This window comes from Trifolium pratense, linkage group LG5 (genome assembly GCF_020283565.1).
Source record: "Trifolium pratense cultivar HEN17-A07 linkage group LG5, ARS_RC_1.1, whole genome shotgun sequence".
In the NCBI taxonomy this organism is placed as follows: domain Eukaryota; kingdom Viridiplantae; phylum Streptophyta; class Magnoliopsida; order Fabales; family Fabaceae; genus Trifolium; species Trifolium pratense.
The window spans coordinates 3,628,869-3,732,408 of NC_060063.1; the positions used below are offsets into that span (position 1 = coordinate 3,628,869).

Consider the following 103,540-nt stretch of genomic DNA (forward strand, 5'->3'; position numbering starts at 1 on the left):
GTCCGAGATGGAATAAACTCATTCTTATCGTTTTTCACCACCGTCATTCCCCCCTTTTTCGGCACCACATGCACCGGAGATACCCAAGCACTATCGGAGATAGGGTATATCATGCCGGCCTCCAATAGTTTCAGCACCTCTTTCTTCACAACTTCCTTCATGGTAGGATTGAGTCTTCGTTGCGGTTGCACCACTGGTTTAAACTCAGCTTCCAACTTGATTTTATGCATGCAAAAAGTGGGACTTATTCCTTTCAGATCGGAGATAGTCCACCCCATTGCGGCTTTGTTGGACTTCAAGACTCTCAACAGTTTCTCTTCTTCCAAATGAGTGAGTTTGCTGCTAATGATGGCTGGAAACGAAGCATCATCACTTAAGAACACATACTTCAGATGTGAAGGGAGTTGCTTCAGTTCGGGAGCTTTCCTCTCTTCTTCCATTTGATCCTTATCCCTCACTTCAAGAAGGTTTTCAAACTTAGGACTTTCATCTATCCGATTAGCATTCAAATTGCTAAGACACAACTCAATTTCTCGCTCCCATTCCTCTTCCACATTATCCAATGAGTTAACTAACACCTTTTCAAGAGTGGAGGAGGAGTGTTGAACCTTAAAGATATCTTCAATGACCTCGTCAACCAATTCAATTCTGAAACATTGAGTGTCATCGTCGTGTTGTTTCATAGCTTCAAACACATTAAAAAGGATTTGTTCACCGTCAGTCCGGAACATTAGTTCTCCCAACTCCACATCGATAAGGGCGCGTCCGGTAGCTAAGAATGGTCTTCCTAACAGCAAGGGTTCCCAATTCTTGTCTTCTTCCATGTCTAAGACAACAAAGTCAGCTGGAAACACAAATCCGCCGACTCGCACCAGAACATCATGTAAGATACCTTCCGGATACACGATGGATCTATCCGCCAAAGAGAGACTCATCTTTGTCGGCTTTGCTACAGCTCCCGGTATCTTCTTCATCATTGATAACGGCATCAAATTTACACTAGCACCCAAGTCACACAAAGCCTTTCCAATAGTAAGATCCCCAATGGAACATGGAATTGTAAAACTCCCGGGATCTTTCTTTTTCTGCGGTAGCTTCCGTTGAATGAGGGCGCTGCACTCTTCCGTCATACTTACCATTTCATCATCTAATGGTTTTCTTTTCTTTGTGAGCAGCTCCTTCAAAAACTTTGCATAACTCGGCATTTGCTCCAAAGCCTCAACTAAAGGTATAGCCATCTCAAACTTGTTCAACACCTTCATGAACTCCTTCTCCCGCTCAAGATTCTTAACTTTCTTTCTCCTAGGAAAAGGCATCCTAGCGTATGGCGATTCATCAACTCCTTTACCTTTCTCAACCTTCTTACTCTCTTTTTCTTTTATCTCCCTCTGTTTTTCAACTTCTTCTTTCTCATCCTCACTAAACTCAACTTCTTTAGGCACATTTTCCTTTTCTACTTCTCCCTCATATCTCTCATTTTCAACTACAACTTCTTGCTTCTTCTCAACTTCTCCCTCATTGACCTTCTTTTTCAAGGGTTTCTCCACAGCTGGCCTTTCCGGTATCTCTCTACTCCTCAACGTGATTCCATTGCAAGTTTCATTTTTCGGATTGTCATGAGTGTTTCCACCGAAACCTCCTTGGTTTTGCAACATAGAAAACTGTCTTGACAGCTGACCCATTTGCACCTCAAGATTCTTTATCGAAGCTTCATGATTCTTGTTAGAGGTTGCTTGACTCGATTTCATCGCTTCAAAGTTGCTTTGGGTCATGAGCATGAACTGATTTAGAGTCTCTTCCATCCTTGATGGAGGCCTTTGCTGCTGTTGCTGTGTACCTTGACTTTGCATACCGTTCCCCCACCCGGAACCGTTGTTATTATTGTTGTACGGCTTCCGAAAATTGGCCAAGTAGCGAGCCTCCTCTGAACCCTCCGGGAAGCATCCGCCATTAGGGTGGTCCTGCAAACAAAAATCACAGCGCACATTGTCAATTTTACCTATTGGCGAAGTTTGAACTTGTGGATTGGACAGCAGCTTCATCATTGCTTCCATTTGGCTAGTCATGAGCTTTTGCTGTGCCAATAGTGCTGTTTGAGTATCCAATTCCAACACTCCGCCTTTCTTTTTGGCTCCTCTATCATTAGTAGCTCTATACTCGTTTTGAGCCATGCTTTCCACCAATTCTCTTGCTTCAGTTTCGTCACGGTTCTTCAACGAACCACCGGCTGATGCGTCAAGTATCATTCGCGTTTGAGCCCTCAAACCTTGGGTAAACATTTGCATCTGATTGTGGCCATCGAAACCGTGATTCGGACACCTTTTAAGACAAACTTTGAACCTCTCCCAAGCATCATACAACGTCTCACCATCCGCTTGTTCGAAGTTGCTAATTTCAGCCCTCCTTTCTAGGAACTTATGAATAGGGAAGTAACGATCTAAGAACTTCCGCTCCAGCTGTCTCCAAGTCTCAATCGTTCCGGCGGGTATCGTGTCTAACCAATCTTTCGCACGGCCGGTGAGAGAATGCTTGAATAACCTCAGTCTTTTGTCCGATTCGCTCACCCCCGGTGGATCGGTATAGTCGCAGGCTTCATAGAAGTGAGACAAGTGTAAGTTCGGGCATTGAGCTTCCGAACCTGAATAAGGATTCTCTTTTAAAGCGGAAAGGACCGTGTTCTTGATGTCGAATGAGACAGGATTCGCCGGCTGAAAGCCTTGATTTGCCAACGCGTCATTGTCTCTCCTCCCATAATCACCAAGGGTACGCCTTGGCGGTTGAGGAACCGGTGGAACCTGTTCTTCCTCCATTGTTGCTGCAGTCCGTCCTTGACAGTCCGGTGTATCCCTTAGCAAAGCTGTTCCCCTTGAAGCTTGAGCTTCCCTTGTTGCCTTTCGAATTGCGCGAGCTGTCTTTTCAATCTCTGGATCAAATTGCAGCTCTTGAGGACCTGTTCTCCGCATGCACAATGAAACACACAAGTAGAACGCTCCGGGAGAAAATATAAAACAGAAAATAATAAAGAAAACACAGAAAATATGAACACTATTGCCTAGTTGAATCAATCACAATCCCCGGCAACGGCGCCAAAAACTTGATGACTTTTTCGCAAGTGCACGAAAATCACGTAGTAATAAAAATATCGATCCACAGGGATTGTGTGATCAAACTAGTCGAATCGTGTTCATAGACATTATACAGAAAATACACATAAATTGGGGGTATGTTGAGTAATGAATTGCTAGAAAACGTGCTTTGATATAATGGAAAAGCGAGGTAGAATCATCGGAATCGCCTAGTCTATAGTTAAACCACATGCAATCTACTATATCATAGGAATTTACTCAAGTGTTCACAACTAGATCGACAAATTAGTGAATCGCAATCTCTTGTCAAAATCCACTCTATTCGTTGTCGATACTCCCCCGATCTCTCGGGCGAAAGCTACCTACAACGAATGATATTAACGCGCGTCAATCGTTCGCTACACTCTATGCCTCAATCTCTCGACCGGAGACACTCGAGTGCTCAATGCAATTCAGTTCAGAAATTAAATCAATACTCTCGCACGTGACTTAACTCGAAATCATTATAACACTAATGAAGGATTATAAAGCATTAAAAACAGAGTTGCATTGGATGAACACTATAAAGAGAGTAAATTCTTACAACATTTGTAGATTACATTCAGCTGAACTACATCATAAACTATCCTAGATTCTACCTCCAAAGGAGCTTAGCTCCTCATCGTGCTTCGTTCGCTTCCTCGCTTCACCGCCATGGCTTGTGGATCCATGCTCTCGATGTGCTTGGAGCTATCCTCTGGAATCTTGAATCGCGATCTTGAAGTTCCAAAACCCAGAATGTAGATCAATTTTGCAGAATTTTCCAACCCGAAAACAGAATTATGCAGAAAATATATATACAGAAGGCAACCACGCCGCGCGCCAGATCTATCACGCCGCGCGTGGTTGCAATTCCATCAACTACGCCGCGCGTGGTAACAGAATCACGCGGCGCGTGATCAAGTCAGAGAACAATCTTCTTCTTCAATCAAGGCTTCACGCCGCGCGTGGTCAAAGCTACGCCGCGCGTGGTAAAGTCAGAGAGCAACCCAGTTCCTGAACAAAGCTTCACGCCGCGCGTGGTCAGGTATCACGCCGCGCGTGATCAGAGTGAAAATCTTGGCTCCCTGTGAGCTCCATCACGCGGCGCGTGATGGGCTACGCCCCCAGCGTAGTGAAAATCATTCATTTCCTGCAGTTTTTCCTGTTTTCTTGCAAAACAAGTAATCAAGCTAATGGTTAGATTTCTCTTATATTTATTGCTAAAAACCTACTAAAATGCATCTAATGTTGCTAAAATAGGCATGGATTAGAGAGTGTGACGATTTGTCATCAAATCTCAATTTAAATTTGTAACATAAAGTATGTGAGAGTGAAAGTTGCAAGGAAACTCTTGTAGAGACTAAAAATAAAAGTCAATATTTTATAATGCTCTATATACATATTTACAAAATAATCGTAAATACATATCAACTTAACATGACTATATTGCATGTGTTAGATAATATGTTAGTGATTTAATAATATAACGGGCTTTTGGTTGTAATTGGGATTTGGGCATAATAGTAATTTAGTCTATTTATATTTTCTATATAAGACAACTCATTGTATTCTAAGCCATTGTAATGTAATTCTATGAAACCCTAGTAGCCTCCCTTTGTTCATGTTAAATATGCTCGGATCTCATCCTCAAAAGCTAGCTCAAAGGGTGAGGTTGCCCTCACATATTTATACACTTCACATCCCGGGAACCTAAGCAATGTGAGACTTCAAACAAACTCCAACAACACAAACTACATATTCAACAGTTCATTCTCTCTACTTTGTTTGTCTGAATCTAACATGGTATCAGAGCTTGCTTCGATCCCCCTTGAAAAAAATTGTCGCTTCCGCTGTTAGTTCCCAAATTTGGGAAGAAGTTATTTTGTTCTTTTGAAGCTTTGGTTGATTTTTGGTGTGCTGTTTCGTTTTTTTTGCTTGGTCATTTTGATGGTGTGTTGGTAGATTTCAAGATTGCCATATAAATTGTTAGCTTTTACAGTTTTGCGTTGGATTGTAAAGATTGTGGGAGGATAAAAGCACTCATTGCTGTGAATCTTAAATGTGGACGGTGGGATATATGTGAAGCTTTTCTTTTGGGAATATTGGATTAATTTGGGAATATTGGATTAATCAAGGCCATGTTGATTTCAAGAAGATTGCAAGAGGAATTCTCCCCTTTATTTCCTCCAGCAGTGTACCATTGTTTGTATGGTGGTGCGGTCTCGTTTCCAACACAGCGTGTTGTTTTGTTCGGCAATCTCATCTTCTTTGTCTAAAGTTGGTTTGATTCTTCTTTTTGTTTGGTTTAATTTCAGTATAATTTAATTGGTGTTTGGGTCATTTGTATGATTAATTCTGTATGGACGGTTTGGTTCTTTTAGATTGGTCTATTTAGTTTGTTTTGTTTGGTATGATGTCTTTTGGTTTAGTTTCATTTGGTTCGGTTTGATTTGGTTTGGTTGGTTTGGTTCGATTAATTTGGAAATTTGTTTGAATGAATTTGGTTGTTTGGTGAGTCTAGTACTCACAATTTGGTTTCTTGTGGTCTCTCTGGTTTGATTGTCTCCTCCCTTTTGATTCCTTCTTTGTTTGATTGGTATTCTCCCTCATTGGTTTCTTCTGTTTAATTGGTTCTCTCTATTTGGTTCTTCTCTTTGATTGTCTCTCTATTGATTTCTTCTAATTGATTGACCTCTCTTTGTCGATTCTTCTGATTGCATTGCATTTCTACCTATTGACTTCTTCTATTTGGTTGCACTTCTCCCTATTGTTTCTTCCGATCGATTGCACTTCTCTCTCTATTGATTCTGATGGATTGCATTGCATTTCTCCCTATTTTCGTTTGATTGCTTCTGTCTGATTGCTTCTCTATGTTGATTTTCTGATTGCATCTCCCTCCCTATTGATTCTTCTTCTATTTGAATGCTTCTCTTTCTCTCTACTTTGGATTGGTTTGATTTGGTTCAATTTAAATTGGAACAATTTGGTTTGGTTTCCTGTTCGGTTCGGTTTTGTTTGGACGTTTCTCCTGGTGATGGTTCTTGCTGCATTTTCATTGATATCAACTCACTTTGGTTGCTACTCTCTGTTAGTTATTTTTGTTTGATGTCTTGTTTGACAAACTCTCAATGCTTCATGTCAAGACATTGCGAGTTTGCGGGGAGATGTTAGATAATATGTTAGTGATTTAATAATATAACGGGCTTTTGGTTGTAATTGGGCTTTGGGCATAATAGTAATTTAGTCTATTTATATTTTCTATATAAGACAACTCATTGTATTCTAAGCCATTGTAATGTAATTCTATGAAACCCTAGTAGCCTCCCTTTGTTCATTCTCTCTACTTTGTTTGTCTGAATCTAACAGCATGCATAAAAATTTAGTAGGGATGAAAACATGATATCTTTTTATAAAGACGAAAATTAAATTTAATAATTTTACAGAGACAAAAAACTTATATGTTTTTTTGGTACAAAACAAAAAACTTATTTAACCCTATAAAATATTACGAATCATTAAAAAATTAACAGTATTACCATAAAATATATTGATGACAGTCAATTATATTATGTTTTTAGTAGTAGTTTAGGGTAGTTTTAATGGCAATTGAAGCCCAAAAGCAAGCAAATACCTGGAAAAGTGAAGTTACTTGACCCATAAGCAAGAAAAGTGAAAAAAACATCAAAAAAGGAAAGAAAAAAAACGTAATAAACGGCGCAACCATCGTACCCACGATTAGAGCTGTAAAAAGGGCCTTAAGGGGCCGGCCCTTTAAGGGGCGGACCCACTTATTCCTGATTATTAATTTTATTTAAATTTTAAACAATTTTTCTAGTGTCGTGAACTTATTCTCGTTTTCTTCAATCAGCACTGTCCACGATCGGCACCCTAAAAAAACTGTGTTTAAAATTTAAATAAAATTAATAATCAGGAATAAGTGGGTCCGCCCCTTAAAGGGCCGGCCCCTTAAGGCCCTTTTTACAGCTCTACCCACGATGAGATCCAGCATGGCGCGATGAGAAGGCGGTTTAAATTGAAGAAAATCTGAAACAAATCTTTTCCATTGTACCACGATGACTTGTCATCGTGGCACGATGAAGGCGGTTGAAGAACGCAGAAAATCTGAAGAAGATCTTCCATCGTACCCCGATAGGATCCATCCTGGCTACGATGAGGCGAAATTACACGCCATCGTGACCACGATGGGTGCGATGGACACGCAGAAAAAGCCCAAACCCAGCTGAAAAACTATAAATAGAGCCTTACTCCTTCACTATTATTCATTCAGAAATCACTCAAAAATAGTGATACTCAAGAGAGAGTTAGGAGAACTCTAAGGAGGAGGCAAGGAGGGCTCAGGTACTCCAAGGGCATAGGGGTAATCTTTATGCTTTCTTTTCCTTATTGTTTTATTATGTTCTTTAGTAGCTAAACTCATCAGGGTTAGGTCAAGTAGATGAACTCCCCTAGGAATGCTCGAAACATGTAATTTTGTTATATTCCAAGACTATTTACAATTGCTATTCATTTATTATCTGTTAGTATATTTCTTTATCGTTTATACACTAACATATATGAACGTCCGCATATTTTGTTAGTAACTAGGGTCAAAGTGGATACCATGACACATCTAAGACTTCTGAATCAAAGAGATACTATAACCTACTCATATGAGACCATTAAATTCAGTATATGCGTTTAGGTTTGAGATTAAGAATCACACATAGTTAAATTCTATACTGATATTAGGGAACCAGTTACGCCAGAGAACTTGTTAGATTTTGAACCTCTAAAGGTAATGACACCTATTAAAGGCTGAACTCGTTAAGGGTAAGGACACGATATAACGAATGCTAAACCTAGTTTAATTGGTTCGACCTAAACAGATTCCAATAAAAGTAAGTATAGTTATACTAGGCTTGCTTTAATAGAAATTAATCTCCAGATACTACTTTGATAGTGAGAAGATATAGTGACAGTTACCAAGTAGGAATAGGGGAGGAATTCGAAAGTACTTAACCACTTTTCTTATCTGAAAACTAAATCCTTCGTTTATTACACTTTACTTTAATAAGTCATTTATTTTAAACTGTTCAAAAACCCCTTCAATCAAACAAAGCGAATGCAAAATCTCTTACTTTAATTTACTATTATTACATAAATTCCTGATCCAAACTGGTAACTTTGTCACAATCCCTGTGGAGAACGATATCTTACTACTTTATTACTTGGTTACGATTTTGTGTACTTGCAGAGCCACTATTATAAAAATTATTAAGTATTTTTTTTTAAATAAATGTATTTTAAAAATTATATGTATTAATGGTTAAACAGTAAATAAATGTTAAATTTTATAAACTAATAATATTAAAATGTGATTCTTATGTTCTATCCTTAAAATATTGTGAAGAATATATTTGCAAATATTAAAAATTAGCGTTTAAAATAGAAATTTTAATAAAGAAACAAAATCTGCATTAAATATGATTGAGGATTTATATTTATGTGAAAGATACATTTGCAAATATTAAAAAGTAGTGTTTAAAATAGAAATTTTAATAAAGAATGTCCCGATTTGATTTTGATTGTAGAGGAAGAAGAAAACTTCAGAAGAAAATTCTTTGTTGCGATGAAAGTTGGAGGAAGATCTGATTCTGTTTTTGTGAAGTTGGAAAAAGATTTTTTATTGCAATGGAAGTTGGATTGCATATGAAAAACAAAGTGACGATGTGGTTTGTTTTTCAGAAAAAATAGGGGAGAGAAAAACAGATTTTTAGAAAAAGTTAATTAGTAATTAATTTACTCATTAATAAAATTGAAAGAAATCAATAAAAATGGTGCATTAAATAACCTTTATCCTGTGTAACATTGCATAAGTTGGAAAAATCCATAGTTGGATTATAATAATAGTTTATAATCTTGGTAACATATTTGAAAAAGTTTAGAGTTTAATTGTTGTGCACCGTCGGTGTAAATTTTTTTTACACATGCATCCAATAACACGTTGCCACATCATGTGTTTTTAATTACCATACATGATGTGTCGGTATATTATTGGATGCATGTGCAAAATAACTTTACACCGACGGTGCATATAAATTAAATTCAAAAGTTTATGTAGCCTTTGTCACTACAGTTAAAATACAAAGATTAAATTTGTAACATAAAGTATGTGAGACAAAAGTTTCAAGGAAATTATTGTAAAAATCTAAAACAAGTTAATTTTATTTGCAAGATGAAAAATATATTTAAAATATAATAATTGAGACAAACTATAAACTACCAATTTTTTTTACATATACTGTGACACAAATAGTGATTGTATGTTACTTCAACGACAAATTGTTATTAGTACACAATAATTATTGGAATATACTTGTTCGTTGTTTCAAACTGAACCAAAGGGCCCAAACCCTATAGAAATTCAATGGTACAATTCATCGAAAATTTCTCATAAAGGCCCTTAAACATTCTAGAACCTTAACGTCTTCATCACACTCTGACCTAATCAACGGTTGGAAGCAAACATGAGGTTGGATATCTATTGTGAGTCCAATAAGAAAAATGCATTACACTTCTCCCCGATCCACCCTCCACTATATGTTTGTTATCCCAGCAACGTAGAAGAAACACATTTTCTATACCACCACCTCTCTAGTCTCGATCGCTCGTTTTTATATTAACTTCAACGTTAGACTGCTTTAAAGTATCATTTCGTCTTCTAGATGATGAAGTGTTGTCCAACTCATTAACCAATTTAGCCATCATTCTCGGTCTACACTAGATAAATATTAATTTGTTCATATATATATATAGTAAGATTATTTTGACTAATTCACACAAATTAAAAAAAAAATATGGACATGCAATTTAAGTTAGATGCATTAATTAAATTTGTCAAAAATGTGTTATGGTTTTTCTAACATTATACTCATTACCCACTTCTTTATCCCATTCCTCACAAAACAAATATAGTGAAGTAATTAATCATAAGATATATATTTGCAATAAAACTAGTTGATGCAAGAGAGAGAATACTGAGAGCCTCTTATAAAAAAGGACATAAAATTCTCTAAATTGTCTTATATGCAGTTGTGTTTAAAATTTTGTTGCACTTGTGTCAAGGAACCTAATGCAAATAATTTGAGTAGTATAATCAGATCTCTTTAAGCATATTGTTAGGGTTTTGAATGACATGGCTTATTTTAAACGAGCATTAACTTTGGTTCAGATGTAAAATGGAACAAAAGTAAAAATAGTACTCCCCCTATATATTGTAAAGGGTTCCGGTAACATGTGCCCTAAGGGCACATTTTAAGGTTCATTTAATTAACTGATATCTCATTTAATTTACTTCAAAAATAGCAATAATCATCTTTATTAATTTAAAGATATGGTTCACTATATTTATTATCCATTTTAAAAAATGCATAGACAAAAATATGATACTTGCCAAATATGATGACGAGTTTGGTCAAACAAAAATTCTACAAAACTTTTTTTTGTGTCAAACCTTTTTTTTTTAAGTTGAAAAAATAATTAAATTATAGTAAGTATTATAAAATTCTAAAACATATTAGCAATTCAAAAACTAAAATAGTACTAACAATCGTTACCATTAACATAATACTATAATACTCGATCTTGTTCATCGGAAAAGAAAAAAAAAACAAAAAACACAAGTTAGCATAAATGAAGTATTATCAGGAGTACTATAAGCCTGATTGTTAACAAACCAAAAAAAATTGGATGCATATAATTGTGGTCATATTACCAGGAACGTGATCATAAATCAAATTTGGCAGCATATCATATTTTATCTTTCCAATTCTTTTAAATGGGTAATAAATATAGTGACAATATATTTTAATTAATAAAGTTGATTATTACTATTTTTGAAGTAAATTAAGTGAAATATTAGTTAATTAAATTAAATACACCTTAAAATGTGCCCTTAGGGCACATGTTAGCATTTGCCTATTGTAAAAAAAGCTATACATATTTAGATGTAAAATTACCAAGGATTAAGGAGTAATATATTTGGTAGAGATAAAAGGAGCAATATATATATTATAATCCCAAAGGACTTAAACTACCATTACCATAACATGTCTCCTTTCTTCATTTTTTATGTTTTTCTTCCATATGAAAAAAACAAAATACTTTCTAAAAAATTATAATCCACTATGATTATCATTATAATTATCTATAAAGCCAAAACGTACAGTACCCTCACATTATACTAATAGAAATATAGCTATTACGTGGCTCAATTGTGATCAACTCAATATAGTCCAAATATGCATCATATCTAAAAACCTAAACAAATCGATTGGATTCAACATTTCATCCTGTTTAATTAATGTTATAATTAAATAAATCCATTTGAATTGACTTAGTGGAGTTGTGCTTGAAATCTTGAATTGTGTTCCTCTCAAGATTTTAGGTCTAATTTTCTCCGATGTTAATTTTAATGAGCTAATTTATACAGAGCAAAAAAAAAAAAAAAAAACTCTGACTTTAAATAAAACCTCACAACTAAGCGACGAGATTTGTGTCCTTTTTAATTAGTCGTTATAAGACCGGATACTAAGTTTTATAAAAGAACTATGCAATCATGTATTTGATTAACAACCTAGGAAAGATGACTAATTAAGAGACAAAGAAATTGTGGCTACTTTTGACTACAAAGATAATTTTGTTGACCACTTATATTCATGTTATGTCTAAATGCATCCTTAACATTCCTCTCTACTGCGACTATGTGGCAATGAAAGGAAACATTTTCAAGAAGAAACTAATAATTATAAGTGACACGTATGAAATCAACTATAAATTGAAAAGATTGATCTCTCAATATATTCCATTAATTCCTAATATATATTTGATGTGTGGTCGAACTATCATTGATTGATTTGATTAATAATATTCTGTACTACTAATTAAGAAGGTGTTCAATGAATCATATGAGATTTGATGGAGTGGTTGCAAAGTGGTGATACAACTATTGTAATAGTACATTTTTTGTTTCTTTATGAAAAGTAGTATAGTTACGATTTAATCACCAAGTAATGGATCTTTTCTAACATACACTAAAGGCAACCGAACATTCTAAAGTATCGTTTGATCTGACTTTTTTTCTTTTAAGGTATCTTTAAACCATCTACTCAACAACACCACATGTGTGGAAAAAATGTCTCATCACCAAGCTTAAGCAGAGCTAATAACCAAAATATTTAGCTAAGTGATTAGTGAACTTCACTTATGTCAAATTATTCGGGAGAATTTGAGTTTAATTTCTTATGAAAATAATTTTTAGACGGATTTTACTTATCTCGTTGTCAAATTTTGAATTATCAAGACCTCTTCCCTAAAAATCACGGTATTAATACCAAAACAAAAAATAATAAATTAATAGAGTTAAAAAATTGGAATTATAATAATGCTTCTTTTTTTTTTTTTGACTAAATAAAAGATATTCATTCATTCAAATTGATAAGAGTACATCGATGCAATACAAATCAAAATCGCTAAAAACAAAAAGGATGAATCTGCGAACAAACTCACAGCATCCGTGTTAATAGCATCAAACGGCATATTGCAAAAGCCTACATATTTGACTATATTGAAGTTTCCGGAACATTCATGTCGCCGGATCTGTAGCGTTGATGGTACGAAAGTCATTGATTGGATCTGCACTGGATCAACTTTAATCTTCAAACCTGAAACAAATGAACATCGCACAAAGACGGGACAACAATACTCCGCACTAAGACGGGACAACAATACTCCGCACTAAGACGGGACAACAATACTGAAAATCAAAACAAAGGATAAAATCGCAAAGATGAAAAGAAAACTATAAGACTTAAACTATGTGAAAATCACTTATTTGTATTAAAAAACAAGAAGAAAAAAATGTAAAGGGGTGATTTTAGGCCAAAAATTGACCTAAAACCACCCCTCTATGGGTGAGAGAAGAAGAAGAAAATCAAAAAGAGTTTTAGGGCCGGCGGTGGTTCTAAACTATTGTATTTTTTAATAATGCTTCTTTTTTAAAAGCTAAAAAAAACTACTATTGTTAATAATTTAACAATAATAATAATTACAACACTCTTGTTAAAAAACAATGAGAGACTTAATTGAGCCTTCATCTAGAAACCACCTAAAAATACATATTTAACAATTTATTTGTGGTTAAATATATTTTTGGTACATATAATTATCTTAAATTTTGGTTTTAGTCCTTATAAAAAATTTAAGTAAGCTTTGGTTCCTCAAATTTTTTTGTCGTGTATTTTGGTCCCTACTTTTTAGTTAACTAGCTATCAACTTTGAAGTTTCATCATAAGTTTCACGCTAAAAAATTGAATATTTTGTTATATCATTCAAGCCATGTTTGCTAGCACCATATCTTTGGATACTATTATGTGCTTTCACAATTATGTATCATTAGTAAGCCCTCAACCTTAAAGTTTCATAATAATTTTCACGCTACAATAATTGAATATTTTGTTATATCGTTGAAGCCATGTTTCTATTCGCACCATAACTTTGGATAATATGATGTGTTGTAACTAGTGCTTCATCACCATTACCACTGTAACCTTCATCGTGCTGCTTCTCATCGTAAATAAATTATGGTTAGTCGATTATCAACAAAATTCATGAACATATGCATAGCTACAATGTGCAAATCAAATCAAATTGTTAAAGCTGAATCCATTTTAATAGATGGCATCAAATTAGGAGTATTTCCTGATGTTGTTACATATAACACATTAATCGATGGGTATTCGCGTTTCGTTAGCATCGATAGAGCTTACGATATTCTCAATAGAATGAAAGAAGCAGGAATTAACCCTAATGTTGTTTCCTATAATTCATTAATGTCAGGTTCTGTTAGAAAATCTTCGTTATCGAAATCCCTCCAACTGTTTGATGAAATGACTCAATTAGGAATAAGTCCTGATGTGTGGAGTTATAATATATTGATGCATTGTTTGTTTAAGCTTGGGAAACCGGATGATGCCAATCGGGTTTTTAAGGATATAGTTGAGAATGGTGAAATGGATTGTTGTATGTCGACTTATAATATTATGATTAATGGGTTGTGTAAAAATGGGTATGTTTCTAATGCTCTTATGTTGTTTAGGAACTTGCAGCGTAAAGGGTTTGTTCCTCAAGTTTTGACTTATAATGCGATGATTAATGGGTTATGTAAGGCGAGGAGATTAGGTGATGCAAGGAGGTTGCTTACGGAGTTTTGTGATTATGGTTATGAACCGAATGCGATTACTTATACGACAGTTATGAAGTGTTGTTTTCGTTGTGGGAAGTTGGAGCAAGGGTTGGATTTATTGTCGGAGATGAGGAGTAAAGGTTACACATTCGATGGGTTTGCATATTGTACTGTGGTTGCAGCATTGGTAAAGACGGGAAGGATTGAAGAAGCGGGTGAAATTGCTGAGAAGATGATGAGTAATGGTTTGATGCCTGATCTTGCTTCTTATAATACAATGATAAATCTTTTATGTAGGAAAGAAAGGGTTGACGAGGCGTTGAAGTTAGTGAATGAGATAGACAGACAAGGACTGTGTGATCAGTACACGCACACGATTATAATACATAGTTTGTGTAAGGATGGAAATTTTGTGGATGCTAAGAAACATTTGGATTACATGAACACGTTGGGTTTTGGTTTTAATTTGGTAGCATTTAACTGTTATCTTGATTGTTTGGGTAAAGCTGGTCTTATTGATCAAGCATTGAAGGTTTTTGATACTATGGAGGTTAAAGATTCTTTCACTTGTACTATCTTGGTGCACAACCTTTGCAGGGCTAAGAAGTTCATTTTTGCTTCTAAGCTTTTGGTTTTTTATATAAAATCTGGCTTTCAGATCTTAAGGGCTACTCAAAGAGCTGTTATTGATGGTCTCTCTACTGCTGGTTATAACAATGAAGCAAGGAAAGTTAAGTCAAAAATCTGGAAAGCTCGATTGAAGCATTGATTACATTGCAATTGCTGTGTTTAACTTTGGGTGTGCATTGATTATTGGAACAGTGCTAAGCTTCCAAAAGAATTACACTCTGATTTTGATACATTAGTCCGGTGATTTGATGGCAGTAACCGTCATTCAAAGAGAGACTGTTATCATTATGCTACAAGGAATTTGGTAATTTGCTGATAAACTAGGCCAAATGCTATACCTTTTGATGATTTTTGCTTGGTCTTGCTGGATAAATAGCTTTTCAATGTATTTGCTTAGCAAATGTTGACTAATGAAGTTCTCATGGAAAATGAAAACTAATACTGTACACAAAAAGTACAGAATTTGAGTGAACTGAAAATGACAAATGTGAGTGTATTTAGGGGTATTTGCTCCCTCCCTGTCTTAGGAATGTAGATCAAAGAACTTATACAACATATCAGGAACTATCTTCTGACCTTGAGAAATGTTCAACCGCTTTCCCTAGGTGAGCCGTTGCTATTTTGATTTACTTTAACATTTTGTCAATGATCTTATATTAAACTAGCTTGGTTGTTACTTTATTTTTATTCTGAAATCTTTGGTAATTGTGTAATGTCAAGTCAGTGTGATTCCCATGGGAGCTCTAGGAAGAGAAATGTTGAATGAGAGCAAGCTGAGGGACCTTTTGCATGGTTCAGAATACATTTTCACCTATGATAACCTCTACAGCTGTTATTACTTATTATACTACTCAAATTTTTTATATTAAGTGAGTAAATTTCTCAATGAACAATAGAATTTTAATTGCTTATATTTTAAATTTTATACTTTATAAAATGTTATATAATTTAAAAAAATTATATAAAATTCAAATTTTAATTTTAAAGCAGGATGTTCAACTTTCTCATCTCTACTTTACTTGTTGTCTTTCTAAGATATTCAATGACCTTATTGTAAATAATTCGTTAGTCTATTCTTTGACTGAAATGACTGCAATTAGTCAAATTTCAGATATAACCTTTGGTTCCTATAATCACATAATATTGTGTGGCTAATGATTAAATCTATATAATTTTATTTGTTCTTCTAGAAATAAGATTAGATGACAATAAAATGTAAATGATTTTTTTTGTCAAGTAGCTTAATAGTTAGAAATTTACCTATTGAGATGAATAAGTGGGAGATCTTGGGTTCAAACCCTGGCCCTACATATAAAATGTAATATCTCTATCAATTGAGCTATACTCATGGGGTCGAAAGTAAATGAAATTTAATATCAGCATTCCAGATTAAAAACATGTCTAATGTTTAATATGTGTCAGTGTTTAATACTGAGACGACATTTGACATACACAACTGCATGTAATTATATAATTTTTTGAAATTATTATAAATATCAACGTAATGTTGTGTTTTTGTCATAATTCAAACTGTTTTCTAGGAAGCCATCATAGAATTTGTGACAGTACATTGGCCTTTTTGTTTCTTTAGTGGAAATAATAAAACTCATTTTATTCACTTTGACTTGTATTACCCTAGCATGCCAAAATTGGGTATAGTTTATGACATTCAAATCATGTCCATGATCATATGTATACTTATTATATATATTGCCTAGGCCAATTTGAATTCTAACTCTAGTTTTTCTTTTTTCCTTTCTAGACTCTTTGTATTGGTGGTTTGTGTTTTGGTCAGTGTAGCTTGTCATGTCTAATAGTAAAGATGATAATGAACTTAGAAAGGGACCATGGACTCTTGAAGAGGATGATCTTCTCATTAAACACATTGCTAATCATGGTGAAGGGAGATGGAATTTCTTGGCTATGAGTTCAGGTAAAAAAAATGTTTGCTAGTGCAAGATGTGGTGATTTTCTTCAAAAAAATAACCATTGTTATGTCACTTATGGTAACTTTGAATATTTGCTTTATCTTTTATGTGTTAGGATTAAGGAGAACAGGAAAGAGCTGCAGATTAAGATGGCTAAATTATTTAAATCCAAATATAAAGAGAGGAAACTTAACTTTAGAAGAGAAACTTTTGATTTTTGAACTTCACTCGAAGTGGGGCAACAAGTACGAACATATCTCATACTTGGTTGTCATTATAAAGAGTTTGGATTTTCTAAAATAGTTGCATTGTGCATCTGCTACAGAGCTGTTGGATCTAGGTTAGATATTAGTTGAAAATTTCTCTCTTATATCCGACAACTCTGCAGCAGCAGCAGCAGCAGCTGTATGGTGCAACTGCTACAAACGCGTTGGATATGAACTAAAAAATTATATATCTCTTCCATCCAACGGCCCTAAAGCGGCTACACACAATGCAACTAGCTAAGATCTTTTGTTTTGGATTCATATTTCTCTTTATTGATTAGGTGGTCAAAGATTGCACAAAACTTGCCAGGAAGAACGGACAATGAAATAAAGAACTATTGGAGAACTCGGATTCAAAAACAAGCAAGACATTTGAAAGTTGACACAAATGGAAGAGGATTTCTAGAAATTGTTAATCCTTTAAGAATAACAAGTCATCAAAAATCAAAAGAATCATTCTCTTCAACCATCCAAGATCAATCAATTCCTTTGCCACTTGATGGTGTTTCTCATTATTCATCAATTGAGACAATACAAACACTAGTCCCTTATTTGGATTATCATGAGATAAACTCAGATTCTGAGCATAACAATGGTTTATGCATGTCCTCTTCAGAATCAACAAATATGCCAAATATAACTCAGCCTTTGGAATACACTACTAGTCAATTTCAGTCCTTGGATAATAATGAGTATGATATATGTTCATATGATGGTTACCACATAAATAACAATTCCTTAAACTTGAAAAGCACAATGATTGCTGAGGATGTGGAATACCAAATGGGGGATTTCAATATATTAGAAAGCAATTGGCTAGACAAAGAATTTGCATGTACTAGCACATGGGACTTGAATGAATTGTTGCAAGTTAGGAGTACTCAAATGTGATACAATCTAGTTTTTTTTTTTTTTTTTTTAAGAATCACTCAAAAACTATATTGTATGATGTTGTTTGTTGCTACATTTGTCCTAGATATTGAACTCAATTTAATGATTAGATTAACGTTGATCTATTTTATGCTTAATTCACTTATGATCCTTTACTGATTTGTTAAAAAAAGATTCGATGCGTCAAAAAAAAAGATTTGTTAAGATCAATTTAATGATTAGATTAACGTTGATCTAAATTTTATGCTTAATTCACTTATGGATCCTTTACTTTAACTGAAATACGATTTTAGTGTCCCCTTTTCTAAATATCGTTTTCGTTAGTGAGTAATCTTTAAATACATTTATAAGTTCTCCACAAACCTCGAGACTTGCTCTCGCCATAATGAGTCATTGAGACACAACTTACCTAAACTAAAAAAACTGTAAATCTTACATGAAAATTTGTTTCAACTTGCAACTATGTTAGAGTCTGAGTATATACCAATTCTATCTTTCAGATTATAGACTAAAAGACATGAATAATAATATCATTAAAAGAATAGAATTGTCTATCCACAAGCTTGTTATAGTCATATATACATCAAACTATTAACTATATATATACTAGGAGAAATATAAATATTACAAAAAGAATATACTCTATGAATGTAATTAATCTATCTACCTTCATCAAAAGAAGAAGTAGAAATAGAATTTCTAGAATAATCCTCTACAAAACTACTACCACCTGAAGCCTTTGTAGCACTACTAGCATTAGTATTGGTCAAAGCAGAAGTACTGGTTGTATTCCATTTTCCGACACGACCCTGAATTCCTGGTTTACTTGGTCTTGGCAAAGTGAATGAATCACTTGATAACATAAGATGAACTGAATTCATGTCTGGTCTTTCTACTATACTTGCTTGACAGCATAGTAAACCTAACTGAATGCACATTGCAGCCTCGTCGCCATTGTATTTACCAATGGTTTGGTCTATTAAATCCATAATCTTCCCTCCTTGATAAAGCTTCCATGCCTACAAATAAGTTTAGAAAAAAAAACATTGTAAAACAAAGAAATAAATTGTCAAACTATGGTACCAAGTTTCAATGTAACCTACGATGGTATCAGTCTAGTCGGGAAACATCCGAGGCCAAACACAGTAGTGTTGGGCATAAGAGGGTATATTGAGAAAAAACTAAGTCTCGCATTGAAAATAGATAAGGCCTGAAAAGAGTTTATAAAGAGTGATAGCTCCCGCCTTACAAACGGTTTTGTAAGGATGAGTTAGGCCTAATATATTCTAATAAAATGCTGCTTTTGTTCGGTACATGTCAATGCAGAAATTGTACTCTCTCGATCAAGAACAAGTATCATGATTCAGACACAGAACTTAATTGTTTTTATTAATCCTAAGCATATATTTAGAGGCGGGTTCTACCACGGATCACCTTGGTTTTAGGGGATCTACATAGGATCAGCACTTAAAAACAACCTGAGACTCTAACAACGATTAATGACGCCCGTCAGAAGTAGAAACCCATGGTCCCCTTTGTTTTTACAACCGTGAGAACGAGGAGGATCGAGAACTTCAATTTAAGTAAGGCGACATATGTTGTCGTTAAAGTTTCGAACTATTTTCAAGTATAGGTCCACAGTGGACCACCAGTAGAATTTACCTATTTCCTACATATTAGAGGAGCTCATGACAATAATAAGCGCATATACTAAATTTTCTTTAATGCCTCCCATGGAATCAACTTACATAGCTTAGGAGATCTGCCTTTTCGGAACCAAGCTTCACATCGTGGTTTTTCCTCCCGCTAACTATTTCCAACACCAACACTCCATAACTGAAAACATCAGTCTTTACAGAAAGATATCCACGCATTGCATATTCAGGAGCCATGTAACCACTGAGATTCATCAAACATAAAAAGTATAAGAACTTCTGTATCACAATAATAAACATCAACAACAAGTAATAATACAAAACTACTCACTGTGTACCGGAAATCCTAAATGTCTGCACATGAGTATCCTCTCCAGGAAACAGTCTTGCCAAACCAAAGTCTGAAATTTTCGGATTTAATTTCTCGTCTAGCAATATGTTACTAGCTTTAATGTCTCTGTGAATAATTCTTTCCGGGGCCTCTTCGTGCAGGTAGAGAAGTCCTCTTGCCACACCGGTAATTATTTTAAATCGTGTCGTCCAATCCAAGGACCTCTTTTTATCTGAAAATCATTACATATAACTGTTGTCAATCATTGTTCAGGAACTAGGGATAGCAAAACGGGTTTGGCGGGACAAGTTGAAATTTTGAAACCGACACTTCTAGTTGGCCCGTCACGCCTAACCAAACCGTTATTTTAGCAGGTTAGGCGAGACGGGACGGGTTGACCCATTTTACCATCCCTATTAGAAAACAACGGAAAAAATAATTATGGACATGTTCCTTAATGTAACTAGAAATGTTTCAATACCAAATAGAAAGTGGTCGAGGCTTTTGTTTGGTAGATATTCGTAGACAAGCATCTTTTCTGGCCCTTCTGCACAACAACCTAGTAAAGTGACTAAATTCTTGTGCTGAATTCTTAGTAATAGCCGAACTTCGTTCATAAATTCACGAATTCCTTGTCTAGATTCCATTGACAGCTTTTTTATTGCCACTTCTTCACCATTTGGCATCAATCCCTGCAGAAAAATATGCAAATTTTGCTTGAGTTACGTCAACTACACTAACATTGTTTCAGAAATTACATCAACTTTGGTTCTAAAACAAAGAAAATTTGTGACTTGTGAGCTCCAGATATCTTAATTTTCTCCTTCTGTCATTTATCTAGTTTTCAAATGTGCTATAAACAGTTTAAGAAGATCAACTTCATAGCAGCAAGCCAACTAAGATATGATACACGAGGGTGCCTTGAAGAAAGAAAGACAGAAGATCGTAAGAGTGGAAAAGACAAACTTCAGCAACACGACCGCCAATCAACAAAGAGTGACTCAGGTGATTGATTATATATGTCTAATCTCAATAGGAACTCAAGTGGTGGTGCTTAAGTGGTTAATGAGCTCCCCCTAGGACGAATCGTTCAGGAGAACCTAAACTTTATTTACCTCGCAATTGAACACCAGATGACCAGGGCCCTTTTCCCTGGTGTTCCGGCACACCCAAAAGTCCCACATCACTTGAAAATTGAGGCTAAGGATGGTTTATATACAACACTCACAGTCTCACACTTCTCAACCCACCGAGACGCCTTATACATAGGACAAAAACGTGAGGGCTCACACGCGCCCAAGCGGACCTCGGGACGTGGTGTGACGTACTTGAGGGTGGAACGAAACACCTCAGAACCTGAAGGGGTTAACACCAAACAAAATTTAACACCTCCCTTCAATAATGCAAAATCAGGTATCCTCCGTGCACAACCGTAGAAACTAATTCTTGAGCCATGGTGGGATCCAAATGGATGGTAAACACTCTAAGAATGTATGCCCAAATCAGGGATCGAACTCAATACGAAGAAATGTGAAACTTGAATTCAAGTGAAATGCATCATCGTCACAGTTAAACTAGTATTAATTTTGTCATATAACAATTTTTTTGTTGTCAACTAGGCTAGTGGCTAGAAATTTCACATTTAAGATGAATAAGTGGAGTATCCGGGTTCAAACCCCGCTCTGCACATATTGTGTGATGTCCCTAGCAATTGAGCTAAACTCACCGGGACTTGTCATATAACAATTAAACTATCTTCCATTAAAGAAAATATAAATAAATTCCTTTAATGCATGTATTAATAGAAAGGTAACAAACAAAGTAACCTTGAAAACAGGACCAAATCCTCCACGACCAAGTTGGTTAAGCTCAGAGAAGAAATTGGTAGCAAGTTGAAGAGTATGAAGCTCAAATAACAGATTTGAAGAAGAATCAACGGCGTCAATGGTATCATTGTCGTCGTCGTTGTCATCGGAGACAGTGCCGTGCTTCTTCCGACACTTCTGCAAACAGGAAAAGAATTTGGAGAAGAACATGGTACGGTCAACAGAAAAGTCAACGCGATATTCGTGGAGGAAACAGAAAGAAAGAAAGAAACAAGACGTAGTAGATTTTGTCGTGTCCATGTATGATTGTGTTTGGAATCATCATGTCTCAATTTATACTATGTTTGTGTTGTTGATATATTCCACTTCAACCAATTTTTTGACTAATTACCAATTTTTTATTACTTAATTTAATCTTGACTAATTATTACTTAATTTTTTGACTAATTATTATATGGGGATGGGGCAGTGCCTCGATATCCTCCCTTAAACCCATGTATACGGCAGAGACTAAAATTATTGACTGATGAAATTTTAAGGACTAAAAAGTGTGAAAACAAACTTCAGAGACTAAAACGAAAATTTTGTGAAATTATATGGACCAAAAACATATTTAACCCAAAGAAAATTTATAAAATTTCAAGGCATTAAAATTTATGAAGCACAGACACCTGTATGATTAGGTGTGTCACGGTGTCCGACACGTGTCACTGTCCGACACTCGTATGACACTCCTACGACACGTGTCGAATGACTCAGATCGGTGTCCAAAAAAAATTCAATTTCGACACTTCTTTGATTGGTGTCCGACACCTGTAAAACACTCGTACGACACGTGTCGGACAAGTGTCCAAAAAAAAAGTTAGTTTTTCTTTGCTTATACTCTCCTTAGACATATATCACACATATTTACAAGAGTTAAAGATGTGTCGAAACAACAATATTGATCAATGAGGGATTTAAGATAATAAAAAAAAAATCTCTGGCTTTAAATGGGGCCCCCGCAAGTGGGCGGTGGGATTGGTCCCCTTGGATTAGTCGGTCATAAGGCCGGATACCAAGTTTTCAAAAAAAAAAGATAATACATTTTGATCAAATATTTTTAGCTTTTTCAAAAGTAGATGGATAAATAAAGATAAAATCCTATCATATCTTATTTTAAAACTTTTTTTAAGAAATAACTTACTTAATTAAGTTAGATTTGCATGTATATGTTTTAATTCTCAATTTATATCTTTTATAAATATGTAGCGCTGTCGGCGTCCTATTTTTATTGTATTAGCAGTGTCGCCGTATCCGTGTCCGTGTCATATCGCGGTGTCCGTGTCGAAGTCCGTGTTTCATATATTAAAATTGTACTATTTACAAAATTATATTATTATTTTATGTTTTCTAATAAGTGTCCTCAAGGAATTTATCAAAAAATAAATGAATAAATGTCGTTGAGGCACTTGTTTGCATTTTTCGTTAATCTATACTATAATAATTATTATTGTATTTTTCTTTTGTCACGTTAACGGACTTAAAATAGAATAATCTTATATAATAAATTATCTCTATTTGTTTTGTAAATTGAAGGTATCCTTCATGTGTAATTGTGGAGACTAATTCTATAAGAGATTCATTTAGGGGGTTAGAGTTAACAAATATTTTTTCATATCCTATGCACAGGTCGTGATAGAACCCGGATCAAATAGTTAAGATACTCAAATATTTACTATTTGTGTTGGTAAATCCTCTCATTAACATAACATAAGAGAATAGTGAAATTTATACCTTAAATAAAAATGAGGGGAAAATATTTGAGAATGAGATTGAGAAAGTATGAGAAAATATAAATAGAGAAAATTCATTTCCTAGAAAGACAGACTATAGTATGACAAGCTGGAAACAACAAAGAAATAGAATGGCAGGAATAAATAGATATATAGGGTCCACCTGTTTTTTTCTTCTTCACTAAAGTGTGAAGAAATTATCACGTAAATGAAAAGAAATAGAGCACGTAGAATATAATTTTGTTGGGCCATGAAGGTTGCATGTGTGGTTCGAACTGGGATGATTCTACTTATTTATTTTAAGGATGAAATTTTTAGCCAATAAATACTTAACAAAAAAAATATAGAACTTTGTTATTTCCTTTATTTGCTGCCTCTCTCTCCATGATTAAATTTATTTCTCTCTTTTGGATGGCACATTTTTTTTATTCAAAGATATATTTGTACATAAATAATCAACACTTCATTCTTTTTCATCTGCACATATATTTTATTCCATAAAAACATGCACCAATGTAATGTTATTAGTCTCATGCAGAGTATCTATAATGTGAAGGACATACGTAACACACAGATGTATAAGATATTATCTCGTCCAACATTTCCAACATTAAATAGTTCAAGAGTTTTCATACAATCACACTCACAAACAATGTTATTATAACTTGCTATTTTATGTATCTAAAAAAAATTATAAGAAAAATAAAAGAAAGAATAAGTGGTTAAGTCGTGGAAGAAGTTCTGGTGTTTGTAAAAAAAGAGTATATATTGCCTTGTTAGAATTACTCATGTTACTTTGCCTTGGCTTATTGGAAAATTCTAAGTGAACCACCGCTAATTAATTTCAAATTTAGCTATCTAATTATTTGATTTTTAATTTCCTTCTCCACCCCATATAGTCATAGTCAAAACTTCGATTGAAGAAAAGTCTTAAGAAGCACAATATGTGTCTGCACTTTTGAGATGTCAATAGTTGTAGAAATGATAATTAGTTTCATTTTAATTTTTATACAAAAAAAAAATCAATTTCTTTAAAAAGAAAAAATTGTTTCAATAAAAAAAAATTACCCAAGTTGTTTCAATAATAAAAATGGAAAATGTTGTCCATGTATATTAGAATTTTATATCGGGTCTAACTCATCCTTACAAAATCGATTTGTTAGGTGAAAGATGTCACTCTTTATTAAAAAAAAAAAAACAAAGGTTGAAATATCTTTTAAATTGTAATTCATTTTGGTAAAAAAAAAAAAAACTATAATTCTTTTGATATTTGATAATTTTACTATGATTATGAAACCAATGTCCTACACTTTTTTCCAACTTTAAGATAACGGGTCATATTCTCAGCCTTAGAAAATTATAATTCTATAAATATAATTCTAAACCTTCTTACCTTTTTAGTAATTAAATAATTCAGTCAAAAAAACCTTTTTATTAATAAATAATAAAACAAAATAAAAATTCTGCATTGTAACACAACCAACCTTCTTATGTCGATGTTGAATTCTTATTCTTAGTTGAATGTTAAAACGTGGTTTCGTAATGGATAATCAATCTATTTTTGTTAATTGGAACTGAGTCAATAAGATTACGACGTTTGGAAATAATAAAATAAAATCAAACCATGTTCGGTAGATCAGCTGCCTCAGCCTTGTACAAAGCATGCAAAAAATAAGTGGAATTGAGAAATAAATGAAGGGAAATTATTCAGCGGTGAGTATAGTATATGAAGGTTGACATGGTTCGATGCCCCGCAACTACGATCGAGAGGGGGCTGAAACCACTTAATGCTAGAACCGACCGCCGAACCAGATTAAACTAATGGTGGAAAAAAAAAAAAAGTTGACCAAGATACATAGAGTAGAAGAGGAGAAAGAATCTATTGAGAGATATATTTAGTGTAGAGGGTACATGATAAAATTTTATGGATGATTTAATCCAATGATTCAAATAAGTGTGCAACATACAAGTGAAGTTCTTCTACGTTAGAAAAATCCTATAAAAATAATAGTTTAGTTAAATAAGACGAACACATCTATCTTTCTTTTGATAAAGTACTTTGAGTATATTGAAGGACCTCAACCCGTCTACTCGAGTCTTGTATGGATATGGAAGAAGGGGTGTTGGTAGGTGTGTAAAATAATAATAATTGATGATATATGATTAATTATATGTTTAAGTTATTGATTAATGATTTGTGACACATTTTTTTAGTTAACATACTATTACATTATAGATATATTAAGTTTCCACTGAGTTTAATTGTAACTTATTTTATTGAAGCATTTGAGAGACGCACTTGAACTATTTCATTCCGTCTGAATGTCCATGGACAATTAGAGATATCCTTACTTAGGCACAAAACTAAATAATTTAATTTAGGCACACATACAAAAATTTGAAAAAATTAATTAAAAAGATGATGAAGTGATATTACATGATGTAACTAAATTGTTTTACATTTAAATTTTTTCATTTATGTGTGTGTGCCCAAATAATTTTTATTTGAGCTTGTGTCTGTATAAGAATTTCTCTGACAATTAACCAAATGTGTCATCTGGTTGATAGGGACATTGTTATGTTCAGGAGCTGTTGCTTGAATTCAAAATATTCCACTTATCCACTTTAAAAGTGAAGTTCAAACCATTAAACTATCTGACAAAAAATAAAATAAAATAAACTATATACATAATTAATTACATATTTAAATGTTAACCACATAAATTATATAGTTTATTCTTATAGCTTATAAGATAAATGACTTATTTGGTAACAATTTTTTCATCATGAACTTATAGTTTATTTTACTAGCTTATAACTTATTTTCCGAACACCAATAACTTTTAAGTTATAGCTTATAACATTTTATTCAAGTAATACCCAAATATCACATAGTTAGCTGGCTAGTGTGTATGTACACTTTGACATGAAAGATATATTATGATAAAAGTAAATAATAATATATACATATATATATATAACATATATTATATTATTAAATTTAAATTACTACCCTAAATAAAGCCACTAGGTTTGGTCTAGTGGTGAGGGGTTTGGGTAGTGCGTGACAGGTCATGGATTCGATCCCCAGCTCATTGTAAAAGTGTAAACAAAAAAAAAAAATTACTGATGAAATACAAAAGCAAGTATTTTCGTTATATCGTATCCACAGAGACTAGTGTGATATCAAACGTTGATTTGCAATTTCCATGATTTTAAGTACGGGTTTTTGTAAGATTTGTTTTGAAAACATAAAAGTGCGATTGGATAAAAGGATTTAAACTTTCGGATAATAAAAAGTTGTCGGAACTAGATTCATTATCTTGTTAGCATGTATCAATCAACCTCACTATATATATATTTCATTTACCAATCATTATTATCACATATCACACATCGAACGTATCCGTGTCCGGATTACGCCGTGAAATCTATTATATCTATCAACGTTCGATGTCTCGAATCATTAATCGACATAATAGCATTAAGATCTGATATTTGACGTGATTACTAAACTCGACATCTATGTCTAAACATTGAAGTTTAATAAGTGATTATCTTTTACTCTTGATTCAAACAATATATGTCTATGTTGTTCAAATCTTTTAGAAATAGACAATTAAAACAAGATAACACTTTATAATGATTGATAAAGAAAACACATATATTAAGATTAAAGTGACTACATGTTCACAAAATAACTACATCTAATCCCAACAACAAAGGAATTTAGCTAGACATGATAAAAGTAAACTTACAATAAAAAGGGATGAAGAACATCTCTTGATTTCTCAAGTACAATGATGAATCCACCTTCAAGAACTCTTAACACTAATGTTACTCGTATCTCTGAACTATTACAAAACTATCTATCTAAGAAAATGGCTTCTGAGCTCTATTTATAGATTTTCAGGACAGTGGAGTTCGCTAAGCGAAATGACGTTCGCTGAGCGAACTAGTTACTTAAGCAAGGGGTTTCTTGACACGTATCAAAAGGCTTGACTCATCACTTTTTTCGCTGATGCTCGCTATCTCTCGCTAACCAACCCTTCCTCCCGGGTTGTGCTCGCCATCTCTCGCTATCTTTCGCTGAGCGAACGTTTATTTTGCTGTTGCTCGCTGAATCTCGCTGAAGCTCGCCATGGACCCTTAACCCACTGGTTTAGTTCGCTGTAGCTCGCTATGGCTTCGCTGAGCGAAGGCTTCAAAACCTGCTTTTCTAGCCATTCCTAACAAAAAATGCCTTGGGATCAATTCCTCTTTGATTTAATGTTATATTTACACCAAAAGGGGTTTTAATCAAGATTTCTTCATAAAAGTATTGGTAAGTGCTCATAATTATCAAACATTATAACTAAAATTGGGCACTTATCAAATCTCCCCAACTTAGGACTTTGTTTGTCCTCAAACAAAAGGTAATATTTCAACAAGCTCAAAATTTTAAATCTCAGGAAAGGTTTGTAATCAATCAAAGTTTTTGAAATTTCTTTTCCTAAGCATGAGTAAAACAATGCCTACTCAAGACTATTCCTTAAAACATTCAAAAGAACAAAGCATGATCATGAATTGATTGCTATGTCTAAGCACAATTCTCAACATCTTTATCAAACAATCAAGACTCAAGTGTTATCAAGAATTTCTCACCAATATATCACTCAAAGGTAAGTGTTTCACTCAATCCAAACAAAGTGTATGCAACAATTCAATTCAAACATTTATCAGAGCAATGTCACAAAACATGTCGTCAATCGTGGATCACTAAGGACTTTATTAAGCTTGTAACGGGGTTGGGCTACAAAAAATCATTGTTTTTCTTTGGATTTCAAAAGGCCTTAAGGATAAGAGAGCAATAACAAAGCTTACAGAACTTCAAATTTATCTAAAATTTCGCATTCATTTACTCCCTTTCTTTCCTTTCTCCCCTATTTCATTGGTGATTCTTTTCTTTCTTTACAATGACACTTTTTTTCTTTCAAATTTTTCTTTTTCTTTCTTTTTGTGTCAATCTTTTATTTTCAACATTTTTCTCTTTTCAATCACCCAATCCACTACTTTTCCAAATCATTTTTATGACATTTGTAACCTACTTCTCCCCTACTTGAATCTTAACATGACCCTAATTGAAATACAAATGCTCTCCTATCCTAAGACAAGGGTAGAGTAGTTGTTTTTCCATTCTTTTGGTTTCAGGGTTTATAAAACAAACAATTTTCAAAAATTTTAAGGCTCAACAGGGGACACAAAAGATCACTATCTCACAAGGTAGGTTAAGTTTGGCCAAGTAGTTATCACTCAAAAAAGAAACAGGGCCTTGATCATATCCACAATATCAAACACATTAGTGACAACAAGATTAAGTTAAAATCAAATGAGCACACATCATTGCTGGCTCTCAAAAATTTATGTAAACAATGGAAAGTTCACACATTCTCACCCGGCTAGGTTGATAACACAAGCTTCAATCATGTTCAACAAAAATATTGAAAATCATCTTAGAACAATCAACACAATTCAAAACCATGTTAGGTTCCTAAGCCTATTTCAAGGACTAATCAAGAAGTTTTGACATGAAGTTTCACAAAACATTTTCAACATGCTTGATCATTGATTTACCACCAACCTAACTTCAGATTTTTCCTAATCATGTGAGCTTGTTTGCAAAAAAAAACTATTCACAATATTCACACTACTTAAAAACTTATCACCAAATATTTAAACATTAAACTTAAAAACTTCCAAAAGACATTGTCTCAAACATTGTCAGGTACCACACCACATGTTCAGAATACAAAAGCTTAACAAAACCACATAAAACACAATTTAAATTTGTTCACAACAAAAACAACTAAATAAATCAACTAGTAAAAGAAATAAATGACTGAAAGCTTGTAAATTTTCACTCATTTTGGTGAGCTTTCAGTCATCATCTGAACCCGCTTCTTCTTCTTCCTCCTCCTCCATGCTTGCATCACCCTCACCACCATCATCTTCTTCATCATCATCATCCATACCAGCTTCTTCACCAGCATCAGCATTTGGTGCCATCCCTCCCCCAATGAAAGTAGGCCTGACCTCAGGCCATGCAACATAGGTTTGAAAATCTTGCGGTGTCATCACCGACTGCCCGGTGTGCTGATTATAGAAGGACTGCTGCATTGCACTCATGGCTCTATACCCTGCATCATTTTGATCATATAAATGAGTAAAGAAATTGTAAAAATTTTGATCAGAGAATCCGGAGGTGGCTGGTTGAGTAGGTGGTTGTGGTGGTGGTGGTGGTGGTTGTTGTCGTGCCCTTCTTCTCTTTGGCTTGCAGTAGCGGTCAACATAGTCATCATTGATGGTGGGAATTTCCTCATTCCCAATTTGAGGAAGATGCAGTCTGTTGGCCGAGCATAATCCCATAATGAGACATGGGAAACCTAAAGGACTCGTGCTCTTTACTTTGGATGACCTAAGTGCCTTATCCGGGTGACCACTTAGAACAATTTCTTTCATCCACCTAGAGATTATTCCCGCCACATCTATTTCCAAATCCTCATTTATGTAATGGATGAGGCCCAGGATGTTCATGGTGGCATCTGAAGGATGGGAATTAGGTTGGATGTTGTACAAGACCAGATTAAAAAGCAGCACAGTGAAGGTTTTCATGTCCTCTCTCATTGCCCTCAAAGGTGTTTGGGTCGCATTGAAGACAAAATCGGTGTTTGGTCGAAGCAGCCTACTCCTCATGGACGGAGCATCCCAAGTTCCCCTATTCCGTTGTTTTTGGAATGCACACAGTGTTTCATTGTGTGGCAATGTGAAAGGGTTTCCAAGGTATGCATTGATGGCATCGCGGTCGAATTGGATGGTGCGACCACGAACCATGGTGGTGTAGGAGAAAGGTTCATCACCTTCTGGGAGAGCATTAGCATAAAATTCTCTCACTATGACCGGGTTGTAGGTGGTTGGTGGGTGGACAATTTTTTCCCAACCCCGGAGTTGCACAATTCTTGCAAACCTCTCATAATCTCCATGCTCATAGATGTCAAAGATCCTTTCACTCAAAATTTTTCTCTTTTCCAGTGCCCGAAACCGAGTAAATTGTTCTTGTCCTTTGAATCGATTCATGTCCAAATCCTCGGTTTGGTGGGAAGAACTTGCGATGGTTTTCTGCTTCTTACCAGCTGAAGGCTTCTTTGGTGCCATTTCCTGAAATAAATTCTAATTAGATAACACACTTACAGGGCACAATCAAAGAAAAAAACTGTTGCAGGATCTGCAGGTGTTCGCTCAGCGAAGGCTGGCCTAAAAAAAAATTTTTAGGTTCGCAAACCTTGGCTTAGCGAGGGCGTTGCGAAATCAAACATGAAATTTTTCTTCAGGGTCGCAGGCGCTCGCTAAGCGAAGGCATAGCGAAGGGTTGCGAACACAAATTTTGCAGAAAACATGGTAAATCAACTAGATCTGGATTTTTAAGCATTCTAATCATTGTACTCATCATAAACCTTATAAAAGGAACCAAACTCATGCAAATCTTAACATTTAAAGTGTATTCAAACCTATTCCTAAGAAACTTGTGCAAAACTACCATAAATAATCACTTTTCAATTTGAATTTTAAACTTATGAAAGTAAGAGTTGAAAAGGATTTCATACCTGAGTAGTAATGTAGAGATGGGATGCACTAAGTGATGAATGAATGAGTGGGAGTTTGTTTGAGAGTAGAGAGAAATTTTTGTGAAAGAAGAAGTTGTAAAGGAGAGGTTTGGAGTGAAATGAGAGGATAAGATGAAGGAGAATGTTGTTTTAGGGTTTGGAATGTTTTGAAAACCGTGTTTGTGGTAGTGGGTGGTGAGGTGGAAATATTTTGGGCCAGTTGTCCATTTTAAAATTGAAGTGCAGGAATCGCAGACTTCGCTGAGCGAATACAATGTTCGCTGAGCGAACCATACCAGAAAAAAAATTCTGCTGAATCCTTTGGCACAGCTTACACCAAACATGTTCCTACCATCAAAATTATATTATGCATGCTAAAACATTAAATTACTTACAAAATTGGGTTGCCTCCCAACAAGCGCTTGTTTAACGTCATTAGCTTGACGTTCTTTTTGGAGTTTCAAGGATCGGAAAGTGGGATTTTGGTAGTAACACGATCAAATTCACCACCAAAATAGAGTTTCAACCTTTGACCATTCACAGTCCAGGTTTCATTTGTTGCTGGATCTTCTAACACGACTGCACCATAAGGCTTCACCTCATGTATTTTGAACGGACCGGACCATTTTGATTTCAACTTCCCGGGAAATAGTTTCAACCTTGAATTGAAAAGTAAAACCATTTGACCTGGCCTGAAATTTTTGTTCAATAGCCGCTTATCATGGTAGCTCTTCATCTTTTCTTTATACAGCTTTGATGGTTCATACGCTTGGTGCCGCATTTCTTCCAACTGTTGCATCTGAATTTTTCTTTTCTCTCCGGATTGGTTCTCATCAAAGTTCAGAAATTTTAAAGCCCAATAGGCTTTATGCTCTAGTTCCACCGGAAGATGACATGACTTACCATAAACCATCTGAAAAGGTGTTAGGCCTATCGGTGATTTGAAAGCTGTCCGATATGCCCATAGTGCTTCATCTAGCTTCAGTGACCAATCTTTTCTTGAAGCGGACACTGTTTTCTCAAGAATCTTTTTTATTTCTCGGTTTGAGACTTCAGCTTGTCCATTGGTCTGTGGATGGTATGGTGATGCAACTTTGTGCCTGACTCCATAATGCTCAAGTGCTTTTGCTAATTGTGAATTGCAAAAATGCGAGCCTCCATCACTAATGAGCACACGGGGAGTTCCAAAGCGAGTGAAAATGTTTTTCTTTAAAAATTTGATCACCGTTTTACCATCGGCTTTTGGTGATGCAACTGCTTCTACCCACTTTGACACATAATCAACTGCTACCAAGATATATTCATTTGAAAACGATGAAGGAAATGGCCCGACAAAGTCAATGCCCCAACAATCAAAAACTTCAACAACAAAGATATTCTGCAGCGGCATCTCATTACGCTTTGAAATTCCGCCGGTTCTTTGACAACTGTCACACTTTTGAACATATTCATAAGTATCTTTGAACAATGTAGGCCAAAAGAACCCTGACTGCAAAACTTTTGCAGCAGTTCTTTCTCCATTATAGTGACCTCCATATGGTGAATTATGGCAATGCCACATGATGCTTATGGCTTCCTCTTTGGTAACACATCTCCTCAACAAGTTGTCTGCTCCAATTTTAAACAAATAAGGATCATCCCAAACATATTGATTTGCTTCACGGAGGAACTTTTTCTTTTGGTGCCAATTGAGATCATCCGGTATTAATCCGGATACTTTGAAATTAGCCATATCAGCAAACCATGGCCTTTCTTGCACCATAAGCAGTTTTTCATCGGGGAATTCTTCAAGAACCTCACGTTCATGTTTGGTTACCTCAGTGTTTACAAGTCTTGATAAGTGATCAGCTACCAAGTTTTCTGTTCCCTTTTTATCTTTTATCTCAAGATCAAACTCTTGTAGTAAGAGCATCCACCGAATGAGTCTCGGCTTAGAATCAGCTTTTGTAATCAAATACTTGATAGCTGCATGGTCAGTATACACAACAATCTTTGAACCAATCAAGTAAGAACGAAATTTCTCAAGTGCATACACTATAGCAAGCAATTCTTTCTCGGTTGTTGCATAGTTAACTTGTGCATCATTTAATACTTTGCTTGCATAGTGTATAGCATGAAAAATTTTGTTCTTTCTTTGTCCAAGGACTGCACCAACTGCATAATCACTAGCATCACACATTAATTCAAATTCAAGTGTCCAATCGGGTGCTATGATTATGGGTGCAGTCACCAATCTTTCTTTCAATTCATTAAAAGCAAGTAAACATTCATCATCAATTTTAAAAGACGTACCTTTGTTAAGCAGATTGCTTAATGGTTTGGCAATTTTGGAGAAATCTTTGATGAATCTTCGGTAGAAACCGGCATGACCTAGAAAACTTCTGATTCCTTTGACATTCACCGGAGGAGGGAGCTTTTCAATGACCTCCACCTTTGCTTTATCCACTTCAATACCTTTGGAAGAGATCTTGTGACCAAGAACAATCAATACCTTCGGTCACCATGAAATGACACTTCTCCCAATTAAGAACCAGATTTGTTTCAACACACCGCTTCAGTACGGTGTCCAAATTCTTTAAACAATGTTGAAATGACGGACCGAACACGGAGAAATCATCCATAAACACCTCAATGCATTTCTCTATTAAGTCAGAAAAAATTGCTTGCATACACCGTTGAAATGTTGCCGGTGCATTGCACAATCCGAAAGGCATTCTTCTATAAGCAAAAACACCGAAAGGGCATGTGAAAGCTGTTTTTTCATGATCCTCGGGGTTGACTGAAATCTGATTGTACCCCGAATAACCATCCAAAAAGCAATAGAATTCTTGACCTGACAACCTTTCTAACATTTGATCCATGAATGGCAATGGAAAATGATCTTTTCTGGTTGCTTTGTTGAGTCTCCGGTAGTCTATACACATCCGCCAACCTGTGACTGTTCTTGACGGTATCAACTCATTCTTGTCATTTGTGATTACCGTCATCCCACCTTTCTTTGGGACCACCTGGACCGGACTCACCCAAGTACTGTCAGAAATAGGGTAAATCATGCCAGCTTCAAGTAACTTCACTACCTCCTTTCGCACCACCTCTTTCATTGTTGGATTTAATCGACGTTGAGGTTGAGCAACAGGTTTGTAATCATCTTCCATCATAATATTATGCATACAATAAGATGGACTAATACCTTTGAGATCGGATAAAGACCATCCGATTGCTTCTTTGTTTTCTTTCAGAATTTGAATCAAGCTTTTTTCTTCATCAGCTGACAATGAGTTGCTAATGATCACCGGCTTCTTTTCTTCTTCTTCAAGGAATGCATACTTGAGATGAGATGGTAATGTTTTCAACTCAAGCTTTACTTCACCTGGTCTTTCATCATTCTTAAGTTCCTCAATCTTTGCTTCTAAAGGAGTTACTTCCTTCAAAGCATCCAGCTGCTTCAGAAAACTCTCAACTTCTTCTTCTTTCTCAGGATCAAGTGCTTCAAAACTTTCAGTTAGGGCTTGTTCAAGTGATGAAGGTTGATGTGCTTGTTTCCTTACATCTAAGATGGCTTCATCTGTAGCATCTAACTTAAAACATATATCCTTCTCATTTGGATGCTTAATAGCTTCCCACAGATTGAAGCTAACTTCCTCATCTTGTACTCGAACTTTCATCACCCCGTCATCAATATCTATCATCATACGAGCAGTCTTCATAAAAGGCCTTCCAAGAATCAATGGAACATCGTCATCCTCTTCAATATCCATCACCACAAAGTCAATCGGAAACATGAACTTATCAACCTTTACAAGAACATCTTCCGCCATTCCCGAAGGACGTGTGATTGACTTGTCAGCTAGCTGTAGTGTCATTCTTGTTCGGGTAACATCAAGACCACCAATCCGTTTAATTACTGATAACGGAATGAGGTTAATGCTTGACCCTAGATCAATGAGAGCTTTTCCAACATTCACATTACCAATGGTAACCGGCAACGTGACTCTTCCCGGATCTTTTTCTTTTGTCGGAAGAGTGCGTTGAATGATAGCACTGCAGCTTGCATCTAACTGGATAACTTCATCATCATCAAACTTTCTCTTTTTTGTAAGAATCTCTTTCATAAACTTTGCATACGTCGGCATCTGCTCTAAGGCCTCGGCAAATGGAATGTTTATTTGCAATCTTTTGAATATGTCGAGAAACCTTGCATATTGTCTTTCCTTGTCTTTCTTTGATGGAGCATGTGGATATGGTAAGTGTTGAACAGGTGGATTTTTCTGAATACTTTTCTCTTCTCTTGCCTTTTGTTTCTTTTTCCTCTTCTCCTCACTTACTTCTCCCTCAAGCTCTTCTTCTTTTTCATTTTTTTCATTTTTTTGATTTTCAACTAAATCTCCCTCATTATTTTCTTCAACTCCCTTCTCACTTTCTTCTACTAAATCTCCCTCCTTTTCTTTCCTTGTCAACACCTCCTCTTCAGTGTTCAGATTGTCACCGATTCCCTTGCCTACCTCCTTACCACTTCGAGTTGTGACAGACTTACATTGCTCTTTTGGATTTGGTTCGGTATTTGCTGCAAATGATCCTCCTTGATTCTTGTTATTGGCCATTTCTCTTGCTATTTGACCAATCTGAGTTTCAAGATTTCTTAACACCGCATCATTCCCTCGTTGGTATGTCTGCATTTGTTGGTGTTGTTGTTGGTTATGCTTTGTCTGCATCTCCATGAACGATTTCAAAGTCTCTTCTAAGTTTGCTTGTTGAGACTGTTGTGGAGGTGGTTGACTGTAATTTTCATATTGTCTTTGCCTATTTGATGAACCAACATCTTGTCTCCAACCTTGGCCATAGTTTGAATTGTTACCTCTTTGATAGCCAGTATTTTGGTACTGACCTTGCCTTTGTTGAGCTCCCATGAAATTCACTTCCTCATTAGACGGAGGACAATGACCTGTAGGATGATCTCCGGTACACAATTCACACGCTGCAACCTGTTTAGCTTTAGTTGACACTTCTTGAAGAGTCATCAACTTTGACATTTGTTTAGATAACTCCTCCACTGTGTTGGTAAGAAGCTTATTTTGAGCCAAAACAGCATCTGACGGATCAAGTTCAAGAATCCCAGGCTTCCTTTGAGTTTTGCTGCGTTCACTTTGTCGATCACTAAGTGACATTTTCTCAATGATAGTCGTAGCATCTGCAGCACTTAATGATAAAAGAGAACCACCTGCTGTTGCATCTAAAAGGAGCTTTGAATCCTGCAAAAGACCATTTCTAAAAATATGAATTTGGGTTAGTTCGTCAAATCCATGATTAGGGCATTTACGCAGCATTGCTTTGTATCGATCCCATGCTTCACATAGAGTCTCATTGGAGCCTTGAGAAAACACCGCGATTGATGTCTTTGACTCCATGAATTTATGATGTGGAAAGAACCGATCAAGAAACTTCTCTTCCAAGGTATTCCAATTTGTCATAACTTGAGCTGGTAAATCAAGGTACCAATCTTTGGCCTTTCCTATCAATGAATGTGGAAACATTCTCATGAACACCGCTTCCTCCTCCGCTTCAGGAGCACCAAGTGAACCGGCAATTTCATAGAATTTGACCAAATGGTTGTACGGATCTTCATGTGACAAACCTGTAAAAGGGTTAGCATATAACAATTGCAAGAGTCCGGTTTTCATCTCCGTTTGTCTTGCACCTCTGGGAGGCCTTGCAAGATGAGCAAGTCTCCGTGGACTGTTGTGACATGGCCTTATACCGGCACCTTCGTTACGTGGTGGATCGTCAGCCATCTCTTCGGAGATTGAGGATGTTGAAGAAATAGAAGTTGAAGTTCCTTCTTGCAGCTTCTTTTGTTTGGCTAGTTGTTTTCTTTTCTTTCTTTGACTATTGTTTCTCCTTGTTGTTCTTTCGATTTCTGGATCAAAAAGTAAATTCTCTGCAGAAATCTTTCCTCGCATAAACAGGACAACAATCTAACCAGACAAGTTAGCGTGCACAAAGGATAATAAATAATAAAAAAGTACAAAATTGCTTAAAACGACAGAAATCATAATCAAACTTATCAATATCAAACGCCAGTCCCCGGCAACGGCGCCATTTGATGAAATACAAAAGCAAGTATTTTCGTTATATCGTATCCACAGAGACTAGTGTGATATCAAATGTTGATTTGCAATTTCCATGATTTTAAGTACGGGTTTTTGTAAGATTTGTTTTGAAAACATAAAAGTGCGATTGGATAAAAGGATTTAAACTTTCGGATAATAAAAAGTTGTCGGAACTAGATTCATTATTTTGTTAGCATGTATCAATCAACCTCACTATATATATTTCATTTACCAATCATTATTATCACATATCACACATCGAACGTATCCGTGTCCGGATTACGCCGTGAAATCTATTATATCTATCAACGTTCGATGTCTCGAATCATTAATCGACATAATAGCATTAAGATCTGATATTTGACGTGATTACTAAACTCGACATCTATGTCTAAACATTGAAGTTTAATAAGTGATTATCTTTTACTCTTGATTCAAACAATATATGTCTATGTTGTTCAAATCTTTTAGAAATAGACAATTAAAACAAGATAACACTTTATAATGATTGATAAAGAAAACACATATATTAAGATTAAAGTGACTACATGTTCACAAAATAACTACATCTAATCCCAACAACAAAGGAATTTAGCTAGACATGATAAAAGTAAACTTACAATAAAAAGGGATGAAGAACATCTCTTGATTTCTCAAGTACAATGATGAATCCACCTTCAAGAACTCTTAACACTAATGTTACTCGTATCTCTGAACTATTACAAAACTATCTATCTAAGAAAATGGCTTCTGAGCTCTATTTATAGATTTTCAGGACAGTGGAGTTCGCTAAGCGAAATGACGTTCGCTGAGCGAACTAGTTACTTAAGCAAGGGGTTTCTTGACACGTATCAAAAGGCTTGACTCATCACTTTGTTCGCTGATGCTCGCTATCTCTCGCTAACCAACCCTTCCTCCCGGGTTGTGCTCGCCATCTCTCGCTATCTTTCGCTGAGCGAACGTTTATTTTGCTGTTGCTCGCTGAATCTCGCTGAAGCTCGCCATGGACCCTTAACCCACTGGTTTAGTTCGCTGTAGCTCGCTATGGCTTCGCTGAGCGAAGGCTTCAAAACCTGCTTTTCTAGCCATTCCTAACAAAAAATGCCTTGGGATCAATTCCTCTTTGATTTAATGTTATATTTACACCAAAAGGGGTTTTAATCAAGATTTCTTCATAAAAGTATTGGTAAGTGCTCATAATTATCAAACATTATAACTAAAATTGGGCACTTATCAATTACTACCCTAAATATAACTTTGATATAAATTTTATTATTAATTGGGAATGTCCTTTTATATGTATCTTCTGGTTGAATTATTAATTTTATCAAACATTTCGATTGTATTATAAGCTATCAGTCAAATCATCGGTCATGCACTATTTTTATCAAATAAACATAACATTGGTCATTGTTGCCGGATTTAGGCAAAATTACACTAAAAATCTTTTATCTTATTTATGTGATAAAAGATGAACACATTTATAAAGATAAAAAATCCATGAAAAAAGAAAATAAAAGACGAATATATTAGGAATAAATACAATAAATAGTTATAATTTGCCTCTTTACCTCTTTAAACCTTTTATTAAAAAAGAAGAAATATAAAAAGAAACAAGAAGTTAGTTTATTTACTCCAAAGAGTAATGCTATGGTCACACCCATTAACACACTCTTTTTAACACACTATTTTTTATTGGTCCACATCATCACTTTATTTAAATCACTTACCTAATAACCTGTTGAGCCTGTAGAGAGAAAAAAAAAAACAAAAGAGAGACAGAGAATTTCTTGCTTTGTAATTCGCGTAACAAAAAATAATTTTTTTAGTTGAAACAAAAAAAAAGTCATTCTCAATCTTTGTGAGTTGTGACCGTCTCTATTAAACCCAGATCTGAGAATCAAAGAAAACTAATTGATTGTGCTGAACAACCAGAGAGATGCTGCTGCTTCTTTTCATATTTGGAGAGGATGGTACATTAAAAATGGGTTCTTTCTTTCATTGCATTCATTTATTCTTTCTTTCTCCAATCTCCTTCTCTCCATCATTAGCACAACCCCACAAATGGTTCTTTGACTTTCATCATTTCTTCATCTCTGCAACAACCTCATACAAATTTGACTTCGTCCCAAACTATATGTGTTTTGCTACTTCAACATCAAAACGATTTTTTGAAAAATTCGAATGCTATAATCTCTCCATAGTGAAAAGATCTAACAACCTTGTCGTCGCTTCCCACAATTTCAGCGAGCTTGATGATGAAGGAGGAACAGTGATTTTGGGGCGGTGAGGAAAAAGCTTAGTGGAGAGAGAAGACGAAGTTAATTAGAACACTATTTTTATATTTATTTTTAATAAAAAATAGCATAGCCGGTTGCAGGTAGATAGATGTTTTAACATGAATGACGTGGACCAATAGTTGGTCAAGTGTTCAAAAGCGTCTGTTAGAGCGAGTGTCGCTAGCAGTGCTCTTACTCCAAAACAGCAACCAAACAGAGCTAGCTGAATTTCCATATTTACCCTCAACAAAAGTCAAAATTACAATCAAGTCCATTTCTTGTCCAATTCATCTTCTTCCTCTGAACCCAATTCAAAACCACCATTGATGAATTCACTCACATCAAAATCTCCACAACAACACTATTAAACGCCGCGTTTCGATAATTTCAATTCAACAACAACAAGACAGTGAAACGCTGCGTTTTGACAATTTCAATTCAAAAAAAAAAATGAGGTCTTCTTATTCTTCTTCTTCTTCTTCGGGTGCGATCAACGTCGCTATGAGTGCTCAGAAGCTTGAAGTCGATAATCGGATTTCTCTTCGGTTCTATTATCGGATTGCTGATAATATACTTCGACAGGTTTGTTCAATTTATCTTATGTTGATTTTATTTTGGAATTTTCAGTTTTTGATGCTTTCTATTGAAATTAGGTATTTGGGGTTGTAATTGGATTTTCACTAGTTGATAAAAATCTATGCTTTGTTATAGGGTTTAGTTTAGGTTTTGGTTGATTTGAGAAATTTAAGTTCATCATATTTGATATATTGATGTTCAATAAGAATCAAGTATGTGATAGTTATTTCCAAAGAGCAGTTATATAGCGGGCTTATGTGGCGTTTTGATGAGTTTTTATTGGACGCCGTTTACAACTAATTTACATTGATGGTACATTGACGAACAATAAGAATCAAGTACGTGATAGTTATTTCTAAAGAGCTGTTACAAAGTGGACTTATGTGGCATTTTGATGAGATTTTATTGGATACTGTCAAACTTATTTACATCGATGGTGCACACCATTAAACTCGGTTTAATATCAGTTGGAGAATAATTATGATCAAAATTCAATGTATAAGGTATTTACCATTAGATAGTATTTTGTCGAGTATGACTCATGTCCACGGATAAGTGGGAAGTCGACTGGTAGAGTGAGTGGAGCTGAAAGTGCAATTAGCGTAGTTGAGATGTATGCACAATTAGCCGAATTATGTGATCGATCGTTTGTCTCTTGCATGCGTTTATTTATCTATTTACCAGTAGATAGTATTTCATGACTCATATTCTTCACGGATAAGTGGGAAGCCGCATGGTGGAGTCAAGAGTGAGTGGAGCTGAAAGTGCAATGAGCGTAGTGGAGATGTATGCACAATTCGCCGAATTATGTGATCGATCGTTTGTCTCTTGTATGCGTTTATTTATTTATTTACCAGTAGATAGTATTTCATGACTCATATTCTTCACGGATAAGTGGGAAGCCGCATGGTGGAGTCAAGAGTGAGTGGAGCTGAAAGTGCAATGAGCGTAGTGGAGATGTATGCACAATTAGCCAAATTATGTGATCGATCGTTTGTCTCTTGCATGCATTATTTATCTATTTACCAGTAGATAGTATTTTGTGACTCATATTCTTCACGGATAAGTGGGAAGCTGCATGGTGGAGTCAGGAGTGAGTGGAGCTGAAAGTGCAATGAGCGTAGTGGAGATGTATGCACAATTAGCCGAATTATGTGATCAATCGTTTGTCTTCTTGCGTGTGTTTATTTATCTATTTACGATCAGATAGTATTTTGTTGAGTATGACTCATTCACGGATAAGTGGGAAGTTGCTTGGTTGAGTGAGTGAGAAGCTGAAAGCACAATGAGCATAGTGGAGATGTATGTACAATTAGCCGAATTCTGTGATCAATCATCCGTCTTCTTGTGTTTGTTTATTTGTCTATTTACTTTTGAATCTGGTAGTGTTAGTTATATGAAAAATGACGTTCACAAATGTCAATCCACCTTTGCATTTTCCTTGCAATCATGTTAGGTTATGTACCATAATGCTGATGATCAAAGCTTTAGATTGTGGTTGCGGGTGTAGTTGCGAACATGATTATGTCATAGATTTGTAGTACTGTATTTGGTATTGCAGCAAATTACGGAGAAATGTGACCGATCATCGAAGTTTGTGGTTGCAGACCACACTTTAAAACTATGCGGATGATTAATTTATTCTTTATTTCTAGATATTTTGTGCTGCTACGACTGATTGTTGTTTGTGCTGATATTATATTTTTCTATTGCTGAATTGTATTCATGTCTATGTTGTTAATCTCGGATAGCGGCGTGTAGCGCCGAACCTCAAAAATGCTATTGCGGTGTAGCGGTTAGCGCTATAGCGGTATAGCGGTCATGTACAAATTAAACATAAATTCCAACAACATACATAAATACTAAAATAGGAAAATACACAAAATTAAAAGGACTTTCTTACTTAATAATTATACTAAATATTGTCATTTACCATCAAAATAGGTTCTAAATAAAGACTAATAACATTCCATGAAGTTCTAGAAGTACTCGAAATGACATCCCATTAAAATTCTAGAAGTACTCAAAATGACATACCATTAAAATTCTAGAAGTACTCAAAATGACATCCCATTAAAATAAAGCATAAGCAAGTTCTAAAAGTAGACAAAATAATGACAAGCCATTAATCTTTTGAAGCCCTTGAGACCACATCTGCTTCTGCCTCATCTTCACTTCTAAGCTCCACCACATTAAGGTTTGAGAAAGGAACAAACCTTGTAAGAAGAGGAGAAGAGCAGTTGATTTGGAGAAAGGAAACAGAGGAGTCGATTTGGTGAAGGAGATGTTGAAGGAGAAGAGGTGATTTGGTGAAGGAGTCCGTTGAAGGGGAGAAGAGCGTGATGTGAGAAAAGAAAGAAGAAACAACTCAAATAGAAAAGTAAATCACGTGTTGTGATGTGTTGGTAGCTTTTTGATGTGTAGAAAAGTGCAAAATACCCCTCACTTATGATTTATTTCCAAAATAAAGATTTTCATCAATTTTTTTTCCCTCCAAAACGCTAAAGCGGCCAAATAGCGCTACCAAAACGCTACACCACCGCTAACAAAACGTTATTTTCCTGCAAATAGCGGCCGCTATTTCCGCTTCTCTAAATAGCGGAAAGCAGTCTTATAGCATAGCAGAGAGGTGGTAAAACGCTATGCTATAGCGCTATAGCACGCTATAGCGCCGCTATTAACATCCTAGATTCATGTATGAGTTTAATTTATATACACTATTAGTGTAAAGTTATTTTACACATGCATCCAATAATATGTTGCCATATCATTTAATGTGTTAAAAATCACATGAGTTGTCATAGTTATTAATTGACTTGGCAACACATCATTGAAGTATGTACGTAATAACTTTACACTGATAGTGTATATAAAGTAAATTCTTCATATATTGTCATGTTTTAATTTCTTTTTATATCTGGTGACATTTATGTGGTCATGTTTACTTCTTTGGAAGATGAATTTATCTTTTAGTTGCCGTGTCTGACCCTTGGCTCCCATTATTGATTTTATCATTGCAGGCCGACATTTTTCGTGCAGAGAAGAACATTATTGACCTATATGTCATGCTTTTAAGATTTTCTAGGTAATGCAAGGTTGCCTGTATCACATTCCTTATTTGAATTGTAACATGTCTGGTTCATTTATTTAGTTTAATGTTGCCACATTTGCATTAAGGGTCCTGCCTTTTGTTTTGTTTTAGTTTGGCATCTGAGACAATACCGCGTCACCGGGAGTATAGATCATCTCCACAAAGCAAGAAACAATCATTGAAAAAGGTTGACTTTCAACTCTCATCTTTGAATGAGAATGTTTTTTTTATTAAATATTAGATTTGACCTGATTTTTCAAGTGCTTGCTGTAGGGATTGTTGATTTCTTTGAATGAACTGGAGACGTTGAAACCGTTGGTCCAGCAGAAGATCAATGAGCTTAACAGCAAAATTGCTCACCAACAAAATGGACGGGGAAATTTTCATTCAAATAATTCAGTGGATTTTTCTCCTGTGAGAAAGCAAACTTTGGCTAGTAATAATGGACAAATAAAGGTAAAATATGCAGGATAATTTGCTTTTGAAGGTTGTAGTTCACCAGTGATAATATTTCTATAAAATAAAATAACATCGATTCTGGTTGAATGCGTGCATATTTTTATTTTGTTTCTCTGCTCCACTTCAAAAGAAATTTCACATTTATACGGTATTGTATATTTGATCAGGCAGTCAGAGCAACTGCCAAGGAGTATGTTTACCAAGGATCAAGTGGCCAACAGTTCTCTTATGTCAGGCCTGTGGAAGAGCAAGTACGAAGACTGTAAGTATTGGACTCATAATTTATGTATAATTGTCCCCCTTATGTTTTTTTGAATAAAAATTGTCCCCCTTAGGTATTTGTATATATTATTGCAGTTTTAATCCTCACAGGAATTAAGTTAAACTTAAACTTCCTTTCATCTGTTTGGTTACTTTCTAATATCGTTTGAGGAAACTTCTGCATTTCAAAGTGGATAATTCTAGATGGTCTTGCTTGTTTATTGCACATTACTATGTTAATTTTAAAACAAACCTCAACCTAGTTAAGCGAGCAAGGATTCAACAATTAAAATATTTCCTTCCTATTCCAAGGTTATACCAGCCGGTTGAAGTGCAATATATCTTTATACCCATGGTAATTGTATAGAGTAGTGGAATATATTGGCTGACACACTGGAATTATAAGAAGCCAGTGGGTAAAATTTCCTGTTTTGAATTTGATGGAAAAACCTATGAAAAAGTCACGCCAACCAAAAAAATTATAAAAGGACAAAAGAAAAAAATTTAACCTTTGTAAATAGATAAAATAACCACAAACCAAGGAGTCAAGAATGTAAAAAAAAATGACTAAGTCATCAAGAACCCAGCTAGCAGCAACTCCATAGAGCAAAGTCCAATGGTAGTTTGGATTCTTAAAAAATTCTTTGGATATATCTAATTTTATCATTGGTAGCATTGCTTAGAAATTAAACAATTAGTCTATGCTGCTCTTCTGGGGGCATTTCACAAACTATTGTGTTGCTTCCATTTTTCGGATAAATATTGCTTGATTAATGGGTGGCTTCCATTTTTACTTACCTATTGTAGATCTCTAACTCTGCCACCTCCAAAATTGGAAACTCTCTCTAGACATTCTATCCTTGGTCCCAATGGGCTTAATGGGCAGTGGCGGCCACCTACTATTAATACAGGGGTATGCACTATGCTATTGTATCTATATATCTCAATTGTATTCTATTCAAAGATCATCCTGACTTTTCTCTATGGATGTAGGTCAGGTATCCAACTAACATAGATCTCTCTCCAGTTGAACTACCAAGGTAAGTTTATTTTCCGTCATGTATCCGTGAACTAGTTTATCTATTGATTTTATATATTAACTGCATCCATCCTATTGGGTTTTCTTTGTGAACATACAGCTTACGGCCTCCCTTAGAAGATGTATCTCTGAGTAATAAAGATAATAGCATTGCGGAACTCCATAAATTAGATTTAAATTCAATTCCTACCGATAGTGAAGACAGACAGCCCCAGCGGACTCAGGAATCTCCTTCTCTTATCTCTTTTGAAGCAACAGAAACCTCTGATCGAATAGAAGTTATCAGACAACCTTCTCCTCCACCCGTACTTGCTGAAGTGCAAGATTTGGTTCCTGCAGTGTCACCTCACATTAATGAGGGAGGATGTAAGACAGAGATTCCATCATCTGACAGTTGTGTTCATGCCGAGTCTCCTCTGCAACTGCATATTGTAAGTCAATAACATTTTCTTACCGTCTTTGATGTATTGTTCTTTTTGGTTAACATTCCTGGGGAGGCATATATCGAAGTTCGTGTTTGGTGTTTATTTTTCCTCTAATATACTTGCAATTTTTAGAAAACATTGAATGTCGAATAAACTTTTCTTCTTTCTATATACAGTCAACTGCTTTGATGGAAGACTTTATGAAACTTGCCAAGTCAAATACTAAGAAAAATTTGGAGACTTGCGGTGTCCTTGCTGGTTTGCTTGTAAGTGTTGTTTATAGTTTTTTGTCTTTAAGTACAGCAACGTGCAAAGGTAGAAAATTGATTGTTATTTTTTACAACACACCTGATTTGCAGAAAAACAGAAAATTTTATATTACTGCTCTAATAATCCCCAAGCAGGAATCAACCTCAGATTCTGTAAGAATTCCTTCATTATATATCTTTTTGTGAATATGCATTACTTATTCTGCAAACATAAAACTTATTCATCATTTTTCTTCCTGAACAGTGTCAGACTACAAATGAAGAGGAAATATTTGATGTGCAGGATAAACGATCACTTTTTCCCCTAGGGTGGATCCATGTGAGTTTTCAAGTTTTTTGTTTGGAGGAAACTTATATGATTTCTTTCTTTCTATTTCCTAACTTTCAAAAATATATATGAAAAATAATGTAATGCAGAATATATTTTCTCATTTTGGGACTGTAGTTTGCTTCTTGTAAATATAGTGTTTACTGTTTATCTGAACTCCTTATTTTTCCCTTTACACAAGTTACATTGTTGTTAACAGTAACACTGAAATATGTTGTTCTTAATTGCCAGACACATCCTACTCAATCTTGTTTCATGTCATCAATTGATCTACACACACATTACTCATATCAGGTTAGTTCATAATTTTTGTTGGATTATTTTGATGAGTATTTTGAGACAGATTTATGTTGTTGTTTATGAGGGAATGGTGAAAGAGAGGCCTCAGAACTACTAATGATGGAACATGTTACTTATAGATCTAATTTCTTGTTCTATTTTATGGATTTGAATTATTGCAAAAGTCAGTTTTTATCTTTATTTACTGAATTATTGAATATTATATTTCATAATTCATATAGAACATTATCTTTTTTTTACTCTAGAGTTTTTAATCAAACTCTTAGTGTCTTACATATTGGTAATTTGGCAACATTCTTTCCTTCATTTTTCTACCAAAGAAAGTTCTATTCTGCCATATTGATTTCTTATGCAAATTCTCATCTTTTTAGATTATGCTGCCAGAATCTGTTGCAATAGTCATGGCGCCGACAGATAGTTCAAAGTAAGAGGTCACATATTAGATGTATTTTGATGCATGGATAATAATTAATAACAAAGAAAACATCTCCATATGATCTCTTAAATGGACGAGTAAAGATCCATCTGTCCCTGAGAAAATATATAGCTTCCAATTTCGTTACGCAGACAAAAGAAGTCTGCAAGTAGTCACTTAAATTTAGTAAATCAGGACACATTAGTCCCTAACAAAAAAAATTAACACTCAAAATAGTCTCTGTCTGAGAGACTAATATGTTCGGATTTGTGTTTCTGAGGGACTATTTGTAGACTTCTTTTTAAAGAACTAAATTTGGTGCCAAATTTTCTCTCCGGGATTAGAACGCTTTTGGATATAGTAACATTCTCGCATTTACATTCTAAGAAATTACTGACTTTTGGATATTCTTTCATAATAATTTCAATAATTTTTGTCTATAGAGAATAAGTTTATGTTGTTTGCCGTATTCATGAAATTTCCCTTTCCTACTTTGAAATTACATTTGTGAATTTACATACGCAGAAACCATGGCATTTTTCGGCTGACAACCCCTGGGGGAATGTCTGTTATCAAACAATGTGATCAACGCGGCTTTCATCAACATAACCAGCCTCCAGATGGTGGTCTTATTTACGACACATGTACAGATGTTTACATGAACCCAAATTTAAAATTCGATGTCATCGATCTTCGATGATAATAAGAGTTTATATACATGCACCCTTTCATTGTGTATATATATAGACCATGATTTGTATTTTCTCCTATATATAGTTTTTAATTTTACAGCCTGTGACAATAAATCATGTCTGGCTGTATTTGTAAAAAAAAATGAAGAAATATTGCTTGTTGTAATGGCTATTCATTCTTTGGATAACCACTTTAACTATTCACTGGTGCACTGCATGCACAGCCATTTCCTGCAATTTTACAGATGAAGAAACAGAGTATTTTGTTTACAAACATCCTCCTTATTGAATCACTTTCTCAATAAGTTCCTTTCCAAATTCACAGTATTATTGTGTATCACCCACCAGAGCTTCTTTTCTAGTGAAATTGAGGCCCCCCGTCCATGACTTGGGAAAGAACAACAGATATCATCAAGTTTAAGAACATTGATAATCTTGAAAATGTAGCTGAATTAGTGACTTATAAGTATATGTTCATGTCTAATCAAATCAAATATGGGAGAGATTCTTAACCAACGGTTTTTATATTTTTTTTGGTTTCACCACCAGTTTAATCTGGTTAGGGGGTCAGTTCAGGCATCAAGTGGTTCCAGCCCCCTCCGATCACAGTTGCGGGGGATCGAATCGCAACAGTTTTTAGATAGGCAAATCTTAATTGATTATTATATATGTTTTTTTCTGAAGAAGCCAAAATGAAATATATTAACACAAACAGCCTCCTCAGCACAAGACGTATCAAGGTAGACTAAAAAAGTTTACAATAGAGTACTCGATTCTAAGGCTTGCTTGAATCACCAACCTCTTGATGCGGAGTGATTCAATTTCCTTTCTTTCCTAAGTAAATTTTTAAATACATTAAGTTGTATCTTTATGTTATTCAAATGAGGGATAAATACAAACTACATAACATAGCACACAAGCATCTAATCTCATCCTAAATTTTATAGGCTTACCAATCACATACACTCATAGGCTTCTATAATTTGTATCATATTTTCAAACATTATGATTTTAGTTTGTTAATTTGTAGGCTTTGTTTTCTCATAACTCTGTAGCAGATAGCGCTAACAAATTCTACTGTAATTGTAGAAAGTGTCTCAGATGTTAAAAAATAGTGGTGATGCCCATCTAAATAATACTCGGCGTTTGAAATAACGAGCAAAATTATAACTAAGCGCTTAAAGTAAATTATGCAATCATTATATTCTTGCATTCAATACTTACCCAATCAAATTACATGCAACAAAGAGAATGGTTTTTATTATAAATAGTTGAATTTTTTTTTTTTTTTTTGGCTCTCTACAAAATTTCAGCAAGTTTTGCTCCCTGAAACTTTTGGTCCATGCTTTTTATCGTGTGTGTGCTGCGATAAAGAATTATCAAAAACATCATATATTGAGTTTTTCTTTGAGAGAGAGAGAGAGAGAGAGGGGGGGGGGGGGGGGGGGGGGGGGGTGTTTTTATGTATTTCATGGTTTGCTACCATGCTCAAGATATTGATTCCATATTGTCGTCTATGATCAAATCACCGTAACAAGAAAAACTACAAGTATACAATACTAACTCAATAAACATAGAGTCATAGACCATTCAAATTATATTATGTTGGTTTTGATGGATTTCATAACCGACAATGTTTGTATGTATTTGAGAAGTAATGTATGGAGCTCGAAAGGGCATATGAGCACATATAAATACATGTATCATCATTGGCATCGACATACATAACCAAAATAACAATCCATACTAGATTAAAACCGGCTTGTAAGGTGAGGACTTTATAAATACTTATTCAGGTCATCTCGCAATCGATGTGAGACTTCTTAACACTATCCATTATCACAAAACATTGAATTTTACAAAAAAAATCTCTTCTAAAATAACCAAAAATTCAAAGGAAACAATTTCACTAAATCTCTAAATAAACATTCAATAATTGGAATATCTCCAAGCAATATAATTAACATACGAAACTGGACAGAAGAATAGAATACCTTGAACAAAAAAAAAAAAACTTATATTATGATGTGTTTGTTAATAAAAGATTTTTACTGTTTAAAAAAAATTAAGGGTATTGTTGGTATTATGAAAAGTCTACCCCAAAAATTTTTGTATCCTCTTTATATTGTGAAAGGAGGATCAATATAATATAAACTTTTAATACAACGGTAAATTTTATAAAATTTATATCGGTTAAAATATTATTGATAGATGTAACATTTGGTGTCAATTGATATGAAGAAAATTGATGAAGTCTCCCCTCTCTCCCCTCTCCCTTTGGTACTCTCTTGTAGAGTAATGATTAAGTCTTAGACTTAATCTTCTTCTATCTTTTCCTTAATGATTCTTTTGTACTAAGGACACCAATTCTAATTGCAGATTCAATTTTCTTCTGTTTTTTTGGAGTTGAGTTTTGAGTTGTAGGATTGGATTTTGATGCTGCATTAGAGTTTGTTTCCTTTTGTATTTACTTTTGTCAAAGTGTTGCTGCGGATTTTGTTTCATAAAGGAAGGAAGTGCTTAATTTCAATGTCAAAGCATATGTACCAAAGAATAAAGAAAATTGCATAATTAAACTTTGCACACAAATTGCATAATTGAGTGGGTGTTATGGCTGTATGGCTCATTTTATTGAATAATTGATGTATCTGTTATATATATATATATATATATATATATATATATATATATCAGTTAATGAAGAAAAATGAAGAAAGAAAATAAAAATATAATGTGAGTAGGCGAGAGAGAAAGTTGTCAATTAAATGTTGTCCAAAGATAAACCGTGCTACCATATTTGTTTTAAGAGAGAGAGGGGTGTAGATTGCCGCTGCTCTAAAGCAAAAAAGACATAATTTTCTTGGTTCGTCTTCTTGTTCATCCATTTGATAGGGGTGATTTAGAGAGAGAAAAAGACCTAAATCACCCCTCTTGATTGTTTTTTAATTACATTTTTACTCAAATAAGTGATTTTCACATATTCTTGAGTTTGTTTGAGTTTTTCATCTTTGTGATTTATTTGTCCAGTGTTGTTTAACGTCCCGTCTTTGTACGGTGTTTGTTTTGTTCAGATTTGCAGATTTGCTTCGATCCAGATCCAATACAGATTCAATGACTTTAGCATCTTCAACGTTGCAGATCCGGAGACATGACTATTCCGGACACTTGTATCTCGTCATATCAATTGTAGGCTTAAAGATAAAGTCGTTTATGCTATTAACTCGGATGTTGTGGGCTTGTTCGCATATTCATCATTTTTAGTTTTTAGCGATTTTGAATATGTAATGATTTTGATTGATGTAATATCTACATATTTGAATGAATGAATATCGTTGTTTTTGTTTGTCAAAAAAAAAAAAAGATAAACCTTGCTACCAACAATAAAAAACACGTTAAAGTTTGATTGTAACATAAAGATGAAGCTGAGGATTGAAACGACTTAAATGCATTAGTATCTCTTTCTGATTAGAATTGGTATTGAAAAAGAAGGACTGAGAGGGTGAGAGCAGTTTGTTTTTGTGTTGCAAAACTAATTTTCAACTTAACTAGAAAGAAACTTGAATATGCTTGAATGGAGACCATGATATCTCAAAATTAAGATATAGAGAAGAAAGTGTAGATAATATTATTCATGCTTTATTTCATTTCGCATCATCTTAAAGTGCAAAACTAACAAGGTACCTGAAATTAGAAAAATTAAAAGAAAATTTATTTAGTGGATTATCACATGAACTAAATAAGGACTCATGGAATATCTAGTAGCGCGTTGTGTATTCTTTTAATTTGGGTTTGATAATTATATAATCTTTGGAGCTTTATAATTATTGTCATTCACAAAAACCTTTACGACACCTCATTCTTACAGGACGTTTGCCATACGAGGAGAAGGCCTTATATGGACAATCACGATCAGTAATACAACTCACGGGACCTGTAATGTAAAAAGAGAAAAAACAATTTTATTAAAATGGGATAAAATATTGGGTAAGAAATAAAGAGATGGAAATTTGAAAAGAAGATAAAATGGTTTACCACGGCGTTGGCTTTGCGTTGAAACAATAAATAGGGAAAGAACAATCATCATAAAATTAACAAACCTGAAAATTTTATTCATATTTTCTACTTTTTGTATGTATTAAACCAAAAAAAAAAAATAGAATTTTATTTTATCACTTTTTGATTTATCAAACTCATATTCTGATTACATCAATTAAATACTGGTTTTAGTACTTATGGAGTTGTAATAAAAAGACTTCCAATTTTTTTATAATTCTTAGATGTCTCTTTAGTACAACAATGTGTTAATTTGCCCCTTTAACACCTTTAGTATGAGGTCAAGTACAAATTTACAAATCAAAAGAATTCATTCTTAATTTTTTAACAAATTTTCTTTAGTTTATAACTATTCACGATAGAAAAGTAAAAGGGAAAGGGTGATGACGGCAAACTCAAAATTTTCTTACTACAATGGTAGTGGTAGATTAATTGAGGGTTATACTATAAATAAGCAAGTGATTGGGCTCGAGAGTTTAATGAGTTGTTTTTAATGACAATTCGTTAAGGAGAACTCAAATTCAATTTATAGAAGAAATAATTTTTAATAAACTACTTATTTTCAAATTCCCTTCTCAAAAAATTGGAAGTTATTCTTAAAAAAAAGCAACTATAATTTAGGTTAATTGTGGCCATTCTATGATTTAAAAAAAAATTAAATTGCAACCCCATATCTTTTATAAACTTGTGATTTTGGCCACTTAACTTTCACAATAGTACTTTTGACCCCTAACTTTAGCCCATTTTGAAAAGGATTGTCCGTCACTGATTTTTACCAAGTCTCAATGCACCTATGACAAGTGACTCAATTGTCACGTCAGCATATTTTGCCACATATGTTGACGTGACATGTGAGTCATTTCCATGTGGCAAGACATGCTGATGTGACATGTGGGTCACTTGTCACATGTGGGTTGACTTGGTAAGGGGTCAAAATCGCAAGTTTATAAAAATTTCAAAAGTGCTATTTTTAAAATTAAGGGACCAAATCAAAAAATTGTGAAAATTAAAGGGTCAAAAGTGTAATTTAACCTTAAGAAAATGCTTTGAATCTCATTTTGTCTAACACATAAAACTTTTGTACATGCAATAATATATATTTTGGCGATTTCAAATTTAAGTTACTCAAATTATCATAATGGAATTAATGATATATGAAATAATTTTCATTGGTAAACTACTCCCCCGGTCTTTAATATTAGAGAGAGTTTGTTTTTTAGATTCATAGAATGTTTAATGTATTTGGTCTATTTTCTAGACCAAATACATCAATCATTCAAATAATCTAAAATGTTAACTTTTTCTTATATCAAGGACAGGAGGCAGTATTTTATATACAAGTAAACAACTACAGGGTCTCACACAAGTAGTTAGTGTGTGAATATTGTAAACTTTGTGATACAGAATTCGATTCTTGCCGATAAAAAAAATACTCCCTTCGACCTTGATTATAAGCAATACTCTCTTCCTAGTTTTATTGAAAATAGATAAACAAGCATCTTAAGAGGGCACCACCACTTAGATAATTGAGTTATTCCATGGAAGCCTATATGAAACTTCATTATATATTTTCATTTGTTTTGGGTCCACTAAAGCAACCACAGCCAAGTCTCCATACTGCATTATCAATTATATGTAACATATGTAATAGATCTCCCTCTAAAGTCTAAAGTGTAACATATTTCTAATTATAGGTTATAGTTTTGGTTACACTTTTTATTGCAACAAATTATAACCACTTTTATGGTAATGCTAATTGTGGATTGGTATAGGTGGCGTTGTGGGGCACATAAAAAATTTGAGGGGTAGGGTCTTATGTTGTGGCAACTATTGAGCATCTCAAATAAGAAGTTAAGAACATTTTTGTCATCAAGGTTTTGAGCTTATTCATTTTGAGAAATTGCTCACATGGCTAGTTGGCACAAATGGTTTATCTTTATTGGTTAAAAGAAGAAACAATAGTTATCAATTGAAAAATTTGGGTCCATCCTTAAAATATGACCCCTACGTCCCATGCTATGTAATGCTATATGCCCATCAGGGCCCAAATCAAAATTGTCTAGGGTTCTCTTCTCATCTCTATTAAATTGTCTTATACCTAATATATATTCATAATCATGATTTTAAATGGGGGATTGCGGTTATACTACAAACTTTTATATTATGAAAAAATGTAATTGATATTACCCACTACTAGAAAACAGGTTTTTAGAGTATGTATTTAGCGTCGGACCCCGACACCGACGCTACTAGCTATCTCAAAATCTTTTATATTGCGACTGCAACTATGGTTGTAGATCGTAAATTAAAATTATGATCATAACCTCAATTAGGGACTATAAATGAAATGCATACACATGCAAGGATATTAGACACGACATAGACATATAAACACGGTGAATTGAGGTTCGATATTTATATATATCCGTGATCATATGAAACGCTTTGTTGAAATATTATAATTTTTCTATGATAACGATTCTCATTAAAAGATACTAAGAGATATCATATACAATTTGAATTGAGCACCTCACTTCTTCAAAAAAAAGAAATAATATCCAAAAAGGTGAATTATTGTACTATGTCTTTCATCTTTCACTCACCTATACTATTATAATGTTAAAAACATCTAATCAATATTTACTCCTTAGTTGATCATCATTATTAAAATAAAAATTGAAACTTTTGATACCAGTTGTGTCCCTCATCTTTAGTCAAATGCAAGTGTCGGCTTGTTAGACACTCAGACACGCCTTCAACATGAAGTGTTGGTGTCAGATAAGAAGACTTCAATATTTTCAAGTTAATGCATCTTGTCATTCTCATATTATTTCAGCATCTTAACTACAACCCAATGTGTGACAAGCATTAGTAAGATACTTGAAGATGATACACAAACATATATACTTTAACATGGTATTGAGTATACTAATTAACACCAAAAAAGTTATACTTTTAGCTGAGTTGATCATTGTCAACTTTATCACATTGTAAAATTAATTATATCTAGAAAATATTGTACCTAATTAAGATTAGCATGGCAAATTAATTATAACATATTTGCAAAACTTAGTGCTTGTTGAATATGACAGAATTGGCTGGTAGGTTAGAAGTTATTTTCATTGGATTGCAACAGTTTCTCAATTATAAGCCATTCTAGAAGATACAAATTAATAAAAATTTGTTTGTTTCTATTTCCATTTGAATTCAATTGAGTCCATGTTTCAATAATCACAAACAAATTTTTCTTGACTTTCAAAAGATAATAAAAATACTTATATTGCCTTAAAATAATGAAACGAGAAATAAGAGAGGGGAAATTAGGACTATTCTATACAGTGAGTCATTTAATCAATATAATGAATGCTATTAAAAATTATGTGAATTAGACTTTTCAACACACTTTTTAAAAGTAGATCAAACAATCTCAACTCATTTTGAGATGATTTTGCCACTTTGCTATCTCAATATCAATCTACATGATTATATTCTTGTTTGTTAGTTAGATTCTCCAGCAGAGATTAGTTATCGATAAACTCGATTGATGCTTTGCAATAACATGGTTACCAAAAAAAGGTTCTTATACATCAATAAGACAAAATTTATGATGAAAGATCAAAGTACTAATGAAATAAGTATTGTTTAAATTAGACTTAACTACATATTTGGTTCCTTACGTTTATTTTATGTTTCAATTTGGTCCCTTACGTTTAAAAAGTATCAATTTGGTCCCTTACGTTTATTTTAGGTTTCAAGTTAGTTATTTCCGTTAGTTTTGTCTCTAACACCGTTTGGACAATACACGTGTCAGTGTGTCCAAGTGTCACGTGTCGGTCCACATATGCAAATTGGCTGCCACATCTGACAAAATTGACGGAAAGGACTAATTTTTGAAACCTAAAACAAACGTAAGGGAGCAAATTGATACTTTTTAAACATAAGGGACCAAATTAAAACCTAAAATAAACGTAAGGGACCAAATGTATAGTTAAGCATTTAAATTATAAATAAGACAATGTACCCTTACGGCCCTACCTTAAATATATCTATATATAAATATGATATGATGTGGGAAAAGGACAAGAGACTTAATCATAGTGGTTAGGATGATAATCCTAAAATTAGATATCTTATAGAGCAAGTTTTGTAGCCTACCTATTTTAAAGACGAAAAATTCCACACATTATTCCTTGAATTCAGCATAATTAGATTGTAAATGCAGTCACTAATTTCCTCTAATCAAGAAATCACTTTTACTCACTTTATGTACATAAATAACATTTTCTCTTTTTAAATGACACATTCTTTTGTTTCTACTCTCCAACAATAATACACAAAATTCTATCATGTTTCTTTTTTAAAAAAGAAAAGAACTTTAAATTTCCTTGAAACTTGAATAAACCATTTTCTTACATATTCTTTCTGTTTCCTTTGTCAAAAATAACTTCATATTTTCAACATTTAAAGCCATTTGCTTTTCTATTTGTCTTTGCATCTTGAAAATCAACATTGATCAATTCTAATTCTTTCATTGAAGTTATGTGCTCCGAAACAAGTACTCCGCCGCGTCTCTCTTTCTCTCACAATCTCTCTGAATTTCAACTACAAAATGATGTTACTTGCATAGAAAAATTGTTGTTAGACTCAAATTCTGATTTTGAGTTTAACACAAGCAACATCTTTGAATTTGAATCATCTTCAGCTGATGAACTTTTCTCTAATGGAATAATTCTTCCAAAAAAACACACCCCTTTTGTGAAATCTAATCATACAAAACTTCCTCCGCGTCCATCGGCTTCAAATGTTGACAAAATGAAGAAAGAAATGGATCAAAAGTGGATCTTGGCCCAATCCGGAACAGACACCATCAGAGAGCTTTTGGACGTGAGTTCTAATAACGAGAAAAAATCGCATGCCAAGTCTTTTTGGGGGTTTAGTAGAAGCAAAAGTCTTAATTGTGAAACAAAGAAGAATTTGAGTTTTTCTTCACCTCTTTTCAATAGAAGCAACTCAACGGGTTCGGCGAAAAAAACAAGTTCAAATAAGCAAACATCATCAACATCGGCTAAATCATCATCGTCATCGTCATCATATTCATGTTCTTCTAGCTTAAATTTGCATCCTATGCAAAAATCTAATTCAGGTAAGAGTTATGGAGGATCTTATGGAAATGGTAATTGGATTAGTCCTGTCTTAAATGTACCAACTCCTTGTGTTTCAAAGGGAAGTGCAAATTTCTTTAGGTTTGGATCATTTTTAAGTGTTGGAAAGAAGAGTAAGAAGTGATTTTATTCATATGCATATGCTATAGACATTTTTAAGTGTTGTTATTGTAATTATTATTTTTGTTTTGATCAATGAAGTTAATTATATTAGATTGTTCTGAATATATCATGTATTTATCTTGGTTCAATTTGTTATCATTTCATAGAGGTTAACTAGCATAGTAATGGGCTCTGATAAATAGTAAATTATGCACTTATAGAGGTGCTTATGTATAAGTTAATTTTATAAAAAAAATAATATAATGGTTTTGCCATTTCATTTGAAATTTTGTCTATCAACAAAAAAATAAATATATAGTCAATTTATTTATTTTTTGATAAATAAAGTCAAATTATTTTCATATAAGTTATAAGTTGTTTTTATAAGATGTGCTGAAGAGCTTATGAAGATAAGTGGAAAACAATTTATGAACATATCATAAGTTGTTTATATAAGCTCTTAAACAACCTCACAAGTGCTTATGTAAGTAGATAAGCTCAAATAAATTCATGCAAACATGCTCCTAGTCAATGAAGTAGTAAATCATGGGCCTTATTATACTATATCATGGTCTTGGGAGATAGAAAAATGGATTCCCATATTGCCGTCCTATCTACTTTTCGCGCGTGTTACACGTTTCCATTTTTACCCTCCTCTATTCATGATTGCTTTGTTTTCAAACAATTACCCCTTCATTTCTTTAGTTGTTAAACTTTGACAAATTATGTTTGACATGAGCAAGATCAAAGTAAATTAAGTAATGCTTAAGTTCCACTAATGCACTTTAGTTATATTTCCACACGGTTTTAGAAATTATGTATCTTTTACTGTTGTAAGTTGTAACTTCTAAGTCAAGAATCTTCTTTTTGTTATTAATTTTTATTATAAGATGAACAATATTCATTCTTTATCATATTTGAACTTATTCATTCTTTATCATATTTGAACTTAATAATTATTCATAATTATTCATTCTTTATCATACTTTGGTTTATCTTACTAGAATATATGATCTATGATCTGTGTTCCCTTGTGCTATAATATATTCCCTTATGGAGGGTGCCTTTTATAAGATGAATATTATTATTTTTTAATAGAATTAAACTTTTTCCCCTGTTGTGCCCAAAAAAAAATAAAAAATTAACCCTGTAAAATTTGATCTTGACCTCAACAAAAATTTATTCTTTTTTAGTATCTAACGATGACAAATTTTGATTAGAAAAGACTAAAGAGAAATTATACAAAACACACGATTTTTTTCAGTTTAATTAATGTAGGAATTAAAGACAAATAAATATTCACAAATTCTAACTCAATAAGTAGAAATGTCGAAAAATTGTCATACGCCATGACCGAAGTTCAAATTTCAGTCCATCCACTTAGTGTGTGTGTGTGTGAGTTTTCAATTGTTTGTCATTTCGTCTACCTACTAAAATAAAAAGAAAAGAGGAATAAATATTTCATAAAAATAATAAAAAATCAATTTAATGGGAGCAAAATATATGTTCCGTCTGTCCTTGTAAGCATAGCTCAATTGGTAGGGTTATTGCATTTTATATGCAGAGCCGAAGTTCGAATCCGGGATCTTCTATTTATTCACTTTAAGAGGTGAATTTCTAGCCATTAGGCTACTAGCAAAAAAAACAATATTTATGTTTAGTTCATCCTTTACTATTCTATAATAAAGAACATTTTCTATTTACTTATTCTTTTAGCAACACTTTTCGTTTACTTATTTGAATTTATTGACATTTTTTATAATATATGGAGTTCGAATTTAGCTCTCCAAAAATTAGCAACATAATTGATCAAGTTGGATTTTTTTTAGGTACATTTCAAAGGATTTTGAAGTCAATGTAATGAGGTAACTCTTAATTTTATCAACTAATCCTAAATAATTGAGAGCTATTTTTTTTAGGGGTTAAATAGTTTAGTCACTAGAAATTTTAAAAATATAGAGGATTTTTCTAGAAATTCCAATTTTAATGTGGATAAATGAGGTGGTCGGAGTTTGAACCCCAGCACCCTGCATAACGAGGGAAAAAAAGAAACGGCGCGCAACATTATTAACCGTGTAATGCAATAGTTTTGGAAAAAAAAATGTTCAATAGTAATGGTCTAATGGATAATATAAATCAATTGGGTAAATGGATTCATAGCGGTCAGCCATGGTGCAGTCAGGCTGCAATCAACTGCTCTGAACCGTTTGATGAAAATCGGACGGCTCAGATCTTAGTGTAGTTTTAGTTTTATAAGATATAAATATTTTAACTTTAACTCTGAACCGTCCGATTACAAATCGGACGGCTGTGATTTATCGACTGCATGCCGTCACAGTCATTGACTGCACCCGATCCATAGTGTGACGTATAAGTACAAGAATCATGATTCTTAATTGAACACAACCTGTTATTTGGAGTTAGGAGATTGTTACTTTATTTTATAGCTTTTCAAGAAACCTATTTTGGGAAACTCAAAGCAAATACTAGTACTAGGACAATCAAATGCTTGCTCAAGATATTTAACATGTCTCAAAGTTACTTTCTATGTAACACCCAAAACAAACGCAACACCAGACACCGACAATAAAACATCAAAATTGGTAATAATTTGAGAAAATATAATTAGTGAATGTAACCATATGTGTTCATCTCGTGTCAGAGTCGAACGTCATACACACCTTCAATCTAAAGTGTTGATGCTACATAGCAAGTCCATATTTTCCACTTCTTAATCACATTATTTGTTTATAAGCTTAACTTAACATGTAAATTAGAGCAGAATTTCACAACAGTTAAGGAATTCTTTTTCTGAGATCATATTTTCATGTAACATATGCAATCAACACTAATAGAATGCTCCAAATACAAGAATAGAACACAAAGGGTACATTTGAAATAGCTTATTATGAACTTATATCTTATAGCATAAGCACTTGTGTAAGTGTTTGAGTAAGCATGTAGAAATAGTTTACTGACATTCATAAACTGTTTTTAACTTATTTTATAAGCTCTTTAGAATAGCAGAAAAGACATGGTTTTACGGCAATGCAGTCCGATTTAAGTCACCGCAGCGAGTTCATGACTAGAAACACTTCTTTTCTGAATAAAGTTTAAACTACTTTCACTAGCAAAACAAAAAAGGGTAATCAGATGCTAAACAATTCTTATTCCACTTCAATTAATTGCATTTGCATTGTATAAGTTACATTGATAGAATGGAAAATTTAGTAGCATAAGTTGAGAATTCTTATATGACACTTTATCAATCTTTAATTATGCAGTTGCAGTTATTGCAACTTACAAAGTCAAACCGAATCATTGAATTTTTCGACAAGACTTAGGTGCAGTTCCTTGTGTGCCGTCTTTACTGTTCTCCAATCACGGACTACGAATCCAATAGAATAAACAACTACTTTAAATTTAAATTTAACAGAAAAAACTAATCCACATGACATATTATAAAAAACTATTCTGCTAAATAAAATAACGAATTTGTTGCGTGATCGATGATCACCAACTTGATTATTCACTAGTTACTTACAATACAAGAAACATTATTGCTCACTTTCTTCAGTGAACAACATAGGATCAAATAAACAATTGAGAAGTTACGAAAAAAATGCAAAATCTAGAACAGTATGACTCATACAATTTAATGATGAATGGAATTAATTTCAATAGAATCTGCAAGCTACAACATTCAAATTCAAATAACCAAATGCAAAAATTTCAAAATTTCATGATTATTGGATTGAACTTTTGATTTACATATTGATGATTTGGAAATAATTACCATTATTTATGTGACAATTGTTGAAGGAAGTCACCAAGAAAAACATTTGGGGACATCCAGAATCCATTTTTTGTCATTCATTTCAGCTCCTGCATAACATAATCACTTACTTATAAGTCATGACTTTATCTATCATAGATCCAATTCAAATTCGCAAAAAATCACAACTACAATTATATAGACGGAGAAAATATAAACTACAAAGAATACAAACTTCACCTCATTCGGGAACTTCAGCAACTTTGTATGAGTCTGGAGTGACCTCGGCCAGCCACATGCCAGGAAGAAGTGTCTACAAAATAACAATAGAATAGCCACAAAAACAACTTTAGAAAACAACTTTTGAGACATGATTCACATTAACAAATACAAAAAAAATGTAAAATTCTAACAAAGCTAGAAAATGAAACCTATAATAATCACTTCATTAGTCATTTCATACAATGTTGCAGACCACAAATTGCAGGAAATAACATCATGTTCAAATTCTGCTACATTACTGTGTTATAACACTATGCTATTTGACAACAGTTTGTACAAAATAGCGTATAGAAAAACGATAACAATTTGCTCAAATTCCACTATGCTATAGCCGTCATTTGACAAACACAACTAATAGAATGTGGCATTTCACGGGATCACTTCATTGATCATTTCATGCAGCGTTGCCAATCACCGAAAATAAAAGTTTGTTCAATTTCGGCTATGCTACTGTACTAAGTTTGTTCAATTTCTGCTATGCCGTACTATACCGCTATGTGACAACACTTCTCACAAAATAGCATATATCACAGAACAATAAGGATTTGTTCATATTGTTCAATTTCTGCTTCATTATACCTTTATATAGTCGGTATACTTTCTTTTTTGGTATTAACCCTCTGGTTTCCAGGGAAGGGAGCCCGGTAATCCAGAGTTCGTCCACAATGTAAGTAAAGTTTGGCTAAGAATTGTTCCCACCAGGAATTAAACTCGGGTTCTCCCAAACAATTCGTCCTAGGGGAGTTCATTAACTACTTGAGCCCAATGTCTTGGTTTATATAGTCTCCAATCGACAACACTAATTTCAGCGAAAAACAAAAACACAAAACAAACATCAACACAAGAAAATGAAACAAAAAGAACAAAGATTTGATTTTGAAAATTGAAACAGTTAATAACTTACATTCAATTGTCTCTGAACAATCCTGGGCCTCTTTTTGGGCCTTCTAGGTGGTCTAGTCCCAACCAAAGCCCAAAAATCTTCTTCAACCTCTTCCTTAGAAAGAGAAACAGAAAATTTAACTTTCTCATTCACCATCACCATTTTCTTCTTCTTCATTACCATAGGAGAAGAAGGTGTAGATGATCCAACATCAAAAAACCTTCTTCCATCATCCCTAACCGGCGGCGGTATCGGCAACGATGGTGGCGGTGGTGCTTTACACGCAGCTCTTCTTGTTCTCAAATTCCATGGCCTAATAGCACCATTAGAACCACCACCACCACCACCAACATCACCATTTTCTTCAAAAATTGAAACTTTAAGCTTTTTTGCAGCGACTCTAAGATCACCCATGATTCTTTCACGAACAGCATCAACAGATTCATCGTTTTTACGAATTGGGTCATTTTGAGATGAATTGGGATTGATGAGAGGTGAAGGGTCATTATTATTGTTGTTGTTAACACATCTTAGTAACCTTGTTGTTCCCCATTTCAAACATGGTAATGAAAAGTTGTGTAGTGGTTTTGATCTTTCTGGTTCCATAGATGAAAATGGAACAAACAAACAAGACTTAATTCAAAATCAATTTTTTTGATTCTGGGTGTGTGTGTTGTTTGGAGTTTTTGTTGATGAAGATCAAGATGGGTTGAAATTCTATAGAGAGAGAGAGAGAGAGAGAGAGAGAGAGTTTTGATTTGGTTTATGTAAGAATGACAGAGACAGAGACAATAGAGAGAGAGAGAGAGAGGTTCTGAGATCGGTTTAACGTTCGGCTATATATTTGCTGTTATTATATTTAATCAATTTACACGTTTTTTTTTAATATTTTTTATTTATTTATTTGGGGTTTATTTGTATTTATTTATTAAATTAAGTTTCCCCTGAGAGGTAAACTTAACCTGTGATAGACATGGCAATGGTGCGGGACGGGGACGGGTTTTGCCCTCCCCAAATCCAAACCCATAAAGTTCGGGTTTTCGCAAACCCATCCCAAATTTGAGCGGGGATAAAAATGATAACCTCAAATTCATACTTGACGGGGATCGGGTATTCCTATCGGGTTTCGGGTATCCCCATTACGCCTCTTTTCACATGAATTTAGATTATATTTTAGTATTTTTTTATTAAAAAAAAGTTAAATGTCCAAAATTATTTTCTTTCAATAATATTTTTTTAAATAAAGAAAAAAAAAAGAGAAAATGGTTTGTTTAATACTCAAATTAAAATAAAAAATAAATATATAAACCTAATTTAACAGATTGTTTAAGCGTTTCTAATTTAAAAGAGGTAAAATCTAATTTTTAGTATAAGCGGGACGGGTTCGGGGACGGTATCAATGTACACATTACCCGCCCCAAACCCATCTTTTGAAATCGGGGAAAACCCAAACCCGAACCCAAACTCAGTCAACTCGGGTATTCCCCGTCAAAGCGGGTATGGTTTGGGTGGGTACCCACGGGTATGGGTTTTATTGCCATGCCTAACCTGTGAGTTTTGGTCGGATGAAAATAAAAATACATTTATCCCTCGATCCCTACAAATAATCTGATCTGATATTTCAATTCTACGAATTCAGCCCTACTGTTCTCTTTTTAGGGCTTCATATTCACCAAGAGTAAAAATTTTTGGGCTGAATTTGTAGAAATTATCAACTGGTCCCGATTGAATTTCTGGAAAATTTAACCTACCAGAATAGTTTTTTAAAGTGTTCCGATTTCTTTTTTTTTTTCCAAACCGGAATGGTCGTTAAAAGTTGCTCGGTATCGGGAAAAATCTACATATCGGAATACAATAGTGTAAAAATCATATATTAAACAAAGGGTAAAATTGGAATATCAGATTATTTGTAGGGGTGGAGGGATAAATGTAGGGGTAGGACAAAAAAATTCCTAAAAATGAAAGGAAAGAAAACCCATTAATAAATTTGGACTAAACCAAACACATGCTAAGTGTCGGTTTGGATTAGCTAATATTTTAACTTGTGAAAAATAATTTATATAGATAAATAAATTTTTATGTTACTTTATAAGTTTTTTTAACTAAATAAAAGATATTCATTCATTTAAATTGAGAAGAGTGCATCGATGCAATACAAATTCAAAATCGCTAAAAACAAAAAGGATGAATCTGCGAACAAACTCACAACATCTGTTATTAATAGCGAAAATTATGTTGACAAGCTGTTTTTTGTTTTCAATACTAGTATCTGATTCACTAAACCACATAATCTAATTTGGAGGTCAATTCTGACATCAAGTGGTTCAAACCTCTCCCGATCACAGTTGCGGAGGAACGAACTATAGTACTCCCTACCAAGTCCAACGTCAATCATATATTGACAAGCTTATAAATAATATATAAAAGTTTATTTATTTTTATAAGTTGTTTTGTATAAACTAAAAAATAAGTCAATTCAAACTGATCTTTATGTAAATATTTTTTTTTATAAGCAAAAGATATATTATAAGGAAGTACAAGGGGTACTCAATCCATTACAAAGAAAAACTCGTGATTAAGAGCTTTTACAAGACATGGGATCTAAACGCCAACTAGAAAAAGGAAAATAAGTCTTACGCCCATAACGATCGCTAAACCAAACCCATGATGTAATCTTGACTTCCTCTAATTAATAACAACGATGCATCCGTTATGTTGCCTTTGAAATATTTTATTTTTTTATTTTTATTTTTACAATAATTATTTATATTTTTATTTTGATATCTTATAAGATTTAAATTTTGATTTTTAATGTAGTGGGAGTTTTGTTGCTTCTATTAAACTCAACTTCTTCTTTTAGTAGTTCTTATTTGAAAAAGGTTAGTCGACTGCATGGCTAAGGATTATTAAGGGCAAATGAAAGAGTTAGAGAGAAAAATGAAATATTGAATGAGTATTAGAAAATTAAAAGTGTTTGAAGAGAAATGTTATTTGAATATCTAAAAATTAGAATCATATATAAAAAAAATAATTAAGTAGTCCAACGTGGTTACTTCTACATATAAAATGTGATGTTCAAATAACCTGAATTAAACTTACGAAGACAATAATTATTTATATTTATAACCATCGATATGTAATCTCTAGCCTACTACTCAATTACTCAAATCCCTTGCCACTAGATACATCTTAATAGCTTAGATTATATTTTATTTTGTTTTGCTAAATTGGACTTTTGTCATTTAACTTACTTTTAGTTTTATTTTGGTATCATATAAGCCATTTCCATTAAAATTGTGTTAAAAAAGTTAATCTATCACCATCTTCATCACCAAACCAAGAAAAATTCATCACCTTTATCACTAAAAAAAAAAAAAAAAACTCAACAAACCTAATACTCCAATTTAAACCTCAATGTTTTTGTAGTCTATCTTGGTACGTCTTGTGCTGGGAAGGCTGTAGTGTTATTATATCTCATTTTAGCTTTTAAAAAAAAATAAAAAATTCCCCAAATTTAAGACTATAACTCTAAAATTTCAAGTTGAAATTAAGTAGTTGTCAAACATCACAAGTCTAAACCCATAATTTTATTAGGTTTGAATTATGGTTGTAGCCACGGTAATAATAATACTCTCATAGCTCTTATGAACAGATATTATGATGTGTAACTTTTTTTTTTGTTTGAAGAAATTATTTTGAAGAAATTATTATGTGTAACTTAACAATTGCATTCCGTATTCATTGAATTCAATGTTGAATTATTGGCCATCCATGAATTTTGGAACAAAAATATAGTTAAGAGAACAAAATAAAATAATAATTAATTATATTGTAGCAAAATGAAACCAACAAATTAGTTACTATACCAAAAGTTAAATTTAATTTATTTTTTTATTTTTGGTTTGATTTGGACTAATTGAGATGTTTGCTTCCTGGCCCAAATTCACTCATTCACTGAAGCTTCTCATACAGGATAATCCTTAGAGGGCCGAAGCAAAGTCTGAGCGACGCCAAAGGAAACTGGTCAACAACACCGCACTCCACAACACGGGAAAACCCATTCAGGTTAACCTATGGCTCTGAAGTTGTAATCCCCTTCGAGCTAAATGAATTCTACCCTCTTCGGGAACTCTCAATCTATATGTATGCGAGGAGCTCAATTTTCTGGACGAGAAATGAAGCTTCACCGCTCTCACCGAAGCAACTATTAAGCAAGCTACAACAACGAAGTACAACAAAAATGTCAATCTAGAGAATTTCTCCACAGCGACTTGGTCCTTCGACGAGAAGCTGTGGGCAGGAAATACTCTCGTGATGGGAAACTAGCATCCAATTCGAAAGAACCATACAGGGTCGCAACATCTTGGAAATGGGGCGTACACCCTCCACAAACTCTTTTGGGGGGAGCCAATCCCTAAAACATGTTATGGAATACATAATATTTTACAGGTTATGAAATAAAATGAGGCCTTCATTAATATACTTGCATACATGCTTTATGTCCCATTAGTTGGTGTCAAATCTCGAACACGAGAATAAGAATTACATACTTATTTAAATAATTTTTCAAAAAATTACATACTTATTTAAATAATTTTTCAAAAAATTGCCAACTATTGATTTATCGTTTGTTTAGACTAGATAAGAATATAGCTGGATATTTGCAAAAAATATCTAAGTTTTTTTTTTTTTTTTACCACCAGTTTAAGAAAAAAACACAAATAAAAAATATCTAAGTGTAGGGCCAATTTCAGCACCAATTGGAGATCTAATTCAAAATTTATACATGTTGTTATTTTTCAACCATTGACTTTAGAGGTAAGTAACAACAATAATATGAACAAACAAATGATTGAATGAATCAAATTCATATGAATAGTATTAATTTCTTTGAAAAGGTATTTTTTGCATAAGGTGATGTATAACTAATAATGAAATGTAGAACTCTGAATTATTTTTGTGTTATGTTTGATATCCGTGTCTATGTCTGTGTTTCATTTGTTTCATAGATTATTATCGAAAAAATTCAGAGTTCTACATTTCATTATTACTTATACAAGTGTTTACTTATTAGTAATTTTAATGTCTTTTAATATTAATATTAGAAAAATGTTAAACAGTGTCGTGGAGACATCGGTTAAAGAAGCAAATATAATAATATTGCATTGAAACTTGTGCAGTCAATTACTCAAAAATATAAAAAATATTATTTTCAATTTAAAAGTTACTCATTTAGCAAAATTGAATGAAAAAAAAAACACTTGAATAAAAAAACTGCACTTTAATACACTTAGTGTACTTGTAAATATACTCGTACTCTTTCTCTAAGACTTCGTCATTTTGAACTGCATAAGTAAATAGAGTTAATTTTGAGTCAAAAAAAAGAAGTAAATATGCTTAATTAATTTATATATATACAAGCTATTGCCTAATATTATCTATTACTAATTATCAAAAATAAAATAAAATTATCTATTACTAATATATTAAAATTGATTACCACCAAAGTTCCTAAATTATCCTTATTACTTTTAACCAAGTTGCAAGTTTTATATCCTTCATTATAATTTTACTAAAAAAATATTAAAAAAATATATAGAAAGAATATAAGATAAATACAAAAAAATATATATAGAAAGAAAATAAGATAAATACAAAAAAAATGATATGCTTAAAAATAGGAACAAAACAAATTATAGATAGAAACAAAATAGAACAATTTAAGTCAAAACAAAAATTATATGCATAAAAATAGGAAAAAAAATTAATAAAAACATTATAGAAAATTTAGTCAATAAAAAAATTATAGAAAGAATACAGAAAAAAAAAAGAAGAAACCTCATAAAAATAAGAATATAGAAATAATAAAAAAATACAATACTCTATAAAAAAAAAAAAACATAACCAATATGTTTCATAAAAAAAAACAATATTACTATCAAGTTTACTACTAATCACTAATACTAATATAATAAAGTTAATTAATATCCAACTTACTAAATTACCCTAAATATTCCTAATAAAAATTATAACTTTTTAGTAAAATTTAAACGGGACCATTATTTATCACTGAAAAATAAAAAATTGAATAAATAAATTTACAAGAAAAAACACAATAATTCCACTTATATTTTAACAATATTATATAACAATTTTTTAATTATTTAATTTTAATCAAATTTTTCTACCTTAATATAATGACAAACTTATATATCGAATAAAATTCAATCTACCCGTTATACACGGATCTTTTAAATAGTTCTTTTAGTTAAAAACCATACAATTACCGTACTTTTTTTTTATGAAGCTACCGAAAGTACTCTTGAATACCATTATGGTTCCCATGCTCAAAATCTCTTTCCCATATGTTGCTACCTTCTCCTTGCTCCATCTAGGGGTGTTCATGGGTGTGGTCAATCCGTGAACCCGCCGACCCAATCCAACCCAACCTATTATTTATCCGAACCCGTTTATTTGCGGGTAGAATCCGACCCAACCCGCTATACTCACAAGCAATCGGTTCAGGTATTGGATTTAAGTTTTTGAACCCGTCAACCCGTGTACCCAACCCGGTAATGGAAATATGTGTTTTTTGGGAATTTGCTACTCTTATTTAGTTTATTAAGTGTTATGATTAAAGATGAATTTTAATTTGAAGTTAAATGAGGGTGTTTTATTCAATTTAAGTGTTAGAAATATGTCACAATTGTATTAAATTGTATTATAGGTTTTTTAGAAATTTTTAAAATGTATTTTTTTCTATCAAAAAATTATTTTAAATTTTATGATCAACCCGCGAGCCCAACCTAACTCAATCCGTTAATAATCGGGTTTTGAGAGCCAACAAACCCCAAATGAAGATTTTGACACTTTTCCTCTTTTATCCTCTTCCCCTCTTCGCTAGAAAATAATCCAATAAATGCTACGTATAAATCCAAACTAATTCCCCAAGTTCCTCTATTTGAACCCAAAATAAAAAAAAATTAAATTCAAATCCAATAATTAATCGTTAATTGGTCCATAACTAGTGATTGACGCTGAACTTGATAGGGAAAACCACAATTTGATCTCATAGGTTTTAACAGTTGTAAAACCAATGTAAAAAGTCAATTTCACCGGATATAAAAACCGTTCCAGTGGAACTCAATGAAATATTTATCATCTATGCTGAGTTTTACAATATTCACCGAAACCTAGGATGAATTCATAATCATCATGAAAAGTTTATCTTCCACCATGCATGTTCTTAAACAAAGTATATATTTTTTGAAATAGTAATTTACAAGTTTCAATCTCTTATCAAACATAAAAAAAATGTATTTTTTTTATGAGAATAAAAAATGTCTTTCAAATAGTCATTCTGGTTTTTTGAAAATAGAAAAATACCCTTAACAAATAAAATGATTTAAAAAATTAAGGTTTTTTTTGAAAATGTTTCTTCAAAAACACGATAGCAGACACAAATGTTGTTGCGCCACTACTCAACTGTTTTTAGAGGCCGCTGTGATCGCTTCGTTCAAATCTAAATGGTTTAGAATTAAAGATTCCCAAATTTTTGTTTGGGAAGAGATGTAGTGTTAAGAATAGAAATATGTGACAGTGACAAATGAACAAGGACTAGGAACTTTAAACTTAAAATAAATAAGAAGGAATTGTTTCTAAACACCGTTGTTTAAATATAACTTTTAATTCTTCAAATTTATTTCACTATTAAGATTATAAGAGTCTAAGTTTATTTTAAAATTTAGTTATAATAATTATATTATTTATTTATTTTAACACACAAGAAAGCATGTACGCACGCACACACGAATGCATGCGCACACAAATTCACTAAGTAAAACTAAAAATAAAAATTGGTGCCTCTATGTTATCACCTTATCGGAGCTTGTCTAAGTTACTTTTATTTTTTGCTTAATTTTTTTTGCTTTACTCTTACAGCTAACAAGGAATATACATATCAACGTCAAACAATTTCAAAACTATTTGATCATGACGAATGTCTACATGGATAATAGGTTTTGCAAATAGAAGATGTACAACAAAAGGTTTCATATAAATAATCAAATTCCGATTCCCAAGATTCAAAGAGTTCCTAAACTTTTGCGTGAAAGAGAAAGATTTTATAAGTACTGCTCACCAAAAGTTATATCATTTGGTCACATCCATCACAACAATGAATGTCTTAAGGAAGGAGAGCAGTACGAGCTTTTATGAACGTCGAGATTTATTGCAGAATATGGAAAAATAATCAATCAAGATCCTAAGCAAGCATATGCCAACTTTTGCTCAAAAAGATTGAAGATAATATTTAACAATCGAAGAATATGTTCACTGAGGATGCAATTGAAGGCTATACTGATAAGGACCTTGCTTGGATATTGTTTGTGGATGGATGCTCTTTTCTACATTTTATGAAATGTATTGACGACCAATGTCCAGAAGCATTGAACCTTAAGCATGACCAACCGATGATGTTCATGCTTATGGAGAGAAATTTTATTGTTGGAGAACCAACTTCCAAGCAAAATGCTTGAGATTCTATGTTCGTTTAGAATATTTATTTGAAAATTATGATACTACGGGTGCATGCAAACGACTTCGAATGGAAGTGGTCCGATTGCAAAATCCTAAGCCTTGTCTTATACTCGATTTTGCTCGCTCCAATTATACATACCATACAATACAGATCCCAATATTGAAGGACAAAATCTACGCAAACACAGTCAAGAGAAGAAGAATTCAACGAGAATTGGAATACTTTTAAAAGCATGCGCGGTCTAAAAGTTGTAGGAATTCGAGTGCTATATAATGTGATAGATGGACAGACATGGAACAACATTTCATGGAGCAACATTTCGTTCAAATCTAAATGGTTTAGAATTAATGCTTCCCAAATTTTTGTTTGGGAAGGGATCTTGTGTTAGGAAGAGAAATGTGTGACAGTGACAAATGAACAACGACCAGGTACTTTTAACTTAAAATAAATAAGAAGGAATTGTTTCTAAACACCGTTGTTTAAATATAACTTTTAATTCTTCAAATTGATTTAAGTATGAAGATTATAAGAGTCTATGTTTATTTTAAAATTTAGTTATAATAATTATATAATTTATTTATTTTAACACACACGAAAGCATATACGCACGCATGCACATGCGATTGCACGCGCACACACACTCACTAATTAAAAATAAAAATTGGTGCCTCTATGTTATTACCTTATCGGAGCTTGTCTAAGTTACTTTTATTTTTTGCTTAATTTTTTTTGCTTTACTCTTAGAGCTAACGAGGAATATACATATCAACGTCAAACAATTTCAAAACTATTTGATCATGACGAATGTCTACATGGATAATAGGTTTCGCAAATAGAAGATGTACAACAAAAGGTTTCATATAAATAATCAAATTTCGATTCCCAAGATTCAAAGAGTTCCTAAACTTTTGCGTGAAAGAGAAAGATTTTATAAGTACTGCTCACCAAAAGTTATATCATTTGGTCTCATCCATCACAACAATGAATGTCTTAAGGAAGGAGAGCAGTACAAGTTTCTATGAACGTCGAGATTTATTCCAGAATATGGCAGAATAATCAATCAAGATCTTAAGCGAGCATATGTCAACTTTTGCTCAAAAAGATTGAAGATAATATTGAACGATCGAAGAATATGTTCACTGAGGATGCAATTAAAGGCTATACTGGTAAGGACCTTGCTTGGATATTGTTTGTGGATGGATGCTCTTTGCTACATTTTATGAAATATATTGACGACCAATGTCCAAAAGAACCGAACCTTAAGCATGACCAACTGATTATGTTCATGCTTATGGAGAGAAATTTTATTGTTGGAGAACCAACTTCCAAGCAAAATGCTTGAGATTCTATGTTCGTTTAGAATATTTATTTGAAAATTATGATACTACGGGTGCATGCAAACGGCTTTGAATGGAAGTGGTCCGATTGCAAAATCCTAAGCCTTGTCTTATACTCGATTTTTCTCGCTCCAAATACATACCATACAATACAGATCCAAATATTGAAGGACAAAATCTACGCAAACACAGTCAAGAGAAGAAGAATTCAACGAGAATTGGAATACTTTTAAAAGCATGCGCGGTCTAAAAGTTGTAGGAATTCGAGTGCTGGATAATGTGATAGATGGACAGACATGGAACAACATTTCATGGAGCAACATTTCGTTCAAATCTAAATGGTTTAGAATTAATGCTTCCCAAATTTTTGTTTGGGAAGGGATGTTGTGTTAGGAAGAGAAATGTGTGACAGTGACAAATGAACAACGGCTAGGTACTTTTAACTTAAAATAAATAAGAAGGAATTGTTTCTAAACACTGTTGTTTAAATATAACTTTTAATTCTTCAAATTGATTTCACTATGAAGATTATAAGAGTCTAAGTTTATTTTAAAATTTAGTTATAATAATTATATAATTTATTTATTTTAACACACACGAAAGCATGTTTGTCGAATCCATTGTGCTGCAAAAATAGATAGTTTGAAGATCAACAAAAAATATGTTATTACAAACTTCTTCTCTTGAGAAACAACTCTAAAATCTTCTTTATTTATGAATCACTAAAAAAACAAAGAGAGGTTCAGTCTAGAAGAAAAACAAGAACACTTTTTTTAATACAGACAACATTCTAATCATTGAACTAACAAATGCTAAACATAAACCTAGGATTCGAAACAAAAATGCGAAGAAATTGATATTAAAGAGATGAAAATAAATTGTACCTAAGTTTATAATCACCCATATATCAACCTCTCAACATTACAAGATACAGTGACATTTGACGCATTGAACTAACAAATACTAATCATTAACCTATGAAAAGAAAAGAGTAATAATATATGAACATCAATTTTTTGACAACAATTGACAACATGATTTAAATATAATATTTTTCACTTACTTTTTGCTTTTTTACTGTAGTCAGATGCAAAAAATGACTTTTGTATGCTGCTGCAGTTATAAAATTACCCCTATTGTCAAATTGTTGTCCAAAAAATGTTGTTCATATATCATTACTCAAAAGAAAATGTGAAGAAATTGATGTTAAAGAGATGAAAATACCTATAGTTTTCAAAAATGTGAAAAATAAAAACTTTTTTTTTTGAAAAAATATGGGTTAAATATGTTTTTGATCCCTAGAGTTTTCCAAAATTTTCATTTTCGTTTTTGGCTCTTGAATTTATTTTTTTGGCACCCTCAAACCCAATTAAAAGGAAAAAATTCCCTAACTATTTGCAACTTATTCTCCGCGTGCGTTTTTGCTGGGCAAACAACATTCATCCACCCGTAATATATTGCATGAAAGGTACTTGAAATATCAACAATAAGCAAACAACTACCCCATCTAGGGTTTCGCAACGAGAACACAAACATGATTTGGATTCTTCTCACGAGTTTCGATTTCAAGTCAGAAACATTATTCTTCAAGGATTTCGGATTTGATTTCTGGGATTGAGAAGATTGGGAGGTTTATCGCGCCATGGAGTCTAGGTTCTGTTCTGTTTATCGCGTTTTGTTTTCTACAAGTTATGTATCACATTTTGTTTAATTTGATTTTTCTTTTTCTCAATTTAATTATTAATTAACTAAATTTACTTGTCAAAAAAAAAAAAAAAAACCCATGGATTAGTCTTCCTGCCATATGGCATGAAAGAATGAAAGAAGTTGCAAATAATTAGGGATTTTTTTTCCTTTTAACTAGGATTGAGGGTGCAAAAAAAAAAGTGAAGAAATAAATAATCTGAAGAAAAAATAAATCTGAAAAAAATAAATAATTAGTGACGTGGCAAGCCAACAAAAATAATTAAAAAAATACAAGTCGCAGTGGCACATCATCCTTCGTTAAACCTATTTGACGGCAGGGACAAAAAATCTTGACTGGAGATTCTTCATGGACTAAATAACATATAGAAGAATCACCACAGATTCTGAAAAATTTGTTGAAAGTTTTGCTGATATGAAAAACCAAAGCCGGATTATTTTACAATTTGTTCGTAAAATTCATGATCTCGACATAGGTTGCCCTATTGCCTTTGTTAATAATGGGTTGGATGAAAAGCTAGAGGAGCAAATAGAAGATTATATTGGAGGAGAATTACCTACATACTTGCCTCCATGGTGGATTTATCTTATGCTTTCTTATCCGTTTTTGTTCAGTTACCAAACAAGGTGCAAATTTTTCAAACTGGCCACATACTGGGATCGAAATTTCTCGGGAAGTATGGCAGAAGAAAATTGGTTGCAAGAAGACGTGATACTTAATGTGTCTCGTAATAATATCATGGATCATGCCAAAGGATTGATGGATCAACATGCAAGTAATGCTATAAAACTCAGTGTAAAATTTTTTGATGAGCCTGGCATTGGTATGAGACCAACTTCAGAGTTCTATACCCTAGTTTCTAAAGAATTTCAAAAGTGTGGTTTAATGTGGAGAAATCATTTCTCTCTTGGATTTTTCCCTCGTCCGATGTCAGACTCATCTATTGTAGAAGTAAAGACTAAGTTCGTTCTATTAGGGAAAATTTTTTGCTTTACGCTTACAGCTAACGAGGAATATACTTATCAACGTCAAACAATCTCAAAACAATTTGATCATGACGAATGTCTACATGGATAATAGGTTTCGCAAATAGAAGAGGTACAACAAAAGGTTTCATATAAATAATCAAATTTCGATTCCCAAGATTCAACGAGTTCCTAAACTTTTGCGTGAAAGAGAAAGATTTTATAAGTACTGCTCACCAAAATGTATATCATTTGGTCTCATCCATCACAACAATGAATGTCTTAAGGAAGGAGAGCAGTACAAGCTTCAATGAACGCTGAGATTTATTGCAGAATATGGCAAAATAATCAATCAAGATCCTAAGCAAGCATATGCTAACTTTTGCTCAAAAAGATTGAAGATAATATTGAATAATTGAAGAATATGTTCACTGAGGATGTAATTGAAGGCTATACTGATAAGGACCTTGCTTGGATATTGTTTGTGGATGGATGCTCTTTGCTACATTTTATGAAATGTATTGACGACCAGTGTTCAGAAGCACCGAACCTTAAGCATGACCAACTGATTATGTTCATGCTTATGGAGAGATATTTTATTGTTGGAGAACCAACTTCCAAGCAAAATGCTTGACATTCTATGTTGGTTTAGAATATTTATTTTAAAATTATGATACTATGGGTGTATGCAAACGGCTTCGAATGGAAGTGGTCCGATTGCAAAATCCTAAGCCTTGCCATATACTTGATTTTGCTCGCTCCAAATACGTACCATACAATACATATCCCAATATTGAAGGACAAAATCATAGGCAAACACAATTGAGAGAAGGAGAATTCAACGAGAATTGGAATACTTTTAAAAGCATGCGCGGTCTAAAAGTTGTAGGAATTCGAGTGCTAGAAAATGTGATAGATGGACAGACATGGAACAACATTTCATGGAGAAACATTTCGTTCAAATCTAAATGGTTTAGAATTAAAGCTTCCCAAATTTTTGTTTGGGAAGGGATCTTGTGTTAGGAAGAGAAATGTGTGAGAGTGACAAATGAACAAGGACTAGGAACTTTTAACTTAAAATAAATAAGAAGGAATTGTTTCTAAACACCGTTGTTTAAATATAACTTTTAATTCTTCAAATTGTTTTACTATCAAGATTATAAGAGTCTAAGTTTATTTTAAAATTTATTTATAATAATTATATAATTTATTTATTTTAACAAACACGAAAGCATGTTTGTCAAATCCATTGTGCTGCAAAAATAGATAGTTTGAAGATCAACAAAAAATATGTTATTACAAACTTCTTCTCTTGAGAAACAACTCTAAAATCTTCTTTATTTATGAATCACTAAAAAAACAAAGAGAGGTTCAGTCTAGAAGAAAAACAAGAACACTTTTTTTAATACAGACAACATTCTAATCATTCAACTAACAAATGGTAAACATAAACCTAGGATTCGAAACAAAAATGTGAAGAAATTGATATTAAAGAGATGAAAATAAATAGTACCTATGTTCATAACTACTCATATATCAACCTCTCAACATTACAAGATACAGACAACATTTGACGCATTCAACTAACAAATACTAACCATAAACCTATGAAAAGAAAATGTGAAGAAATTGATGTTAAAGAGATGAAAATATCTAGGTTCGGAAATTAAATTGTTTTCTTCTTTGCAAAAGATGTTAACGAAAATAGAAGGTGGTAGTAGAGTAGTTGTGCATGTTGAGGTGAATGAGAGCGATTTTGTAAGTTGATAAACAGCTAGGACAAAGAAAGATACTCACGGACGTTCTTGTTAAAAGATGAATGAAATGAACTTTTTTTTTTGAAAAAATATGGGTTAAATATGTTTTTGGTCCCTATAATTTTCCAGAATTTTCGTTTTCGTTTTTGGCTCTTGAATTTATTTTTTTGGCACCCTCAATCCCAATTAAAAGGAAAAAAAATCCCTAATTATTTGCAACTTATTCTCCGCGTGCGTTTTTGCTGTGCAAACAACATTCATCCACCCGTAATATATTGCATGAAAGGTACTTGAAATATCAACAATAAGCAAACAACTACCCCATCTAGGGTTTCGGAACGAGAACACAAACATGATTTGAATTCTTCTCACGAGTTTCGATTTCAAGTCAGATACATTATTCTTCAAGGATTTCGGTTTTGATTTTTGGGATTGAGAAGATTGGGAGGTTTATCGTGCCATGGATTCTAGGTTATGTTCTGTTTATCGCGTTTTGTTTTCTACAAGTTATGTATCACATTTTGTTTAATCTGATTTTTCTTTTTCTCAATTTAATTATTAATTAACTAAATTTTCTTGTCAAAACAAAAAAAAAATCCCATGGATTAGTCATCCTGCCATATGGCATGAAAGAATGAAAGAAGTTGCAAATAATTAGGGATTTTTTTTCCTTTTAACTAGGATTGAGGGTGCCAAAAGAAAAGTGAAGAAAAAAAATATGAAGAAAAAAAAAATTTGAAAAAAAAAACTAATTAGTGACGTGGCAAGCCAAAAAAAATACATGTGGCAGTGTCACATCATCCTCCATTAAACCTATTTGACGGCAGAGACTAAAAATCTTGACTGAAGATTCTTGAGGGACTAGAACGAAAATTATGGTAAACTATAGGAACCAAAAACATATTTAACCTAAAAAAAATATTAATTTTGATGAATGTGAACCTAGTTCACGTTACGATTCTCAAACATAAAAAATGTGATTGATTCAAAAAAAAAAAGCATTTTTTTTTCTTTTTCTTTCTTCTTTTTCCTTTATAGAAAAAAAAGGTAAAATTTACCCTCGGTAAACTAGGCGAGTTTCAAGGGGTAAATGATGAAATATTACAGGGGAGATCATAATTTTTTTATAAAGTATAAAACAAAACTCGTCTACTTTATAGGGAGTAAAAAACTATTTACACCAGAAAAATAATAAATATCATATGAATGTTAACGTAGTAGTACCTGTACGTGTTCAAATCTGAAAGACTACAAATATTCAAACTAACAATTTTGATATTTATCGATAATTTCGACATTTATCGGTTAAGTTAGTACTTAGAGATTATACAATTGAATGTTAATGGAAGATATAAAATAAGTTTGAAAAAGTAAATACAATGCTAGGATGTTTTTGGATATTTATTGGTAAATATTTTTAGGCTAAATTAGACTTTGATCTTTTGACTTATTAGTTAGTTTTATTTTGCCCTTAATTAATTATGGATACATTTTTGGTCCTTTATAAATACTTCTATCAGACAAATAAGTCCCTTCTATTAAAAGTCATCAAAAATTGTAAACATTCATCACCTATCCAGAAACATTCATCACAAACCCATAAAATCTAGAAAAAATTATCAACTTATTCATCATCTTCAACATCAACCCAAAAGAATTGATCACTCTTTCATCTGCTTCATCATTAAACCTAAATTCTTCTAAAACTTCAATGTTCAGTTTTTCCTAAAGTTCAAAAGCCTAACCCACAAATGCTTAACTTGAATCTTTGAATCTTCAATACATTAACGAATCTGAAAATAATGAGCGAGGAGCACCGATTGCTGCACCATTTTACATAACACCAAAGTCACTTCAACATGTATAATAATACAGTCTCCCTTTATTAAATTGTCACAAATAGAGTTATTTGCTGCAACATGTATAGAGCAATATTTAAGTCCCCTGCTGTTGGATTGCTCACTCACACCGAATTTGGTCCTTGAAAATATTTACCAATAGTTGTTTTGTGACAACAAGATAACACATTTGAGAAGCTTCATAATACATTGATAACTACAATCTACATTGCATTTGAACATCAGCAAATAACTTACCAACATAACAAAACCAACTTACTTGTAAGATGCGAATGAAAGTATCATTCACCAGTTTTGAAAATATGTATACTATTGAGTAAGGTCGGTAATTCCGCTATTCAATGTATGCAAAAATTTGGTTCTCTGTCTCACTCATGTTATCCACTGCTGCTTCTGCTACTATTGCTTCTGTTAGCTTCTGTTTCATCTTTTCCTTCTGCTGTTTTTATATCTATTTCTGCTACTACTGCTTCTATTCTACCTCTACAGTATGACATGATCTTCCTTATGCAGAATATATCTACTGTTGCTGCTGCAACAACTTTGATACTAATTGTTGGCATAATGATCATGTCATTTTCTCAAACTTGCTCATCAGGCAGCTTTCTTCTTGTGATCTTTTATAGACTGGATCTCTTTAGTAAGCATTCTCGGGGCTATGGCCATAGACATTAGCTCTTGGAAGAGCAGCTTACAAGCATAAGGAATGTAAACCTGCAGAGACAATCAAAAGCCAAAACGAGAGACTAAGAATTCACCACAAGGAGAGAACACCTTGGATTTTAATATGGATTATGGTGCAATAGAAGATATATGATCATTTACCTGAACAATGTCAGTTTTGTTCTTGCAGCCCCTACATTCAAAAGAAGTATTTTTCAAATTTGCAATAGCTATCAACCCACAGTGTTCGCACACATGGACCCTATATGCATCACTTTGATCAAACAATCTTTCTTTCATGAAGTGAGCAGCTCCATGGGCTATCATGCAATCACGTTCCATCTCTCCAAATCGAAGACCTCCATCTCGTGAGCGTCCCTCAGCAGGTTGCCTTGTAAGAATCTGCACAGGACCTCGTCCGCGAGAATGGATCTTGTCATCAACCATATGCTTCAATCTTTGGTAATAGGTAGGGCCAAGGAAAATCATTGCACTGAGACGCCTCCCTGTATGACCATGGTACATTGTCTCAAAACCACGCATTTGGTACCCACATTTGTGTAGAGATTTGCTGATATTATCCACCTGGATTACAGTAGTAAAAAAATATCAGAATTCTTTTTTGACAAACAAAAATATCAGAATTTTGACTGAGGCCTTTTTAAAAGGTAGAATCTATACATCATTATAGACACTTTTACTGCGATCTCTCAAGTAAATTACAGTTAGGTTTATAGTAAAATGCTGAACGGCACATTGTTAAGCTCTGGGTTGATGGTGTTTTTTTATACAAGTAAAAATTTCCTTGTGTCTACTGCAAGAACACATTGTCGGCCAGTGGAAGGGAAATTAACGACTTACAAGATCTGATACAAGCAGAGCTATAGTAGCTTGATTAGGCAAGCAATTTTCCAATTTCAAACAAGTATTTGATATTTTTATTTTTTTTGCAATAGTTAAATTTAGGGTGAGGGGATGGTGCCCCAGTCCAAGAGGCAGGGAAGACCTTAGGGCTCAAAGAGCGCTTACAAAGGTGTTTACATTTACCTCCCTCCAAAGGCACTAGCGGGAAGGTTTGATGTTAAAACAGAAAAAAGTGACAAAAGAATGCTACTTACAGTAACATCTGTAAAAGGAGTAGCATCTCCTTCTTTTCCCATTTGGGCTGCAAACTTGCCCATGATACACTCAATAAGCTGGCCAATTGTCATTCGGGAAGGTATAGCATGTGGATTGACAATAATATCAGGGGTGATGCCTTCCACAGTCCAGGGCATGTCTTCTTGAGTATAAGTCATACCAACTGTCCCCTTCTGACCATGTCTACTACTGAATTTGTCACCAATCTGTGGTATTCGAACAGATCTCACTCTTACTTTCACGAATCTCAATCCATCAGCATTTGTTGTCAACAGAACCTACAAAATAGTAAATTCATAAGTCCAGCAGCAAAAGAAAGCAATGCCAGGAATTTAATATTTTGGTATATTAATATGATCTTCATTTCAGATGTAGTCATTTTGTTTTTATATACTGCAACTCTAATTTTTTTTAACAGAAAACCTTCCCTTTCATCGTGAGTTGATTTCATAATATAGGGTCAAACTCAATTTGTAACGCATGAAAGTAAATGTATTAGAAAACTTACTTGATCAACCACTCCAGTTTCGCTGTGGCGTAAGCTTCTGCTGCGATCACGTCTTGAGTAACGAGCAGCTTGTCCTTGAGCATCTTCCTGAGATAAAGGAGTAGTCTTTCCAATAATAACATCCGCACCAGACACTCTTGTGCCCTGTTTCATGGTAATAAATTGCTACATTTAGTACATAATTTCACTGTCGGACGTGTTATTGAGGATGTAGTCAAAATTTATGCTTACAGGTGGAGCAAGACCATCATCATCCAACTTATCATAAGAACCATGCGTCATACCCTGCAAAACAAAACTTGGTTTAAAACTACCAAAAAAGAAAATCAACGTATATAAGGAGCCAAGATTTTCACCATGGTGGTAGCTCTATCCGGCCGACCGAAATCTTCTTTGACAAGGGTTCCCATTTTCTTCTCTTCATCTCTGTAGAAGTTAAAAATCGAAACATATCATGCAAAAATCACAAGCACAACAATAAAAAGGAGTGAATTTTTTATTAATTTGTGCAGCAAACATACCTATATGAACGGAAAGACAGAGACCGAAAAAAGCCACGGTCTATTGATGATTGGTTCATGATGACAGAATCTTCTTGATTATAACCAGAATAACATGCAATGGCCACAATGGCATTCTAAGGCAGAATAGGTAAATGTTTTAGAACAATTAATTGCTGTATTAACATAATGACAGATTGATATAAATAAAGGAGGCCAGAATTTACAATTCCAGCAGGGAGTTGACGAAAATGAAGATGCTCCATGGCTCTTGTAATGACCAGTGGCTTTTGAGGATAGTACAATACGTAGGACAAGGTATCCTAAGCAATGAAGCAAAAGGATCAAGTGGAATCCAGCATCAAGTATAGCACACTTTTAATCATATAAACAAGTGAATAATACCATTCGAAGCTGATAGTTGGTAACATATATTCCCATTGCTTGTTTTCCCATTGCAGACTGATACGTATTACGAGGAGACTGATTGGACCACCAAAGGTAAGAGATTAATCCCGTATATTAATTAAAATTAGTACAAAGAAAATATCATATTTACCTGATTGTGGTCAGGAAATGGTATGATGGAAGCACATACACCCAAAATCAGTGATGGATGGATTTCACAGTGAGTGTAAGTATCAGAATACGCTTCTTCTGGGTTGAGCCTTGCTTGTACAAGATCCTGTTATAATTATTAAATAATCATATTCTTAATTGCTATACATATTCGTGATTTGCAGCAGTATGTATTAATAAAAGGTATACACTTCTGCAAATCTAGAATTACAGTACTGACGTTAATTGTCATGGAAATCATAGTAGTCTCTTCCTCCTCTGTGTCGATATATTCTATAAAGCCCTTGGACACAAGACCAGACCATCCACTGTCTTCAGTTGATTCCTGAAGAAACGGAAAAACAAGTTCAGCCATTACTGGAACAAGAATGATTCCTGCGATGCACTAGTTACTACTTGCTACTTACCCTTTGTTGCAATTCATGAATGTCCTTCTTCTTTATGAGAAGCCTTTGTTTATCCACGATGAATAAAGGACGACTGCAGCGACCATAATCTGTATATATGCGCAGTTCACTAAGACGGATATCTCTAACAACCCCAACTTCGGTATTAACATCAACCTGCATGACATGAAAGCCATCAGCACTGAACTAGAATTAAACATACCATGATATAACAAATAAATAATTTTAAATAATCAACTCCCATAATAAAATCAATAGAAAATGACTACGGTCGCTCAATAAAGATGTGACCATTATAGCAACTATTTGAAATTTTGGATCATATTATGGTCTCCTCTTAAAAATGTAATATGCTAAATACTTCTATAAAAATGAGTGGGAATTTAAATAAGCAATCACATATGACCGTGTTGGGATTTAATTTTACGAACTATAATAAAGAAATGGATGATAATAATTCTTCCTTTTTGGTTAAAAGATCTTGTTGCCATATATCTTACTTGTAATGATAATTCATACATGCAAGAACTCTCCAAAGTTCTCGACCAAAAGATTATCCTATAAGGCCTTGCTAAAGTCCCTTGTTAAGAGGTCAAGAAACAGAAATTAAGAATGAAATTAATAATTCTTCCTTTTTTTTGGACATAATTTAATACAGTTAACTAAACACTGTATTTTCCAATAAATATTTTAATTCCTCAACCAATGCCTCTAAGGAACACAATGGTATTTGTGTACTTATCACATATCAGGTTCCAATGAGATTACATGTACTACATTGTGATATTTTCATTTTTTGATGGGGTTGCTATTTGCCAACAGATTCAAACACCTTTTAGGCTATCAAAAGAAAATCAGAGAAGTAAAATGAATGGTTACCCGACGTCTAAGATTTCTGAGTCTTTCAACCAACTTATCAGGGTTACTATGAATGCCCACCCAGCAACCATTTACGAAAACTTTTGTAGCTTGGGCTATCCTCGCAGGAGAAATTTCCTACATGGATGAAAATAAGCAAATTTATACACAAACCATACAGAGAACGAACAAATTAACTTTATGCGGGAAATCACAAGCACCTCCAAATTTTCTGAACCACAATCTTCTAAAAACTGCATAATACGATATTTTGCTGAACCAACTGTAATGTAGACCATCAAGGCTAGATTCTTCACCAGTCCACAGGCCTGAATTATATCCCAATTACACCCACAATACCAAAGTGAAAGAATTCCTCATAGCAAATAGAAATATACGAAGCTTGAAAAGAAACTAACTTGTCCTTCTGGTGTTTCTGCCGGACACATCATTCCCCATTGTGAATTATGCAGTTGTCTTGGTTTGGTCAACTTCCCTGAAATAAGAGGAGAAGAGAAACAATAAAAAATGCAAATTCGACAAACACCGTTTATTCATAAAAAACAACAGTGCCAACACTTTGAATCTAAATTCCTAAAGAAATAATCAATAACATGTTGCATTGATTGTATTTTTTATGCAAAAAAAAAAAAAAAAATGAATAAAGGGGACGGAAAGATTGAAGGTTGGGTCAGGCTTGTATAGCCTAAGCCAAGCAATTACCTTGACGTCCTTTGGGACAACTTACTCTTCGCAAGTGAGATAAAGTGGATGCAAAAGTTAAACGATTTAGCACCTGAAATAGAAAGACAAAAAGTTAAGTGTCCGTCTTTTTTACAGGACAGGAGCACAACTGTAGAAGCATAAAAATAATTCAATATCATACCTGTGACACTCCAGCTCTAGTACCCGCAGCATTTGCTAGCCCCCAGTTACCAGTAGCAAGTGAGTATTTAAGTCCATCAGTAATGGTTTTTGCTTTGATAGCAAATTGAAGGTTAACATCCTTCCCATTATCAACACACTGCACCATTCATGAGATAGAAGGGTATAGGCAATGCAAAATAAACATTGCAACAAATGTGGTTAAAAGTAGAACAGACCTTCTGTACATAACCCCTGACATCTTTAGTTAACTTTCTGAATAGCTGCATCACATTATAGGAACCAGGAATTAGAAATAAAAAAATACCAAATAACAAGAACAATAAAGTAAAATCTTATATCAATTATTGGAGAAACAAACCCGTCTAAAGAGACCACCAAGTAAAGGACCTGCCAGGTCTAACCTCTTGTTTCCATAATGATCCCTATCATCTTCAGCCCTCCGCCCAAGTGCACACAGTAGTAGCCGGTGAATGACATATCTGTGGGGCAATGATAAGCATAATAAATACTCAAAATGAAAGTAACAAGATCAAACTTGTAACAAACGTACCCAAAATAGTACGCTTTTTTTGTCTCGCAATGCTCTTCAACATCAACATGTGGAAGCATCTCCTTTTGAAGGATGCCCTTAGCATACCTGCAGATTAGGAAACAAGTGTAACAGTTCTTAATAATGGTTGCAAATGAATCATTATCTGGTTTTACAGAGAAACAACTCAACTCACTTAATTCTCTTTTCCTTAGTTACACCTACAGTGACTCCTCTTTTCCCAATGTAGTCGAGTGCAACCTGGAGTGAAATAAATGTATAAGAAAGTGAAATAAAACTATCCTATAAAAAATACATGAAGTGTCAAAAAACTTTTGAGAAAAACAATGCAATATTTCGCTAAAGAACAACTTTGAATCGTCCAAACTTATAAGATAAAACTGCAACTGCAAAATCATATGACACAATAGGGAACGGCGATGCAGTAAGATAATGATATCGGAATGTAAAAAAGGAAAGAAGTTAAATTACATAATGTGGACAGAGATAATTAAGAGGCTGAAACAATGTTGAAATAACCACGAGTATATACTAAAAAATAGCTTCTCTACAAGATTACTTCAGTAGCCACCAGCTTTTTCACTGTGGTTTTTAAACACCTTAAAATCAAGTTTATACATGACTTTAGTCAAAATGAATATGAAATTTAAAAACGATAAAACAAAAAACAGGCAGGGTGTCGTAGCTCACATATTGAGAGATTTACATATTATGGTGAACATATAGGTAATACTCATTGATTCTTCAGTTTCTCTAATTTAAGAATAGGTCTTATTTGGCACACATGCAGGTTCTTCAATTTATTATTTTAGAAAACCCTAAATTTCTCTTTATCTACATTGGCTAGCAAAAACTGCCCTAATAGCGAAACTAGGATAACACTGCGATTTTCATAGCAGATTCGCCAAAATCAGCTATGCTATAGAGCTATAGAACCACTATTTGATAACATTGAGTGAAATTATGCAATTCATTTATTTTAAAACTTAACAAGGTGATTTTACTACATTTTACTACATAATTTTTTATTTCATCCACGAATCAGTAATAGTTCAATATGAATTTTAATCTCATACCAGGAATTAACATTTTGCTAGTAGAATAAATCCAAGAGGCTAACTTGACTAACAAATTACCTATTCTAAGAACTACCTTGATAATTTCTTTTTTCAGGGATGAATATATAACCACACTTATACTGAAGGCTTACATAAAATCAAAATCATCACATTAACCTTCAAGAAGAAAAATGATGATCACACAGACCGCATTGCATATTTAAACTAGACAGAGCAACAACAGAGAACACTATTCCTACTAGCAAACCTAGCATGGCTCCACTAAGCTAACCTCAGTACCCCAATTTTTTTAAAAGCTCCCATATTCTTTATAACCATGAATCATGTCAGTCTGAAATAAGTCTGGATTGTACAATGATCTTACTCGAAACTAATATAAAACATAGAGACAAGCAATCATCATTTTGCCTTTAAGCAAAGAATAATATATATATCAATAACGGAACCCACCTGTTGATTTTGTATCACAAATGCTTCTTCCAAGGAAGGACGAAGCAACTCCATCATTTGAGTATCCGAGAAGTCGTAGCATATATGTTGTAGTATATCCTTGTCAGCGACAAATCCCAATGCCCGAAACACAATAAAAATAGGAATTTCGGTCCGGATGTAAGGAAGAGTAACACGTATATATTGTCCTGCAGAACCCTGATAGAAAAACATGCGTAAACTTAGACATTGCACAAGACATTAAAACATTTGCCCAAAACATGACTTAACGTGTAGACATTTACCCATTTGGAACTAGCTCGAGATAGCATGCGCACAAACATGGTGCTAGGTGGTCTGTTCTGGGACTCTGCCATGGACCGAACTTCAGCCACAAAGGAATACTTATTAGGCTGACTCTGCTTGAACACATAGACATGATTGGTGCTCATCTTCTCTTGAGCAATGAGAACCTTCTCACTTCCATTAATAATGAAATATCCTCCTTGATCATACGGACACTCTCCAAGCTCAGTCAAATCATTCTCATCCTTCCCATATAGCGTGCAGTAACTAGACCGAAGCATTATAGGAACCTTACAACAACAGAATCATTAGTTAAATCACTCAAAGCCCAATTCATATATATTTCTCCATCCGTTCACATCATAAAATAATTTAAATTCTTAATTACACCATGACAAGACAGCCAAACAAGTGCAATATGATTATAATTGGCTATGTAACGGTCCATAAACATTAAAATAAGCTGATTAAAATGTTATTCCGGTTTGATGAAGAAGACGTCAAAAACACAGGACCGGATTCTCTCCAATGAATGGAGAGTCCAATGAAATCTGTACCATTTCAAAAGAAAAGGTTAAAGATTTTAAAAATTAAAAATAACATCTACGGGTGTGGATTGCCCCACATAAGAAAACATGAGAGCTTTCTACTGGAGGCAAGTGGGAGCTTATCACCTCAAAAATAGCCTACAAAAAATAACTTATGCAAATAAATAAGCTTTTACGGTAATTTTCATAAATTTTTTCTCTGATGAAAATTGTATCTTTAGAAGTTGTTTGTTTTTTAATAAACTACCTTGACAAGCTTATAATAATGCATAAATGTTTATTTATTTGCTTAAACTGTTTTTCTTAAGCTTAAAAATAAGTCAATCCAAATAAACTTTTTATAGGATTAATGGTTACGAAGTTATGAAGCACAGACACTGCTCAGATACGAGTACGGTGTCAGACATGTGTCGGTGTTGGACACCGACACTTATGACTACAGTGAATTATGTTATTTTCTCGAATTATTATGGGTGTCAACGTGTCTGTGTCGTGTCCCCTTTTTATCATTTAGAAGACTAGAAGTATGATGAGAGGAGTAAGGAACACCTTGCCGATGAAAACTTTGGGGAAATCCTGAGTCTCAGTAACTTCCTCACCATCATGTCCTTTCTTAATAACACTCTTCGAAACATCAAGATACAAAGGAGCTGAATAAGTAAGATTCCGTAACCTAGCTGCCTTGGGAAACAAGGGAGAAGTTCCTCCATCAGATTCAGTCATCAACGGTTGACTCAAGTAAATTTGCCCAAACTTTATCTTATAAATCATCTGCAAAACAACAATTTCAGGTTCATCAAGCATTGTACAAACCCTAGGTAGAAACCCTAACAACAACAGCAAGATGATTAGTACCTCAGCGAAATCCGATTGGTGACTTGGATTATGCTGTGATTCAGGTCGAATTTCAATATCAGCAGATTCATCAACAATTTCCTGCATTGTATTTTGGATGAACTCGTCGAATGAATCGAGTTGTTGACGAACTAAACCATTGGTTTCAAAGTATGAAGAAATAACAGTCCAAGCATCTTCTTGAGTTATTTCTTCATCTTCATCCATCAACATTGCAGGATCAAATTCTTTCTCGTCTTCAAAATTCATAGTTAAGTTTTCAATTTTTGTTCTGTTAAGTTCAAAATTCAAATTAGTTATATTTTGTTTAAACCCTAGCAGAGCTAATTACACAAAGTTTTGTTTTGGTTTTTTATTCTTCGAAGTAATGTTGCTCGCTGCTATTTTATAGGGTGGGAAACGGCAACGACTCAAGTGGAGCTAATTACTTGTGGAAAAATTCTCTTTCATTACACAGATAGATGACACGTGGCATAAAAAAAGGAACGGTTGAGATCAAACGTTTTACCATATAATTTGTTTAGTAAAAAACAAAAAAAAAAGTTGCTACGCGTTTACCTTTTCCATCATCTTTCATAGTCATCGCCGGCTCTTCTTCTTATTATACTGATCATCGCCATCGTCGCCGCCACTTTCTCCGTCTGTTCCATCAACGATGCTCGCCATCCCAGCGCCGGCCAAATCTTTCTGCTCCACAAAATTTGAAAGAAATCAAATTCCCTTTGAAGAGTGATGCCACAGTGACGAACTGAGAGAGACGGCGGCGGAGAAAGTGGCGGCGGTGGTGGTGATGAGTGGTACATACATAGAAGATGGAGCGGAAAGAGAGGGAGTACCAAGGAAATCGTTTCAATTCTCTCATTATTTTATTTTTTTACTTAAATTCTTTCTTTCTTTCTTTGTATTAAACAAATAGTTTTTAATATCAGCCCTTAGATTAAATTTTGTCACAAACAACACATCCATTTATCGGTTTTGATTTCTAGGATTGAGAAGATGGGAGGTTTATCGCGCCATAGATTCTAGGTTCTGTTCTACTTGTTTAATCTGATTTTTCTGATTTTTCTTTTTCTCAGTTTAATTGTAAAAAAAAACTCATGGATTACTCATCCTACCATATGGCATGAAAGAAGTTTTTAATGAAGAGATCTGACCAATCTCGGAGACCTCATCTAGTTGGATGAGACATTTGTTGTTTCCTCAAGAATGAGGGTGGTCTAGTCATTAAGAGACCTCAACATATGAATGACGCTTTTCTTATGAAAATTCTTTGGAATCTGATCAACAAACGGTGTAAGGTTCTTTATAGTAAGTATGGAAGAAATAAGTGTAATAATAAGCTCTCAACCCTATGACTCTCCTTTGTGGAAAGCTTTGACAAGTATTTGGGAAAAATTCCAGCATAATATTGTGTGGCAGTTGGAAGATGGAAACAATATCAACTTCTAGCTGGATAATGGACCCCAAGTGAAACTTCTTTTCTCTCTGTTACTAATCAAATTATTATTGACACGACTCTTTCTGTGAGGGATGTGCTTACCCCCTCAAGATAGTACATGTGGCCGTGTCACATCATCCTCCGTTAAACCCATTTGACGGCAGGGACTAAAATTCTTGACAGAAGAAACTTCGGAGACTGAAAAGTGCTAAAAAAAATTTATGGACTAAAATGAAAATTTTGGTAAAATATAAAAACCAAAAACATATTTAACCTAAAAAATAGCAAGTTATGCGTTTTCTAAAATAGCAAGTGCACAAGCGGTCATTTTTTTACTTCTTTTCTAGTTCATCAATTCTCGGTCTCATTAATTAAATGTTTCTTTTTTTTTTTTTTTGGTCAGGTAGCCTAGTGGCTTGAAATTCCACCTTTAAAGATGGATAAGTGGAGTGTCCAGGGTTCGAACCCTGGCTCCTGCATATAAAATGCTGATGTCCCAACCAATTGAGCTAAGCTCATGGGGACTCATTAATTAAATGTTTCTTCTTCCTATATTTCACACTTTCTGACCCATTTATGAAACTTGTTTGTCTTAATTGTGTTTTGAATGTTATATTGTAGGATCATTTATTTATTTTGATGTAAATTTATGAGCATGACAATTCACTATAAAGTATCTACCTATGTTAGAACAATTACATAACTGTGCTTAAAATGATAGTATTATAAATAATGGAAGCTCCTAAAAATATCTTTGGAAAAAATTCTCCGAAGGCTCAATTAATCTCTTTCCACCCAAAACATGTGAAGCAACAATAGTGCAAACTTTGAGCGAATTCTAACAAGGGGAGAAAAAGAAGAGGAGCAATTAAAGTATATGTTGCAAAAAGAGGAGTTAAAAAATGTTTTATCTTTTGTCTGAATGGAAGAAGATTTATCTATACATGACAACTATGGTACTGATTTGCTACGTCTATCTCGTAAAGAGGCCTTAGTGGAAGTGACTCACTTGCATTATGTATTAACGTTACAGGTTCCTGGTGAAGGAAAATTGGATTGGCTATACAAGTATCGTTGTGTTTGATTCGGCATTTGTTGTGTCTCACTGCATGTCCACTTGAATCTCCGATTTGTTGCTTTGATGAAATCTGGCTAAGGTGGCATTAGACGTGGTAAAATACATTCGACGTCGATCCAAACACACGCTATATACAAACTTTTTGTACTTCAAAGAAAAACTCATCAAGGGCAGCTGGAATTTGTTGTCTCGCTCTTGATCACCCGGGTATTGTATGAGCCGCAAAATCCACATTTATGATATAACCAGTGGAAGTGTGAAGTTCCCTTTCGATCACAGTCATGGCAGAGTATGTCCTGCATTGCCATTAGAAAAATGATCGTCACTAATAAAGGTAACACAAATAGATATACTCAGCATGTTCTTATTATTAACTTTGGTCATAACTTATGAGCTGATGGAAAAAACATAATGTTTTTGTAGTGGGTTTGTCGAAAAAGAATAATTGGTGAAACTTCAAATTTAAGGTACATATGTTGATTTGTTAAACATATAGTAGTATATTTTATTAGTGCATAACAAAATTTAATGTCTTCCGGCTCAACATAAGCTGTTCAACCTTGCATAAAAACATAACGATATGTGAAAATTTGTTGGTTAAAACAAATCATATTCACTATTCAGCATATTTATTCCCCTTATGGATACCAAATGAGATAAACAAGTCACATATGTTTAGAGTCTTTAAACGCCGGCCTTTATATAATTGTTGTTATTATTTTGATGAAAAAATGATTCATAAAAAAAAAAATGGAAAGTACAAATATGTATGAGAAGAGGGAAAACTCAAATGCCTAAAACACATCATGAAACACAATTTTTCATTTTAAGATGGATTACAAGTTTTTTGCAGGACAATTAAATAGTGACATTAACTAACAATTGAAAGGAATACAATGACGAGTAATTTAACAGGGATTATGTAAATATTAAAGACAGACAGAAGTAATACCTGAGAGCGGTCCCTGTACTCTTCAGGAAGCTGCTCAGCAGCCAACAATGCATCAAGCATACCGAAGTAAACCTGAGAAGGTAGAGAAACAGCGAAGTGTTGTATTGCATAAAACTTTAAGCATCTCTAAAATCTATTTCCACTTGAAAGAAGAATCAGTAAACTTTATTATGTTATAGCTTTTTACTTCAACACTCATATGATCATATCAATACCTAATCAAGATTAAACCCGAATCTCCAACAAAATGGAACACTAGGGGGGCCGTTTACGTTTTATGTTTTCATTTGACTGTGTAGTTTATATCTTTATTTAATCTGACATTCCTGAAAAAAAATTAGGCTTTGAAACTTAACAGGGCCATAATTACATCAATTATCTCAAAGTCCATTAGTGTGCCAACACATGCATAGGATTGTAAATGATCAATAAATACTCAGAATTGTATGCTTAGCTTATTAGCTAGCAACAATACAACTTTAGACTTCATATAGAAGAATTTGTTCTTACCGCCATATCTCCCAATGACTTGCTGCAGATTGGACATGTGTAGTGACTGCAAGTGTATGCCTGACATTTTACAACAAAGCATGAGATTCAATTCAAAATATTTTTTGAAATTATTCTGGTTGAAGGAGAAAAATGAAGATAAATGAGAAATTGTTCAACCGCAGATTCTTATTTTCTTAGTCTTTGCAGAAGTCTAAAATCTAATTGGGTGAAACATACCTGAAAACAAGATGAATGCATGTAATGACCACAAGCTAGAGCTCTGACTGTTGCACTTGATGTGAACAAGTCGTCACAGCAAATTGGGCAGTTCATTTCTAAGCCTTTCTCCAGGCACTTGTGAGACACTGACTTAATACCCACGCAACAATTGCATTTCATACAATGAAAGTAATCAATGCCAAGCCCTTGTCCAACACGGCATATATTGCAAAATGGGCAATGGTAAACATTCCTGGGGAACAACAATTCCAAGTTAAAAGCCAAGAGTTACATTACATGGAAAAATAAATTAATGAACTTACAAACTTGAAAGATTAATAATCAATAGGACCAGTTTCAAAAAAAATAATAATAATCAATAGGACCATATAACATCAAAGATATAAAATTATTTAGACAAAGAGAATCGTTAATCATCCCCTAAACAAAATAATAGATCTTGAAAACAGCCAAGAAAGAAAGAAAGAAAAAAAGCATCCCAATCATTTTCAACATATAAGTCAGTAAAACCACCTTAAAAAGGCTATTTCCTTTACACTAAATAGATGGAAATTGGCTACGCATACCAAATATTCTCCCTCACTTTTCAGAAGACAGATGGATTTTCGCCTTAAGAGTACAAATCAAGCCTTTTATTGATTTAATATTTCCTCAATGTTTTGTCTCTTCTTTTTCAAACCTCTAAATTTGTGTAGGAAACAATTTCCGCATTTAATAGTGAAAACACCACTATGGATTGCCCTTAAGTGTAAACTTAGATTGTTATCTTCAAATGCAAGCATATGAAAATAGTAAGAAGAAATTGAAAGCTATAATAATTTGGTAACCTTTTGTGTGGATTATGTTTTTCTAGAACGAAGGAAATATTAACGAAAGGGCCTTGTAGCTCAGATGCATATGCTTGATATCATGGATACTGTCTCAGACCTGCCCCCTTTCCCAACTCTTTAAGGCCTCTTTAAACAGTGGTTTTAGTACTAGACTTTTGAATTCTAAAGTAAGAATCAAAATTACCTTTCATCGTCAAAAAATTTGCAAATGTTACAGTAGTACTTTGCCATTGAAAGTCCATTACATGAAGGCGTCGTGCATATGGGCCCAACTGGCTGTATAGTCATGCAGGCCATACACATCATTTCTAATGTTGCTTTTCTGCAATTATCAAGCAGATGATTAGAAATGCATACTAATATAAAGTAGGTTTAACTACACATTTGGTCCCTTACGTTTATTTTAGGTTTTAATTTGGTCCCTTACGTTTTTACCGTTTGCATTAGTTAGTCCTTTCCGTCAGTTTTGTCACATGTGGCAACCATTTTGCATATGTGGACAGACACGTGGACACTTGGACACACTGACACATGTATAATTCAAACGGTGAAAAAATTAACGGAAATGACTAAATTGAAACCTAATGGAAACGTAAAGGACCAAATTGATATTTTTTAACGTAAGGGACCAAATTGAAACCTAACATAAACGTAAGAGACCAAATGTGTAGTTAAGCCTATAAAGTATTAAGAAATCTCAAAAGATTACCTATCCATTGAGTGATCACTTGAATTGTTGTCATGACAAAATCTGCATGTAAATAACTTGCCACAACAAGCAGCTCGAATTTTGCAATTTCTCTTATAGTGTTCACAGCCAAATACTTGTTTCTCTGGGTCCCGAAATGAAGGTAAGTATCCTTCTATTTGTTTATTCGATGATTCTCCAGATTGAGATTTAGGTAACTTCTGTTGGGCAGCTATCCAGCGACTACAATGAACAAATCACTAATGAAAAAGAGCTTGAAGACTATAGGTTAAACTTCTATCAAATGATCATGCATTTTATCACATCATAATTTTATATAAAACGACAGAATTATGGAAACTAAAATCAACCTTGTCATTAGATTCTGCACCAGATATGCCTTTCTCCTTGGATCAAGGGTTGAGTCACGATAAACCTTCCGGATTTCAGATACAATTTCATTCTCATTCATCCGGAATATGTCTTTCCAACCCGGCTTAAACATCTGATCATTCAGGTTCAAGCTTTCTTGATATTCCGCTCCTACACAAAACAATAACAAACAATACTTTTAATTTTCCATCCTGCAATTTACTCAACATGAAAGAAACTCAAAGCATATTAGAGACCTCTTTGAGAAGTGCTACGATCTGATGTTTCTGTCTGTGATGTAGATCCTGGGCTCTCTATCAAGCATTCATTTAGCCACTCATTAAACATTGTATTCTTAGTTGCTTGTTTCCATGTGTCCATCATTTTGTTCTGTTCATCTTGGGTAAGTGCAGAAGTCACCCATGGTAACATTGATTGGAGAACTTCAGCCCCTGTAGTTCCAATTATTCGGCCCACTATCTTGTCTTGTTCTTCCACAGTAAAATGTTTTCCAAACAATGGCCAGAGCTCGAGCTCTTCCCTGAAAATATGCTGATCCAGGGTCACTCGTATAGATTTACACATCCCTTGAAGCTTAGTTGCAAGCTCATTGTACTTTCTGATATCATCACTATCATTGGCATCAGATATTCCCAAATTACTTTCGCTTAAATCCTCTGACATATGGGTCTGCATTGCTTCATGAAGGACTGAAAGCTCAGAAAGAACGCAAGAAATATCTTCGAATAACTTTTCCTCTGCCTTATGGTCCAGCGTGTATGAGTGACTCACGTTATGAAGTGTCTCTTTGGATTCCAATGCTGGAAAAACTATATCATCTTCAGCATTACTGTGAGCTCTATATAAACCCCACAAAAGACGAAATCTTCCAGTAAATTGCCGAATAGTTGTTTCATCACCATCACAAAGCTTTCCAGATTCAACATCTAAATACTCCAGATCTATGCGTATAGCTTTATGGAATTTAAATATGGTATCAATTGGTCTTTCTGCAGAGCCAACATCACATGAGCTGCTGTCTGTTTCCCATATGAAAAGACTAGAATTAAGAGATGGGGCGGAAGAAGTGAAGCTCCTTAAGGACTTGGCAGCAGAAAGTGAACTCAGCCCCAAATTGTTACTGTTGACCCCTAATGCTGGCACACAACAAGACCGGGCACCACAGCATGGTTTCTGGGTACATTCATTTTCTTGTGTTTTTGAGACATCTCCATTTTTGTGCAACTCCAATATGTTTCGCTTCACTGATCTTTGGGTCCCATCTGATTCAGCTAATATTGGGCAATCTTTACCAGACAATGCAGAAGGACAAGTACAGGAAGACCGGACAATTTTTTTAGCAGGACAGAAACCTGATGCACTTGAAGATAAGCACTGACCATTTTTACGAGCCTTGCAAGCCCAACCAGAGAAGAGTGTGACTAAAGCAGAATCGACTGCTGGAGCTGGAACAGAATGGCAAATTGTCAGATAAAGACACAAAATAAGTTCCTTAAAAATATAATTCTTTCAGAGAGAAACAAATCAAAATAGATATAGAACCTGCCAATTGTATGTTTTTCAGAAATATCTCTGCTTCAACTTCAGTTAATGATCCAACAAACCATGGCAGGACACGCTCAATCAATTTCAGAGGCATCATGCACAAGCTTTGATATACTAGTTCCCGTTGCCTTTTGAAGCTAAAGTGCTTCCGTGCAAGTGGAAGAACCTAAAGATGTGAGACATTACTCACATTAAAAATAGATCAAAGGGCAGAGTGACATCACAACTTTCTTGTCGTACTCTTGCCATAATATTCAACTACGGTTTAAAAGGTAAAGAACATCCTATGACATTCTTCTCTCTACCAGAATAATAATATTTTAGTTCGTACAAGAAATGTTCATATTTATCAATCTTTGACAAGCTATGATGTTCTTCTAAACATATAATACCGGTATGCCCTCGGCCAATTTTTCAATCATCCTATTTTAATATTAACAACAATGCATTACATTAGACACTAACATTTCCCTTTAACAATTCTCGGAGAAAATAATCACATGAGCAGTTAAGAATTACCTGAACTTCTTCATTATGGAAATGCCTCTGTATGGTTTCCATTATATGGTCAGCATGTGAGCACAAATTGGAATAAAGTTCAACTTCTGAACTAGATGTTGCTTCTTCACTTAGAATTCTTTCAATCAAAGATCGGAAGTCATTAAATTGACTTTCTTCTTCAGCGTGTTCCTGAAAGAAAGAAAAATCTCCATCTACTGCCGGAAAAATAATCTTGTCCTCAGCAATACTGCATTTATAGAAATAGTTAGTTAATCATTCTTTGTCACACATTTCTAATACTTCATAAGTACAAAGAACAGAATTTAAGAAAGTAGCCCACTGTTTTTAATTATCATTTCTGTCACTCTATTAAGTACAGGACATAATTAAACATCATGAGAAGATTCTTTAGCAACAGACTATTAAAAGGTATTCTGTGATAGTTTATTCTTAACCATTTCTTGTAATTGTCACAATAAAAAGATCAAATATAGAAGATAGAATCTAAAAGAATATCTCACTTCAATCTTTTATAAAGAATCATTTTGAACTATAGGAGTATGGGATATTAAAATGAAAAGATTATGAGAAGTTCTTCTAGAAAGCAAAGTACAACATCGACATTCCATGAAATCTTGACAACCATTATATGGTAAAAATAAACAGACAAATTTACGTGCAAATTAAGTTGAAAACAAACAAAAGAGATAGAGACCCTCAAAAGAAATGAAAAAGGAAAGGTTTAATTGAAGAAATATAAGATGCTTCACAAGACAGAGAATTGTAAAAACAGGTTAAGGTGATACCTGTGAAATATGAAAACTTCAGCAATGAATTGCAGCTTTTCATTAAAAGCAGACAGATTAGTATAATCTCCAGAGTGTTGTATCTTTCTGGTCTCCACTGCTATTTCATTCAACTCTTTTTTTATAGCATTATGCCAGAGCAATATTTCATCTATAGGATGTGAACCCATTGTCTCAGGAACATCTAGAATAGATGCAGAATATTTTCTTTTCCCAGATATAATGGACTCGCATGGACAATTTGTTTTCCCAATCTGATGGGCTAAAGGACTAGGCCTACATTGAACCTGAGAATGATCTACACAATTTTCAACTGTGTTAGCACTACTTCTCCCATCCATCCAGGTGAAAATAACCTTCAATAAGCAAGAATATGATCAGATACATTAACATGACAAATCAAATGTGTACAAATTCTGTTTCAACCCATAAAGTAGCATTAAAAAGAAATGGGAAAGAACAATGGTAAAGCAGCTTCAAAACCACACCTTTTGAAGAAGCTTTTCTTCTGGCACTATCTTGCTTAAGCACATCCGTAAATCCTGAGATTCATCGGGTGATATGGATGTGGAAAGCCATGGAAGAAATTCGGCCATCATATTCACTGGAATACTGCAAAGAAATTGCCAAACTAAAGATGCTTGTTCCTCCAGTGAGAACTTCTCAATAAGAAGCGGAAACACCTGATACCATCCAATAAATTATAATAATCAGAAATACATATCAGAAAAAAAATGGTTTCAGCCATTTAAAATTAAGGGCATGGTAACCACAATAAATTATTTAGAACATCACTTTGTAAAGAGATACGTGTACTGTGTGAACTCCCTTATAGGTGACTATCCAACTAAGACATGAACATATATGTAAGCATACCACATAGGTTAGTTCTTTGAAATTTCTGGTTGATAACCTCAGCCACCCATGCACGATTTTCATAAATTTTATCGTAAGCATGCACAAATTTACATTCTTTGTTTTTCTCCTAGACGGCATTCTCACGTCAACCAAAGAAAAGTAAGGCTTAGTCCAAATTCTGCAATATGACAAGCCTTTTCTTGTTTTGGACAGATGATAATAAGTTTTAATACTTTGTAACACTTGTACCATACCAGCAAGTGAAAGTTTACATGAGAAATCAACAACTCCAAATTTGTCAAATTTAAAGACAGCATCTGATATCGCTAATAAATGTTTTTTTTTTTAACAATATTGCTAATAAATGTTATACTATTACTATCGCTGAACCACTAGTTGAAGAACATGTGTTAGGTCATGTTAAGAGTCCCACATTGGAAGAGATATAGCTTGAACATGGGTTTATAAGTGAGAGGAAATCAAGGAAAGATTTATTGAATAAACTTACTTGCTGCTGCTCCTTAGCCATGTGTTGACTAACAGATGTCTGCAGAGCTCCAGTGCAGGACGCTAACTCCCTTCGGAAACTTTCATCATTATCATCAGGAGAGTTTAAAAGCTCAAATAAATGGTCAAAAAGATTGCTTTCACCCTTGTGTTCAAGGGAATATGTCTGTGCTACATTCTTCACACGCTTATCTAGAGCTGGAAAAATCACCTACATTCCAGAACATATTCCTTTTAGAATTGACTCAATTGAGCATAGCAGAAAAGCAAGTGCCATAACGCTAAATCAACAAAGATAGACCAATCATCTTTTACAGAAATAGCTTATACATAAGCGATTATCTTGATAGGCGCTTATGCTATAAGCTACAAATTAAGCTGTTTATCCAAACAACCGCCTAGAAATGGAATGAATTTATGTGACAATACCTAACTACATTTAGTAACCTTCATAAAAAAACTCAATTCAACAACACTGTGATCAATAAGAATAGCACAAAATATTTCAATTTCAAAATATTTTAGCACTAAAACTTAACTAAGTTCTTCCCCAAACTAAATTACAGAAGCTATCATGAATCATAGGACACAGAAATCATCATTTTTCAACATCAACAAAACTCAATTACACAATTCAACCAAAAAACAAACAAAAAAAATTCACAAAAATAGATTAAAAAACTTTGCACCTCATCTTCAGCATTGGAATGGTGTTTATACATCGATCTAAGAAAATGGTAGCGTTCAGAGAGAGGTTGAATATCGGAACGATTTCCAGTAGCAAAAGCCAAAGCTAATCTATGCAACGCATCAAGCTCGTTCCGAATCGCTTTTTGGAAGAACGAGAAAATCAAAATTGGCGATTCCGATAAAGAGGAACGGTTGAATCCACCACCACCATTGGAGGAGGAAGAAGCAGAAGAAGAAGGAACGAGATTCGACAGAACCGCCACTCCTCCACCGCCGTCTAAGAGCTGCTGCGGGATTAACGGCGTCGCCATGCTCTCTATCTTTTTTTTTTCTTTTCGTTTTGTAATTTTCTCAGCGAATTTTCTCGGATGTTTAATTTTCCCGGAAAAATTTTCTCTATCTAGATCTTCTTTACACTTCGTCGTTGTTGAAATTCTTTGTGTGAGAAAAAAAAAATGTGTAATATTTTTTTGTTTGTGAAGATTATAAGAGCAACGTTGTACCAAAAAACAAAAAGAGTAACGTTTATTTTTTGTTACTATTGTTTTGGTTTGAACAGAAAAATAATTTTTGGCTTGAGGTGTGAATGTGTGATAAGGTTTTTTGGACAAAAAAGACAACCTGCGAGCGAGTGAGGGAAGATCATGATGATGTTTATATACCTGTGATATTGCCACGTGGATTATTTTACCACATAGGATAATTATGTCATATTTGGGGTAACTTAACTTGATTGGGACATTGAAATATGGAATATTTATGGAAATGTTTTTTGCTAACAATTGGGATATGGAATTTCGGTTAAATAGGTAAATAATATTTGTCAAAAAAAGTAAATATAATTTTCATTATTGAAGGGTTATGCATGCAGTCATTTTCATTATTGTTGTATACCATTAATGTATTATTATAATTTTTGTACTAATATTTGTTAAAAAAATATAGCTGAAAATTTTGTATTTGTTTATATTTATATGTAGTTTGGATTATTTTTTTTACACGTTTGCGTTTGCCTTTTCAAGACACAAAAAATTAAGTAGATGAAAAATATTCTTCCTTCCACTTTGAAGATAAATAGTAGAGTGACCGGAATTCGAACCCCGACAAAAAAATTGTCTTATTTTACAAAAAAAAAAAAAAAAATCAAATTCACTAAGTAGGGTGTTTGAGGTGGTCGGCTAAAAATTTCACCTCAAAGATGAGCACATGGAGTAATAAGACAACAAATTTTTTATAAAATTATTTTTAGTGAATTATTATTAAAATAATTATTCTATGTGCACGACCCATCGTTACACAGTCCAGAAGTTACCCAAAAAATTATTATTTAATTCACATAAATTTAATTACAAAAATCACTTATGAATTATGAATAAGAATTAATTGTATCGTACCACCAGTAATGTACGTAGTTTTTCTATGAATAATGTACGCATCTTCAATGGTAATATCACTTTAGATATCATACATTACTAATAAGTGATCATACAATATCATATAATATTTATGCAACTCATACATATTTTGCTCCAATTGTAATACCACTTTGGGTATCATACATTATTAACAAATGATCTTTTTTATATTTATTTTTTCAACTGAAATTAATGATATTATCAATTTTGTTACCCTCTATACCACGTTATGGAACTCCAATGATAAAAAATTAAAGTACGAATCATTAACGTATAATAGTTTACATGCACAAGCACAATAATTAAAATTAAAATAGTGACCACAAATTTTAACGGGGAAGCTCATGAAGTACAACTACAAGGTAAACTTGTACTACATACGACGAAAAACTTAAAAAGAAAGGAAAAAATATTATTGACAATATTTCACTTTTTGTTTATATAAATAATAAATAAAATATAATATAATTTGTACAAACATATGGAGTATATCATAGTTAAAATATATAATTCGTCATCGTTTCAAGAATTTGAAAATTTCGACGTGATGAACATGTGATGAATGCAATTAGATTAATGAGAAAGTGTTGTTTTGGTCGTAGTTGAAATTATGAGGTTGGAAATATGAACACTAGTAGACAAAATTGAATGTATTAGAGTGTGTCACATGGCTCCACCATATACATCACTTCATTAGCCACATAAGTAAACCATTTGAATTTTATTTGAATAATCTTTGTTTAGATTAAAAAAGAAAAAAAAAATTGATTAGCATGTCTTTCTTTTGGCTGTTTACACATAATCTACATGATTCTAATTCTTAATTCAGTAGGATATTCGTTTACTAGTCTTTAATCTTAGCACATGTGTAGATTTTGTTTTCTTGTCTTTATTTTGAGTAAAAATTTAGGATGCTTATCAAGTCACTTTAAATTTTGTTCATATTAGAGGTGCTAACCAAACTGCCTATTATTTAGCTAAACTTATAATTTAGACTATATGTGGATTGAAGAGACTCCGTCTTGTATTTTTGCATTCGTGGCTTTTAACTTGTTGTCAGACATTTATTAATGAAATTATTTTTAACGTAAAAAAAATAAAAATCAAGTGAGTGCCAAAAAAACTTTGTTTTTATTGGACTCAAGATGATACAAAAAATTTTGGTGTTAACTTTTCATAATACCGACGATACCTTTAACTTTTTTTTTAGCAGCAAGAATTTTTTATTAACAAACTCACCATAATATAAAGTTTTTTTTTAACAACAAAATCTTTTATTAACAAACTCGCTATAACATAAAGCATGTAATTTTTTTTACATAAATTTGTATAATAAAAAATATGGATCACACTGACAGATGCGTTGCCGCTAGTCTTACATAAATTATATAATAGCCATTTATCAAATATGAAAAGAATATACATGTACCTAGTCTGTTTTTCTATATCGAGAGAGGTTGCAAAAAAGAATCATTGTATATAAAGCATAAAATTGGGTAATATTCAAAAACCAGATTAAGATATAAAAAGAATAATTTTTTAGGAATACAACCGAAAATTAATTAATAATTTTTTTGTTTGAATGTATCGATGTGTAGGTTTTAAGTAAGGAAGGAAGTCTCAATCAAGGTGTTAATTAGTTAGAAATTCAAAGTTGGAAAATGAAAGGTTAAAGAGTTGGCAAAAAGGTTAGGAAGAATTAGAAAGGCACAAGGATGACACGAGCAAAGTGTGTGGTATGGATTAGGTGGCACTTGAATGCCCCATGCCTTTGTAAGCATAAGCTTGTCTTGCCTTTGGATAACACATTCCTCATCCATGTCTCATGTCCTATTTAATTCCTTTGCCTATGTTGTTCTCATCAATTAATTGAAGATGTGAAAGTAATGGCACAATTTTGATATTTATTATTGTTGTAAATTTAGGTTACAAGATGAGGCATAAAGTCAACAAATATACATATTTTTAATTTCTTTAAGAAGCCAAAATATATGCTATTAAAATAAAGTAAAGTACAAAGATGTGTTTAACTAAAAAGTCTACAAGAGTTAATTAATCGTTAGTTGGTTCAGTGATAATTTGCGCTTGATTTGATAGGAAGGACCACAGTTCGATTCATCGCACCTGCAATTGAAAGAGGGCTAGAACCACTTCCTACCAGAACTGACTCCCGAACCAAATTAAGTGGTCTAATAGTCGGATACTGGTGGTGAAAACAAAAAAAAAAAGGCAAAAGTATTAACTTTCAAAAACCAAATCAAAATTTTAAACAAGACAATAAATTTAACCACTACATATTAAAATTAATAGGGTAAATAGGGTTTTACCACCCTGCAAAATAGCCGAATTTAACCACTGCATATTAAAATTAAAACATATCTTTCCAGTTTACAACCACTACCCGAGCAGTATTATAGGCTAATAATCAAACTTTTGATCTTTTACTTTCTTGTACTCTGTCTTTTCTATTTTAGTGAAATAATGTAAGTTTTTTTTGGGTATAAAAAAAATAAACTACAAATATAATAGGCAAATTAAATGTTTAAAAATACATAGGCTTAAATAAAAACATTTATTTTGTTCTCGTAAATATAGTTCAACTGATAGGAACATTGCAATTTATAGTAATCGAAGTTTAAATTTGAGATTTTCCACTTATTCATTTTTGTAAGTAAATTTTTTATCACTAAGCTGCTTAACAAAATGAAAAAAAAAAAAAAAGCTTTTGTTTTGGTCACAAATAACAAGAAAATAGTGTTCAAAATTATTAGGAATTCTAATGACCGTCGACAATATTATTTAAGATAAAAAATCATAACTCTGTTAGTCTTTACGATTAAAACAATGACATGATTGAAGCCAATTCAATACAGGCTAAATTTTTAGTTGTCGTTGTTTTAGTTAAACAGGTGTCAATCAAGTCATTATTTTAACCGTAAAAATAAGGATACTCATTAACTTATATTTTCAAACAACAATGTATGTCTGTGCGAACTTTCTTATACTCTAATTCTCTCTTCTCTCACCAAAACCTCTGCCGCCGGCACACCTTCTTTGTTGGTTTTTCTTTGGTTTATCAATTAGAGAGGAGTGATTTAGGATTAATTTTGATCCGGAATCACCCCTCTTGATTGTTTTTTATTTGTTTTTATTTAAATAAGTGATGTGATATCCACATATTTCTTTAGATTTTATTGTTTTTTCTTTTGTGATTTTTTCATCTGGTGTTGTTTTAATCCCGTCTTAGTGCGGAGTTTTTGTTTTGATTGTCCCGTCTTGTACGGTGTTTGTCCTGTCTTGGTACGGTTTTTTTTTCCTTCCAGATTTGCAGGTTTGTTTCGATCCAAACTCGGTGCAGATTCAATGATTTTAGCATCATCAACGTTGCAGATTCGGATACATGATTATTCCGAACATTTAAAGTTTATCATATCAATTGTAGGCTTTGTCATAAACATTAGGCTGTTTTATGCTATTAACTCGGATGTTGTGAGTCTGTTCGCAGATTCGTCCTTATTAGTTTTTAGCGAAATTGAATATGTAATGATTTCGATCGATGTATTCCTTATGAATTTGAATGAATGAATGAATATTGTTTTTGAGTAAAAAAAAAACAATGTATGTCATTGTTAAAAATTTATATATTTTTTAAAAACTAGTCCATGATGGACCACTTGTAATAGTGGTCAATATTAGAATTTTCCTTGTTTAGGGATAGAGGCTCTTTCGACAAACTAGTATATATAATAATTATTAAGAGCTTGACATAAAATGAATTGTACTATGTCCCCGTGTTACCTCAGTTGTTAGGGACATCGAACTATATGTGCAGGTGTCCGGGTTTCG

At 33.5% G+C, this 103,540-nt stretch overlaps 8 protein-coding genes and 1 long non-coding RNA gene across 14 annotated transcripts; 4 read left to right on the plus strand and 5 right to left on the minus strand.

Moving 5' to 3' along the window:
* The first annotated feature begins 13,729 nt into the window (after positions 1 to 13,729).
* On the plus strand, positions 13,730 to 15,483 carry LOC123884779 (putative pentatricopeptide repeat-containing protein At4g17915). Its single transcript, XM_045933993.1, has one exon. The coding sequence runs from the start codon at positions 13,748 to 13,750 to the stop codon at positions 15,116 to 15,118; it is 1,371 nt and encodes a 456-aa protein (XP_045789949.1). The 5' UTR covers positions 13,730 to 13,747; the 3' UTR covers positions 15,119 to 15,483.
* A 1,031-nt stretch (positions 15,484 to 16,514) lies between these two features.
* On the plus strand, positions 16,515 to 18,173 carry LOC123884782 (MYB-like transcription factor EOBII). Its single transcript, XM_045933995.1, has 3 exons — positions 16,515 to 16,912; positions 17,023 to 17,152; positions 17,455 to 18,173. Exons 1-3 carry the CDS (start codon positions 16,786 to 16,788, stop codon positions 18,062 to 18,064), a joined length of 867 nt encoding a protein of 288 aa, XP_045789951.1. The 5' UTR covers positions 16,515 to 16,785; the 3' UTR covers positions 18,065 to 18,173.
* A 379-nt stretch (positions 18,174 to 18,552) lies between these two features.
* LOC123884781 (putative receptor-like protein kinase At4g00960) lies at positions 18,553 to 22,179 on the minus strand. The gene is made up of 5 exons (XM_045933994.1): positions 21,877 to 22,179; positions 20,532 to 20,742; positions 20,051 to 20,282; positions 19,813 to 19,963; positions 18,553 to 19,083 (listed from the first exon to the last, which is right to left on the minus strand). The coding sequence occupies exons 1-5, from the start codon at positions 22,174 to 22,176 to the stop codon at positions 18,724 to 18,726; spliced, it is 1,254 nt and encodes a 417-aa protein (XP_045789950.1). The 5' UTR covers positions 22,177 to 22,179; the 3' UTR covers positions 18,553 to 18,723.
* Positions 22,180 to 39,152: 16,973 nt separating this feature from the next.
* On the plus strand, positions 39,153 to 47,769 carry LOC123887339 (AMSH-like ubiquitin thioesterase 1). Of its 2 annotated transcripts, XM_045936642.1 has the most exons (14): positions 39,153 to 40,259; positions 43,274 to 43,338; positions 43,456 to 43,531; positions 43,618 to 43,800; positions 43,971 to 44,065; positions 44,872 to 44,977; positions 45,058 to 45,104; positions 45,204 to 45,534; positions 45,705 to 45,794; positions 45,888 to 45,950; positions 46,042 to 46,116; positions 46,357 to 46,419; positions 46,797 to 46,849; positions 47,366 to 47,769. In XM_045936642.1, the coding sequence occupies exons 1-14, from the start codon at positions 40,128 to 40,130 to the stop codon at positions 47,538 to 47,540; spliced, it is 1,554 nt and encodes a 517-aa protein (XP_045792598.1). In that variant the 5' UTR covers positions 39,153 to 40,127; the 3' UTR covers positions 47,541 to 47,769. The 2 variants fall into 2 exon arrangements, with proteins under 2 accessions (XP_045792598.1, XP_045792599.1); XM_045936643.1 differs by lacking the exon at positions 46,797 to 46,849.
* Positions 47,770 to 51,134: 3,365 nt separating this feature from the next.
* On the minus strand, positions 51,135 to 52,106 carry LOC123887341. Its single transcript, XR_006801431.1, has 2 exons — positions 51,565 to 52,106; positions 51,135 to 51,463 (listed from the first exon to the last, which is right to left on the minus strand). It is a non-coding gene; the product is annotated as an uncharacterized LOC123887341 (long non-coding RNA).
* A 3,670-nt stretch (positions 52,107 to 55,776) lies between these two features.
* On the plus strand, positions 55,777 to 56,960 carry LOC123887342 (secreted 45 kDa protein-like). The gene has a single exon (XM_045936644.1). The coding sequence runs from the start codon at positions 56,125 to 56,127 to the stop codon at positions 56,869 to 56,871; it is 747 nt and encodes a 248-aa protein (XP_045792600.1). The 5' UTR covers positions 55,777 to 56,124; the 3' UTR covers positions 56,872 to 56,960.
* A 2,995-nt stretch (positions 56,961 to 59,955) lies between these two features.
* On the minus strand, positions 59,956 to 62,616 carry LOC123887343. 4 transcript variants are annotated; one of them, XR_006801433.1, is made up of 4 exons: positions 61,811 to 62,576; positions 60,865 to 60,937; positions 60,646 to 60,734; positions 59,956 to 59,976 (listed from the first exon to the last, which is right to left on the minus strand). XR_006801433.1 is itself a non-coding variant. In XM_045936645.1 (3 exons), exons 1-2 carry the CDS (start codon positions 62,393 to 62,395, stop codon positions 60,866 to 60,868), a joined length of 657 nt encoding a protein of 218 aa, XP_045792601.1. In that variant the 5' UTR covers positions 62,396 to 62,616; the 3' UTR covers positions 60,325 to 60,734; position 60,865. The 4 variants fall into 4 exon arrangements, 2 of the variants coding, with proteins under 2 accessions (XP_045792601.1, XP_045792603.1); XR_006801432.1 differs by lacking the exon at positions 59,956 to 59,976 and adding an exon at positions 60,042 to 60,237; XM_045936645.1 differs by lacking the exon at positions 59,956 to 59,976 and having other exon boundaries at positions 60,325 to 60,734; positions 61,811 to 62,616.
* Positions 62,617 to 78,119: 15,503 nt separating this feature from the next.
* Positions 78,120 to 88,670, minus strand: LOC123887344 (DNA-directed RNA polymerase II subunit RPB2-like). 2 transcript variants are annotated; one of them, XM_045936649.1, is made up of 26 exons: positions 88,377 to 88,670; positions 87,262 to 87,532; positions 86,956 to 87,177; positions 85,858 to 86,148; positions 85,574 to 85,771; positions 84,220 to 84,284; positions 84,045 to 84,131; positions 83,853 to 83,973; positions 83,710 to 83,754; positions 83,493 to 83,630; positions 83,330 to 83,402; positions 83,026 to 83,102; positions 82,828 to 82,935; positions 82,628 to 82,744; positions 81,749 to 81,904; positions 81,562 to 81,666; positions 81,322 to 81,447; positions 81,168 to 81,245; positions 80,990 to 81,085; positions 80,784 to 80,899; positions 80,619 to 80,688; positions 80,494 to 80,547; positions 80,263 to 80,406; positions 79,733 to 80,032; positions 78,777 to 79,199; positions 78,120 to 78,665 (listed from the first exon to the last, which is right to left on the minus strand). In XM_045936649.1, the coding sequence occupies exons 2-26, from the start codon at positions 87,508 to 87,510 to the stop codon at positions 78,546 to 78,548; spliced, it is 3,579 nt and encodes a 1,192-aa protein (XP_045792605.1). In that variant the 5' UTR covers positions 87,511 to 87,532; positions 88,377 to 88,670; the 3' UTR covers positions 78,120 to 78,545. The 2 variants fall into 2 exon arrangements, with proteins under 2 accessions (XP_045792605.1, XP_045792604.1); XM_045936648.1 differs by having other exon boundaries at positions 87,820 to 88,635.
* Positions 88,671 to 89,575: 905 nt separating this feature from the next.
* LOC123887345 (zinc finger protein BRUTUS-like) lies at positions 89,576 to 98,911 on the minus strand. Its single transcript, XM_045936650.1, has 14 exons — positions 98,279 to 98,911; positions 97,591 to 97,800; positions 96,713 to 96,907; positions 96,225 to 96,580; positions 95,437 to 95,665; positions 94,915 to 95,083; positions 93,609 to 94,817; positions 93,351 to 93,522; positions 93,001 to 93,222; positions 92,476 to 92,613; positions 91,459 to 91,693; positions 91,240 to 91,299; positions 90,730 to 90,801; positions 89,576 to 90,073 (listed from the first exon to the last, which is right to left on the minus strand). Exons 1-14 carry the CDS (start codon positions 98,588 to 98,590, stop codon positions 89,942 to 89,944), a joined length of 3,711 nt encoding a protein of 1,236 aa, XP_045792606.1. The 5' UTR covers positions 98,591 to 98,911; the 3' UTR covers positions 89,576 to 89,941.
* Positions 98,912 to 103,540: the final 4,629 nt, after the last annotated feature.

Bases quoted from the DNA above. Each gene is read 5' to 3' on its own strand.
- LOC123884779 (XM_045933993.1), top strand. From the start codon at position 13,748: ATGGTTAGTCGATTATCAACAAAATTCATGAACATATGCATAGCTACA.
- LOC123884782 (XM_045933995.1), top strand. From the start codon at position 16,786: ATGTCTAATAGTAAAGATGATAATGAACTTAGAAAGGGACCATGGACT. The intron at 16,913-17,022 runs GTAAAAAAAATG...TTTATGTGTTAG, and splicing joins TTTCTTGGCTATGAGTTCAG to GATTAAGGAGAACAGGAAAG. The intron at 17,153-17,454 runs GTACGAACATAT...TTTATTGATTAG, and splicing joins CACTCGAAGTGGGGCAACAA to GTGGTCAAAGATTGCACAAA.
- LOC123884781 (XM_045933994.1), bottom strand. From the start codon at position 22,176: ATGGACACGACAAAATCTACTACGTCTTGTTTCTTTCTTTCTTTCTGT. The intron at 19,964-20,050 runs GTGAGTAGTTTT...GATGAATCTCAG, and splicing joins TTTAGGATTTCCGGTACACA to TGGTTACATGGCTCCTGAAT. The intron at 19,084-19,812 runs GTAAGTTGATTC...ACTTATTTGTAG, and splicing joins AGGCAGATCTCCTAAGCTAT to GCATGGAAGCTTTATCAAGG.
- LOC123887339 (XM_045936642.1), top strand. From the start codon at position 40,128: ATGAGGTCTTCTTATTCTTCTTCTTCTTCTTCGGGTGCGATCAACGTC. The intron at 40,260-43,273 runs GTTTGTTCAATT...TTATCATTGCAG, and splicing joins CTGATAATATACTTCGACAG to GCCGACATTTTTCGTGCAGA. The intron at 46,117-46,356 runs GTGAGTTTTCAA...CTTAATTGCCAG, and splicing joins TTCCCCTAGGGTGGATCCAT to ACACATCCTACTCAATCTTG.
- LOC123887342 (XM_045936644.1), top strand. From the start codon at position 56,125: ATGTGCTCCGAAACAAGTACTCCGCCGCGTCTCTCTTTCTCTCACAAT.
- LOC123887343 (XM_045936645.1), bottom strand. From the start codon at position 62,395: ATGGAACCAGAAAGATCAAAACCACTACACAACTTTTCATTACCATGT. The intron at 60,938-61,810 runs GTAAGTTATTAA...GTTATTTTGTAG, and splicing joins TTGTTCAGAGACAATTGAAT to ACACTTCTTCCTGGCATGTG.
- LOC123887344 (XM_045936649.1), bottom strand. From the start codon at position 87,510: ATGAATTTTGAAGACGAGAAAGAATTTGATCCTGCAATGTTGATGGAT. The intron at 82,936-83,025 runs GTTAGTTTCTTT...GATATAATTCAG, and splicing joins CAGAAACACCAGAAGGACAA to GCCTGTGGACTGGTGAAGAA. The intron at 81,448-81,561 runs GTCAGTACTGTA...TAATTATAACAG, and splicing joins TGATTTCCATGACAATTAAC to GATCTTGTACAAGCAAGGCT.
- LOC123887345 (XM_045936650.1), bottom strand. From the start codon at position 98,590: ATGGCGACGCCGTTAATCCCGCAGCAGCTCTTAGACGGCGGTGGAGGA. The intron at 95,666-96,224 runs GTATCACCTTAA...CTATAAATGCAG, and splicing joins GAAGTTTTCATATTTCACAG to TATTGCTGAGGACAAGATTA. The intron at 93,223-93,350 runs GTTGATTTTAGT...TGTTCATTGTAG, and splicing joins GTGCAGAATCTAATGACAAG to TCGCTGGATAGCTGCCCAAC.